The 142923-nt window shown below is 43.4% G+C and overlaps 1 protein-coding gene across 3 annotated transcripts; it reads left to right on the top strand.

Moving 5' to 3' along the window:
- Positions 1 to 28178: 28178 nt before the first annotated feature.
- Positions 28179 to 85689, top strand: MBOAT1 (membrane bound glycerophospholipid O-acyltransferase 1). Of its 3 annotated transcripts, none has more exons than XM_075142809.1 (13): positions 28179 to 28333; positions 51699 to 51844; positions 52384 to 52461; positions 56173 to 56268; positions 65707 to 65762; positions 67949 to 68003; positions 70777 to 70960; positions 72587 to 72779; positions 75929 to 76032; positions 78816 to 78880; positions 80253 to 80385; positions 81619 to 81770; positions 83843 to 85689. In XM_075142809.1, the coding sequence occupies exons 1-13, from the start codon at positions 28244 to 28246 to the stop codon at positions 83973 to 83975; spliced, it is 1485 nt and encodes a 494-aa protein (XP_074998910.1). In that variant the 5' UTR covers positions 28179 to 28243; the 3' UTR covers positions 83976 to 85689. The 3 variants fall into 3 exon arrangements, with proteins under 3 accessions (XP_074998910.1, XP_074998912.1, XP_074998911.1); XM_075142811.1 differs by having other exon boundaries at positions 28220 to 28333; positions 80253 to 80320; XM_075142810.1 differs by lacking the exon at positions 56173 to 56268 and having other exon boundaries at positions 28220 to 28333.
- Positions 85690 to 142923: the final 57234 nt, after the last annotated feature.

Raw genomic sequence — 142923 nt, 5'->3', positions numbered from 1 at the left:
CCGTCTTCAGCCAACTACCCATCACGCCAGGCGTCCTATGCCGGGAACTGCTGCCTCGTAGCAGGAGAAGGTTACTGGGGCACACCCGAGGGCCAAAGCAGGGCAGAAGCTGAGGAGTGAGGACAGCAGGTGAAGGGGGAGGGAAAAGTCCAGAGATAGAGAAATGTGCGGGCAGTAAGCTTGCTTATAGTTCAAAATGAAGTTTTTTTTTCCATGTATGACAATGGTAACACTACATTGCTTTTGCAATGGAAATAACAGGAAAGAACGGTAACCGTGGGCAGCTGTGAAAGGAGTAATGGGGACTCTTCAGGAAAGAGAGGAGAGGAAAAAAGGCATCTAGGAAACAATGTGGATAGAGACAACAGTGTAAGAAAAAGAAAAAACGGGGAAAAAAGGAAATAATCAAGGATCCTTCAAGATGAAGAGAAGAAACATGGGCCATGACGTTACATCATAAAGGAAGAAAAGCAATAAAAGAACGAAACAAGGTACAAACATAGCAAAGTGACAACAGCAAAAATAGAGTGTCCTTAGAGCAGACTTTTAAAGAGAAAGAACAGAGAAAGACTAAAGTATAAAAAGAGCCATGTAGATATCGTAGAAACAGCCAGATCCCAGGAGCAGAAACAAAACACAGTCAAACAGAAGGAGCAAAAGAGGCAGTGCACAGGCTAAGGCACGGTACACTTCAGAATTCACTTTCGTATATTGGTTCTTTCATTATTTAAGTTTCTAGTAGCTCATTACTCTGTAAAGGGCGTAAGTCAAGCGGTTGAAATAAAGTAAAGCTAAACTATTAACAGTTAAATCCGACATTGTTTCTTTGTGTGTTGTTTTTCCTTGTGAAGGAAAAGGGTCTGGCTTAATGCATAAGAAAGGTTAAAAGTTTTCAAGAAACAAGCAAAACCCTGTTACACTCAGAAGGACGCTTTAACTGAACCGCAATAAATCCAGAAACACAACATCTATTTTCACATAAGAAAAAGAATAGAAAATAAATCCTTACCCCAGCAGGAGAAGAAACTCTGCCAGGTAGCATTTCCCTGTAACCAGATGTGAAAAGCTAGTCCCAGAAATGCGCACCAGCCGAATGGGATGGCCAGGAGACGCAGCCCATATCATCTAGATGGGAAGGTCGCATGTTCCTGTCTTCTGGAAGTGGAGTTGTGCCGTGACTGTGGTGGGGCTGGTGGAGAAACTTCAGAGAAAAGCATGGGGTTCATCTGGAAAGCAATTTTGCTGTCCATAAACTGACTTGTGCAGAAAACATTGCGGGAGAAGAGGTTTTCTTTTCTTTAAACACAATTCTGTGGCAGATATTTCAGTTTGCAGCGGGACCTATTAAACATGTAATTCACTTGCTAGAGCTAATGGAAGGAACCTAAAGAAAGTGGAAAGTAAAACATACATAAGAATTGTACAGAAAGCTACATAAAGGAAGCTAATTACAGGCCCAAGAACCTCTGTTGGTCTATAAAAACCAAACTGCTGCCTACTGGGATGTCATCATCCAGGTATCTACTGCAGAGAAAATACACTGCAGAACTCAAAGGCTTAGGAGATACTATAATTAAGACTGATGTCCAGCTGTGATTTATCTTTCCTTGTGAGTATGGTACTATGGTACTATACTACTATCCTTGTGAGTATAGTCTTTATCTGTATGATGATAAGCAATTTTACCCACACAGTGTCGTTTAGAGAAAAGGCTGTGTTTGTCCTGAAAATGGATGGGCCTGTGTAATGAGGATTGCTTCCTTTGGGATTCTGACTGTTGATGCAGTGGAAGCAACAACGGAGATTAGCTTTGCCTCAATGTTAAAATGGTTAAAAGCTGCCCCGGAGACCTGGATTCTAATGTGACTTCTCCCATGAAGAAGATTCTGGACAATGTAAAAATGAAGACTGCAAAAAAGTTCCTGAGTTAAAAAAACTGTCTCTTAAGAAAGGTTTGAATAGCACTAGACAGAAAATAAATATATAGTCCTACATAAAGGATAATTATGAGGACAGAAAATACTGAACAGCTACTTACTACATGAGACTTGCCCATCCTTCATACTGAATGACGAATTGTGCAGGAATAATGTTTATATAAGAAAAGACTGCATCATTATGCATACATGCCAGGGGCAGAACTGAGATTGTACAAAAAACTGAGATTGTAACAAAAAGGTTAATTATTAACCTTTAAGAACTCAATTTTTTAAATTTTGGAGCTTGACTTCACAAGCATCCAAGGAAAAGTTGAGAAGGGAGGGATGGGATTACGTGCTCGTGATCACACATCTGGAACGCAACTTGCATGAGAGCAAATGGACATTTGGAGGGAGTACTGAGAATGGTGGGATACATGCTTCCTGCTGTCACTGAAAAAGTGACATCCCATCGTCCAGGTCATTAAAGACCATGTTAAACACTGTGGGCCTCAGTATTAACCCCTACCAGACACCACTAAAGACTGGCCTCCAGCTGAACTTTGTGCTGTTGATGAGAACCCTCTGGGCCTCACAGTTCAGCCAGTTTTCAATCCACTTCACTGTCCACTTAACATAGCCCACATTTCATCCATTTGTCTATGAGGATGTTACAGGAGACACTGTCAAAAGTCTTACTGAAGTCAAGATAAACATCATCTACTGCTCTCCCCTCATCCACTGAACCAGTCAATCTCACTGTGGAAGCCTATCAGGTTGGTCAAACATATCTTTGTCTTCATAAACCCAAGCTGACTACTCCCAGTGACCTTCCTGTCCTTCATGTGCTTGGAAATGGTTTCCGGGATAATTTGTTCCATCACCTTATTAGGGACTGAGGTGAGGCTGACAGATCTGTAGTTTCCCAATCCTCCTTCTTGCCCTTCTTGAAGACAGGATTGACATTTGCTGTCTTCTAGTCATCAGGAACCTCTCCCAGTCGCTATGACCTTTGACAGATCATCAAGAGTGGCCTCACAGTGACATTGGCCAGCTCCCTCAGCACTCGTGGGTACATCCTGTCAGGTCCCATGAACTTGCGTATATCCAGTTTGTTTAAATGTTCCCCAGCTTGATCTTCCTCTACCTAGGGTAAATCGTCCTTTCTCTAGACCTTCCCACCGGTCTCTTAGGAGATTCCTGAACGCAAATCTTACCAGTAAAGACTGAGGCAAGGAAGGCATTCAGTACCTCAGCCTTTTACATGTCCTTTATCACCAAGTCCCTTTCCCCATTCAGAAGTGGGCCCACATTTTCCCTCGTCTTACTTTGGCTGTTGATGTACCTACAGAAGCTCTTCTTGCCTTTCACATCCCTCTCCAGATTCAACTTCAGGTGGGCTTTGGCTTTCCTAAGCCCATTCATGCATGCTTGGACAGCATCTCCATATTATTGCCGGGTCACTTAGAATCATAGAATCATAGAATCATTAAGGTTGGAAAAGACCTCCAAGATCATCGAGTCCAACCGTCAACCCAACACCACCATACCCGCTACACCATGTCCCTAAGCGCCTCATCTACACATCTTTTAAATACTTCCAGGGATGGTGACTCAACCACTTCCCTGGGCAGCCTGTTCCAAGGCCTGACCACTCTTTCAGTACAGAAATTTCTCCTAATGTCCAATCTAAACCTCCCTTGGCAGAACTTAAGGCCATTTCCTCTCGTCCTATCGCTTGTTACTTGGGAGAAGAGACCAACACCCACCTCGCTACAACCTCCTGTCAGGTAGTTGTAGAGCGCGATGAGGTCTCCCCTCAGCCTCCTCTTCTCCAGGCTAAACAGTCCCAGTTCCCTCAGCCGCTCCTCACAAGACTTGTGCTCCAGGCCCTTCACCAGCTTCGTTGCTCTTCTCTGGACACGCACCAGCACCTCCATGTCCTTCTTGTAGTGAGGGGCCCAAAACTGAACACAGTATTCGAGGTGCGGCCTCACCAGTGCCGAGTACAGGGGCACGATCACCTCCCTAGTCCTGCTGGCCACACTATTTCTGATACAGGCCAGGATGCCGTTGGCCTTCTTGGCCACCTGGGCACACTGCCGGCTCGTGTTCAGCCGGCTGTCAATCAGCACCCCCAGGTCCTTTTCCTCCGGGCAGCTTTCCAGCCACTCTTCCCCAAGCCTGTAGCGTTGCCTGGGGTTGTTGTGGCTGAAGTGCAGGACCCGGCACTTGGCCTTGTTGAACCTCATACAGTTGGCCTCGGCCCATCGATCCCGCCTGTCCAGGTCCCTCTGCAGAGCCTTCCTACCCTCCAGCAGATCAACACTCCCGCCCAGCTTGGTGTCGTCTGCAAACTGACTGAGGGAGCACTCGATCCCCTCGTCCAGATCATTGATAAAGATATTGAACAAGACTGGCCCCAGTACTGAGCCCTGGGGAACACCGCTCGTGACCGGCCGCCAACTGGATTTCACTCCATTCATCACAACTCTCTGGGCTCAGCCGTCCAGCCAGTTTTTTACCCAGCGAAGAGTGCACCTGTCTAGGCCGTGAGCCGCCAGCTTCTCTAGGAGAATGCTGTGGGAGACAGTGTCAAAGGCTTTACTGAAGTCCAGGTAGTCCACATCCACAGCCTTTCCCTCATCCCCGAGGCGGGTCACCTGGTCATAGAAGGAGATCAGCTTGGTCAAACAGGACCTGCCTTCCATGAACCCGTGCTGGCTGGGCCTGATCCCCCGGTTGTCCCGGACATGGCTTGTGAGCACCTTCAAAACAAACCGCTCCATAATCTTCCCCGGCACCGAGGTCAGGCTGACCAGCCTGTAGTTCCCCGGATCCTCCTTCTGGCCCTTCTTGTAGATGGGAGTCACATTGGCAAGCCTCCAAATTGTCCCTGCTTCCACCTCCTACATGCTTCCTTCTTATGTTTGAGTTTTGTCAGGAGCTCCTTGTTCATCTATGCCAGCGTCTTGCTGCCTTTGCTTGATTTCCAGTTCATTGGGATGGACCAATCTTTAATGTGGAGGAGGTCATCCCTGAAAAGCAACTGATCTTCTGGTGTCCTCTTCTCTCCAGGACAATCTGCCACGGGATTCTTCCAGGCAGATACCTGAAAAAGCCAAAGTCTGCTCTTTCCCAGTCTGGATTGTGATCCTACTTTTTGCCTTGCTCCGTTCACTCATGATTGCCATCTTAGGATGACATCTTCTGAAGCAGCTACTAAGCATTAGTGAATCTCCACTAAACAATTGCAAGCTGTGATGTTTAGTATGTTTCACTTTTCAGAAAAAATTCATTTTCAGAAAAATTGTATTAGAGCTATCCTTGACCAAATTTCAAGACTTTGCTTCAAAGAAAAGCCTGCCAGATTTTTTTAAAGACAGCTTGTGTTCCTTTGCCTTGTTTCTTAAGTAGTTTAATAGTTCTGGCCAAAAATGTCAGGCTGAGGCCATCATCTCTGTGAAATTTCAGACCAAATGATTTAGCTTTTAGAAGGCGACCGATGATTGAAAAACTGCTTCTCAGAGTGAGAATGCTGGATAACCTTAAGTACAGGCATGCCTACCCTCCCAGAGAATAATAGATAGGCATCCCTTCGGGAGAGCAATTTGAGAATAAACATGATGGAACTGCAGTAAAGTAATAGCAGATTCTGCTTTTGTGCAGGAGGTTAGATATTTGGGACATTACTGGAAATAATCTAATATGATTCCACAACCTTTGAACACAGTTTATGTCATTAGACCCTTTTTCCTCTTAGTTGGAACTCTGAGTTAAAAACAAACATCCAGCTAACCAACTAAAAAAAATGAACCTTTGTGAAGTAAATGCCTAAAACCTGGGCAAATTCATTAACCACGTTTACACTTATAAAATTTACAGGGATTATAATGATATTTTCTAGGATAGAGACCAAATTTTAAAAACCAGAGAAATGAAACTAAACAAACTAAACTGACTTCCTTATTCTGTAATTTCTACTAAGAAGATGATCTGAGAATTTAGAAGTGAAATGACTCCTATGAGCAGCATGTGATCTAGTTACTGGGTGTATTTACTTAACGGTTTCTGGAAACATTTACAGGACTATCATCCCTTAATTTTTACAAGGCATCAACCTTGAAATGTCACTTTGCCGTAAAAAAATAATTAGACATGGGAGCAACCTTTTTTACCAATGAGCCATCCCTCCTATTTCAGTGGTTTCAGGGAAAGCAGGAGACCACCTAACTAGAGTGAGGGCATACAGTAACACAGCGTCATTTGGTAGCATCTCCTCATTATATCTGTGTAACATCCATTAATCCTAGTTATCAAAATAACTTTGTGGTGGAGAAATGATTGCTTGGTTCAGATGAGTTTATCTTTCAGGGTTAATGATTTTTTTTTTTTTTTTTAAACTGTTGGCAAGGTCATCACAGTCTGTTGATATTCCGTAAGAATCTCAGTTCTTTGCATGTGGTTATGTCCTTATGTTAAAAAGACTCCTGCATATATCTATAAACTTGTTAACATCTTCCATTTCTATACTTCACCACCTACATACATTGGTAAACATATAATTTTCATTTGCAGCAAATGATACTTATGAAAATACAACAAAAATCATGCATGCATTATAAATTCTGTATGTCAGCATAGTTCTGCTTTAGGGAGGATTTTAGTGAGGAACATCGAGTCTGACTGTCTGCTTGAGGAGATGGAAGGGCGCTACGCCCCTATCATGGAAAGACAGAAACATACACTTGACCTTACGCAGGCTAGTTATCACAAGGTGACTTTAAGTGTCTGTGTATTGCAGGATTAGGGGATCGACTACTTGCTAGACTGTTGGTCCTTCTGTTGCAACTTTCTGCCTTTCCTTTTGTGGGATTACAGCATACCTCACGGTTCTCACCCTCTGAGTGAGGGTCCAGTGCAAGGGGTTTCACTAGGAGGGAGAAGAGACATGGAGTCTGTTCCTCAATGGCCAGTTCTGATCCCTTCCGTCAATTCAGTCCAACTTTACATAAAGGGGTAATGTCCATAGTAGCCTCCTGCACCGTGTCCTCACACAGCAATCAATTGAAACCTTGTTCATCTTGATCAAGTGCTATTTAAAACACAAAGCAACCTAAAATAAAGCTGCTCTCAAGCCATCTAACCCTCTTAAGTCTACTTCAATCAGACTTTCAATCTTTAAGTTCTTTCAGCCTTTGTATAACTGAACCGATTGCCTTCCAAAAGACCAAACAAACCCCTTGTAATAACCAAGCCTAAACAACCGTTTGTGAAGAGACTCGGCACCCAGAGATGATTGCTTCGCCTCAGCTCCTGGCCTCTGGAGCATGCAGAAGTCTGTGGGATGGCTATCCATGCAGGCCCTGAACCTCACGTGCTCTTAACTTCAGGAGAAAAACTGGCTTCAAAAGGTTATTAAGATCAGGTATACAATATTGATAATGTATGTTTTGTTCATTTTTGTGTATTTTTATCTTCAAGGTTTTCTTTTTGAAGAGCAAGTTATTTAGGGACTTTTTGGGTGAGAGGCAGTTCCAGGGCACTCTGATAGGAATCTGCTTCAATTTAATCTTCTGCAGTTTTCTCCAGTTTTCTTCACTGGAGCAAGGGCTGCAATCCAGGTCTCGGGATCGATCACTTGAAACCATTTGCAGAGGAGCTGCTCTGACAGTGGTCTGGCTGGCAGTGGAACAGCTCCATTGCAGGGTGCCCACAGCCCACACACTCTCCTAGGACAGAGATATATGTTCAAACCCATTTTCCAAAGCAGGCAGAAGACAAATTTGAACCCAGGCCTCCAATATCCCTTGTCGTGGGCAGACAAGGAGAGAAAATCTCAACTTCTGCTCAGTAAGTAACGTGTTGTGAAGAGCTGGAGTAAGGACCCCTCTGAAGCTTCCTGCTCATTTTGGGGTTTTTTTTTTGAGGGTGGAAGGGCAGCTTTTAATCTTGGGTGCCTGTTTCTCTCCATGCACTGGATAGGAAGAGCTTGGGTGTTTGGTTCAGACCCGTAGGTTTCCCTAGGGGCACAGGAACGGCTGCTGAGCACACAGCTACATGGTGGGAGCCTGGGCTGGGGATGAGGTTCGGTGGGTGGCAGAGAGCGAGGAAGAGCATCGATGGCTGAGTGGCTGGGGGACTGTTTCCTTCCCTGGGTCAGGGCCTACAAGACAGTGCTCAGCCTATATCCCCTCCATCAATCCAGCCCGAAATTACCTCCTATTAGAGGAGACAGGAGCAGGACTACTTTATTAGGGCGCTGTCTCTTCTGTAACCAGAAGATTTTCATCTCTGTGTACACAAAGTCTCCTTTATCCTTCTTTGACTAGTGGGCTTGTTGTAGAAAAGTTATACTAGTGGAATGTCTTAATTCAATCCAGGTTTGTTAGGTTTCTTTTCCACATTCATCCAGATCAGATAAATCACATGCTGTATTTACTTTTTTGAATGCTTGCCTAAAGAGTCTATGCACTGAGGCTGTTTCTCATAATGCACTGACTTTTGGAATCGACTCTTTATTTACAGGCTTTGGCAAAATGGTTAGATTTATTATTTATTAACCAGAAAACCAACAGCCCTTTCTTTTAGAAAGGTACAGAGTTGCAGAAAGTATACTGTGCTACCAAAATTACAAGTTTTGTTCTGGATTTTTTCATAATTCCTATTATCTATGGTTTGATAGGTATAGTCATTACCATTTTTGGAGATGGAAATCCTTTTCTTCCTTCTCTTTCACTTTCAAACTTCCTTAACATTTAATGAACTTTTGTTGTATCACGAATTTTTGTAACGTTTGCTTTGAGATCATAGTTAGATTTTTCTGTGCCTTGTGATGAGGCACTTCTTTACTGTGCTTTTTAAATTTTTCTTATAGAAATCACCTTTCACCTCACAGTGGATTTCTATAAGTAGAGTTATATTCGTCCTTATCTTCCTCTTTAGTATGCCTGGATATAACATCAGTTGCCATTTTTCTTTGGTCTGAATTGTTTTGTCAATATAGCTTTTGCAGGAATATAGCCTTACTTCTCCAATACCTGGCAGCTTGTCCAAAATCTCATACTTCATCATCACGGGAGTGTAACTGCGAGACATGCATTTTGGAGGCATCAGAAGTATTTACAACAAATAATACTACTTTCAAATAATGCTTGAATGTTATTTCAGCATATAAAGGCTTCAGAAACCCATTCTATTTAGACTACAGTGGAAACCAAGTTAGCAAGAGCCCCAGTTTTCCACAAGTGGTCGGAACTATCCCTGTGGGACTATCTTCTGCCTTCCCTTTCAGAAGCTAGGTGCTAACAGAGAATGATGTTAATGAAGACATTGTGGAATTCCTGTTTCCTGACTTCTGGTCTTCTGTTCTGTCCAGAGCTGTTCAAATTAGGTACCTTTTGGAGACACATGAACATGGGGTACAGGAAGAGCAATCCAACATTGCTCCAACATCATCCGTAGCTGATTCAGGCTTCAGCATTGATTCTAAGAGCCTCTGCTCTCAGTTGCATGCACAACTTCAGCAGGCAGAAGCTGTCACTGTCACCAGAAGAAGCAGTCCTGCCTTTCACTTATCATTTGTTCCTGTCCCTGTGCTACTCCTCCCTTTGCTTGTGGCTGGGGAACTGATCTGAGTTAGAGCCAACTATTATTTGGGCTGGGTTAGTCTTAGCTTGTATTGGCTCCTGATCTGTTTTGCTGCAGGGCTGCACAGAATTTTTTTGTGCCAACATGAGGGAGGGGACAACATGAAGGCAGGGATGATCTAGGTGCCTGGAAAAAAGCGAGCTGAGATGCCACCAGCTCAAAGAGTTCATGAAACTCCAGCCTTTTTCTTGATTGTGCTTTGCAGGGGTTCAGTTAATGAAGTCGCTTGAATTTTTGCTGTTTTGCCATGTTTCAATTGTTCCTCATCCATCTCTGCATAACAGGTGATCTATGCTACTTCCCATTCCTCTGGGCTTTTCTGACCACTCCTGCTTTCCAAGGTGGGACGCTGGGAGCACCGAGTTCAGTGAAGACGTGGCTGTCACAGCTCCCTACATCCCAGGCAGGACAGTGGAGTCTGGTGGTCAAAGAGAAAATTGCAGCCAACGAGATCTCACCTTCCACCGTTGAGATCTTCAGCAAGCAGCTTTGGCCTTACAGCTTCTGCTCCATCTGCACAACAGCCCCACACAGGCTTCCCCTCGGCTGAACCACAGCTGGACAAACTGCTTAACACTGCATGTTCCTAACAGCAGCCTCTGTACTACGTTGGCTGTAGAAGGGATCTTAACAGGGCTGACGCTTTCTCTTGCTGCTGTGGCTCTGGGCTGTGTTGGTTTGTCGGAGCGCAGCTGCAGATCCAAGTTTCTTTCCTCAGACCTGGCGGTAAAATCTGATACAGTAGAGACTAGCTGGCATTGTCCCACTCTCCAGGACTCTTCCGCATAAAATGCGTGTATGGGTGATACCACCTGCCCCCAAACTCGAGGGAACAACCAGCTGCAGATACAGCTGGGACAAACAGCTACAGGAGCAGCTGTTGATCAGCCTCTTAATCTCAGTTTTAATGCACACCTGTCCTTGGCAAGGTCCCATTTGCCTACTTTTCTTATTGTTTACTTAGGTTGGCCGTTCTCAGGACCTCTTCCCACCAAACCATGCCATTTCCGGCCACCACTTCATTGCAGTTGACTTTGCTTTGATCTCACCAGTCTTTGTCTCTTTAAAACAAAAATAATCTCTTTATAACCAAGTGTCATTGCACTCCATGGGTACCATTGCAAGGATTATAAATATTAGAATAGTTGGCCCTGAGGTTGTGAGTGATAGTGATGAGATGGGAGGGACTCTGAGTAATATCACAAAGATGAACAAATCTTTCTCCCTTCCCCTGGAGAACTTTCATATGCAAAAGTGGGGGTGCTATGACGTGGCTGTCAAAGCCTTAGAAAATGATGAAGCTTGTGGAATGGACAGTTGTGAGATAAGACACTAATGTAAATTGCTGTGTACTTCTTGGGAAGAGTGTCTGTTGTGATGCAGTCCTTGCCCACAAGGAAAACCTCTTGTCCGGTTTTCTGGTCCTTATGTGTCCCCAGGTTTGAGCGCAATCTGGTCATGCATAAAGATTTTAGGATTCAGTTCTCAAAATGATTAGTCTTGCTATGCATCTTTTACAAAAACAAAGAGATTCAAGACCATGAAAATCCTCATTAGCCAGACACCAATATGCTGAGACTAAAGAGATTAGCTGTTGAAAGAACCATATACTTGCAAAGCATATTATTATTTATCAAGGTGAACAGAAGGGAAATGCTTCTCCGATTCTAGCTCTTTTTTTAAATTTTTGTGTAAAATATCTTTCTTATTATAATCACAACAAAGATAATTCATGTCTCAGATTTAAATTCTAAACTTAGAATAGAAAATAGAGGCTTGTGCTCTGTTTTTCATAAACAATTTAGCATTTCAATTTCAGAAAATGTATGATGCAAGTTGAGTTAGCTGTGCTGGGGTATAAATGCATTCTTGTTTTGGTCCTCAATTCACTTTTATGTCTGACTCATCTGGGAAGATCTTGTCTTTCTGGGAAAGAGATGGCAGCAAATCAGTTGGGAAACAGCAGGTTTCTTCAGATCTCACATTCATCTGATTTTGTAGTATGCCATTTCTAAGCTTGTGAGACAGATGGGAAACCTTAGGAGCTTGGAAACTTCGGCGACTGTTGCACTGAGATTAGTGAGATCTTCATGAGCTAGTCAACAACTTCATCAATGTTGTATCAAATGTTATGTCTCTCTGCATTCCAGGAAACACCATGGGTAAATATGCCACCTCTCAGAGAGACAAGAAATCTCATTTTTTAAGTAAAGGGCAGCAAAGACAACAGGATAATTGCATACTCCTGATTTACCCAATGGGGCAGCACTACTGAAATACACAAAAAGCCTGAGGAGCATTATAAAATGTGTTGCCTGAAGATTGCTTTCTTGATCTAAGGACTGCCAGAAGCCTCTGAAAGGGTGCCATACTGCCGAACAGAGAGCCAAGCATCGTGTGCATGCACTTGACAGGGTCCCATGCTGCTGATGGAGGATACTGGCATTAACTTAGCAGAGAGTTGTAGAAGCAGAGAAAGCTGCCAGGACATGTGGTTGTTATGCAGGTCAGTCTCCTGCCTGAAGCTTAACTATTGCCTGACTAGATCAAGTCAGATGTGACATGACAGACAGCAAGAACAATCCCCTGATTATCAGCTCCCCAATAACAAATTGTAGATTTTGTTTTTCTTACAGATGCACTGGTCATAACCTTACCCACACAGACTTCCTCAGTCCACTGACAACTCTCTGCTCTCTTCCAATTTATAAAACCCTACTCACCTACCAAAAAAACCCCATGCAAAATAACAACAAACAAACAAACAGATACGTATCCATGTTTTCTCAGCTGTTGCTCAGAATCCCTTTCCACCCACCGCCAGTTTACAATTGTTTTAAATGATTGTATACTTAGGGAAGCAAGAATCGCTACTGAAAAAATACTTGCAAACCTAATAACTAAAAGCGCAGTCCAGCTTTTCTAATAGCTAGGTTTCCTTGGTGGTCCCTATTTAGGCTAACTGTGATTTAAGGTTAAAAAAAAACCATCTGTGCTAGGTCAGTGAGCAATTTGGTGAATCCTGATTTCACAGGAATGCCAGCAGAGTATGTTAATAAAGTCAGTTCTGAGCAATACAGCTTACTTCTGCCTGCCATTGAGGCTCTTTGTCTAAAGCAGGGCTGTCTGTTTAAAGAGCATCTTCTTGTGCCCATTGAAATTATAACAACAACTTAAAACTGTTACTGCACCTGCTCACTCCCGGGTGTCTGAAGACAGTCTCCAACAATGTTAAAATGAAGTTACCCTTCATACAGTGTTAACTGGTTACATCAAACCGATGTACAAGCATTAACGGTTTAAATTGGGATGTAAATAAAAGGAATAGCAAAGTAACTTTGCTGTTAACAGGCAGGGAATGGGGTGCAGGCTAAGGAACAAAAATCATCCTCTGTTTCTGAGTTTCGGTATTTCCTCATCTTTTGTTTCAACAAGACCCATTTAGGTTCAGACGATGCATATCTTGAGATCTTTTGGCACCAGGTGTGCAATGTTAACCATATGAGCAGGGTAAATTTAGAAAGCAAGGGTTGGAAGGTGTTGGGAAGGGAGGTGCTTCTTCTCCTTCTTCTTCTTCTTCTTCTTCTTCTTCTTCTTCTTCTTCTTCTCCTCCTCCTCTTCTTCTTCTTCTTCTTTCTTCTTTCTTCTTCTTCTTCTTCCTCCTTCCCTTCCCTTCCCTTTTCCTCCCTCCCCTCCCCTCCCCTCCCCTCCCCTCCCCTCCCCTCCCCTTCCCTTCCCTTCCCTCCCCTTCCCTTCCCTTCCCTTCCCCTTCCCTTCCCTTCCCTTCCCTTCCCTTCCCTTCCCTTCCCTTCCCTTCCCTTCCCTTCCCTTCCCTTCCCTTCCCTTCCCTTCCCTTCCCTTCCCTTCCCTGTGGAGGTGTGGGTGGCTGGAGGTGGGCCCAAAGAAAGTAGGATGAGGTATGTGGGTGGGTTGATTCAGTTTTCTGTACTCATAAACTGTTCCATTGAGTAATTATTTCCCCTGATTTTTGTCTACTTATAGTTTTGCTGAGGAAGAGCTTAATTTTTGTGTGCTGCTGAATCATGTGGTGTTGCACCTTAATTCCTCTAGGCCTGAATTTAGAAAATGGCCTAATTTGTGCCTTTTTCTGTAAGAAAGAGAGAAATAAACAAAGAAACCTAGAAGCAAAAATCTCAAGTGAGGTTATCTGTCCAGAGACTTATGTTTTACTAAAAAATTAAAGAGCATCAGAGAACACTTCTGGACATGGATTTTTTTTTTTTTTTTTAACTTTTAAATTATTAGAACAGTTGCTGGACTGGTTTTGGTACAGATTAACTACTGTTCTCCCAAAACAGTTCTGGGCATAGTTCAGGATTCACTGTGGGCCCAGAACCATTCCTGGTAAACTACTTGAATGTGGCCACCCTGTTTTGGAGGATATTATGGACTCCTAAATTTCACTAATATATCCAACTAGTTCACCCAATGACTTGTGTTCTATTAGAATATTAAACTGGATTTTAATATCAAAAGAGACGGAACCTTCCCTGCTTTTTTTGAGAATTTATTCCTCTCAATCATTTGAGCTTACTGTCTGTTTCGAAGTACACAGCTCCAATTTCCAGTCACTGTTATTTTTTTTTTCTGTTAGCCCACGGTCATTCAGTACTTCCTTCTTCAGAAGATACTTATACACTATAATCAAACATGATTTTTATAACAGATAGATTGTGTCTCTGTTCATAAGGCATTTTCTACAGCTCTGTAATAATTACTGCTGCTCTCTTCTGTATCCACACCCATTTTAACATCCTTTTAATAAGGATAGCTAATGCAGTTATGCAGACTTTTAGTGTAGTCTTAGTTCTCAACTCCCTCCTTCCTACCGTTTCTCTCTGCATTATTTTCCAAGCCATGCCAATTCTCAGCATTGCACTTGGAGACTTTGTTCAGCTACTGTCTCCTGCCATCCCTCCCAGGGTCACTGCCGTCCAGCCTACAGCCTCCCATGCTGTAGGCAGAGCCTCTGTTTCTTGTGCAATTGTATGATGTTTGGCTACAATTTGTTTGAAAAGGTCCAGGTCATCCCAGAAATGACTCAGATCGCTCTGTACAAGTGCCCCATCCGCCGCTCAAGTAACTCTAATCAGGCAGATCTGTGTTGTCCACAAATGTTATGGGAAGTGATATTTACAGCCTTGAAACAACTTTACTATCTTCATTTAATAATAACCACAATTATAATAAAGATGTCAGATTAACAAAGCCCTGCAAAAGTATCTTTCTGTCAACAGCAATTCATTGACCTTTACTTCCTAACTTTTTCTGATTTATTTAATTTTTATTCTACATTGGGTTGCTATCTCTTCATCCATTTTCCATTTATTAAACATTTCTTTGAATATTGTCCATTTTATGGTTACTATGGGATTTTTTCTTAAAAAAAAATTATTCAGCATGTATTTAAGGAGCTGCTACAAATCAGACACTTAGTGGTGACATTCAGGCTTCAGCATCATATTCTTTGGGACAGACTTCTGTGAGTATGGAGTGGTTTCTCAAGACTAGAAAAGCCTTAATAAGGGAATGTCCTGAGCCAGTTTCACTGTAAACTACAAGGGGACAATGTCAAAATGGAGCTATCTGGCAATGAAAATAGTATTTGAAAATGCAGATAGTATTGCAGAGAAGCTTTTGCCTATCCAACTCTGTTTTCTCACCAAAGGCTTTTATAAAGTATCCATCTAATTCTAAAAATGTAGTAGAGAGAAAAAAAGCAACTTAACCTAAGTATCAATGGATGAATATGACTAGTTGTAAATCTGGAGTAAAGTAGAAGTTAAAACTTTTATCCTCATCTGTTCTGATATATCAAACACAGAGCAGAGCCCTCCATGAAGTTCAAGGTTCTCAAGTTTCCTTAGGCCAAAGACATACGCATAGTTTATAGAGTCAAAATAAACAATTAGCACAGCTTTTAAAAAACGGCTAATCCATTTCTATTTGTTATTAGCCCAGCTGGTCAATTATTTGCTTCTCAGCATGCCTGCTAACTATCTAGAAGTTTCTACTGTTATACTCCTGACCATGTATAACATACAACGTTCACTTCTAACTATTTACAATAGACTTTCCTCATTACACTTTAGCTGTTAAATAGGCTCTTGAAATATTTGCTTGGAGTAATAAGTATTTTCAAGTATGTATTTTCTTGCTTTTCCTGTTCACAGTCTTGAATTCAGAAATGAACTTCAAGCGCTAAAAGCCGTTCAGTTTTACTTTTCAGCAGTAAGTAACTTAGGCTATCATCTCCTAAGTTACAGAACTTTGCACTGTATAAAATGTAAGCCAAACACAATCTTCAAGTATAGTCATATACTTAGGAAATAATTGCTGGCGTTTCCTTATAACTATGAAGCAGTAGCTGGGTTTTTCTTGTGCTCAGCCCTCTTAGGCTGAGGAACCCCAAAGATGGTGCCAGAAACTTGAAAGCTATTCACTGGTGCACGGGACAGCCTCAGGTGCATCCTGCAGAGGTAAAGCATGGTTGGTTTATCTACAAGGAATATTCCTGCCAGCAAAACTATTGCAATTTGCAGATGGCAATGAGTATGTCATGCAACAGGGAGTTAGTACCTACTGAAAAGACCCCGCTTTTAGGAACAGTGTGATTTTTGGATCCACAACTTGTTCAGAATCTTAGTGAGCTGGAATAACTTTACGTCACAACACATCTTTTAACCATTTAGTGGTTTTCATGTTCTTGTTTTCTTTCCATTACATCCCTTGGGAATATTAGGATTATCTGTTTTGCACTCTGCCATATCCAAAAATGAAGACGGATGCTATATCTGCAGGGATCTTAACGCAAAAAAATTTGGACTTTGTGATAGAATTTTTTTATTTCATGATACCAACATGTGTGAGAAACCAAAGGAACAGTTTGAGCAAGCAGTCAGCTCTTAATTATCTGCACACCCCACCTCAGTTGAATTAAGCAGAGGCAAATTAGAATGGGAGTTGCAACATTAGGTCATGTTTTACCATCCTGTACAGCACAGTCTAGTTTCAGTCTTCCAAAAGTCTAATGTAAAACTCTGGGACGCTGTTACCATCCTGCCCTTCCACTCCCATGCCCAGAAAAACCTTGCAGGAGGAAGAATCGCTGTGCAAAGCTATGGTTTGCCAATGAGGAGAGGACAAATAGCTTTGCTTTTCCTTCCCTCCCCCAGTGTCAAATCTACAGTGTAGGACCATGTGGAAAAGTTGGCAAATCCAACGGAAAGGGGAAGCAGGGACTCTTGAGCAGGGACGCTCAGAGTTAATACATTTTCAGCAGTATTGATTCTATATTGCACCCTATTGTTTTCTTCTGCACATCACAGGAGTCAGAGTGCCTTGTGGGGACAGTGTGCTGGTTTTGGCCGGAATAGAGTTAATTTCTTCATAGTAGCTAGTATGGGGCTGTGTTTTGGATTTGTGCTGGAAATAGTGTTGATAATACAGGGGTGTTTTAGTTACTGCTGAGCAGTGCTTACAGAAAGTCAAGGCCTTTTCTGCTTCTCACAGCACTCCACCAGCGAGCAGGCTGGGGGTGCACAAGAAGCTGGGCGGGGACACAGCCGGGACAGCTGACCCCAGCTGACCAAAGGGATATTCCATACCATATGACCTCACGCTCAGCATATAAAGCTGGGGGAAAAAGAAGGAAGGGCGCACGTTCAGAGTGATGGCGTTTGTCTTCCCAAGTCAACTTCATGCGTGATAGAGCCCTGCTTTCCTGGAGATGGCTGAACACCTGCCTGCCGATGGGAAGTAGTGAACGAATTCCTTGTTTTGCTTTGCTTGTGCGCACGGCTTTTGCTTTACCTATTAAACTGTCTTTATCTCAGAGTTTTCTTACTTTTACCCTTCTGATTCTCTCCCCCATCCGACCAAGGGGGAGTGAGCGAGCGGCTGTGCAGTGCTTATTTGCCGGCTGGGGTTAAACCACAACAGAGAGTCAGGCCATGACAGCACAGTCACTGAATAAGCTCCTCTGCAATGGCTGAGGAGAGGGCTTTGCCTGTGTACATAGGGTTTTGGACTGGAGTCCTGAGTATTGCTGTTTTTCAGATACTGTCCCACAACCTCTTCAATTCACTGGTCCCACAGCCTGGGTGTGGAGAAGATGCTTCCTGTTGGTAGACACAGTGGAGCAGCAGAGCTGGAACCACTCTTTGTCTTTTTCAAGGCAAATGACACTTGGATGCATCCCTCTGTTTACATGGTAGATGTAAACTGCAATTCTCTACAGTTTGAATTTAAACCAAAATCATTACACTGCTTGGTTTCAAGACATCAGGCAGATCTCCCTAAAAATCTCAGGCCAGGCCCCTAAAATCAGTAGCGGCATTTGAAAAAACCCACATAGCTAGAACATATGTTGCCCATAGTGGCACTCAGCAGTGAGTTAAAGCAGTAAAGACGTATCTGCAGCCTAGCTAGAGAAGATGATAAATTCAGGTTAGATCAGAAGCCTAAATGCTTCTTTACAGGGATAACTCAGGCAAGCAGCAGACTTCAATGGAAACTACGGGAGTTCAATAGCTACGTAATGGCGATCACCCTTATTGTCAACCTTGGCTATGCATGGGATGGAAAAGGAGATCTTTCATTAACTGTATAGGAGGCTGCCACTACAGCAGATCCGTATCATACTCTGTCAAGTAGAATGCAATTTGTCAGTTCCTGTGTAGCAAACTATGATATCCCTTTAAAAACATGTTTGCAAGCAGTCAGCTGGCAAGTGCATTGTACACTGGCCCATCTGTTACCACAGTAATTGGGTCATCCAATTCAGAAGAAGCTGTTTTGCCCGTGTAGTGACAGAAGCAATGACCTCATCTGAAGAAAGCCTGTATCTGACCAGGAATTCTAACAGTGGGGTAGAGGAAAGAAAATATTCCTATGGAACTAACTGGAAACAGCAGACCCCCATTAGCCACGTGTTCAACTGAGGCTCTGGAGCAGGTCTAATTGCACCTCGGAAATGATGCTGAAGGAAAACAAGGAAAAAGGTTCTGAAAGTTACCATGACAGAGAGGACTGCAACCTACCTAAAGAGAAGGTTGCCAGGACTAGCTGTCTTCCTGTTCAGCGCTACAGATCACCAGCTTCAGCACCCTTCTGTTAACACCAGGTACTGCCCATGTGAAAAAATCATACTGAGAAGGTAACTGGCGTATTAAATTTTTAGGGTGGCAATTTTTTTTTTGGAGTTTCCTTTTTAAGAAGAGTTAATAACAGAGTTGATTTCTGATTTCAAGATAATCAGGTTTTTGGTTACAAAAATTACAAAGTTATAATGACCATTTTACCTGTTCATGGGAGGAGAATCAGGCCTTCTTGTATATTAAATGCATTTTCTCTTCTCTCTCTGTCTCTCAGGGCAATTATCCATTAAAATAACTTTGCTAGGATTATATCTCTTCTCTATCCCTAGCAACTTTAAAAGCTAGAGTACCTGCCTTTCTTAAAATTAGGCTCTAGTCTGAACAAGAAATAATTGTTACAAAAAGCTTGTTACCTAATCAGAGTAGACTTTTTTCCCAGTCTTTAACTGCTGAACCTTTTGATTTTCTCTTCTGAGACAAGCACCATGTCTACATGTACAGAATGAGTTTCTGAGAGTTCGGATGTCCATGATGGCTTGGCCACCTCTGCAGTACAAAGCCAGATAAGAGCTTTTTGTGGTGAAACTCAACAGCTTCTCATTGACATAGATATACGGATAATATGTAAAACAAACTGAGAAACTTTCCCTCAAATGTAAGGGAAGCACCTTATAGCTTAGTTTGAGGTTAAACACCAAAAATATATACTTATTCTGTGAATTAAGTCCGAAACTGATTTAGTGGAAAGAAAGCCAAAGTAGGAAGACAAAAGGAAAGTTGAATCCTTCTAAAATGAAGCTTCATCATACTTTCCCGTTAGTTCAGACTTTGTGTCCACCAGGGTCACTTCTGGCCTTACAGCCAGTGAATCTCCACTGCCAGTGATGTGTGAGTGGAATTTTCAGCTACATCAGCCATTTCCATCACTTCTTTCACACTGGACTTTAAAATTCCCCAAAGTAATTAACAGTCATCACTTGAACAAGACAACAGTTGCTGAAAATCATTAAAGTTTGACTTAATCTAGCAGACGACATCATTGCTGATCAATCCATTTCTTCGATGAGCCTGTAAAATATGCAGTGAACAATGTCCAGCACATTTCTGCCAGCTTGGGCAAAGGGAGGGGTCCTTTGTTGCTAGCGATGAGTGAGATGACTTTTGAAAGAGGAGTTGAATGGTAGGACCGAGGCAGACAGGGCAATATTCAAACATCGTGTTATCCATGTAACATGAAGCCCCTCAGTGCAACTAATCTTTGTGTACTCTTCCGTTGCACTGTTCCGATGGCACTTGGAGGCCCAGTTTTCTAGGCATCTGCACCATCTTAGCCTTGTGGGAAACGCAAGCTGTGTGCTATGAGATTGGTCTTGTTGGACCACTAATAAAACTAAATATTTATTTGGATGCCCAGCTTTATAGTAGGGCAGATGATTATTTTTTTAATTTTCCTGCGCTGCTAAGAAACCTGGAATTTGTTCACATACAGTCTCTTAATACTGTAGGCATGGCACTCTCTCTGAGCAGCTGCTAAAGCAGACAATGCACAACTTCATCTAAAATTTTTTCCTTAACCAGGTCTCTTTTTTCCTACAGAAGTAGCCTCGCACTTATGGGACTGCCAGAAGGTGTGCCCACATCCATGGTAAGTTTATAAAATATCTGCTGACAGATGTGATTGACAGGAGACTTTGAAGGTGAAGGTCTCAGTTTCTCTTCCTTGTAGTATCCACAACCTTTCTTTGATGATCCTGGCTGGAGGCAGCGACACGAGCAGATCCGCTCAGGAGGGTCTGTTAAGTGGCTGCCTTTAAAACAAACATCATCAATGTTTTACAGATCAGCCAGCAGGGGTCCTGCCTTTGCCACTGATGAAAATACACTTAAAGGTCTCATTGTTAATTGGGTCATGTTCTTTTTGGTGGAGCTTACTGGGCGTCGAATTCAGTCCTTTCCCCCTTGCATAGAAATATTATACTCATAATAATAATCACAGCAGTAATACGTTTGTTATGTTTATTATCACTGTGCCAAGCAGCTGTATTCATGGGGAAAGACCCTATTTTGCTGGATGTTACACAAGCACAGAATAAAGCAGGCGGCCCCGGCTGAAGGGGCTAATGATCTAAGTAGGAGGCAGGACTCAAAGCTGGATATAGACCAGCTGGCGTAGGAGGTCAAGGAAACAATAAGACAGCACTAATCAGTGAATATGCTGTGATCTCAGCGTAACAACTCTGTTGACAAGCTTTCAGTAGAAAAGCATTTTTTCCCCCTTGAAACAATACGAAAAAAAAGTTTTAAGTAGTAATTAAAAAGAGCATAGTATATTAATCTTGCATGTTTACTGGGGTCAACTCCTAATTGTAGAAGGGCAAGTTCAGAAGAAAACCCAGGAGTCCTTGTTTGAAAATCCAACATAAGGGCTAACGTTTGTCTTAGGGTGTACAGATAGACAATACTGAACCAAGAAAAAGTAAGAATGGAACAAAACAGAATATGCAAAAATAGGAGCGACGTGTTCAAAGAGGTGAGTTTGAGAAATACACTTTACAGTAGCATTCTGATTGGGCAAGGGTAAATTTACCAATGCTGCAGGAAAAAAATGTTTCAGTAATCGAAACAAGAGACAACGAGAGCCTGGATAAGATTTTAGCTGAGCGTGTGTTAATTACTTCTCTACAGGTATTAGTCAAGTAGAATAATGAAGTACCAATTCAAAATAGAAAAAGGCAATTTCTATCAAACAAATAGATTAGAAAATCTTTACAATCCAGAATTTCTTGTAGTTAGATGATTGATACATTGCTCATCTTAAATAACACTCATCAGCTTCAAATCATACTTATCCCTAATTTCTTTTTTCCTTTGGACATTATTTGAAAAAGTCATGACTATCCACAACTAGAATAGCAGTACACACAATTAGACCTCTTGAATAGTGTGCTGTAGGACAAAGTGTTCAGTTAACAGTAGTGTTACTAGATAGCTTATTCAGGCTATACATGTTGTGGAGCAGTGCATTTAGCTAACAGTGTTATTTGATAACATTAGTGGTCAAAAAACTTTGTAGGTCTTGGCTCTCTAAATCCATGCACCAGTACTGAATGATTCCTGCAATGTAATTTAATCTTTTCCATGAGATTTTTAACTACAATTGAAAGGGCATTTTTGCTTATACAAGTTTAATTTTTCTTTATATAAAATTGTAATGTTACACTTACAGCTTTAAAAACACCAGAATAGCTTTCTGCTAACTGTAAGTCTTGACTAGTTTCAACCTCTTTTTTTCCATACATTATATTTGGTGCAAAAAGGATTTCTGGAAAACAATATTTTTAAAAAAATCTTCTCTCTTGATTGACAGTATAAATTGACTAACCCTCATGGAAACACTATCAACAATTTCCTCTGTTTGTTTTTGGTGTGTTTTTTTTTCCTAAATAAAAATAATATAAGGAATTGGAACTATTTCTCTAACTTTCTGGCAAAGTCGAAATGACTTTTCTCTGTGTTGTACAGTTCCCCCTCTAGATGGTAGGAGAGAACAAACTCTAAGGTACTTGCATTGTGAAGACTGGAATGATACTAAAGAAAAACAATGTTGCCCGTGAAAGTACAATGCAAAGAAGCTATATGAAATTATCTTTGTGTTCTGTTTTCATTTGACATAGGGAAAAAGAGTTATGTTGGATACACTGATGGTTCCTAGTAAACTTAAACCTGGAATTTTGGAGGAATGTTACTATCAAAAACTTTCATGCAGTACGATTTGCTTTTACATGAATGTTCTGAAAATCCTTTCTTAAGAATACAAACATCATTATTTAAATAGTTATTTAATATAAAACATTGTTTCAATACTCCTGGATATCTTCTGTTTTCTTTATAAAATCCTTCTCTTGATTTCCTTAAATGTAGTTGAAATGAAATCTCCACGTGTCCAATAGTTACTGTCTGGATCCTGAACTGCTTCCATGAACCTTTATTTTTTTCATATTAGTTATGAGTAATTCTTATTAAACTTCAATTTTTGCAGTTCCTCATTTTGTAAAGCACAAAATGCCCTTCCAGGTTTTTAGTTTCAAGCTGTATTACATAGAGAGTCTTCTACATCACAAAATGTTCCTGAATGAAGAGTAGTAGAGCTCACTAAAAGATCCGATATAAATCGTCTTCTTGTCAATTCACTAGTAAATGGAAAAAAGAATCCTTCTACATTTACATGTGCCTGCCTTGTGACCACTGGTTTTATTAAAGGTCAAGAGATCCCTCTCAGCAGCAGGAAAAGAAACTAGGCTGCAAAAGTATCTCAAGTCTAGACACAGAAAGCCTCATGTTGGTAGAATGAATCACAAGCTATAAAGTATATGTAAACCTCTGTTCATTGTCTTCTATTGTCTTAAATTTTGCATCAATAGATCCTGATTCTAATTCACTATTTTTTTAAAATATAAAAAATCATTATCCCACGATCTCTGAAGAAGGACAAAAGAGCAGGTAACATTCTCTTTCAATAATGGTGAAGGCCATCAGTGCTATGACTTTATAGCCATGTGGATGTATGGATGTTACCTAGAAAAAGATACCCAACCACTTTCTCTCTCAGTTGCTCAGCTTTGTTTTTTGCAATATTGTACATCTTCTAGAGCTGCAGTTCATCCACAGGCCAGGATGGTCCCAATGCTTAAGTTTCCAATGTCAAAAGGAACCAGGATTTGAAAACAAACCCATTCCCCTTCATCCTGAAGGAAAAGGAGCACAGGAGTAATTTCTAGCTCATCTCTGGTGAGTTCCATTCACACACGTAAGATACCTTATGGGCACTTTCACATCATTATTTCCTTAACCGTGGAATCAAATTCTTGGTTTCTTCCCCTCTCATTTTTTCCAACCTTTTCTGGATTCTTCCAAAATTAGTGTTTGCAAGGCCAGCGTTTAAAACACCTGTGCAAAGACAAAAGGGATTTTTTAGTGGCAGACTAATGTTTCTGTTGATGAGATCATTCCAAGTGTCGTACATTGTCGCTACACTGTGCTTGGGTGCTGCACCAGCAACCTTCATTCCTCCCTTTCCTAACTATTAAATGACTGTCTTTGTGACTTCTCCACATTGTCCAGTAAATTGTCTTCTCCTGTTTAAATCATAAAACAAAAACCTTCCACCGAAGAGTGACAGTCACCGCATGGAACCATAATAATCAGGCAGGGTAAGAGAATCACAGAGCGGCACTCACTTCCATATACAAACTGGTAGAAACCATACAGCAAATGATGACATGAGTAGACACCCAGGTAACTATGATAAAACGGGGAAACTATAGTCATTGTACAGAAGTTACACATCACAAATCTATTAGTGTTCTCTGAACACTAAGGGTGGTCCTGTCAAGAAAGTGTATTTGTATTGCCAGATTGTTGGGGGTAAGGTTTCTCGCCCACAGAAATTAAATAATCACAGAATAGTAGGGACTACTCCCTCCTGGATTAATAGCTGTTTAAAAGGAAATAAATAAAGGATGAGAATAAATGTCGAGTTGGAAATTAATACAAAGGAATCTGTCCTGTTGAACACACTAAGTTTTTGGAAAAGGAGATGAGAAGACGAAGTTAGCAAGGATATGAAATAATTCAGGATAATCAAAGCTTCATTATAGAGTTGCAACAGATTTCACAATATTGTATTGTGGAGCAATTTAAAGACTGTTAAAATTTAACATTGATAAATGTAAACAGGAAAAAGCAACTCTCGATTATACATATACGTTAGGCTCTAAATTACTTATTACCTTTAAGAAAATAGATCTTGAGGTCACTGGGGATGATGTTAGGAATTCTTGGTAAAAGAATATAGAACAAAACCTTATGTTATCCCATAAATCTATAGTCTTTCAATTTCAAAAATAGGTGCAGAAAAGGGTGAAAAGGAAGAATAAAGATATCAATAACTTCCATATAATGAGAGATTTAATAGACTCCTCAGCGAGGACAAGAGACAACTCAGGATATATAAAGTTATGAATAGCATGGGGGAGGTGATTAAGCAATGATTACTCACTTATTTCTCACAACACAAGAACAAGAGAGCACCCAATGAAATTACAAGCCAGCTGCTTTAAAACAAACCAAAGGAAGTACTTTTTCATACAGCACGTAATTAAATAGCGGAACTCATGGGATACTGTGGAGGTCAAAAATATAAGTGAATTCAAAAAATATTAGACATGTAACATAGGCACATCAGTGGCTATTAAAGATGATATTCCAGATGAGATTTCCATCTTGGGAAGTCCTGATGACTAGAAGTTGGGAGAGTACAAAGTAAAAGGATTGCTCTGTATTTGCCAGGTTTCTTGTATACCTTGTCTAAGCATCCACAATTGTCACTGTCAGAGACAAGAGCCCTAAATAACCTTTTGGTCTGACCGCTTATGTCTACTTTTATACCTTGTAGGTGGTCCTGCCAGTGGAGAAGGGGGAGGCAGACAGTGACATACAATTTCCATGTGCAGATTAGTTTATAAATCAAATACAGCAGTGGTGCAAAGATACTCAAGCTCGGTCCGTTCAAGCTCATTTGGGTGTAGGAGAGCTTTCTAGTCTAAGCGCAGTGTATCATGAATGTACCTTTGCTGAGCCAGTCCGGGTCCAGGAGTGTGCTCTCAGTTGGATTTAGCCCTGTCAAATGTCCCTTGGCTCCATGCAGTGCCAGACCAAACGTCTCTTATAGCAGGGCTTCCCTTTCCAGGGGCGTAGACTCTGCACAGTGCACTGCACTGCTGGCTCCACACATCTGTACTACCCTATAACCAAGATAGTGAAGCTCCCCCAGAAGGAGGTGCACCAAAGACTGTGTTGAGGAGACATCAAACCAAGCTCTCCCAGTGACAGCTCAGGTTTGGAGGCAGAATCTACCTTCTGCTTCTTTTGGGGTTGTACCAGCCTTCCGTGACTGAGCTGTAGGGCCGACAGTATTGTGCCTATGTGTTTCGAAGCTACTAGCTAAATAAGAAAAGGAACACTGAAATTCAGGAATACTAGTTTTCAATAGTAATAAGTTTTCTAATAATTCCAGTTTTCTTTCCTCCCCTGTTGCCATTCTCATCTTGTCCTATCTCTCTCCCCAGTGCTTTCATCTTAATACCATCTTGCCTTTCTTCTCAAACTTCTGTCCCATTCCCTTCTTGCTGATACACCTCCCTCACCAGTTCTGTCCTCCTAACCATAGCTTCCCTTGCTTCTGCTCCTCTGTATCTGTAGCCAGCTTTGCTCTAGTTCCCTTTGCCGGGCTTCTTGTGCTAACCCACTTCAGAATCGCCATCTTCTTCCTTGTGCTCTTGCTCCTGGCTTTCTCCATCTGCCTTTTTCTCCTTCCAGCTGTTTTCTGGAGCAGCTGTTTCCACCACTGCACAGAGCTGAGTACTGACTATAGAGAGACAGGCACGCTCTTCTCAGTTCCCGTGCCTGGAGCCCTGTGATACCCCACTCTGCTCCTGTAGTGGCAGAAATAGATGGAGTCCAGTCATGCGGAGGAAATGTGAGGGGCTGAAGAATGCTTATGGTCTTCAGATACGTTATATACTGACCTCCTGAGTCTCCACATGGATTATGTGTGGGTTTTTTTCCCCAGAACTCTGGCAGTTGGTCACTCTTCAGTAGTTTCACAAGGACAATGACAAGCATTTCCTTCATTCCAGGTCAACTACCACGTCTAAACGTGAAGTCACCATCCCAGAGGTACAAGATTTCCACAGTGAAAAAGCTTTGAGAATATCTGTAGTGTGCAATAAATCAGTTCTGTTCTGTTCTGCAAAGCAGGTCAATGGTTTTAGCCGAAGCTCAACAAGCAGCTTGCTTGTGGCGGACACAGCCCATGGAAAGTTCCATCCAGATAGTTTCAGGCTGGCAATTTTTAAACAACTGGAAAGAGGGACTTCTAATGGAAAATGTTAGGAAGTCTTATGCATGGCTACGCAGTCCTTCTAAACAGCTTACTCTCCCTACTTAAAGTATGTGTGTGCATGTATATATATATTTATATATATTCAAACTGGCACCACTTGAACAATACTATTAAGAGAATGTCATTGCTGTAAAACTCCTTCCCTGTTGAACAATTTTTGGATGGGTTTTCCAGCACAGCACTCACTTGCACAGCGTAAGTAGGACACTTTGAACATGTCACGCTACTGTTTTAAGCCACTACTACAGTTTCAGCTACCACTGTTGGCAATTATTTGAAGAAGAGAAAATGACAGGCCTATTAAAGAGCCTGAAACCAAGCCTGCAAAGAACCTTTGGGGTGTTTCAGGTTCTAAGCACGTCAGCAGCGCGAGCTGAAGAGAAAGCTTTGCAACATTGCCCGAGTTCTCCTTGCAACACAATACTACATTGTCCGGGGCAAGTGTAAGAACACTCCTGCAGATGGATGATCTTGGCTGAAGTATCTTTTTAATGGCCATATTTCGCTTACAAGATAAACATATCAGTTAAAACTCCTATTCCTTTTTCATTTTTTTTCCCCTATCAAGGAAAAGTCACTGTTCCCCCAAATCGCACACATCTTAGTTTCCAGCAATGTGAAAGACAGGCTGAATGCTTGGTAACTCCCCATTAAAAACATTAGTACTTCTAAGAGCAATGACTGAAAAAAACATATCTGTGTTAAAAAAAAACCAACAAAACCCTTCTTACAACTGTTTCAGTTGTGAAACTCCATCTCTCCTCTGCTTGGGGCAGTTGGAACTGGCACCTTGGCCCTGCAGGTGTCAGAGAAGTTAATGCTCCTGACAAGAAGCTGAGTGGTCAGGGAAACTGGTTTTAGCCGCGACTTTTGGTGCCTACTTGGTTGAACCGAGCTCACCTGGCGCACGGTAAGCCCGGTGCCCCTGCAAGCGGGTGCCGTGCACCCCCACCAGGGCCCACTCGCTGTCACCACACGCACAACGCACCCCTGCCCTCGCCAAGCGCAAGCCCCGCGCCCGCTCCTCTCACCCCAGTGCCGAGCACCGCCACCGCGGCTTTCACCGCTCCACCCCTCCGGCCCCTGGGCCGGGGCTGCCGGAGCGGGGCCGGGCGGAGGGACCCCCGGGAGGGGACGCGCAGGATGCTCTTCACTTCCCGAAACGCGATGGCGCAGGGAGGGGGGCGGCGGCTCCCTCAGGACGGAGCAGTTGCCTTTCAAATTCGAATCCGGCCGAGGCAGCCGGCCGTTACAACAGACCACCCCCGCTCGCGGGCTTGGCCGCCTACCCCCACATCCCCCCTTCTCCCGGCGGCGACGGGAGGCGACAGGTGAGAGGCCCCGGGGACGTCGACGGCTCCCGGCTCCCCGCCCCGCCCGCGGGGCCCGGCCGGCGCCCGCCCCGCCCCCGGCCGTTGGCGGCGGCCCCGCCCCGCCGAGCGCCCCCTGCGGCTCGGCGGCCGGCGCGGCGGGGCGGCGGCCGGCGGGGCGCGGAGCGGAGCGGAGCGGGGCCAGGCGGGCGGCGCGCGCAGGTGCGCGCGGGCCGGGGGCGCGCGGCGGCGGCGGCGGCGGCGGCGGCGGGGGGATGCAGCATGGCCGAGCCGCCCGGCGTCCCGCACCGCACCACCGGCTCCACCTTGCTGCACCCGCTGAGCGGGCTGCTGGGCATCCCGCTGGATCAGGTGAGGCTGCGTGCCGTGCCGTGCCGTGCCGTGCCGGGGGGGCTCTTGCCTGTGTCCTGCAGCGGGGGTCTCTCTGCGCGGGGAGAGACGTCTCCGGCAGAGACGAGAAGCCCCTCGCTGTCACGCCTTGCATCTGCCCAAGGGCCTCGGGGGCAGCGCGGAGACACCGTCCCCCGCGGAAGTGTTTGGGGTAGAAACGGGTTTCGGGGAGAGGAAGGCGCACGGCGGAGCAAGGTGGGGTCGGGGTCGGGGTCGGGTCGAGGCGTGCGGCTTTGCCGGGCTGGCTGGGTGTCGTTGCGGTGAAAGCCCTTTATTTTTCCCGGCAATGCCTGACGCTTTTCGTGCTCTTGCAAGAAGTCGCTGCCGCTGCTGGATGCTCTAAGTCGCGGTGTTGAGCCAACTGCGGCAAAGTTTGAAACGCTTAAACAGTTCAGGTGCTTGCCCGCCTCCGGTGAGCTGTCTGGGAACGGGCGCTGTGCGGGACGGCGGGTGCAACGGGCCTCGTAAGAAATCATTGCGTTAAGGCACTGCTTTTGTGGCTACGGAGCTGTAGGAAGGAGGGACAGAAGTCTCTTTCAGCCCAGTACAAGCGCCTGGTGGAATCGCAAAGCGCGTGTATGGAGATCTGTGAAACGCACAGGCACGCGTACAAGAAAGTGGTCTTGCGGGCGCGCAAGTTTGTACGAAATGCTTACCAGTGTAATATATTTTTGGCAGTGGTGTTGTCCGGTTGTTTATAGGCTCCTAGTTAAACTGACCCCTGACAGGCAGAAAACATTGCTCCCCCGCCGCCACCTTTTATTGTCTCTCAAGCCTGCGTGCACCTGCTGCCTTCCTGCATTCTTTCAGCAACGAGGAAGTTAGGTCTGGAAGTTTGTGCTGACCAGAAAAAGTCTCCACCAAACTATTAGGAGGCTGAGCTGCGCTCGAAGAAACCAAGGCAGCAGACGTGCTGGTAAAAATCAACAGAAGATTGAGATTTATTTGCTTTCTTCTGTTTGCAGAGTGGCTGGTGCTATGTGTCATTTTTTACTACTGTTTGTTTTTGAAGTTGAGTAAGAAATATATCATTTGATAGATTAAACCACTACATCTGAAAATGCCAGTTTTTCCTTTTTTAACAGAAAACAGGTTTTGATGCAAAAAAGAGATCTGTTGCTTAACCCTAAGACAGTCAAACAATAAAGGCCTATAATTAATTATAAGCTATTAATTTAGGAGAAGGCACATGAATAGCGATAGCTTCCTTTTTGAGGTATTCCATGCCATGATTGATGAATACGGGAACACCAAAGGAACTAGGAATAGCAAACATTTACTGTTCCAGCTTGTTTGTGACAGCATGGCGTACGTACAGTGTTAGTCTGACTGGGTCACTGAACAATGAAGACTTGACAGACTGCAGTTTTTCTTTCTAAGCTTTCCAAAACTTGCCTTTCCATTCAGCCAAGGTGATACAATGACGATGTTGTCCGTGGAGAAAATTCTCCCCATGCTCTTCCGGGCCTGAGGATGCTTCGCTGCATCCGGTTACATGCTGTGTTTGTCCCAGGGCCCCGGTCTCATGGGTGCCGATGGTGAGCACCTGTGCGTCTGGTGGTTTGCATCTTCAGCCCACGCCAGTAGCAGGGGGCACATGCTCCGGGGTTAGCAGTGTGGCTGGGCTGTGCGACCGCGCGTGCAGGCGTAGGTGCTGTCCCTGCGAATGACCCCGCCTGGCTCCAGCGGCACGGAGCAGTGATGGGCCAGGAGGAAACCCCCATGCTGGGGTTCATCACAGAACTGCAGGACAGCTGCAGCGCAGCTTTCCTCACCTGAAAATCACCTTCCCCCCAGCCCCTCAACCCTGCTTAATTGTCCCTGTGAGATTATGCTATCAATCACTTTAAACAGTCTTCCCCACCCCTCTTGCCTTGCTGCAATGTGCTGGACCATGCCAAGCACCAGGGATTTCTGCTGCCCTGAAGTAGGAAATACCCAGATCGCTGCATGGAAGCGTTGTGCCACCACTGTCCCCTCAGCTGACGTGAGTTTCAACTCTGACCTGCAGTACTAATGCCCTCAGAAACGAAATAAAAACACTTTCAACACTTTCACAGAGCTCTTTTGCCGGATGGGTCGGTTACCTTCCTCATTGGAATGAGAGAGGGCTTTTGCTGAGGGGGAAAAGTTCACTTACTCCTCTGCCCAGAATGGAGCTTTACGTATGAAAGACTTTTGCTAGATATGAGTGCCATGTGTAGCGGGAACTGATTTTATACGAGTCGCTTATTGCAATGCTAAGAGGCTCTCTATCCCTTCCACTCGGTGGCTAGGCTGCAACAGGGGAGGTCGTCTCTGGTTTGTCACTGTATGTCAGCGTCACGGTGCTTGGCCTGCTGGATGGTGACAGCCTAAATCTCCCTCCGGTCCGTGCGGCTGGTGGTTCCCCATGGCTGGCCCTGAGCCTTCAAAAATGCCGAGAAGTGCCCAGAGAGCAAGAGACAAAGGCGCACAGGTGGAGTTTAGACCCTCCAAGTCACTGCGGTATGTGAAAGCTGTGTGTGTCTGCCTCTGCGTTAAGTGCACAGAGGACTTGTCCCTTCTTTTATAGAGGTGGTTTTCCATGAGGTCTGTGCTGTGAGAGAGATTTCAGTCTACGAGAAAGACCAGAAAAAAAGTTGAGCTGAAGGTCTGAAAAATGAAAGTCATAATTGTTACCCTTTCATAGCAGGGGCAGAAAAGCTGTAGTAATGGTAGGTGGAAAATGTTTTGTCATCTAATAAGCAGCTATTTTATCACTCACTATGGGAAGCATGGATGAATATGAAAATGTCATTTTTCACATTGGTTAATTTAAAATTTAAAAAATTACAACATAGGTTTAAAAATAGCGCAGAATTACAGAGAGTGCAATTCCTAGCTGTGCTGTGTACCTGGCAGACTGTTCACATTTTATTTAGCAGACACTGTACTGCATGAGAGCATAGCATCTAAAGCAGAAACATCCCTAAAATAATCCTGACGTCTCAGCGTGTATTTGCATGTCTCTTTAATAGATGATTTATCTTTGAATTTAGCATTGAAATATTATTTTTTAAGAAGTGCTATATTCAGTAACAAGATTAATGAGCTTGAAGGAGGATGAAAAGACTCTGTATTGAATTCATCCTTGTATCCCAGGAAAGCAGACTTTGAAGTTTAGCTGACTTGTGTTCTAAAAATATCTGGCTAGGTCAACGACATACCTCCAGCAGCATTTGGAAAAGAGTTTGGATTTTTTTTTTTTCCTTATCACATGTGCCCCAAATCACTGATTCTGGAACATCATCCCTCCAGTATGTTTATACAGTAACTTTCGGCAAAGTATATACTTTTTTTGTCATATATGCCCTAAATCATCAATTTTAGGACATCGTCCTCTACCATAAATCAGTGAGATATGGGAAGTTAAACATTAAACTTTTAATAGTGTAATATCTGTAAACAAAGTGCATGTGTATATAAATACAGTGAAGGAATTAATATACTATTTAAAGGTATATTAAAAGTAAGTTTAATGGCATTGTTTATCCATATGTAGTTTTACCATGCCTTCCTAAGCTCTAGGCATCTCTAGAAGTAATTCAGATTCAAAGGGTTAAGACACAAGATTAAAAAGTTTCACTTCTCAAGGTTATTTTGCAGTACCCTTGATATCCCAGGTTACCTATTGCCTTAAAAGTAGCAGCCCAAATGCAAATCTTCAATTGCCGTACAACAAACCTTACATTTTAACAGACCTTACCCTGACCTATGTCAGATAGGACCAAGTTTTTTGACTTTCAGGGAACTGTGTTTCTGTGTTCAAGGAGACTCTCAAAAAAATGCGTGAGCATCTTCTCATGTTTATATCAGAGGGCTTTTAACTTCAGTGTTTTCATTGATGAGGCCATCCGTGTTTCCCCAAAGGGGGAAAAAATGTGCATTTAAACTTAATTTTGGATGCTTTGGCTGCTGGTTGTACACCGTATTTTTCATTTTAGTCCTTTCATTGGAGCTGGTCTGCATATTTACATTTTGGCAGCAGTTTAAATAAAACACTAACTCTGTTGGGGAACTGTGGGACATGCCACTCTGTGGGACGATACTTCAACTATCTTGGGATAGTTGAAGTATTAGAGATGTCTTCCCACCATTCCTTGAGTTTGAATAGTTCTCTGCCCAAAGCATGCTGATGAATTGGTTTAAAAAGGAAAAAGAAGAAAAAAGTATATGTATATTTTTTCCTTCTATAAAAATCAACATGAATTCTGATCCCGAAATCAGAATTTTTTTTAAATTTCACATTTTCTAGCTCTTTTGCTGTCTGACTTCAGTTTTACTTCTACGCTTTCTGGTTTAGCTAATCAGCAGATGTGTTAGTCCCAAACCTCTCTGCATGACTTTTCTAATCCACTTTTTGGGCGGTGAAAAGTCAAATAAAAAATTACGTTTCTAGGAACTCAACAGCCTTAGGCTGGGAACTTTGAGGTTCCTTTAATGGTTGTCAATAGAGGCATTAGAAGATGTAATGCCGAGGAAAAAAGATAATTTGTTACAGATGGAAGTGAGATAACTGAAGATGGAAGTTCATTGAAGACATAAGTGCGGTTAGTATCTGATTTTTACCTGAAAAAAACTACTCTAAGGCAACAGCAACAACTGTCCATGTTTGGTATGAACTATGCTACATTTTAATTTCCTAATGCCAGTCATTTTGCAATTGAAAATTCTATGTTTTCATTTTGAATTGCAGCAGTACTTGACAGATTTAATGCCTCCCTGCCTGACACCCTCAACTGCAAAAAATAAAGCTGTGTGACTTTTAGTTATTTGGGAAAAACAGTAAGCAAAAATGAAATTTGAAATCAACATCTTAAAACACATTTATAGAGAGATATTACTTAGGTTGCCAAAACCAACTTTAATTTTGATATTTTCTGACTTTTGCGTACCCAGATTTTGTAAAACTCTTGTCCTTAGAAGAAATCATTAGCTTTTTACTATAATGCTATGAAGGACATAGTGCTTGATGTAAAGAACAGAGGCGTAGTCTTGCTGACCCTGTTTTGGGTCCCCAGCTAAACGGGTGTCTGCAAGCAGGGTAGTTCATATGCTCGTGGGCTGCACGGCTTTTCTGTGCATTTAGAGCAAATCCACTCTCTGACTTGTTGCACCTGCTTGTGCAGGGCCCAAGATTCTTTATGTTCCTGAGACAGAGGTATAGTACTTTCCAAAGGTTAAGGCCGTCTCCAAAGCATTTCTTTCTGTTCAGGTCAGCTATTGCTAACGATAGCAATAATACACATTTTCTTCTGCCTTGGAAACATGTGCTGCCTTTTTCAACGTGTTCTCACTCAGTTTGGCACTGCACTCTTGAGCCTCATGGCTGATGTCTTGATACTATGGGTGTAAATATTTCCACATCCCTCATGCCTTGAAAACAAAGTCTGTCCTATTAAGTTTTTCATTTGGCAAGGGACAAAAGTGCAACTGGAATCAGCCGCTTGCAATTTTCCCCCTTTTAAGCACTTTCCTTCTCATTTGTGTTAAACGAGATCTGGAAAAATAAATGTTGAAGTGCTGCATAAAGTTTCCTGAAACGTTCTCTGCACATTAATCACACCAGCACTGATTTAGTGGTGCTCTGCAGCTATTTTGAGACAATATAAAGTAGTGACGAAGACTCTTGGGTTCCAGCCTAGGGGTCTAGGCACCGAGCACAGAGCTGGCTCTGTGCTTTCAGGGGAACCCCTGATGCTTAGGATTTACTGCGCGTTGGCCAGCCTGGCACGGTATTTAATGTCCTGGCTGCTGCTTAGCTCCTGTTGCAGTTCATGAGAATGGGCAGCGCTCGAGGTAGACTTGCCAAACTGCAAGTGGTGCTGGTAATCCCTGGGCCGGGGAGGCCGCAGTGCTGGGCTTGGCATCAGTGCAGAGGTGAATCCAACCTTTTGTACTTGTCCAAAACTAAGTAAAAAGTCTGATGTCGATGGGCCGTGTTTCTCTTTGGAGTGAAAAAAATCCCACTGTATGTGACCTAGTGGTTACAGGTAACCTTGAGGGTACCAAACCTCATCTCCTGGATGCTCAGGTAGTCTAGTGAGGGCTAAGGAGAGCTTTCAGAAACTCAGGCTTGCTCTTAAAAGTACAGCCTGATGCATAGATTTCTACTGTGCTTTACTAATAGTGGGAGTGTTTATGTTAACTTGTAGTTTGGATCAGGAATGCGCTTTGGGAATTAATCTCTTGGCTCTCCCTACTTAGCACACTTTGTATGTGAAGTGGCCCCGGAGCATCTACACAGAGTTGCTTTCTGAGGCTGTGAAGCCGAAAGATGCGCCCCAGGAGCCTGCAGTGCTTCAGCTGCTAAAGGGCATGCAGCCCGCAGCACCAGAGTTCAGCTCCTCTGAAGTGAGACCCTCCAGACAATGAGTCACGTGAATGCGGGGTCCTCATCCTCAGCTGTTTTGCTCTTCAGACCCACTTCTGCTGCACCACAGCGCTTGCTGAGATAGGCATAGTGGAAATCTCTGACCTTCATTTGGTGGTTTCTTCAGAGCATAGCACTGGTCAGGCTTGTTTGGTCACTTCTGACAATGTGGAATCCAGTCCGTCCTGCACGGGGCTCAGCTGGGTCAGCCTGTCCTGCCTCTGCCAACGGGGAGAGCAGCATGTGGAGAAAAACCGCCAAGGGGAAACCCTTTGGGTGGGCCTTCCCCAGAGCAGGGTGGGATTTGATCGTTCTCCCTTCATATGGTCTTGATTGTTCATTTTCACCAGTCCTTTTTTCCCTGGCTTAAGGCATTTTAAACAGCTTTTGTTAAATCATAGGTGAGCACCGAAGCAAAAACAAAAGCACAAGCAATGGTTTCTGACGTAAATGTTTTTTTTAGAACTTTTTTTTGGGGGGCTACTTACAGTATGTTGCATCTTAATGAAGTTGGGTGGGAAATAATTTTTCTACTGTGCTTTGGGCTTCCCTCATGATAAGAAAATCTCAGAAAGAAAATACTCCTTTGGATCAGTCTTTTGCATTGCATGCAGAATACTGAAAAACTAAACAATTTCAGGCCAAGAAAGAAACTTCAGCTGTCATGCACAGGGTGAGTGTTTGCTTCTCTACAGGCCCTGGTCTTGTGACAAAAGCTCTAATTTGGACTTGAGCAGTTTCTTCGTTTGTGATTTCTTGTTCAAGTGCAATTTGGTACTGGTATGCAGATAGAGCAGGAATGGGGAAGGCAAAATGACAAGGCAAAACCCAAGACGTTTGAGGACCCTCTGCTTCCAACATTTCTCGAATAACTTCCATGCTTGTTTTCATGCTCATGTATTGGTTTTATTTTAAACTTTTTTTTTTTTAAAGGATCACTGAGTAGAAAAGATTTAATAATTAACTCTTACACCTAGCTTAAATGACATTATAAACTGGTGAAAGTAGGTTTTCTTCTGTTATCAGTGCAAGGGAGTGTTAAAGGGTAGTACGGAATTGATTTTGTTTATCTCATGGGTGCACACAGAGGGCAGGTTCAAATCACTGACTCCTGCGGTTTGCAGTAAGTATTTATACCAGCAAATTCCAGCTGATAGATCAATGGTTTATCTATTTGAGAGAGAGTTTTAGAATTACTTTGTGCACTCACAAGCGGAGTTTAAGTTGTCTTACATTCATACTTCTTATGCGGTAGGGTTTCTCAGGATGTTTTGCCAACTATGCTGTATTGGAGGTGAAAAGCAAGTGTAGACAAATGGTTTGGAGACAGTGACTGGGAGGTTAAAGGCCTTACTTTTTTAATTGAATCCCGTTTTTGATGGCAGTGTTACATATCCACAGTGAGTTGTAGGCACTGTTAGCACCCACAGCTGTTTATGCCTTTGTGTGTATGTTTGTGTTCATGCTAATTCTCTTGAGGCAAAAAATTGTGGTCTGTAGTTGCTACGGCAACAATAACACTGCACTCAGTGTATGGGTGGGTTTTGCCTATTTTATACAAGTATGTTGAAAGTGTAGGCATATTGCTGTGGTACATTGTGAAATACGATAGACTCTTGAGAGAGGAAACATTTGTTTGTTTTTTATTCAGAGAATGTCACTTTAATTTTGTGTTACCTTTATTGCTACTTCTCTGCCAGGGCGCTTAGTTCCCAACTGCAACCGTAACATTGCAGAGAGGAAAATGGGCTCAGCAGTTTGGAAAAAGAAAGTTTGAGAGATGTTCTGCTGATGCTAACTAGTAAATAAAATGAGGATTAGAACAAAGAATGGTCCAGGGCAGAGGGAAATGGGTGACATAATGATGTTTCTGTCCCATTGTAGTTGGTCTTGTCAATCAGAAGATGACTGTAGCTATTCTTTGCCATGAAACCAGAATGAAAATATGAACGAGGTAAAAGAGAAGAAATTACAGGGTAGACTTCTTTTCTTAAACATGCAAAAGCAAAGTGAAGGAACTGGGTTGTTTGCTTTAGAAATGTGACTGTTCAGAGGGATCATGCTGAAGGTATACGTGAGCAGCATAAATGAAATAGATCTAGGACTTCTTCCCTTCTGTCTCCCAGTGTTTCTCCACATGAAGAGAAAAATGAGATAACATTGGAAGGCTGCAGATTCAACAGTGATTAAAATGAAGGTCTTTTTCATGCAGTCCAGAACTGGCCTGTGAACCCCATTTCAATAGGAGGATGTTAAGGCCAAGAACTTGGCTAGAGCCAGTGTGGACTTGGGTGTTTATATGAAAAACATGAGCATCTAGAGTAAGATACTTAATAGCTTAAAAGGGAAAGCTTTTGGAAGTACGTATTCTTTTGCCGGCTTCTTTCTGGGCCTGTCCCTTCTGCAGGCACTGGTTTCTGGCAGCTCTGCCTCTGGTGTTGCTGATGCTTTTGGGATCCCGAATCGCTGCTGGCAGTCCCATGCGGCTGCTCCCGTTACGGGTAAGTGGGTCTGCTAGAGTCATCATCGCTTCCCAGGGCTTGACTGGACACTGGATTTATTACTTGAGTTTCTTCACATGGTGATACAGCAGGAAGCAGCAGATCTCTGTAGGGAAGATCAGCCAACGCCCAAGAGAGGTCACTTCTCCAACATCCCACTTTCAAGGAGCCCAAGCTACAGCTGTCCTTCTATTAGTTCGTATAGAAAGTAACTGGACCCTTATATACTTTGCAATGTATTTCCCTCTTGGTTATCCTCTTTCTTGTCTGTTCTGATTTTTAACTGTTGGGGGTTTTTTTTGTCCATACGCAGAGCATTTCCTCTCTGTTCAGTGCATGCTGCATATCTTTAACGCTGTATTTAGGGGTTTCGTGATCTGCATATTCTCTTTGAAGAGACTACACCAGCAGGTGTCTGGTGTAGTCTGCCCTTCATCCTTTGGTAGGGTTCTGACATCCTGATCAGTAGTCTGTTATCGAACTGTTTATCAATCATACATTTTACGTGCACCGCTATCTCAGTCAGGCTTCCTGTTTTTTTGGCCCGGATAGAGTCGAGTCAGGGTTTAAATGATTATTAGGAGAAAATTGATTCCGTATCTGCCTCCTCTTTTTCCTTTTTCTCCGACACTTCAGTTTTTGAGCGTAGTCACTAATAAGGGCAAGGTGCCAGACCAGTTGAGAAGACCCTAAATGGCAGGTATGCCTCGGTTCGCTGTGTCTAGGATCAGGTCTTTGCAATTGCTTGGACTATTTCTGCCTATGAGACGGTGGCCTCCTTTATTTGCTGGCAGGTGGAACTATTGGATTGTGCCCTGGAGAGGCTTTGAGCAGTCAACGGGGACCCAGGTCCTTGGTCATCGCCTTCCCAGTCTCCTCTCCCTCATCCTGCATAAAGTACGTGGTGCTCATTGCTCGGGTGCCTTCCAGCATCAGGGAAGCTGAAATGCTACCACACTCTGCACTTTAGTGCTATAGTAGCAGTGGGAAAAACTCCATGTGCATTTTGAGATATCTTAAGTTTGCTAAAAATCAAACCTGAAATGCTTTCTCAAAGTGCTTCTGAGATAGCCAGATGTTAGTAGTATAAAACCTTGTGATAAAGAGATGGAAATAAATTTTGCAGCCAGCTGTGCAGATCATGCAATGTCCTAGTTCTTTTAAAGCATGTTTTTTTCGGCTTTATGTGTAAAGGGCTTGTTTGAAAGGGAAGTTGCAATTATTTATGCAACTTAAAGGATTGTTGAATTTCTTTTCCCTGGCTATGTTCAAGTTCATAGAGTATTTCAAGAAGCACTTACTTGGAGTTTCTGGAATTTTGTTGCTGTACGTTGTTTCTTGGACAATAAGTTGCTTGTCACTGCATAGTAGGAGCATCACTGTAATCATTCTAAAATGTAAGAGCATTCTTTTCTTTTTTTCCAAACTGTTAAAGGGGAAAAAATGAGACATATTCCTGTTGCCTAATGATTGCTGTCCTTTGTAAAGGAAAGCAAGTTAAGTTTCTGCTATTGCTGACTCATAAACATGGCAAGAATACGCCTGGGGGGAAATATAATACTGTGGTTAAGTAATACAAACGTGGGTGGGTTTTTTTCCTCCTGATATGGCAGCTCTCTTTGGAAAATATCAGTGTTATAACCCAAAATTCTGCTATACTGTATGCAAATAGAAATATGGAACTCTGGTGGGGATATATAAAGAAGGCAGCATACTTTTAATGAGGCAAGGAAATTAAATCTTTTTTCCTCAAATATAGTATAGTGCAAATGAATTAATTTATCAAATTTTAGCAAAATCCAAGTATCTTTTTTTTTTTCTTATTGTTTACTTTACATTTCTTTATGCTTATTCACCAACTGACACTTGCTCACGCTGTGTGTTTTCCTGTTAGTTTTTGTTTTGATTTGGTTGCTAAGTTTGAAAACTAGGAAATGTTTTCTCTTTTTTTTTTTTTTTTATTTGAAGGGGTAACCCCTGGAATTCATTCAGAGCATGACTTTTTAGAAAGGTACTAATGATTTCCAGATATTTCCGTTTAGTGACGGTTGAGATGTTTGACTTGTGCCGAGTCCTGAGCGCTTGTCATCTCCAAGTTACTTGTTTTCAATAGTGTCTGAAGTTGAGCGCTTAAAATTAGACATGCGCCAAAGTTCAGCTTCCAGAGATATTTGCTGTAGATATAAGGCACTTGTAACACAGGCATAAATAAACAGCTGGGACTACGTTCTTGTCTTTTTGCATGGTTCAAGATCCAAAATAAAAGAGCATGAAGTGAGCGTGCTGCAAATTTTGAGCAGAAATAAGGAAGGAAAAACCAGCCACAACAGGATATTGTCGCTGTACGTGTTTTATTTGTGGCTTCTCTTCCTGCCACGGTTCTGAAGAGATTAAATTTAAGCCTGCAGCCCACATGAATGAAGGTTAGATAAACATATCTTATATTAAACAGCATAGAACTATAATTTTACTTTTAAACTGTAAAACAATAGGGAAGAGCAGTATTTTATGACTGTGAAATCTCATGATTGTGAAAGTGAGTATCTGAAGTTGGCAGTTATGGAGGCTTGCTAATTCTACACAGTCACTGTTACAGCAAAGGAATGAAACAAAGATAATTGTGCTTGAATTGAAGAAAAAACCCATACACAGCTCTTTGGAAATAGGCTAAAAAATGAAGAAAAAAGCTATCTAGAAAATTTGCTTGCCAGCAGAATCAAGGGCCACAGTGGAAATGGGGGACTCTGCAAGCAACTGCAGAATATAAAGTTTTCATTGTTTATGGAAACAAAGAGAGTGAGTTACTATGTTATATTTGCAAAGATAATTGCCAAAATATAAACTGAAAATGTGATTTTCCCAGTCAAATAAGTGGCTCTGACTAAAGTTTACTACAAAAAAAGGTGGTTCTGCGTATATTTCCTCCCCTTGTGCCATGCTTCTTTTTCTTCTCTTGTGAAAAAACTCAATTGTGCATCTGGACAAGTTGAGCTGACTGAAAATTAATTCTACCAAAAAAAGAAAAAAAGTCTGAGCAGACTCACTGCAGATTTTCCCTGGCCCTTACTGGTGGCGTCCCAAAATCTTTGTCTATCCTCTTCTGCCTGTGAGAGGGTTCCGTGTTGAAAGGTGGCTGGGAATATTTTCTGTACCTCTTTTAGCAAATTCAGTGGCTCTGCAGTGTTGGAAAGGGTATGGTGGCACCCTGAGATCTGTGCCCCACATTTTGCTAGGTTGGAGCATGGGCAGAAAAACATAGATCTTCACCTGTCTGTGTTGATGTACCCTGAAGTGATGTTTTTAAGCTCAACTGAAAGCGTTTTCTTTGTTGTTCACAAAGTTTTCCTTCCCTTCTTCTGCAAGTGTTGTTGCTGGGTGTTTCAGAGATGCAAAACTGCTTAGACAAGGAAGAAGACAGGAAGAACTGAGGTTTGCAGCACCTGCTTGCGGAAGCAGGAAACTGGGTGTGTTTGACTATAGCCATCGTGTAGGAGCATTGTTACCCTGAAACTCTTCCACACATATCTGGCAGTAGATATACTAGCAATTTTTTTTTTTTCCAGAAGTGCCTCCTGATTGGCACTACTTTCTTCCCCCCTGCCTCCCAGCTCTATTTCAGGTGCTTGAAGTGGGCTGTTTATTGCAGAATACTGGCTTCTGGAATATGGTGCCATTTTACGGTGTCTTTAAGTGGTAAACCAAATAGTGGAACACCAGGAACTGTGGGTCATTTATGAAAATTTCATCTCTTACAACTAAACGGAAGTCCAGTTTCACAGTCCAGAGATTTCTTTTTGCTTCTGTTAAAATTAATGCGTGTAGTATGGCTTAGTATAGCTACTGTTCATCTTTGTAAGTCTGCAGTGTACATTTCTACATCTAAACTTACTCCTCCAGATTTTACAGTAGAAGTACCTGTTTTAAACTTGTGTTTTAGGATTAGATGAATTGCAGCCTAGAATTGCCTTTTTTCCCCATTGACAATAAAAGAAATTTAGATGGACTAGCTCAGGTATCGACATCGGTGTTAGGACAGATAAATTCTATCCCTTCCTCTAGCAAAGTCCTTGCATAAATTTTTAAAGCATGTCCTAATACATTAATTTTTACAGTGCCATTGTTTTAAGTTACTACGAGCATGATGGAGTGTTTAAATACAGGATGTTCCAGATTTTTGATGTGTAAGGGCCTAATAAATTCTTATATAATACCATTGCGATGTCTGAAGGATTTAGTCTTTGATCAAGCCACTTAATTCCAAGGATAATGTGCCTAAATTTAACACAGTGCTGACAGTTTCTACAGTGGGGGAAAAAAGCGCAACTTTCTTTTGGTTTGGAATAACTTGTCAAGTTGGCACTTTTTCCCTTACTGATGTTTCTTTCTTTCTGTTGCATACGCTTACTGGGACATCACTGGGATAATGTGAACAAAACTGCTCTGTTTGTATTGGTGTGTATTTTTAAAGACCACTGACACATTTTTCTATAGAAAAGGAACTGAAAATAGAATTGCACAGACATTGCAACAGCAATAACGGGGCAAGTTATTTTAGATGTGCCAGTTCCCATTCTAGTGAAGGATTGCACTTTAAGCCTACTGTTTTATTTTTAAATTGGTGAATGTGTGCAGGCGCAAGGCTTTCATCTGGCCTGAAAGTTAAGAGTGTTTCTGAATTGGGACTTCAGAAACATTGCTATAAGGATCCTGACATTCCTATGTTCATGCAACTCCCATTGGTATTTGGGGAATATAATTTGCATTGAAGCCACAGAAAGACGTGCCAGCAGGGTGGCTGGGTATACACACATATGTATGTATTGTCTTCCTTCTTTGCATTTTGAATAAATCAATTGTGTACTTATGTACAAAGTGAAAAGGTGCTTGACTTGCTGTGCTGTGTCCTAAGTTTTTAAAAACTAAACCTTTAAATCTGGAGGAAAAACACAGATCTATGTTGATACTACTCCTAGCACTGCTACTTTGAAGTTATTTACTGAAGAATACAAAAGTAGAAACGGGACTGAAATCTCCGGAGCAGTTAATACTTGAGGCTAGTGAACTCGAGCTGGATCATGCCTGATGAAACCTGTCTTGGTCCTGCTTCTTTTTTGTTGCTCACCTGCTGTCTGCGGTGGATGAGGTGTTGGTGTTGGTAAGCAGGGGCTAGGCAATGCTTTTGAGAGATTGTGTGAAAATAATTGTTTGGGCTTTGGGAGCACTCATCAGGTCTGAAAAGACCAGTTGGGAACAATATCTGTGATCCAAGAATTCATTTCTGAGAAAAAGATGAGTAACTGGTGTGTTTAATGATTATGAAAACTAAGGATCCAAGCTCCACTTAGCTGCCTGAGCCGTACAGGTGGCGAAGAAAGGGGGGAAACAGTGCTGTGGTGTCCCTGCCACGGGAGGTTCCTAGAGCTCTAGGGATTTTCAGAGGAGGCTTTGCAGGCACTCAAGTCTCTGCTTTGTTGTATTTTACTCTCCTGGAGTTGTTGTTTTCCTTGTTTCTGTTCATTTTCACTTCAGCATCTGTCTCCTAACTTTACATATGCTTAAATCGGGTCTTCTGAGTGAACCCTGTGAGAAAAGTGATGGAGCAATGTGATGATAAGGTCATTCTGTTCCCTCTGCATCAGGATGAATCTATGCATAAGCAAGGAGGGTAGGCGGTACAAGGTGCCATCTTTCCTAAGAGAAGTACAAGATCCCAGTGACTTCCTGCTTCCTGCGGAAGCCTTTGGAAAAGGAAGGCTGGTAGTCCTGGTGTTTTGTTGGTTTTGGTTTGGTTTTTGTTTGTTGTTTTTTTTTTCTGTCGAAATTCCCATTTGGATAATGACATTTCACTCCACTTTTTCCTTTTCTCATTAAAATATCTTCTATACTCTGACCTGCTGGCTGTAGTTCTGCTTTTAGACATGTTTGCCATGTTAGACCATGCGATACTATACCTGCACAGAGGTATGTCAAATTATTCTTTTTAAAGTACTCTTTTTGGGTTAAAGATACTGTAATTAGTGTGCTACCTCACTGCTGAGTAGTCTGAAGAAAAGAGGCAGCTCTCCTAACAACCTAAAGGCATTCTGGCTTAAAAAGAACACCTGAATGACTAAAGGCTCCAGCTTGTTTGATTTTACTGCTCCTTCTATTACAGGTAGGAATTAGTGCTGGTTATCTCAGGTACAAGGGAATTTCATCGTGCTATGTTTTGGCATTACTCACTGAGAGAACAGTAATTACTGAGTTACAGGTAGTGGCAGAACATTGCTGCACATAAATGATCACTACTTAAACATCTGTTCAACATACAGAGTCATTACAGTTCACTGTAAGAGCTGTTGACAGCAAGCTAAAGCTGTATTTGGATCAGGTCCACACGTTAAATTTGTCAGCCATCAGAGGTAAATGTATGGGGGTGTGACTTAGCATTATGATGTAGATTTGAGTTCTCAAGCTTACTTTTGACTTAAATGTTTTTCTTTTAAAATTTCTGATGACTCAGGGTTTAATCTGTTCTGTAGCTATATTTGTGTGTCCTGCTAGTGATTATTCTGCTAGTGGCTTCATAGAGGTAATCCAGAAAGAACATCTGTTTCAAGTTTATAGTCTAAATCATGGAAGGATATTTGATGCTGTAAGTAGGGAAACAGCAGAATTTACCCAGGAAAACAGCACAACAGGCCAAAATACTGTCAATTTGGCATATTCTACTTTACCAACTCCATATTCCGCATGCAATAGCAACAAAAAAGCCAGGGAATGAGAACTTAATGCTGCTTCTGAAGAGGACAATAATCTTAAATTAGGCATGCATACACACTTCTGTCTCCCTCTCTCCCATGAGAGAAATTCTATTTTCAAACCTTTGCTCCTGCCCTCTCAAAATCTTCCACAGGACTCCTACAATGAGAAAGAAATGAGTTGTTTCAGTATAATATTGGAGACGTGACTTTTCAGTAGTGGTATCAGTATTTCCCCAATGTAAATGAATTTGTCTCCTCTCTGATCCATGCTGTTTGCAATTCCCAGTGCCTGGCTGTAGACAGAAAATACAGCATCTTGCAAGTGACAGTCAATTCTGATTTCTTCACCAATGCGTGTTTGTGCTGGCTCTTGGTGCACTGAGTTCTGTGCAAAGCGATACCACTGTGGGCAATAAGGAGAGCTGCACAGATGATGTTACACGAATCCTTTTCCTTCGTGGAAGCCTAAGTCAAAATTCTACAGTGGGAAAATTGACATGGTTTCTGTGATATCGCCCTCCTTTTTGGGGGTGTTTGTCCCCTCCCTGCTTAGAGTTAAGTCATCTCTGCAGAGAATATTTGTCCTTATGGTTCATAAAAATAGTCTGGAAGATCAAAATATTTTGAAAAATTTCGGTAAGTATCAGATATCTTTGAGATGATCTGATTAAAGAATATTCCATCTCATTCTTAACACACCCATTTTAAATATCACAATTTGGATGTTACGAAATGCTATCATAACAGCAGTCTATTTTTCAACATCAAAGTAGAAATGTCTCCAGCAAAGTGAACTTAAACATGTTGTTTGCCAGGTGTCTCTGATTATATGTGCAAAATTATCTTTTAAACAGAGAAAACAAGTTATAGCACTTCTGTAGTTCCTGCTTTATTCTTTGCAAGAAAGACACCATCCTGGAAGATGGGGCTGAACTCTGGCGAAGTGGAATGCTTTATTATGGCATCCCCTTTCCAGAATACTGCCCAAGCACTGTTGGACTCCACAGACAGTGGCTTGACTTGAGGAGGAGTTGCTGTTGCTATCAGTAGTTTCTATTAACATGGTTCCTTATGCTTTTCCAAATACTGAAAAGAGCTGTTTGGTGGTCTGTGGTAAGTTAGTGAATAGAGGAGGAATTCTAATTTACCAGATAAAAACCTTGTAGCAGCCTCCTAAAGTAACGCTCAATAGCTCATTAGTAGATAGCAGCAAATACAGAGTATCTTGACCATGGGCTACAACTTCAACTTTATACTGAGCCACCATGGGAGGCCTCTGTTTGTACACTCTCTTTTGTTCAGCAGATGAAATGCAGATTTAAAGCCTTATTCTCCATTTGGCTGGTAAGCACAAGGCCTGGATTAAAAGTGGAGGTATCTTCTGCAATATCTATAATCTGAGGACAGTCTGCATCATCTGCTGCACGTTGAAGTGGGCATGGAACTGGATGCTAGCTGGGAGTATCCTGACAAGTGTGCCGTAACACATTTGAACCTCTGTCTGTGAACGTGTATGAATGTGCAACATGCCTGTTTTTTGTCCAAAGGTTGTGTGCTGTGGAGGACACATCAGCACCTTGTCATCCAACAAGTGACAAGTTAGCAGTATGATTTCTCATAGTGATTTTCACAGTGAATGAATTATAGCATTAATAGGAATTTTGCTTACAGAGGACTGTCTGGTTTGGGTAATGGACTTAATTGCCATTTGGAGTTTGGAGAGAACTGTGTGGTCAATATGCTACATCCTCCTAGATTTTTGGAAAGCGAGATCAATTTTTCTGGGAGGAAAAAACTAGTAAAGGAAGAGCAAAGTATTTTTGTGGTGAAAACGGAATGCAGGATTTTTCTTCCTGGTAGTTAACTATAAGGAAAATGTTAAAAGCACTAAAATAACAGACTACATGCTTAATCTTATTTATTATCTCTTCCTAGACTGTGATCTAGTAACCCTCAAATGTCTATTGCCACTTCTTTCAATAGGGAGATTTGCAGATGCAAGGCTTGTGGGGTGAGGGGAATTGAAACTTCCTGAAGTGGGTGATTAGTAGCCTACCCTGAACTACGGTGAGCGGTGACCAAGACTATTTGTGATGATTTGGTGGAAATGTATAAAGCCAGGTTTTGCCTCCTCTCGTATCTTCTGTTTCCCATCTCAAGAACTTCTAGCTAGGAAAAGCAAAAGTACTTTCCTTTTTCTCCTTGTAAGATTTTTGTGGATTTTTCAGTCATTTTCCAGTGCACCAAACAACGCATTTACCTGTCTCCTTTTGGAAATGCACTATGGCTCCATGACTTTCCTGTTAGAGGAATTTGACAAATTGCTACTTCTTTTTTTTAACCTCCATCATGGAGCTAGTTTGCCACCAGAACAAAAGGTGATAATTGTTCCCACTCAGTGTTATCAGCAATGGGCTCATGTCCTCCAAACGCTGAGATTTTGAGACACACGTATTTAATGCCAGGTATTTGGAACTTTTTTTGTGTGACTTGCCAATTGGCTGTTGCCCTTAAAAGTGCCCACCTGCAGGTGGTTAATGGGACCCAATAAAAGATAGGGCAAAAAAGTTTTATAGTTTTCCTCTGAGAATGGTTAGCAAGTTGAAGAGTTGCCTTTCCCATGCAATATGCCCTGTCTGTTGGAGGTGACTGAAAAGGTGACTCCAGGTCCCGCGGAGTTTGTGTTTTCCCTTCCTACAGTACCAGTCCAACATTTGCCAAGTCCGTTTCACCCTATTAAAAATGGGAGAAGGTGCAAAGGCTTGAGGCAGATGGAACTAACCTTTTGTGTACTTTGAGGGCTTTGATTTTAGCATGATAGTAAAGGGGATCTTGAAACCATTATGTTTGGTTATTCTTGTGCAAACATCATAGGTGCTTGGTCGGTTGGTTTGACCTGATTGCTAACTTTGTATAAAACTCAGTTTTGCAGTCTAAACATCACTTTGAGTTATTGCTACTAGAGAATGTGAATGGATAAAGAGAGGAACTGCATGTTGTGGTTTGGTTCCCCCCCTCCGCCTCGTTGTTCATACCTGGTGTTTACATGCTCTGGATCCATCTGGAGCTGTTCCAGATTTTCTCTCTCCAAAAGTGCAGATATCTTGTTTCTGCATTGCAAGGCTGTCTTCAGCTGGCTGTGACTCAGATACAAGTCTTCCAGATGTTGGTGCAGGATACTGTGATGAGGCTGCCTTTCTGTCTTCCAATGTTTAATCATGGAAAATGAAAGGAAGATAGTGTCTTGTTTTGGCAACATATCATGTACTCTGATTCCTGATTTTATTACATCTTACTCACTAGAGCATGGAAGAAAATTACTGTAAAAAGCAAAGGTGTTTCTTTTCTGCTAGCAAAGTTGAAACCAGATGTGAAAAAAATTTGATGGCAACACTGAACAGATGTGACTAGCTAAAAACATGGGTCAAATGACTTATAATAGTGGGTCAGAATGGGAAGGGTTAATTCTTGTATAATTTCTTTTCTATTTCCATGTTATTTTTGTGTGGACACCATTCATCAATGTTCAGAGGCCCTCAATTTACTGTTTACAAAATGTTTTTAGCAACAGTGGAAATAAACAAAAGGGAATAATATGAACCCTTTCCTCTTTGGGAAGGGAAAGGGAGGAAAGTGTGATTGTTACTTCACTTGTTTCTTAAAAACTTAGGGATCTGTTTACTTAGGTACCTTAAATATGTAGAGTGAAGAATAAAATTCATGTTAAATGGAGTGCAGTAAAGTCACTGTCAGATGAACTTTGTGTGTATGCATGTGAATGCTGCATGTGCTTAAAATGTTACATATAAATAACTAAATAGAGGTGGTAGTCATATGACAAGCTACCATATCCCCCTACTACTCTGTGGAGAACAGACCGGATCTGGTCTGGTACCAAGTTAGTGCTCAGTTTTAAATACAGAGTTCAGCCTGCCAGGCAGAACAAATTTTTCAGCACTTGGAAAGGAGCTCCCCAGTTTTACTGGTGTCTTGACATTACGTTCCCCAAACGCAAGAAACAACCAACTTCCCTCCCTCTCTTTGTGACAGGTTATAGTTAAGAAAAGATTTGTCCTGGTTTATCCACACTTTCAGTTTGGCTCAGGTAAACTCAGAAGGGATTGATCTGCAGAAGTATTCTGCAATTCCTTAGCACCTCTGAAAGTCAGTCTTGCAGTTAGCTATGATGCTAGACCTTGCAGTGAGCTCTGCATAGCTAAGTTGGATCTTCAGACTGAACCCCACAGGAATCAGAGGTCATCTTGGTGCATTCAGATTTCAAGTGCAGGCTTATAGGTGGACAGATACAAGAAGTCATCAATGCGCTCGCCCATTTCTTCCATTCTCAGCATTATCTTTTCAGTCAGAGCTTGACTGATTCTCCAGTACTGTTCCACAACGTTTTAGTTGGACGTTTTAGTCCAACAGGTACCAAATACCTCATGGATGACAGAAAGGTTTTATCAGTAATTGTTGTATTTACCTGGCTTTCTTGTTCATTGGTATCGCTCTCCCAACCCCTCTGCTGATGAATCCTTTAAAACCAATCATGTTGTTTGTAATGTGTACGTGTTACTGTAAATACACACAAAAACCCTTGAAAGCCTTAATGGTAGACAAAGAAAAACAAATGCAGCCTGTTGTGTTTAGGGGCAGTGCTGTCTGTTAGAAAAACATGGCCATGGGGGAAAGGAACCTGGAAAGCTGCCGAAGAGCTGTGGTGGTTGCAGTTCAGAAGGGAGGGCAAAGGCAAAGGCATGAATGTTCCCAGCCAGTGAGTGAAAATCTTCTCTTTCTGCATTTCAGACTGCATTTTTTTTGTATCTGGGAGTCGATCTCCCAAGCAATGCATTGGGTGCAGCCTTCTCACTTCCCTTATGCTATTGTGGTAGGTCACATAATGTTCAAATGACACTCAGGAATCCTGATGTGTGTTTGTGCCTCTTCAACACCCTCACTGTCATTTACGGATCCTGAAAAGTAAGGTTAATCTTTAGGTTTTTGAATCATATCTGTAACTTTTAATGGTGTGTTGTAGCCATTCCGCTGCAAGGTACTTTCTAGCTTAATTCAGTACAAAAAGTGTAAATGAAAACTACTGTTCTGCAATTATTGCTTGCTGAGTACATTGGGTCTGTGGTGTTTGGCTGCTCTACAGAAACCACCCTTATAAATTGAAAGCCGATTGAAACATAAGGCTAGTGTGTACTTTTGCTTTTATCCTGGTACAAGGATTTACCCCAACTCCTGCAAAAGCAGCACAGAGAAGAAATTGTCTTGGTTAATTTGCACAACAAAATGAAGATGTGATAGTGGAACGGTTGGTGTACTCATGCTAACTTTAATCCAAGTAGCACAGGTAACACATGCTCAGAGGAACTGATAGTATAGGCGAGCAACAGCATATGTACGCAAGGGTGCTGTGCTGCTGTGTACTGTATGTTAGCTTGTGATGAAGCCTCTGCTGCTTGCTTTCTGCTGCTGCTGTGGTTACCTGCCTTAGGTGTGTCTGCCATGGGATCTTGCACTTGCATTTTGCTGTACGTGTGAACCTCTGAAGTTGCAGCATCTTTAACATCTCAGACTGAACATACAAGAACTGGATGAAAGTAAAAAGCAAACGCTTGCTTATCTTGATGGTTTTTACTGGTGTAAAGCTTCCATGATTGACGCTGCACAGAAGGGGGTATTGTCTTTTAAACAATCAGCCACATCAGGTTTCTTGGAGTCTCTGCACTTTCCTTCTTTATACTGAATCAGAGGGGCTCTGCATGCCACAAAGTTGAGCTCCACTGGATGTACTAGTATGACCCTAAGTGGGAGCAGGCCGAGGTGGGATTAAGGTTCACTGAATTGTCGTTGATGAATTGGCATCCATCAGTCTTGGAAACTTGCTTAGAAAGGATGTGATCAGAGCAACCCTGTAGGATATGTCCTCTCTTCAGCCATTTCTGCGGTACCTCTGGCTGTGGAAGGAGGGGAGGGGAGGAGTTAGTGTTTTGAGTGTCACTGTATTGTAATAAACCAGATGGGAGTTTGGGATTTGTACTACAGTATCTGGATTTTGTGAGACCAATGCAATTTTTTTTCTCCCACTTTTAAAATCTTGCACAGAAAATAAGAATTGTCTTATTTAAATAAAGCGTTAAGTATTGTCCTAATAAGACACTGCTAATTACTTGCTTTTGGGTGTTTGATACTGTCTGTTGTAAATGCTGGTTGCTTACATGAACAAGAAATAAATAGATGTAGTCTCTGCTCCAAAGAACTAAAATTCAGCATATCTAAATATTTAAATTATTGCATTATTCTATTGCTTGGCTGCCTGCATCGCTGAAATAAAGGAACACGAGCAATGTAGCCAACCAACCTTTAATAAAAGCATTTGATTGAACAGCACCATGTTGGACCTAGTCCACCAGAATAAAAGCAGTTTGGGGCTGTAGTGTCTTGTTAAACACATTGTAAATGGTTTTGACAAGAAGCCTGGTTGAATCCAACCACCTCTGGACAGCCGACGTGTCAGAGCATTTCCAAGTGAGATGTATCATCCTGTCCTGGACTGACAGCTTTGGATAATCCTCTAATCCAAGTGATTGCTTAAATGTTGCAGCCTATTTAGTTTTGCTCAGTCTAGGATGACTTGCTGCCAGAGAGCTCACGGTGAATTTTTTTTAATAAAAAAAGAACTGCAGCTGAATAAATGAATTTAATTCCAGCTGTCTAGGGTCCAGGCTGGACTTAGGGATGTCGTATCCTAATGCTGTTAGAGACAGCTCCTGAACTCTGTTGTTCCTCTGACTTCTGGGATTTTTGCTGAGGCTGTCAAAGAGAAGGTGACTTGAAGAAGGCAGTGTCGGTTTTGCTCTGAGGCCATTGAAGCTTTTGCTTGTCCTTGTGTCTGACAGGAGTAGCCTCTAGTCATGGAGTACTTGCCCTCCGCATATACCTGTCTTGTGCTCCCACTGCTATTGCTGCTGCCTTACAATGGGGCCAGACCGCATCCCGTGCTCTATAGAGACATGCAGTAGCCAAAGAACAGTAGAGAAGAGTTTTCCTTTAGCTGTCTGCGTGATGGTAGAGCAAAGTTGTTTGCAGTCTTGAACTGCAAAAAATTGGTAAGTGGAAAGGCCTGCTTGGAGGATGCTGTGGAGTAGAGGATTTCAGCTAACTAAGGCGGCTGTCCAGTTATTGCCTGTGAAACAGTGTCACATCAGGATTGTTGATTTTGCCGTTCTTTTGGGGTTTGTGGAGAAAGTCAGGCACCGGGGCTATGCTTCAGAGTCCCAGTCTGCGTTTCGGCCTCTACCTCCCACCAGCAGGACGGAGTTGGGGGTGACGTCCCCTGCGCCTGGGCTGGGCTGGTGTGCCAGCGCTGCTGGCAGCCGAGCAGAGCCCTGCCCTGGGGAGAGCCAGAGCCTGCCTGTACCTCGAGTAGCTGGAGCCTGCTCTTCCTTCTGTCTGAGTTTTTGGGTGGCTACATGCTTTTTTTAATCCCTTCTGTCGTTGGCCAAGGAAAGTTACTGCTTGGGCTCACAAGTGAGAATGCTAAGAAACAAAAGATTCATTGCTCTCACTTCCCCCCCCGCTTTTCCTGACTCCACTCTTTATTGTTCTGAGAATGGAAAGATTCCTTCCTCCCTCCTCCAAGAATCACAACCATTTTTTGTTTTGTTTGTCTTTTACAGATCAATTTTGTAGCCTGTCAACTGTTTGCACTTTTGGCTGCGTTTTGGTTTCGTATTTACTTGGGTCCCAGTCATGTCAGCTCTGCTGTTCGCCATGCGTTTGCCACCCTCTTTGGAATATACTTTGCTGTCTTCTGCTTTGGGTGGTGAGTATTTAGTCACCATGTAGACAAGGCTTGGGTAAAAATATTTTTAAACTTCATATCAGCTTTTCTGGATTACATCTTTTTAGTCTGAAGGCACTTCCTATGTTATCTTAAAAAAAAAAAAAAAAAAAAGAATTCCTAACTAGCATAACCATCCCAAACCCTCAAAGTAAAATGAACCATGAAAGTATTTGTAAGTGAAGTATTTAATCTGTGATGTTTGTTCTGGAAGTTAAAGCCACACCAGTGTGCTGTGAAGATACCTCTTTTGGAAAAGATGCATCTAGTTTGAATGTGCACTTTGAGCTAGGCTGCTCTTTCTCTGAATGAAACACATTGACAATACCTTGTCAGTAAGTATTAAACTATGTAGCATATTCAGGCTATAAAGATGTTATTGTGCTAATCCATGTTTACTGATACCCTGATATGACATCACATTTATGTCATTTGCATGGAAAAATATTCCCTCACTCTGAACTGCCAGCCCTTGCAGGTCACGTAGAAATTATCTAAATACTCACTTTGTTGTCTTCAAGGTATTCCATTCATCTTTTTGTCCTGGTGATGATGAACTATGGTATTATGAATATGGCAAGTATTCCCAACGTCCACAGGTGAGCTGATGTGGCTGCAAGTCTGGAGCTGCCCCTCTGACAACTTCTCTCCTTTCATAAAGAAGCATGACCTTTTTTTGGGACCACCTTCTCTTCTTTCCTGCTTTTCTATCCCAGTTACGTGCAGGAGCTTTGTTTGTTCAGTTACAGAAGCAGCTGTAATCTCCATTTGTGGTTTTTGCATTGATATATTGCATTTCCCTACGAAATTGCTGGCCTCAAAAGTTGGCTTTTGTAGGCTTAATAATTTATGCCCAAACTCTGGTTTCTTGAACATAATGAAGTCATATTCTCCTTGGTCTTGTGTCCTTGAGGATCACTTTTGATAATCCTTTTTAATGTGTTTTCCCCCTTGCTGTTTGGCCTTTAGGTATTTTCCACATATTCTTGAGTTAGGTAGTTCAAATAAGGTCACTGTGGCAGCTTAACTTAGCGATCCACAAAATGAAGTCTTGCATTTGGTACTGGGCTTTGAGCCTGAAAAAGTAGAAAGTACCAGAAATGTCATTGCTTTGAAGCAGAAGCTTACGGCATCATCATGAGGAGTTCTTGACCATGGGATCTTTCTTTTCCCTATACAAAAGTCTCAGAGGAAGGAAGATACCTAAGAGTCCTAAAGTGCTTTATCAAACAAGTGCCTTCCTGGCCAAAAGACAAAAAGCACTTTCATATGAAAATGAAAACTACATGGTAATTGTATCTGCTTCTTTCACTGAATAAGAGGAAGTTCATGTGGAAGAACTGCTCTGCTCAGTCACTGAGCCTTCTCGTGTGGGTGCCATACTCTCTGTTAGAGTTCGGCTCATGGGAGTTTTTAAAATTGTGCAGGTGGAGTCGTTTGCTTCCCGTCAATCTGCTCAAATAGGAATTTTTAGTTGTAAAACCGCTACTTTATAGCAGGCTAGAAGGATGAGCTGGTAGTTCTTCCCACTACTTTACTTTTGTGTTGGCCTCCCTAAGAGCATGTGGTTAATACTGTGGTTTGGTTTGGGTGTGTTGCAGGTGATTTCTGTCTCTGCGCTGCGTGGCTGTGTCTGTAGCTGCTGCTGAATGCTCACATGCACATCAGTCTGGGCCGGGGAGCGGAAACCCTTTCTTGGCTTGTCTTCAGGGCCAGGGCTGCCTGAGGATCTGATGCTCAGATAATCATCTCCCCGTCTTCTTTAGCTCTTCCTGAGGCAACCCCTTTCTAATGTCCAAATGGGAACCAGCATTTATGATTTCTCTAGGATTGTTTAGAAATGTGAACCATAAACAACAGGCCTGTCTGTAGCAGTCACTAGCATTTTGCACCAGCAATATAGGTATTAATCAAGGAAGTTTTTTCCACCCCCTCACAGAGTGCAAAACCCAGAAATCCAGAGGTAATTAATAATTTAAAAAAAAAAGTAATTGGACAATGTTTATGAAAGAAATGCCATCCAGAGACCAGAAGGAAAAGGTGCTAAAAATGTGTATTACTTGTCTCCAGGTCATTGTCCCTGCCTGTCACTTGGGGGAAATGCAGGAGTTACTGATCGTAGATCAGAGGAACCAAGTCCACAAAGGGAATCATCCAATACTTTCTTATGTCTTCCTGGACAAGTTGAGGTGGTGGTAGGGAAATGGGAACAGTTTCAACAAGAAACCCCCTCACTCTTACTGATTAGCCAATTACTCACAATGGGAAAAATAGCTGTATACCGGAACACAAATTAAGCCAGTTCATACAATGTCGCCCACTGCTGCAAGATAGTTATGTGTTGATTTGAGTCAATGTGAAATAGCAATCCAACATGCTGATAGACCTTAGGAGGGCTGGGAGGATTGGGTTAGGACTTTTCTAGTGTATTTCACTAGCCATAGCAGTGTGATTCATATCCACATTATTAATCTGGGCAGAATAACAAACTGCTTGAGAGTAAGCTTGAAAAATGCCAGTTCAAGGGCTGGACCTGTTCATACAGAGGGCCTGTGAGAGCACTGGATCCTTCATAGTGGGGCTCCAAGACTTGGCTTTTTTCCCCCCAAAACGCAAGTGGAAGTGAACAAATGAAATAAAGAAATTACATAGTTTAACCTGCATGCTCCTTTCCACGGTTATTTTCTGCTAGTTTGCTCTCTGGTGAGGCTAGCAGCCTTCAAGGCCTATAAACGGACAAACTAATCCAGCATCAGAAATGCTCCCAGCTGCAGCAGCAATTCAGTATCTCTCTCCCTGCTCACCCCCCTTTCAATCTAGGTGCTTTACGCTTAAGCATTGAGGCTTATTTTAGATGCTTCCTCCCATCTGTCACAGTTACATGTCTGAGCCGGGTGACTTGCCTTTGGAGAGATGCTTGCCGTTCTCCCTGGATGAGAGGGAGCCCAAAGACCTCACTGAGGCTGGACTGGATACCTGACTGAGATAAAATAAGATTAATTCTGCCCTGAATCTCCTGAAGAATCTGTCATGTTCCCTCAGCCTGCCTTTCATCCAGCTGTTTGCTGTGGGCCATGTGATCTGCAGGTTGCCTTACAATCCATCACTGTCATTCACACTGCAGTTTATTAGTCCCCAGGGAGGAAAAACTCATTTCTTTTAAAGCCAGCCATGATTTGACAAAGGCCTGGCTCATTTTCAGTCATCTGGTGACTGTTCCTCTTGTTTGATTTCACCTTTAGGTCCCCGCTGTAATCAATCCTCCCACGGGTCTGGGGGGACCCCACTTGGCAGTGTGTGCTACCAGCCTGCCTGACCTCCCATGGCTTAGCTCTGCTGGGTGTGCAGTCTCGTTCCTCTGTAGGTCTTTGCATCTTCTCCTCCACGTGGCTATCTTCTCCTGATGCAGGGGACACCAGTAGACCTGGTCCTGGCCTGTCCATGTGATGCAAGCCTTGCATTCTGGTATCCCAGCTCTCTGTTGCACTGTCTAGTTTGCTTCATTTGTCAGCCTTGTTTCCAAATATCCATCTGCTTCTTACCTCCCCAGTATCCTCTTTCTTGTTCGGGTAAATACAGGAAGAAGTCAGTTGTAGGAAAGGCTGCATCTGCCCCACCTAGATGCTGCAATGCCTCCAGTCCTCAGACCGTTCAACTCTTAAGATAGGAGGAGTCATGCTACTGTCCTGCGTAACATAATTTTGCGGTCATCTTGAAAAACAGAGAGTGAATTTGTCAAGCTTCACTTAAGGAATGCTTCTTCTGGAAGGGGGCATCTTTCAGCATTTAGAGCTGAAAAGATTAGGCTATGTGTCATTATCTGCCTTTATACAAAATCAGAAGAGAAAATATCTTGAAGTTGAAATATGTTAGTTTCTGGTAGATCTGAGGAGTTGTACATATAAGTAAAGAACATTTACAGATAAAAGAGGCAATGGATAACTTCAGCGATGCACATACAGTATCATCTGGTTTCAAATACTTGAGTCAGACAGAAATTTCAAAATAATGTGTGAAGGTGGGAACTCTGAAATTAAATTCCCAACTTGAAGTCATCCTGTTTTTTCTTTTCTTTTTTCCCACCCCCAGTGTGAGGAGACACCTCCGTAATGTTTTAGCTGGGTACACAAAACCATCAGTCCTCTTTGAAAATTTCTGCCAGATCTTGTAACATAGCTTCAGACTTGTTAACAACCTAATTTGCAAAAATCAAACTCTACTGCTAAACAAGCCCAAACCCAATTTTAGTGATTCTAGTTCTTGTTGGTATTTGTGTTGGTAACTATGTGTTCTGTATGTTATGTTTTTAGGTACTCCTTTGTCGTAGCTATGGGATACCTCACGTTGTGCCACATAAGCCGAATATACATATTTCATTATGGTATTCTCACTACAGATTTTTCCGGGTGAGTGAGTCTGCAAGCTGGATCCTGTGTCAATTAGTATTAGTTAAATTTAATACATTTTAAGAATAATTTTTATGTTATCTGGGGAGTGCCTGCGATTTTGTTTCCCTTAAGCTTTTTCTAAGACTTTTTTTTTTTTAAAGGAAGGAATAAACACGGTGTGATTTTTGCATTGACTCATTGTTTCTGCTGTTTTCTTGCTAGGCACTATCTAGTTAGGAAGGTAGAGCTTGGTTAGCTAGACTTCCACCTAGAGCAGCCTGGGAGGGTAAGTCTGCACAGTCCTCGCTGGAGCTGGAGGAGCGCTTATAGCCCTGGTGAGCAGCGCGGCTGGTGCCCTGGTCCCTGGTGGTCTGCCCTGAGAGGTGGCGTGGGCTGCTCTCCTCCCACTTTCCTAGGCACAGCTGTCGGCTCTGGGTCTTCCCTGTTCTGATTTATTGTGTTTCCCACCCCAGGCACTCCAGCAGGCGGGAGGGGAGGGCTTGGGCAGAGGGCGAGTGGCAGGGGGAGCTGGGAGGTGGGTGGGCAGGTGCGTAACCCGGGCAGAGAGACACGAGATCAGCTTCTGCTCTCGGCGCCGGTCTTACGGGTTCTCTCATGGGGGCAGGTTGTGGCTGCTGTTTAAATAGCACAACTTTTTATATGCCATGCATTTCTGTGGAACAGTGTTCATATACACTGTAGTCTCTATGTGATTTCACTGAAGCAGTAGAGGATGCTTTGCAAAAATATAGACAGCTAACACTGTACATTTTGTTTATGAGAGGAAAGTATACTTTTGCGTGATTTAAAAAGTGTGCTAATCCGTATTCCACTTGTTTAATTGAATGTCTTGAATACAGAGTAATTAGTAACATACTATGAAAAACCTCTCTAAACTGGCATAGTAAATTACAGATGCCTCTTCCAAGCCTCTGTCTTCTTGCAGGCAACTGGAGTTTTTTGCTCTCTGTGTGCATGTGTGTCTGTGAGGTGGTAGTGGGTTGAAGCATTTAATTAAATTGTGGGGGGGGAGTTCTGAGATTTATTACAGGAGGAGGCAGAAATGGTAACTCATACATTTAGAGAAATTTAGTTCTGTAATTTTTTCTGCGGTTCTTTTAATACACAAAAGCATGTCCTGAAAGAGCATGACATACCAAGAAGCCTATAAATGGGATTGGAATGCTATAGCTCTGTGTGTGTATGAGACAGAGAGAGAAATACAAGAGAGCATGTTTTTCTGAATAGTGCGTTCAGAAATGCACTGTGAAGCATATTAGCTGTCCCTCTCTGAAGAAATTTAATAAAGATACAGCTGAGAGTGGGGGTGGAAGAGGAGGAATGGTGGTTGTTTATACTATAGACTAGGTAATGTTTTCTTCTCTCTTGATGAAAAGGGAGCTACTCTTATGGAATGATGAGCTTGAGGATAATAATGGTACTGAAAGAATAATACCTGAACTTACTCTGTTATTTGTTTTTGTCCTGATGCTTCAAGATATAAACCAAATCCTAAACTTCAGTCAAACATAAAATGGCAAAGTGGTAAACAACTGGAAAATGTAGTATGGATATGAACTACATCTTCATGGTATATTGTACTAAGAATAAATAAAAATATTGTAGTGGTATTAATAAAAATTTGCAATCCAAAGTGCTCAAACCCAGGTCAGCCTCATAAATCTGTCTTAAAACCTGTTTTCCTCAGCTGTAAATTAATATGTGCCCACTGAGGCTTTATGCACGTACCTAAACAGATGTGATGACCCAGAGAGACAAAATATACTCCCTGACCACAGTTTTACCATGTATGAGCAGCAACTGAACCTCCTCTTGCTTGTTCTCCCATGTTTGATGGTTCCACATCTGTTGCATTTGGTAGTAGGGAAGCATTCAAACAGGCTCCTGGCTGGAAGGATGGCCTTAAAGTTCTCCCTCAGGACTTCAGAAACAACAGAGAGAGAATCCGTGGAGCGACGCCCATCTCCCTCCAGCCTCCCACCCTTTTGGGCGAATGTGGCTGGTGACATACACTGAGAAGGCAAAACACAGGATTTAAGGGAATCTTTAAGAGGGAACAAAAACCCTGTCATCTGCTGACTTGTATTTGAGGTCTCAGTATCTCGTAAGTCTCTGGTGATATCTGATTGCAAGGAGGAAGTTTTAATCCACCTCAAATAGGCACGTAGCCAGTTCTAGTGCCATCAGCTTTCCAATGTCGGTTCCCTAAAGTGACAAGCCAGATATTAAACGAGTGTTTCCGAGTGTCGGTGGCATACCTTGTTTGCTCTCTTGACCTGCTTTGTGCACTCAACAGTTTGCATGCATAACCCTTTGGATGTGTGCTTGCAAATGTATTTTTTTGGTTCTTTAGTAATAGTTGGTTGTGAGTCCCCCCCCCCTTTTGAGAACACAGCTTGTAAAATGCAGGTAGAGATGAACGGAGAACAAGGTAACTTTTGAGTCATGTCTTAAGTAAACTGGAAAATCAAACTATGACTCACCACTTCAAGGTTAAGAAGTAAGGAAACTTCTTCTCTACTGATGACTAGTTAATTTGTCTAACTCATGCAAAGGGTAGGTTTGGTCACTGACTCCCACAATCAAAAGAGTACTCAAGCTGCTTGCAGCAATTTCTTGATTTAAGTGTGTTTCATGTATTGCATAGTACTTAGGTGAAAAGTGCATTTTTTTTAAACTATGTGCCAGGTTTTAATGAAAACCAGTTCCAGTTTGCTACACCCTAATTTTAATTACTTTTTTTAAAATGTATATATATTTTTTCCAAGTTCTTTCACTTATATTATTTCACAAAGATGTGGTGACGTAATTTAGGAATTTTCTGCTGACTGCTTTCTCAAAGAAAACTATTCATTTTTGAACACTAATTGTAAAATGACTGAATGCTGTGCTCCCCTCTTAATTCAAATCAGTCTTTGAGAGAAACATGCATATTTTATTTTGCTTGGTTTGCCATGGCGTTTATACATTGTACCTAGAAATACTAAATCCTAACTCTTTCTCTCTCTTTTTCTCTCTCTTATTTCTTCTTCTTTATGCTAAGAGGATTATGCTGGTAAGTTGCCTGGTTTCTATACAACTTTATAAAAATGGTAATACTAACATACAGTTTGGGTTTTTTTCTTTGTATCACAGGCTCAGACCGAATATAGTAATATTATAGCTTTAGAGAGAAATTAGTTTAAAATAAATCAAGGGATCTCGATTGGGATTTTTGGAAACTAGTAATAGATATGGTTTCAATCTAGCAAGCTACATGAACAAATGCCATATGCATATGATCATTTGGACAGAATTCAGAGGAGCTTCTCATCCATACGAAGTTGTTTCTGCTTTAATCCTTTGCTTGACCCTAGCGCTTTTTGGTTTCCTCTTTGAATTCTTGCAATGTCTGAGCAAAATTTCCTGATATTGCATCTCATTTGGTGAGTGTCAGGGAACGATGTGCACATGTGAGTTTCCTGGTGCCATTCCTTACAGAAAAGAAAGTCAGTTTGTGACAGTTACCCCACACACTGGCATTGCTTTCAATCTTCTGTTGGTATTAGAGAGACCAGAGCTGAATTAACAGGGAGACTCGAGTAGTTTCCTCCTTACAGATGTCAAATCTGTATCTCTTACGTGAGTGTTTTGGTGGACGTCACTCTCCAGAAGGAAGGGACATCTTTATGTGTTCGCTCTATCCCAAATGCAGAACAGCATCAGCATTCTCAGCAAACCGCTTAGAAAGGGATGGTCATTGAAAGAGCCCTCTCGAAAAGCCATGTAAGCAGATACTTCAGTAACAAGTGTCACTTCAGGCACTGAATTTTTGTCGGGTGGTTAGTGCTTTGTTGCTGTTTTTTCCTCTCTCAGTGGCTTAGTGTCAACCACAAAAGAAAGGAACAAAGGTACAACAGCCACTTTTTACAAAGGAAATACATTTGCTGATGGAAACAAACATAGATGTACTCCGTTACCATGTTGAAACACCATGCAGAAATACTAACTGGTCCTGCGAGTTCAGTTGGTTATTTTTATTTTCTTGTTTTTTAAATGTATGAAGTGCAATGCGTTGCCTGCCTGTTCCAGCCGCTCTGGGTAACTTGGGTCGGCAGCAAGTCCCCCGAGGCAGTGCAGCAGCACACGTGCAGGGGGAGCAAGGGGAGGTCAGTCGGTTTTCCGTGGCCGCTCGCTGCTTGGCTGCTCTGCCGGCGTTTGTCTGCTTGAAACGGCACTGAGATCACTTACCGTTGGTTACACAGAAGCCCTGCAAGAGCTGCAATACGGGAATTAGCCAAAATTCAAGCAGGCAGTCGGTACTAGGGAGCTCCACATATCTAGTGCATCCTGGGACACTTCTCCAGAAGTAAATACTCTTTTAAGTGAAATGCTTCTATCATGAAGGCGTAAGAAATATTCTTTGGGACCTTGCAGCAGAAAAGCATGAAGCAAATTGGAAGTTGCTTTGGCGGCGCGAGCGTGTTTAGTGAAATATTTTTCCTCTGTGTGCTTCAGCACTTCTTCATTTTGCTGCCGAAAGCAGAAGTAAGAGCCCGTTGCCAGTGAAGCCGTTGTGGCGTCTCTGGCTCGGCGATCCCCTCGGCAGCACGGTTAATGTCGTAGCAGAGTGTGACTGTGTGAACTTCTCGTCATGGCTTCAGGGCTAAAGAGATAAACCTGAAATAAATGTTTGCTGTTTTGGAGCCTTGTCTGCAATGAGCCTTTTGACTCCACCTCCTCTGTTAGTGAAATCAGGTCAGTGGAAACTATTTCTAGTGAGCGTGTGCCAGATTCCTGCATGGGATTACCTAAGGTCAGGCAGACTCCGCTTGGTAAACGTCTTTTCTCTCATCAGCATTGAAGCTTGCTCAGTGCAGAAGCCAGCCTGTGATACGGGGAGGATCCCCACAGCAGGCTACGACCGATGCTGACATCTTTAGTTCCACTGGCCTGTGCTTCTGGGCAAAGTTGTTATGTTGGGGCAAGCCGTGTTTAAAAATGACATTAACTGGTATGTTTTCATTTAGAAAGTTTAATTAGGGGGGTAAAACCCTCTGTTGAGCGTTCTCTGTAAACTGTTACATCTTTAAAGGTCTTGTGTTATTTTTTCAAGGCATCTAATGTTAAGGTAAAGACAGTTTTGCTGGTTTTTTTTTTAGTTGTTGAAATTCCCTATTTCATACTGACTCCCTGGGGCAATTTCTTGATGATTTTTTTTTTTTAAAAATTAAAAGTTGGCCACTATGGTTTGTGTGTAGGAGGTACAATGCAGCTACAACCTGAGATTAAACTCTTAGCTAATATATAAAACATAGGGGGGGTCGGGAAATCACACCACAGATAAATCTAGTTCTGTGCTTCTGTGCTAGTTTGTAACTGTAGTGGTTGTAGAGGATATAGAATCATAGCACTTAGCGTGTAGCTGCAAAGCGATTGGAAGGTGTTCAAATATGGTTGAGTTCAAGCCATTTAGGCTTCTTAAATATATGTTTTATTTCCAATGTCCTGTTTCTAGGGGTAGATCTTCGTGCTTCATCTGTAAATGCAAGTATAGTAGGTCGATTTTCTTTTTAAATTCAACCTAATAATTTGCCCCACTCGCAATAACCTGTGCATCTCTGAAAATTTGGGAGAAAGAAAGATTATTGGAAGTTTTACAGCTTTGTTAACTCCCCTTCTTGTTTGTAGCACTTCAAGCTTTTTCCAGAATAGTCTAAAGTTTAAAATATTATCAGAATATAGTCAGAAAACAGTTGACTATATGTGATATGATGCTGTATTTTACATATTAACTTGCTCAGTGTTTTATTGCTGTTTAAAATTAGAGGTTATGTGAAAGGCTGAACAGAAATGACAATTCAATACTCTGGTATTGCCCAGTTTTAATAACCAAAACTCACATGTGTATTTAGGAAATGATGATATTTTTTCCCCTAAATTAAATGTATTTTTCTTACCTGGTGTTTAATATTGATTCAGGACTTGTGTCCTCATGCATTGCTCTGCAAATATGGGGGAAAGGACTGTTTTTCATTCTGAAGAAACAAAACCAGTCTTAGATTTGCTCTATGTGTGTGTTTGTGATGAGGAGAGATTGGTGCCCCAGGGAGGAGTGGGACAGGTGTGAGTGTGCAGAAGGTGGGGGGCCCCCACACCCCAAAGGGGTGCCAGAAGATGACAGAGCTCCAGCACTGCTATTGCTTTTGTGCTCCGCCCTTTCCTGCAGCGAAGGCGTGGTCCCCCGGTGAGATCGAGTCAGTGGGGGAATGGTAGATGGGTGAGGGAGGAGGAAGATGCTCCCTGTTCACCTGAAACCTTGCTTACCCTTTGTGTGAAGCATTTAATGATATCTGATACTGATCTTGTGAAAGATTTAGAGGGTGTCATCCCATTGCCACTGTACAGCCGGTTTCCACCTTCCCAAGTAGGGTATAGAACAGGTATGTAGACGTGCAATGCGATGATGGCAGGAGAGAGAAGTGAAGGTATTTCAGATGCACTTTGTGGGTCTCCCTCCCACCCAAGGTGTCAGCAGCGTCACTTTTGTGCTCGCTTGTCTCCTCTGGAGCTGGGATTTGAGGGAGGTAGACCGTCTGTCTTTTCTGATTAAAGTGCAGGCTGACTTGTTCTGCGGGGTTACAATGAGGCACTGAATTCCTAATATAGATGAAGAGAACCTCTCTCTTCTCTGTGTTTATACGTTGTATGATTTGAGCGCAGGCTGCACTTCTGCGTCTCTCGGTTATCAGCACATCAGGATTGTTTGCATTTTGGTTCTCTGTGGCTTACGGTGGGGGGCCCAATTTTCTAAGACAAGTGTCTAAATTTAGGCACTTAAAGGCATACGGTTTTGGCTCTGAGCCTGAGGTTTAAAGTTACCCACTTTAATACTGGCATAAAGGGCTTGCCATAAGAAACATATGCAACGAATTGAACCAATTTGAAACAAGTGTTAGTGTTCACCCATAAAGCTAAAAGGTCAAGCACTGACAAAATAAAAATCTGTGTTTATTGCAGTAGAACTGCTGGTTCACTGACAGCCTCTGTCTCTCTTAAGGATTAAAAAAATCTTTTTCTATACTTAAAGGATTGGGATTTATGTACCTTTGAAAGCAAAGCTAGATTTTGTGAATGGAAAAATCTACTTTGAGAAATAGGATGTTGAAGATAATGGTGAAAACAGCTTATAAAAAATTTTTCTTGAAAGATGAATTGGAATAAAAATTAGAATGACCATTTCACAGTATTGGAATTGTCTGGAAGGTGAAAAGTCATTGTTGAATTCGTCCATTCCTTAGCTGAAATCAGTGGTCTAGGTGACCCAAGGAGAGCTGCTGTACAAACCCGTGTGTTACGGTTGTATTCCAGATCTGTGTATATTTAAACTTGTTCTGGATTTTATATGCAAGCTTTTTTACTGACATTTCAAGTAGAGACTGCTGAAATGATGAAAATATTTTCTGATTAAGAAATTGGCTGATATTGCATGTTCTCTCTTTTTGGGTAGAAAATGCAAATTACTCTACCAATGCAGAATTACATGTGGACTCTTGAAAAAGATCAGCCATATTTAGTATTAAAAAAAAAAGACCACTTACAATGAAAGAATGTCTTTTTCCAGTATTCTTGTGTTTACCATGCTCAGCATATTAATTATATTGAAAATCAGTTTGATTTATCATAGTGCGATAATCAGATTGCAAACAGTTTATCTTAGCCATTGGGTTTACTTTTGATTGTAACCACCTCAAAACCTCTTGAAAATCTCTGCAGAATGTGAATATTTGACTGTTATTTTAGACAAAGATATCATTGAATATAATTTTCACTTTTTTTTTTCCTTACCTTGAGAAATCGGTTGGGAAAATACAATGCTCGAACTAAAAAAAAGCCCTCAGCTTTTTTGCTTTCATTGAATTCCAGAAAATATATTACAATATTTAAAATGAATAGCCATAATATTTGGAGTAATCATCTATGTCTCTTTAAAAAGTTCCATATACCAGTCAAACTCTGTAAATAGCATGTACACAAACTCAGGTTTTAATTTCCATGTTGAAGACAACATTTGTGTTCAAGCAGAAACCTCTGTACAGTGTACATTGATAATTTATCACCAAATCGAGAAACAATCCATTGTATTAATCCTCAGCGAAGACAAATCTCTTCTGTGGAACTGGTTTTACATATAATCATCACAATTAATGCTTTTAAAATAATGATGTGTCCTCATCACCCATTACAACCTCCTGGCTATTGCGGTTGTGAAGGTCTCGTGGGTGGTGTGAGATCTGGGCACCCTGTGCTGGTGTCCGCAGTGGCAGAGAGATGGGAAGAGGCAGTGTTAGCAGGTCCTCGTCCCGTGCTTTGCTTGCCATGGGTCCTTCCAGATTACAGGTGTTCAGTGCTGGGTTTTGTGTTTAGGGCTCCACAGCCCTTAGAAGCTGTATATGGACCACAGTTAGCCCTAGAGCCTCTGCCTATGAGGGACTGGTTAGGTGTCCCCATGGTTTTCCTCCCATCTTTCTTCTTACATACCTCTGAATGCTCCTGGCTTTGTCCTTTACCTTCATGGGGACCAGCTCCTGATGCCACCAAGCCGAGTTTTGCCTTTTTTCTATTCCTTAGCTTCAGCAGCTCACATGTGTCTACAGTGCTAAGAAGCTCTGTAAACCTGGGTATGGGAAGTATAAGCAGCCCCATGGAATGTAGTGGCTATTCCTACTTGTTTGGTTGGCCCCAAAGCTGCTGGGTTGCTGTAGCCTGTAAGCGTGGCTCAGGTACAGCTAGCTCATGTTTTTGAGAGGCTCCAGATCCCACATGCCCAAACTCTCCCAGTTGGATAGTACATCTTGGACAGGCTGTCCACAAGGCAGTTGCATGGCCAAGAAGCAAATGGGAAACTGCTGTGCTGACAGCTATTCTGGTATTAGCACGTAGTCCTAATTGGTAGAGCTATTCATGTGGGGAAATAAGCATGTGTATCTGCAGAGTCAACATTTTTTTTTGGGCACCGAAGAGACAGACAATAGGAGAATAGCAGTAAGAAGAGCCAGAGTTATGTTACAGCAGCATTCTTGTATTCTAGTTTGCATCGTATGGAGCTTGAATTTGGTCTTTGCCTGAAAGGAAGCCCAGTGATCTGCAGAAGCTGGTATTTCCTAGTGGTGCGATTTCTTCTGAATTACAATTTGTACTGCTGCAGGATGGGGAGACGTAAAATAAGGCTTTGCACGCACTTAGCAATTAAAAATTCCAGTGCAAGTTACTGTGGGGTTATTTTGAACCCCGGCAATTTTCTTATGCCTGAGTTCCTCCTTCAGTTTTAATTGGATGTTTTCTACTTGTTGCTAATACAGTTATGCCTTTTAAAGGGATAAAGGCATTCAGTAAGAAAGTTGAAAATAATTTGTATTACAAGACATGTAACTGTTGTTTCTGTCTTTGTTATAGTCCACTGATGATAATTACACAGAAGATCACAACACTTGCATGCCAGTTACATGATGGTAAGAAAAGGAATCTTTTCCCATGGCCTGAAGACAGCCTTTTTATTCCAGTGCAATTTGTGATTGAGTTATGGAGCGGATGAATGTAGTTCAGCAAGTTGCTCCAAATGAAGAAGAAGAAAAATGCTTTGTGGAGGGAAACGAGAAACTTCAAGTTTTGATCAGTTCTCTAGGATCAAACTGTCTTTGCAGTAACGAAGACAACTGTCTTCCCCCTTGGGGGCTCTGCTTCCTTGGGGCCCAATTTGGATTTTACTTGGTACCAGTGTCTGCTGTTTAGATGCTACAGTACATCTCCATTAAGCTCTCTGAAGCTGTTCTTGATTCTCAAAAATCAAGAGTTGTGTTTGATATGTAGGTTTGATACATGTTAATGTAGCAAAAACATGCTATCACTGACACATTCAGTGATAATATACTCCATGAGTTGCGAGAGATGGAATTCAATAGCTTTTTCCCAGTGCAGGGAGAAGCGCAGTTGCAAGCAAAATAACATTGTCTTCAGTCTTGTGCTGTGCTGTGACAAAGAGCACTATTATTTCCCAGTAAAATGCCTGTCTAGTACAGTGCAAAGGCTAGAAATGTCAATTGTCATCAGTACTGTTATTGCTCACGTCTACTGATGTTGCAGTGTGAATTTCTGATGGTCCAAGGCCCATTGCATTCTAAGCTGTGGGTGACTAAATAAGTAGCCTGCTATAAAGTTGTTATGATCTAGGATTTAGGTGATGGCCACACCACAGACTGCAGGGTCTGGCATTGTTCGCAAGCCAAGTTTACACATATGGGTCTAATGCTTTTAGCTGGCTATAATGGGTGCAGCTTGACGCTCGGCTAATTGACCTCGTCATTGACATTCACGTTGCTGGGGCTTCTCTGCTTCTGTTACTTAAGCTAGCCAGCTCAGGTATCGCTGCGTGCCGCGGTGCGCATCTAGAATATTGAAGGTAAACGAACAGACAGAAAGGAAAAGATAACAGCAGAGGCAGGAACATTTTAAGCAAACCAGAAATCCTACAGATTAATGGTGGTGGAAAAGGCTCATTACATTGTGAACGTCCGTATATGGAGCAGTTGATCAAATGGAGGCAGCTTGCAGTTCAAGCGTTAGTGACAAATGTCTATTTGTAAAAATTTAACGCAGCTGCCCATAAATGGAAACAGACAAACAAAATACCCAGCCCTTAAGTAATTAAGTGCTTAATTGTTTCCCTGAAACTCATGCCCTCCCAGTATTTACAAACTGAAATAGCGGAGAGAGAACGGAAATGAGCAGCTTATCAACAGTCTTTTTAGGAAATGGGTCTTGTTTGTGTGTGTATCACTAATTATGGCCAGTAGGTTTAGAACAGTAGTGTTAATTGATGCCAAGCCCCTGATCTTGTGAAGATGTATATATGCGTGCTCAGCATCAAGCGCTGTGACTCATCCCGCTGGTGAGTTGTTCTGCTGAAGCCAGTGGGATTCCTCGGAGTATGCGCAGCTAAATTGCAACGAGCAACATCTGTTTACGCACTGGCTATCATACAAGATTTTTCCATAGTTTTCCTGGGACAGCGAGTCGGTGCTCTACCTCTGGTCCCAAAGGTCTCGTGCACTCAACAGGAGATCACCCTTCCAGTCTGGACCTTGTACAATTCCAGATTATTACTGGAGTGTGTGCTTAGGCTTGCTCCAGCAAGGCAGCCAAGCTGCTCATTCACACCAGTGGAGCTTCTGTTTCCTGAGAGCCCGTTTCTCTTCCACTGCCCACTCCTCCTGCTGTGAAATGCTCCATTTCTCACCAAGGAGCCAGCGGGAGGCTTGTGCTTGAATGAGCCAGCAGCTTCTGGGAACAGAGGTTTTTCCAGCCCAGGACTGTTAGTAGGGGCTGCAGGGGGTCACTGCCAGTCGGTGGCATTGCGAGTTGCATTGTGTGTGTGAATACTATGGCTGCTCTTCTGAAAGTGTAGCAAGGGTGAGAAAGGGGGAGTGAGGTAAGAAACTGGGTAAAGAGGTAGGGTAGAACATGAATGTACTTGACCTAAAATTTAGGAATTGAGCCGTATTACAGCTGCCTGTGACAAAGAAATCTTGAAGCTTATGGCTTTAGAAAGTTATCTGTGGGATGCAAACATAAGGCTTTGGGGATAGCTTTCACTGTTTGGCTTTCAGAAAGATCTAATGTGACTTTTCTTTCTCTCTAGGAATAGGGCGACAAGCTGAGGAACTCACTGCTGAGCAAAATCGGCTTGCTGTAAAGTAAGAATTTAATTCCCCTAGTGATTTGTGTTTAATTTCATCAAAAGAAGTTTAGGGTTTGGGGTTTTTTTTGTTTTGGTTTTTTTTTCCTTTGCAATGTCAGGACCAACTTAGTGGCCTGGCCATGAAAATGTTCCCTGTTTCTTTCCAGTCCATGATAAGCCAAAAGTCCTACCTGTTTTTCAATTTGCTTGAGCAGTTTTGTTTTTGTAGTGCTGATGTCAGTGCCCTCCTTACACAAACATAGATTCTTTGCTATATTCCGTATTTCTTCAATCCAGGACTTCTGCCTTTATCACCCTGTGCCAGTCAGTAAAGCACTAAAGCACTTGGCAACATCTCATTGACTTAAATGTATACTCCACATGCAACAAAATTAGTCTTCGCTGAATCAACTCTTTTATATTCAGGCTAAGACTGTACTATATGGACTTTTTGGCTGTGTCTTCGTCCTGTCTATGATGTTATTTTTCCAAGTAGGATACTCCTCCTCTGTCAGCAAACCACTGCATAGTAAAAATCCATTTTGGTTTGACTCTGATACTTCAAGCACTACTTTTCTTTACTATAATTTTTGGACACTGAAATTTTATTTTTCCTATCTCCCTCCGTAATGTTAATACTCCTAGTCCTTCATGTTATGTGACTAATCTTCTCATTTTTCAGAGGGAGACAGCATGTCGATCATATGTTTGAGTGCCTTTTTTTTCTATTTTGTCTCTCAATACAAGTGCAGGATGCAGGTGATTTCTTTTTTTTTTTTTTTCCCCCTTAAGAAGAATTAGTGTTACAGAATTAGTCTTACAACCATAACTACTTTTCACCATGAAGCATTTGCTTAAGGCCAGGGAAATTATTTCCTTCATTTCCAAGGCAGAAGATTCAACCATCAGAAAATCTGCCCGTGAGCTTCTAAAAGTAAGAAGGGAGTAATTTCTTGAAAAGCAAAAATCCTGTAGGGAGACTCATATAACTTCTGCTGTGACCCATAGCTTTGTGTCTATTTTTAAAGCTCACAACATAATGTTTAAGAGCACTGGGCCCTTGTGACCATATGATTAATTTTAGTCAAATTCTCACCAAACAGGCTTTTTTTTCTTGTACAGTAGATGAGCTCATAATAGAAAAGTACATGCCAATAGCTCAAGTGTCGGTGGCAGACAAGTCATAACTGAAGAGTTTTAAATCCCCTTTGGTAATACAGCCTTTTGTCTTCCCTCCTGTTCTTGGTCTGTTTTTGTTTCTCACTCATCCTCTGTACATTCCTTCGTGCATTACTCATGTCTCCCCACCCACCCATATGCAGAATCTAAGTTGAAATTAATGACTTTATTTTTAATCTTACTGTGGAGCTCAGAAGCCCAAATCACGGACTCGATTTTGCAGAACAGAAAGATGAACCTTACCCCAAATTGTTTGCTGCATCTTTCTGTGAAATGCTTTCACCAGAGAACATATCATTCAGGCGTTAACATCTACAATAACCAGTAGGGGGAATGCAGAAAATCCTGGCTAAGCTAACTGTTTATTCAAACTAATTCCGCTTCAGAATAAAAGTAGGCAACAGCAAATGTTTAACTGTTGCTTAGTTTTTCTGCTAGAAATTTATGTTTTGGTCTGAAGGAATTTTACGTGGTTTTTGGTTTACGCATGTCCATCTATGTCTTGGACAGGAAAGCCTTCACACACGGTGCCCTAGTTTTTCTTCTCATCGGGGGACACCCTATTTACTTGGATGGTGACTGTTAGGACATTTGTGGAGAGCACTGTGTATCTCAGTGCAGAATATAGATGTTGGTGTTTTCAGCCACATAAATAAAGCAAGCCCAACGATTTACAAATTACACTAGCGGTGAGAGGCCTGTGCCTCTTTCTTTTCCATCCTACTGATCTGTAGCAAGCACAGTGGATCGTCTTTGTTTTACATCTCTAATGTAAAACCCCCTAAGGAACTTGCGGGATATGCACTTGCAAAATGGAAATAAAAAACACGATGGACTCTCTTTGACTTTCATCTTCAACTGTCTTTTGATTTATGTGTTTTTTTCCCCTTAGTTCCTTTTCCTGTTCATGATGCAATACAGGCAATTACTTCCTTTATTTGCACAGTAGGACAGAGTGCCTCTTCATTCTCTTCCTCTCACATCACACTTCCCATTTTTCAGAAGGCTGAACTGAAGGGTGGGTGAGAGCTCCTCTCAGGCCTGAGAGTCCTGGTCTTAAACGCTCCCTGCCCAGGGGTTTGCACAACAAGGCAAGGAACGGCATTGCACTGCTCCGTGAGACTTGCGTTACTCAGCTTGTGGTCTGCCAGCTCTTACCGGTCCCTGACATGCTGGACAGATGTCCAAAAACAATTAGCAGCTTCTCACTCCTGGTACTGCTGGCCTGTTTAAAATGCGCAAGTCAATTTGTTTGAGAGCGGGTATTTAAATTTATGACTGTTTTTAACTAAAATGTGTCTAGTAATAAGATTACAACTTTTCAAATCAGTAGCATTTGTTCACCTGTAGCTTAAGCACTTCCCCGTTACCCTTGTTCTGACTGCCATCTGCCAGACATCACCGGGATCTAAGAGAGGCTGTGCTTCATCTTCTCCAAAACAGATATAGTGAGCTTTCAGCTGGGGGAACGGTGGTAGCAGAGAGTTGGGGACTGAGGCAGACAGTAGAACAAAAAGCATTCGTGAAAGCCTTTGCTGTGTTTTACCTTGTTTTGTTGGGTTTTTTTGTTTGTTTGTTTTTGTTTTGTTGTGTGTGGATGATTTTCACAGGACAAGACCTTCTTTACTGGAGTATTTAAGCTATCTCCTCAATTTTATGAGCATCATAGCTGGGCCTTGCAGCAATTATAAGGATTATATAGCCTTCATTGAAGGGAGGCATGTGCACATGAAACTATTAGAAGTGAACTGGAAGCAGAAGGGTTATGACAGACTTCCTGATCCTTCGCCAACTGTAAGTTTTAAAATGACAAAGATTTATTGCAAAGGGCAGGAGAGTATAGCTTTGTACATGATTCTCATAATTAAAAACTAAGAGGAAAAACCATTTTTGGATTATCTTCCCAGTAAACATTACAGTGGCTTTTTTCTGTGAAGTGGCTGCTGTTTTTATCACAGGGTCAGGGGTGAAGGGGCTAGTGTCTTCCTCTTGAATTCCCCAAATGCATTTGGCTTGCAAAATGGGTCATTGGTTAATGGATGTCCTTTGTGCAGTGACGGGAATGCAGGTTCTGACAATGACGAGTTGCAGCTCAGCTCCAGACAGAAGAGGAAATGTCAGGGGAAAAAAAAAGTCAAATCTCACCGGTAGTGCAGGAGATGTTAGAAGTACATGCATCATGGCTAATCAGAAACTGTAGCCTGTCCAGGTGCTTTGCAAGAGAATCTCACACTTTAAGATGACTTGGAGGTCATTTTTCACATACAATTAACACGAAATTTTTTTTTTTAATATTACTTAAGACCTTATAAAATGACTTTCTTGTAAGGCAGGATAACATAGCATGAGAACCAGATTCCTCTCTCCTACCTTAAGGTGACACTGAATGTGTAGCTTTGTGAGTGTGTGCAGAATGTCTGCTCTGCAATTGGGTATGTGCCTATACATTCCTGATTCCTGTTGCATATGGTTGTATTTCTGCTGACTTCAGTGGTGTTATTTCTGATTTACATTGATCTGACTGAGGTCAGAATAAGGCCCGTATTGTGTTAGATGCAAGTCAGCAGAGAATATTAAAATTTGCATTGTAACTATTTAAAGATAATTGCACATTAATTTATTCCTGAATATGAAGAATACATAAAAAGAGTACTTGGGATCAAAAATGCATTGTTGTTTCAATAATATATTGCACTTTTATTAGTATTTTGAGAACGTGAGTCAATTTTTACATGGTACCCAAGTGCCAGATTTGCCTTTTTAATTATGACTGTATCGAGGAGAGCTTACTCCTGATGTGTGTTTGAAATCAGGCGTCTAACTACTGACATGATTGACAATAGTATTAGTATATAGAAAGCTAGGGAGCGGTAATAGAAAACAGTATGGCATACCCTATATCATGGGAAGGTATGCATGCTGTATAAGACGAACGGGTTTTGGACAAGTGATTTTTAGCAAGACCTCTGGATGGTAGCTGGGCAATAAGACCTACTATTGTACTGAATACCGATGGTTTTGGCTTCCAGGAGGAATCCAGTGTTTAGTTCCAGGAGATGACAGGCCATATAGGGAAGATTTCTCCTTTACATTGTAGGGTTTGGTTTTTTGTTTGTTTTCTTTCTCATTTTAGGACCTTCACTAACTGATGTAGGAGTCTTTTCTGAAGTTCATCACCAATTTTGACTTCTAATTGTCCTTTGTACCTATCTATAGGTAGTTCAGTAAAACAAATTAAACCAAAGCTTTGACTGTGGCCTTTTCTTTGTTGCCTCTTCTAAATTAATTATTATCAACTTTGTCACTGCTAACTTTATTGGTTCTTGAAGCGCATTGGTTTTGTATGTCATGAGTAGTGCCTTTTTTTTCCCTTAAGCAAATGTTTCTAATGAATGTTGCATTGTTGTTTGTGCTTTTTAGGGAGCAGTGATGTACAAGCTGTGTATCACACTAGTATCTCTCATTTTATTCTTGACACTTACCAAGAACTTTCCTATGGCATATATTATTGATAATGAATTTCTTGATAAAACACCCTTCTTGTCAAGACTTGGTTACCTGTATGTTGTAACACAGGCGGCAAAACCAAAGTATTACTTTGCATGGACGTTGGGTAAGTCTGGCTACGTCACTTATTTTTCTAGGTAGCGAATAAGTTCATAAATGGGGGAGGGGGTCTGAAACATTGGGGGGAAAAAAAAGAATTACTCCCTAGACCTGTAGTTCCCATGGGAGATGTACACGTGTTCCTGTAGGCACTGAACCCCACTGAAGTGGGGAGATGTCAAAAGTTTTCAAAAATGTGCATAAAATCTCTTCTAGCTTGTCTGACATCCCCTGCCCCTGGAACCAAATCTGCTTTTTAGCTTCTTGCCAGTAAAGTCAATGTAACAATTTCCTCTTACTTAAAACTTTATAATTGTACCAAAACAATTTTTACAGGAATTCTTAGTGAAAAAAAAGTTTGCCTCCTCTAAACCTTGATTTTTATGCTTTATTCATAATTTACCACTTATATCAGTGGGGTTTGGAGGTTAAAATTGGTCATACTGGCTCAGGCTTTACAAATACGTTATAATGCAAACAGACCTCTCTCCTCCTATGGGACATCTTTAGCACATAGCTCTGTATTAGAAAGCTGTAGGGCTTGTTGGAGGGCTGAAATTAGGGTTTGCCTCTAAGGCACTGTGTGGTCCTGTACACACGTTAGCTTTGAGCCGTCAAGAGAAAGGATTGGAGAACCATGGGGAAGGTGGGGAACGAAGGAGGTGATGGGAAGGACCCAAGAATCTCTGCAAGGAAAAGGAGAAGAGAAGGAAGAGGGCTCATTATAGAGAGAAGCAAATTTCTTTTATTGGGAGCCAGCTAGACTGGTGGTCAAAATAATCTTTTTGTATTTTACCTTCTTCCTTTTAGAAGTCACCTTTCCCATCTATGTGTGAGGAGTCAAATTCTCCTAGGCCAGGCAGAAAATTGAGAGACTCAATTTTTTTGCTGGTATTACAAGACTTTGTGTGTAGGGGAGATCCTGAAAGCCCAGCCAGCAATGCATACACCTGAAACTGAGACGAGTGTCATTGAGATGGGATGGAAAGACCCAGGGAAATTGTGAGGCTGTGATTAAACTGCTGGGAATAAAACTGACAGATCAAGGAAAGACAGCCAGGACTGGCATGTGTGGGATGGGAAAGGCTTTGGGATAAAGAATTGCTTGCTCAGAAACTTTTTTTTGTGGGAGCCAATGTTAAATTGTTGCCTCCATTTTTTTCCGGCATTATAGTTAACTAAAAGTCTGTTATCAGAGAGATAAACTGAACTTGGATTTATGACATGACTAAGCCGTAGAGGTCGTAGAAGTATCTTACAAATGAGGGGTTTTGGGAAAGGCATGCGTTGCATACTGGAGGGTGAGGCCTCTATTATTCACATTACAAATCCAGGCAGCAGAACAGCAGACACTTTATCCTTTCGCAGTTTAGCTCCCGGCGGCGTGGCCCAGGGCGTTGTAAAAGTGCCTGCAGAAATGGCCGATAAGCGCTTCCTGTTCTCAGAAAAGGACAGTCGCGCTATTGTGTGAGAGCCGCGCTGCTGAATTCCTCCAGATCCGTGGAAAGACAGAAAATTCGGCTTCTCGCTGCATTAGGGATAGTCATGGGAATGTAGCTGCAAACTTAACTCGGGGCTGTCGATGAAACCAATTCGGGACTGAGTGCCTGCATCCAAGGAGCTGTGGAAGCGATATGCCAGAGCTGTTCAAGTCAGCAGGGAAACCTCTGCTGGGCTTTGCGGAGGGTGGGGTTTGGTGAGGGTGGGCAATTGCGATTCTTCCGCGCTTCACACCTTGCTCTGCAGACAGCAGCTTGGGAAGCAAAAGGCTGATGGATCTGCTGTATTACTATGTCCCTGGATTTCTGGTTTCTTGCTTTCGGCAAAGAAACACTAACAGGTCCTTAGAGCAAGGGGGAGCAAATCCAGGAGTCCCCCTGCTCTGGGGTGACTCGCAGCTTCAGTCTCTGCGATTGGGCAGGGTCCTATGGGCCAATTGCAGGCAGGGTGGTTGTTTGGTTGTTTTTGGGGGTTTTTTTGTTTTTTCTTTTTTAAACGGGGAGAGAATTAAAAACTTGGAGACCTTTCCTTCCACCAGTAAAATCTAGCTCCTTTAGTAAAGTGGAAAATAAAATGGAAAGTTTCAGGTTAGAGAAGGTTGGCCATTTATTTATTTATTTATTGTCAGTCTTGTTGCTTTTAATTAGGTTCTCTCCCTGGTTTTGTGCTTTGGGATTCCTCCATAAGCTTGTGCGTGTACTTGTAGCACTTACAAAGCAAAATCAGTTTTCATTCTTGGAAAAGAAGTGCTGATCTTTTTAAAGCATAACTTGACCAGGCTTGTATTTTCTAAATGATCTAGAAGGAAAAGCATTACCTGTATTTTCACTTTCCTTTATCTTCCAATAATGCTCAGTGTTGGCTGCATCTAGTGATCCAGAGGTAACGAATCCCTTCTGTTTTCTTAGTACTCCGAGAGGGGATTTCTGGCAGGGGTGCATTAAAAGCAGGATCTGGAGACCCAGTGATGAGATGGCTCCCAGGCAAGGCTGAGAGGGGAGGTAGTTGACCGGCGCCCTGGGAAAGAGCAAGAGTGCAGCAGTGAAATGCCTACCATTACCCAAGCTTTTATTTGCACTTAAAGTAGTTACATCTGTAACTGAAGTTACTCAGTATTTGATTTGTAGAGATGGTGAGGTACTTAGGGAGGCACTGAGCAACAGGATTAGCAAAAGGCTTTGTCTGCAGAAGTCTGAATGAAAGTCTTAATTAAAACAACCATGTTGGAACTCAATAGAAATGGTAAGCATGTCTTTGAGATACTACGGTTTTTCTGAATTCTGGAAAATGCTGTGACATCCAGGTACCCTTGTGAGGAAAATGCTAATTCATTTTATGGCAACTCTTGTATATCTATCTCAGATTGATAATAAAGGCAAAATAATGGGAAAAGTGATTTCTATCCATTGTTATTTTATTTTTATTTTATTATTTTATTTCTTTTAGCCAAGGAGTAGCTAGTCTTTCCTCTTGCGGAAATGACTCTTGTGTCGTCTTATAGCAATGACCCTTTGCCCAGAGGAAGCTTCTCTTTGAAAGAGAGGATGCTAATTGCTATGAAGCTTGCCCAAATGTGTGTTTAGTGTCATACTGACTTGTAAGAAAACACGGCTCCTCCAGCAGTCTGATTTGACCCATTTTGCTTTGACATTGCAGCAGATGCAGTCAACAACGCAGCTGGTTATGGATTCAGTGGAGTTGATGAGAGGGGCACTTTCCGCTGGGACCTGTTGTCCAATTTAAATATCTGGAACATTGAGGTGAGTTGAACGAGTGGCTGCATTGGCATAATTATAGAGAAATGGGCGTGATAATGGGGAGAAGCTTTGCTGGAAGGCAAATAAGTCCATGCCACCATGCTGCCTCTCTTTAACATGGAGAGGTTTTGTATTTTATCTGTTGGGGAGATAAAAAGCATCTGTCACACAGCCTTCGTTCATGCTCTGTATTCAGGTTGCGTTTCTAAATAGTTTATAGAGGGCTAATAAATGATTAATCAGATGTTTAATAAATGAGCAGTCAATTACTGTAGATTGTGGCTGAGTTCAGTGGGTCAATAAATTGCTCGCAGCTATGATTCTCCACCATCTGTGGTGTATTCTGTTTATTTACTTCTAACAGTCTTCCACTTTTGTAACCCAGTTGAGATGGGTGGTGGCAGTGAAAGAGGCCGCCACAAGTAGGCATTGCGCAGAGGCTTGCAAGGGCTGGGTCCCTGCACATGCCTGGAGTCCTCTTGTAAATGGAGGCAAGCAAGGGTCGGAGAGATAACAGGTACAAACTGAGCAACCAGAATGGGAACTGGCAGGGCCACATAGAGCTTAGATGGCTGCTGATCTAGAGTTCTATCCAGCAAACTGCACTGTTTCTCAAAACACGTCATGTGTTTCTTGTGACTGCAGTATACTTTTAACATCCATTAGTCTTTTGTAAGCTATTTATGTTTGTTTGTCTAATGCAAAAGATGGCCAATGTAATTTGTTTGCCCTGAAGAATATTTTGTGAATGCCAGTGGGATGTGAAAATGTTTGTGTCTGGCACTGCTTTCTAAAGGCTTCTTTTCTTTAGAAATAGGAGGAGCTTCCCCCTGTAATTCTATAGTTATGATTTTAAAAGGAAAAGCAGATGAAAATAAGTTGACTGCTTTATTGCTGAATGATCTGGGACTAAGTGAATGTGCTTTAATAGCTCTTCTCCAAAATTAGAGAGTCCCTGTAATTCTTCACTGAAAAATGCCAAAAATGGAAGTATAATTATACATTCTCTGTTTCTCAACATCCTTTGTCTTTTTTTTTTTTTACCTTAATTAATCCTCAGTGTACATCTTTCCTTGAGCGGTACAGAATACACAGCCCAGGAATGCTTTGTATTCCTTAATGATGGCAGCACCCTAGATACCGCTCTGAGATCTTGAATCAATATCTGATTCAGTTTTGGGGCAGGAGATGATTCCTACCTTGATGGGCTGAGGCAGTTTCTGCTTGAATGAGGAAAGTGAAGTGCAGGCAATGCTCCTTAGTCAAGCAAAATTAAAGAAACAGGAGCCTTTGCTCCTCTCTACCCACTGAACGGTAGACCCCTCGAAACTTTTTTCCTTTACTGGTCACACGGGCAATAGAGATCAGGGTGGAGAAATTATTTCCAGGAGCATAAAACACAGTGCTCTCCATTGATTTGATCATGTGCAATGAGAAAAAGGGAGGCTACGGAGACCATTACTTTGGGTAAGCCTTGAACTGTCACTTTATGCACCAACAACTGTTCTGGGAGTTGAAGTTCAAGTGTGATTGTACAGTGCATTTTCAGCAGGTATAGCCACCTGCATATGTAAAATTGCTTTAGAGTTGGGAACCTGAGTGCTAAATGTGGCTAGGAAACGACCTGATCTGTAGTAAAGAGAAGCACGTGGCAGGAGTTGTGAGGGCATTAAAATGTGACGGGGGCTAAATGCATATGGGGGACTTGATAGCATGCATATTTTGTCAGCCAATGACTACTTTCTGTCTTGGTAATGTAACAGGGGAACTTAAAGGATGTGAAAAGAGAGTGACGATACTAGTTGGAAGAGAAATGGTATTTTTCTTGGCTTCTCTTGGTGCAGTAACGCAATTAAAATGTGGCAGTACTGCACTGGGAATTGCTAATCATTTTAACTCTTTAAACACAGAGGATGAAGTGCTAGCCTTCAGGATTCTGTGCGGAAGTGCAAAAATATCTGCATATTCCTCTTGGAAACCTTTGCCTTTAATCCGTCTTTTCAGTGTGTCCTTCTGTTCAGCTGATATGGGAAAATAATGTGGTGTCACTGAATCATGTCCCTGCTTAGTGAGGAAGTCCTCGGAGGTTTCTGTCAGCAGGCGAGGAACAAGGGGGAGCAGGGATGGGGAACCACCAGAGGTGAAGCTGACCAGGATTAGGGGAACTGATGCTGAACTGAGTCCAGCAGTCCCCTAAAGCTGGGAGAACTGGTGCTGTGAGGAGGTACAGGTGGTTCTTCCAGGACCCCGGAGTCCACTCTGGTTTCTCAAGCTGGGCAGCGGGCTGAGAATTGTCTTCTAAATTTAGCCCTAAATTTTTTTGTTCATGTTTTTCAGTCTTCCCCCTTCCTTCTCCAAATAATAATGCATTTCTTCTAGTTTTTATAACACTTTGTTTTAATAACACTCTAGGGAAGTCCAGACTGCGTAATGGGTGGCAAGATATCTCTTCCAAAAATGAAGCTGTTTATGAACTGAAGGGAAGGCCAAGCATTTAAAACAAGAAAGCTTTTCAGATTTCCCATAATTTGAAAATAACCAAGCATTGTATTTAATTTTACAAAATAAAGTGAGATTTTACAGCAAGTGCCAAGTGTTAACGGTGAGCAATCAGCCTAGTTCATGTCCCTCCCAAAACATATTAGTATAATGATGGACTGTGGCACAGTCTTCACAACAGTTAGCTACTAGAATTAATATTTTCCATGTATCACCTCTCTCATTTAAAATGCAAGTATTATTTTACAGGTTTCAGTGCTAACATTTCATGTGAACTTCTTTCTTAGACTGCAACGAGTTTTAAAATGTATATTGAAAACTGGAATATTCAGACAGCTGCCTGGCTAAAACGGTAAGAGTAATGAAACAGTAATGTGCTTGTGAGACCCCAAAATTCTAGATGGCCTGGAAAAACACTGACTGGTGAATCTCATAAATGTACAGCCTCTTGTCTGTCTTTATTTCCTGTGTCTGTAACAGTTGGTGGAATACAAGGGTATTTGGTGCTGTAAATTTTTATTGCTGCAAATGTAAAACGCTCACATTTTGTATAGGATCAGCAAAGCCATCAACGAACTGTTCAGATCTTTCGTAATAAAAAGTAATAGCATTTTGATGGCATCTTTCAGGCTGTTGTTTGTCTCCATTATTCTTGCTGTACTTTTCACTTTGCTATGTTATGTTTCCATGCGTACTACTACTGGAAGCGAGCCTTGTGTCACTGGGATCCAGTTCAGCTAGAACTGGAGAGAAGTCAAAATCTTCAGAGCCCCAGTGTAGTCCAGTTTGGAGTTACCAGAAGATGCTTGCTAGGGAGTCCCTATTTAGGATATGGAGAAGAGACTTAAAGCACTGACAGGATCTGATTTTAATCCGTGACTGTTAAGGCACATATAAATACTAGCATAAGTCCAAATTTTGTAGATTGAACTGTCTCCTGTTACTCGTTACACTTTTTGGCTCAGCGTACAGTCAATGCGGTGTCTGAAATGTAGGCACAGATTTATTGCAGTTATCATGATATTTTTATTGTTAAATATGTTAATCTTAAAAGTCAACGTCTACTATTTTTCATGATTCAAATGATGTTCCTGGTGAGAAGTGCATTATCTTGACTCGTTTCTTTGGAACACAGCATTTCAGTTAAACCTCAGATAGCCAAATAGACCGGTTAGTGTGTTCTTGAACTGATATAATTCGCTTGCGTCTTTGGAGTAAGATTTTGGGCTGCTAACGTTAGCAGAAATCCCCTGCTTTGCAATAGCTTACAACACTCCCTGTTGTTCCCAGCATCTGCCAGATAACAGTGGCTAAAAATACCTCTGTTCACCAGTGAAGGGTGGGGTCATGTCTCTTTGTCCTTCGACTCGGCTCTTGATCTGCCATCAGAGTTTTAAAGGGTAGTGTGTGATTTCAGATAGAGGTATAAAGGTGAAAGAGAAGTTTTGCCTGTCATTTGCCCTGTTACTTATTTAAATGCTGTGAGCACCAGGAATATTTGTGCGGGCACTCTTCAGATACTCAGTGCATAAAAGCATGCTTCCTCTTTCCATCTAACCCTCCATCTAAATGAAGGGAGACTGCCTCATGCCCTCATCTGTAACAGAGGCAAGATAAGACCATTAAGAAAACAGAATAAGACCTTAAAAACGGAGAAGGGTTTGAAGTGGTGTCCATTGTTCAGTTGTATTCAGCGTCGTCTTGTTTTGTTTTTGTCTTTGCAGCGTTTGCTATGACAGAGCTCCCTGGTACCCTACGGCTTTAACGTTTTTCCTGTCGGCCCTGTGGCATGGTATCTATCCTGGATATTATTTTACGTTTCTCACTGGAATCCTTATCACACTCGCAGCCAGAGCAGTATGTACCTTTCATTGTTCTCTTCTAAGGCCCCTGCTAGATACTATCCAGCTGCCAGCTGCAGGGACCACCCTGACACAGTCAAGCAGCTTGTCCCTGCTGTGAGCCCTCTTTCATGCCTTTGCGGGCTTGATGTTCACTGAAACTTTGTTCTGTATTGATGCTAATTACAAAGTACCCCCAGCAATTATAACCAGCACCAATTCTGCATGTGCTGCAGCGCTGTCCCAGGCTGTTGGAGAAAATGTTGCTTGTGGGTGTACAGTTGGTAGTGCCACTGGCTATGTCCATGCAGTCAAATTAGCTTGCGATGCAAGGCTAAGCTTGGGTCCAGACCTCTGCTAGGTCATGTTGGAGTCCAGACTTCTGCTAGGTCGTGTTGCTAACATGCTGGCGTGTAATTGGCTCTGGGTCCAGTTTTTCACAAGAAGCTGTTCTGGGTTGAGAATTAGTCCAAACTTGAACTCTTTCATGTGGATGTAAGTGAGGCAATAAACTAGTCTCTGTGTTTATGGGCCTCATCTTGGGTAGAGTCACCAAAGACACAACAGATTTCATGTCTCACTGTTGTTAAATTTATCACCGCTGATCTTTTGGGCTGAACCAGCCAGTTGTGCAGGGCTGGGAAGCACCACGGTTGTCTTTCAGAGTTTGACCTTGGATAAGCAACCATGTCAGTTTGAAAGGTGAATTAAACTAGTGATCAGTATTAACTGCTATGGCTAGAGCAGGTGGCTGAACATGCGGTCTTAACATGTGCTTTGCCTCTCATTTATGAGGATTTCATCGATGTGACGCTAAACCAAAATCTATAGAGAACAGAACACGCTTGCAGGTATAAACACGTATTTGTTCATTTAAAGTAACTTTGTCTCACCATTGAGAATCAGTAATAAATCAAAACCAGGAGGGAGAAAGATCAAATCATAACAACTCCCCTCCCCAAAGATATTGTGCCGATATCCAGCAGGAGAGTCTGCTCCCAGGATTATGACAGAGGAAATTGGGGGATGCTTCTCTGTTTGCCACTGGTTAACTGTGGGATCTTGCATATGCCGGTCAGTACATTTCTGTCTTCCTTCCTACTCTCAGTGCTTTCCAACTGGTGTACAAACTTTTCTGTAATACTAATGCTGATGATAAGTGGAGAGTCATTCACTGCAATGCGTCTGCGTGACTTTGCCTAAGAAATGAATTTATATAATTTTCTGTTTACTTTTCCCTGACCTGCAGATAAGAAACAATTGCAGACATTACTTCCTCTCATCAGTGCCTCTCAAGATAGCGTACGACGTCGTTACCTGGATTGTCACTCAACTGGCTGTGTGCTATACTGTTGCGCCGTTTGTTATGCTGGCTGTTGAGCCCACGATTAAGTTTTACAAGTAAGTTCTCTCCTCTTGACTATTATTCTCCAGACCGGCACAGGCTTTTGTTAAATAACCCAAACCACTCTGAAAGGCAGTTGGCATTTCATCAAATTTGAAAGGACTTCAAACAGGATGCTTAGTAAAGTGTACGGGGTGATTTTTGCACTCCCATAACTTAATGAGATAATAATGCTAAGGCAGAGCATTTCTCTTCCACTTCTCAGTCTTTCTGTGTCCTTATGTGACTTTTAACGTATTCAGATTCCTTTTTCAAAACAGTCAAGTCTCCACCATTAACAGTGGCCAAGGCTGGAGAGGTTAAGAATGACATGAGTTGGCAGTAGGAAGGACTCGATGAGAAAAGACCAGGTTTCCAGCTGCCAAAGGAGTAGAACAGGAGAGGTGATTGGTCAGTAGGAGATAAGGAGGGTGCCTGGCAGAGCATTACTTCTTGAAATGAGTATGCTTTTCTTTTTGAATACTTCCATAGGAAGTGAATACTTCCCTAGGTTCCTTAAAAATAAGAAAACACTGGTGTTGCAGAGTATATTGAATATACTTTAATAAAAATAATTTGAAATTGAGAAATTGAGAAAATAATTTGAAAAGGGAGACTGGACTACGTTGCTTTACTGTTCTTTCATTCCACAGTGAACTGTCAACATAGAATAACAGGTTTTGGTTAAAAAGAAAGACAATTCCCTCCTCTAATATAAAAGACATAAAACTGGTAGTCAAGATAGCTGCTGTCAGTAAGTCTGTCTGAAGGGGGTTGAATTCCTGTTTCTTGAAACATTTGATTTCAACACAGAAACTTACCATATAAAATTGACTCCAAATCTTTCTTATTTTTGATAAGATGCTCTCCCAAGTACCTTGTTAATATCTAATTTTTCTATCTTTCAAGACAAAAGTAGCAAACAGCAATCAGACTAAAAAGGAGAGAAATGACTCAAATATTAAACTGGTTTATAAATTTACCCCATGAGTGAAGTTGGTTCCCTTTGTGCTACAAAAGGCCATTCCATGTAGTAAATATTAATGCCATTCTGTGAGATTACATTGCTAACATCAAAACTACAGAAATAAATATGTATAAAGAACTTGTTAGCACTATGGCAGCATCCATGAAGGCAGAAATGTTACTTTTACCAAAGTTCTGAACAAAGAAAATTATTTTCCACCCTTGCCCCAAGTTGGGTCATCACCTTAATATTTTTTGCCCTAGTGACTGTGAACGTAGTTAACACTTAAACTTAGAGACCGGTAAGCAAGGAAATTGTAGGCCTTTGGACAAGGGCGTGAATTTTTGGAGCACTGCACACCTAGCAGTTGTCTTAAGCACCTTACAAGGATATTAAGAACTCTGGTAAGAAGCCTAAATGAGACCATAAAAAGGCGCTTCTCTGTGGTTAAGAGCTGGACCGTACTGCTCCCAAATGTCGTCCTCCCCAAGCAGCCAGAGCCTCAAATTGGTTTAAGTATTTTTCATTTCTGTTCAATCTTGTGTATACCAAATTACTTGAAATAAAAATATTTGATATTTAATAAGATATCAAATAAAGGTATCTCTGAGTACTTACCTTTAAAAACACAACCCTTCGGTAAACATCATTACCTGACCTTCCCCAGTTAAAGGTTGAGTGTTCTGATTTATTTCAGATCTCAGCACTTGGAATGAGTTTTTCTCTTTCTGTCACTTAAAATTTTTTAAAAACTTTTACAGGTTTTCAGTCCTAAGCATGAAGAATGTAGCCTTATGTACTCTAACATTAAAAGAGAGATGGGCTGAATAAGTCTAGGGTTGAATTACAGGGGTTTATCTGAGCTGTCAGACTTTGAATTCTGGAGTTTGCTGATTGATTCCTTGCTTCATTAACATCCATGGCAACATTTTCATCGATGCCAGTTGATACCACATGTGTAGGCTGTGTGAAATTCGAGGGTGTATTTTGTGCTTTCTAGGTCAGGTTCATACTTTCTGCATTCATCCCTTAGCCCTAAATTCTGCATGGACTTATTGAGATTGCACAATTCATGTTGTTATCAACAAAAATATAGTATTTTCTTTCTGCTTTTGTTCCCAGGTCTATGTATTTCCACATGCACATTCTAAGCATCCTGGTGTTGCTCATGTTACCGATCAGACCTCAAGCCCACTCCGTAAGAAAGCCTCGGAATCAGGCCGTGCAGAACTCTGTTAAAAGCAAAGACAAATGATACCTCCAAAGAAAATTGCCGACGTTGAGAAATCGAACTATCGTATTGGAAACAAACAAGAAGAAAAGTGGGTGGGATGAGGGTCAAAGTGCAACAGAAATGGCATTTCTATTGGTTACCTTAAAACCTTACTGGACAGGGCAGAAAAGAGCCTGAATTTGACTGTATTTCAAATTATTCCAGTTAACAGAGATTTTACAGGCAACGTTTACAGGCTCGTGGGGCATTTTGATTTTTTTAATAAATATTTTTATGAAGTGTTTTTATATATTTAAACTTTTTCACACAGAGAGGCATTTTTGCTCTTTTACAGAAATATACAATTATTAATCAATACTCTTGTGATTAGAGGGACAAGAAGCAGTTAGTAAAGAGTTAGACCAGCTGCCTGATAGCCTGGTGCTGCGGGCAGCTGGCAGGAGAAGCTTTTCATCTCTTGGCTGTGGAGAGAGATGGTGCAAGTAGAAAACTATGGGCATGGGGTTGCTCAAGGTGCTGGCGCTGACTTCTGCCCCGGCAGGGAGAAGGGGAACGGGGCTTTCCCCGGCAATCCCCAGAGCAGGGACTGCAGCCCGAGGTCGGCAGCAAGGGTGTTTCACATCCTTCCACGGGACACCTGCTGGTAATGAGGGCAAGACAAGTCTCTTGGGAATAGGTGTCTGGGAGCACTGGCAACTGGCTAGGCCAAAATCTAAAGCCAAGTCAAAGCAAAACAAGAAAAAAACCCCTTTAGAGTAAAAGAAGGGACATACAGCCTGTGATCTGTAGAGTTGTGCTGCTCTAATGACACAGCTGGTGCTCATTGCTACATCAGCCTTACTCTGCAGTTTTAGCATGATGCAGCACTTCCATTTTTGTATTAAAATAACTGAGGAGCCATGCAGGTTTAGTGTTTTAAAGCTCACAGTTACGGGTTAAATCTGGAAAAGGTTTGTAATGGGTCAGAGTGTTCTACTCAGAAACATCCCGTCTTATGGAGGGGTTACTTTCCATCAGGATAACACTAATATGAAACCTGAACAGGAATTATCATAGTCATAATAAATCATTCTCTACAAAATATTGTGATGTGATATGATCATCACAAGAATCAAGACCGAGTCCCTGTATGATCTTGACATGTGACTTAGCCTGTTGATGCAAGTTTTCCTGCTTGTAAAGCACTTGGCTTACAGGGATGTTTTAAGGCTTAATTTCTAAGAGCTTGTTGTGCATTGAGATAACCTGCTGCAAAATGCTTTGTCAGGTTTTTTATTTCTTTTTTTTTTTTTAAATCCACTTACCCCAATAAAACAGGCTGCTACGACATATCAAAACCAACTAAAACATTTTTTTAAATGACTGTTTTCCAGGAATGTTTTTATCAGGATTTTGTAGAAGCAATTCCCGTGTTAGAGTATTGGTATTGCTTTATGATCATATAACTGACAAGTGATTGAGCAAAGAATCTGCTGTTTACTGCATTCTGATTTTTGTATCAGATTAAAATTTTGCAGAATCCTGATGTTTTGGGAAGAAACAAATTGGTGAAAACAAAAAAAGTTCCAAAAAAAATTTGATTTTTTTTTTTCTTCTTTTCTCTGGTGCGAAGTTTTTGTCCTGTGACCACCTCATGATTTAGAGTATAGTTCATGGAAGAGTTTATTTGGTAATTTATTCTGAAGGCAAGATGGGATTAAAAGGTTGATCTGAATAAACAAATTGCTTTGTGTCACTGCCTGGCATCATTAATCACAAATGTCTAATCTGAAAAGGGGTGAGTGGGTGTGAGATCCCACTTGTGAGGGGAGATGTTCAGGTCTGCTGAACAGATCTGTCAGGATTTTACAGACTAGCTGGGCTTTACATCCTGCTCCTGCTGAAATGGAGACAAGATGACCCCTGTTCGTTTTTGTGGCAGCTTTATCCCTAATGTGGCCGGTCCCTATTTGTCCTCGTGTGTGTGTTCTCCTTGTGGCATCAGCCTCAGTTGCATCTTGGGCATCTAACGTTTCCCCTGAGGAAACGACAGCCCTGTCGCTCCCCGGGGAGGACGGGGGCTTGGGCACTGCTGGCCGTGGGGTTCCGGGGGCTGAAGCCAGCCTGCATTTATCTCCCAGAAACTGGAATGAATTGCTATGAGTGCTGGCAGTGCCAGTGTGTAACATGCATCAACTCCGGGCTTTGGCAAGCCTGCAGAAGGCAAGTGATTCCCTCAGGTTGGCTTTAGCACCTGCTCTGGAAAATAAATGCACTCGAAGGGGGTTGCGGGTTTACCTGCTGCTCTCATGCCCTGAGATCTGCCTGTACAGCCCGTGCCCTGGTCTGCAGCCCTTCCCGAACTTGTACGTTCAAGAGCAGACAGATATTATCAGTGGGGTTTCTTTTCTAGTGTTTCACATAAGTGGAAGTTGCTTAACTCTAATGGCATCAACTTCTGTTGTACTTTCAGCTTCTATAATGTCATGAATTAGTCAGGGCTAGTGAGCAAACTCTTACTCTCCTGTCACGTTGTCTTCTCGGCCTGAACCTCTCCCTGAAAACAGGACCCCTGGGCTTCAATGAGCCCTGTTCGTGTGGATTTAATATGATACGTTACATGAATTAAAATTGAAATGGTCTTTTTGAAACGTTGCATTTGCAGGGAAACTTGCTGGTTGAATTAGTCTTAAAACTGGGGGGAAAAAAGGGAAATTATCTAAAATCTTTGCTCTACTGTGTTACTATGGACTAGGCAGCTTACCTAGACAAACATGGCAGTCCTGCAAAACTAACACAGAGTGGATTTAAATGTAAAATATTCCTTTGAAAAAAGGCTGTTAGCTTTCATACTACCTTTCTCAATCCACTGTATGGAGTCTTCCTCTCCTTTTCTTCTCAGCAGGAGAAAATTTGGTTTTATAGAAACAGTGCAAACAGCCACAGCTATTTAGAGGAGACTCGTGCTAGTAACATGCATCTGTACAGGAGTATGTAACTCTAAGAACCAAAGTAGAAATTCAGGTTATAAAAGTGTGATGTCGGGAACTCGAGTACTGGCCTTGCATTACTTGGTCTCTACTTGGAATATTGTAATTTGAGGGTGTGCTTCAGTGATTAAAATACATGATTGTGATTACCAACATGTTTTTAGTTTCTAATCCCTCTCTGGGTTCCTTGTGCTGCAAAAAGCTGAGGAGCTGAAGCTTCTAGAGAGATTCTGAAGACAGAAACAATCTTGATGGTTTGTAAGAGAGAAATACGGGACTATCAGACAGAAATGAAAAAGGTAGATTGTACTGGATTGACAAAGGTTGTATTTTAAATATAGGAATACCAACAAGACACTACCACCATCACCCCCTTGGATTGAAGGCAAATTTTGGCTGCTATTTTTCAGCACATTTGGCTGCATTAAAACTAAGCTAGAAGTTGAGGCGCATTTAGGAGAGAGGACTGAATAAAGAGTAAAACTTCATTTCAGCTTAACTACGGGTCTGGTATTTAAAGAAGCAACAGCTCAGCAATTTCCTCAGTGGACTGGAAGCACAAAGTACTTTCTTTTACTGTCCTGTAAGCTGTCCCCCTCCTTGAGCACATTCCTGCATGTCCCCTTGGAGCATGCCAAGCAATGGAGGCGGCACAGAAGTGGGATACAAGGTAGGCAGATATTTTTCCTCCCTTTTTGGCTGCTCTGTTCTGCATGCATACATTGCACATAGCTGGGATTTTTACATCACTTAAAATGAGGTAGGCGGGTGAGAAGGCCATAGGTTTTTCCCCTATTAATAGGCGTTTGCTTAAACCTGCACTTATCTCTCTGTACGTATAAAAGCAGGCTCAGCAGACTAGATCTGGATCCTTTGGTAGAAATTACAGGTTGAAATCGCGACACCCAAGGAAGTCTAGCAATAAAATTCCTATCAGTGAGGTCAGTGTCTCTGATATTTAAAGCCTTTATCTCCCTATTCTGGAACTGGGGACTTTAGAAAAATATTCCACTGGCTGGAGTAGTAAAGGGAGTAACTGGAAACTTGGCTTAAACATTTAAGAGTGTGTATCAAGGATTGTCTATAGTTCCCAGGTTGTGGGCAGAGGAAGAGCATGTCTGTCCTCATCCTTGCCCAAGACAAAGTGACATGCATGGTTGCATACTGAACTATCAAATATCCTTTGAGGTACGATTCTTGTTCCTTATGTCACTGAACTGATGTACTTCAGCTCTCGGGGGCTAGAGGCGTTCCACTGCAATACAAAGTGCGAAGCCTGACATCTCAGTGTAAGTACGAATGCACGGTATTCTTTTGTGTGGCATCAGCCTGCTGCTCCCTTTCTTCTTAGAGATGGCAGGAATAATATGCATGAAGCATTTGGATTTGCTCTGGGTGGAAACTGCAGCCTTCCGAGGGCTGATGTGACATAAAGTGACAACGCATTTGCTCAGTTACATTTACAAGTAGTGCCCTCTGTGGGCGGCTGGACCTCGGCGCACACTCGAGTGAAGATGCAAGTGTGCTGAGTGGGGGACGCTGCAAAGGTGAGGGGTTCTGCAGCAGTGCAACCGTGCTAGCTGCAGGGCAGCTGGTGGGTTTCGCATGTGCGGTAACAAATGTGTTTTACTTCAGGGCAGGAGAGCGAGAGAAATCGAAGACCTAGGTAGATTGGGAAAAAGTACTATTACAGGAGGAAATGCTGCCTTGCTGGTAGAAAAGATGGTGTTTATATGCCTTAAGAACTTGGGGTACGCTCTTGCTCACCTGACTCAAATATGGTCAGTGAAAGGGAACCACAGGATGGGGGAAAATCATTTCTGAGAGGTGCCCCGAGACTGCCCTCAGGACCTGATTTATTGTCTGTCCATAGAGCATCTCTGAAAGTGTGACCCCAGGCTTGCCTGGAGACTTCTCTATTGCAGGGTGGTTCCCTGCACACCTGGGTGAGGGGCATGCAGCTTGCCTGTGAGGCCCTGGCGTGAACGGCAGGCAGCAGATCCGGGAGCGTGCCACGCTTACGGTCATTTTTACCGATCTCTCTGTCAGATGCTGTGCAGGTAAATACTGTGCCCAGCAGCACTGGGAAAAGAGTTTGGAGCATACCAAGGCCAAACCAGTCACAGTGGGAGAGGGTGAAGGGAAACACTGCCAGGGCCCCCGCATGCTAAGCAACCCTTGCCCTGTCCAGTGATGGAAACCAGTACCCCTCTTCATCAGAAACATCTTCAGATGGTGACATTGTCACTGCGCTGAGATGCATGGATTTCTCTTTTTTCATAGAGATGCCTATTTATTCTGGCCTTGGTGGCTTCTGTATTAGGACACATTAGCGTTTCTGCTTTAATTGTTTTATTTGTGTTTGAGAAAGATGGTGTTATGTGGCTATTTTATATCTGATCAGGGAGATACACAACTAAAGGCAACCTCAAAAGATATGGTGAATAATGTGAGCATAAGGAATAGATAACGTGAACACATTCTAAGTCTATGAATTGATTTACCTCTCTGAGATTCTGATGTGGGGTTTTTTGCCCCAGCACTCTTAAATGACATCTTCCCCTGTGCAGCAGATGGTGCAGGTTTCCCCTGGAGATGTCTTGGGAAGCAGCTCAGAGAAAAAAGCCCATTTCTGACACCTGCGAGCCCCCGGGGCTGGCCCAGCCCACGGCTCCCCCAGAGCAGCCGGGTGCGGGGCTGCCCAGGACGCTTCGGGGTAGCTCGGGGTGCCATGGGCTTCCTCCTTCTCCCGCCCCGTGAACACGCGTGCGATCTGTGGCGTGCATGTGTGAGAGAGACTGCTTGCAACTTCAGCCCTCAATCTGCAAACCTGGGTGCAGGGCCCCTCGGGTATGTGAAATAAGAGACGATCCTTGCACAAATCGTGAGCGGAAAGACAGATCGTTTTGGGCAGCAGACGGCAGAGATAATTGCGTAGGTGAGGACCGGAGGTACAGAGAGATTGTGGCAAGGGACCGCAAGCAGGAAGCTTGTGCCCCAAGCAGGAGCAAAAGGCGGGTTTCCAAAGCGCCAGCCTATGGCTTCACACGTCTGCTGTCGGAGACGGCGGCAAGGTTTGCCTCCTGCTTTTGGAGGAGTGCGCGCTGGACCCGGCACCCGCGGGGCCGAACGCAGCGGCTGTGGGAACGACCGCCTGCCACGGCGTAACCGCGGGACCTGGGCGGCACTGCCGGAGGGGACGGCAGCCTCGTTAGCGGCCCCGCTCGCTGGGTACGTGCATGTGCCTGATTGCCAGTCCCGGGCGTTTCCAATCTCGGGCTGGACCCTCCCGCGTTTCCCCCCACCCCAAGGAAATCAAGAGATGCTCTTAAAATACAAAATGTCGTCAAGAATCTTTAGTGTCTTTATATTCGCCTTCTGATCTCGGCGCCTTTGAAGCCTGCACGTTCAAGCTGTTCCCAGCTGCGAAGGCCAGAAAGGCTTTTGGAAACCGCGGGTGTCAGCAGGACCGTTTCCACGCTGCGCCCAGTCCCCCGACGTGTTTTGCAAAGGGTGTAAAGCCGCGGTGGGCACGGGAGCTCTCCTTTCTCCTGGCTCCTTCCTGCCCAGAGTTTCGGCTGGCAGGAGGGACGGTGGCAGAAACCGCCCGGAGGTTGGGAAGCAGCGTTATCGGCGGCTTTCAGAGAGCTGCTTGCTGCGGGGCGGTTTCGTTCGCAGCCAGCCGCGCGGTCCCAGCGGCCTGCTATTGGCCTGCCTCAATTAGACTTCTTGACTGATGGCCAGTTTAATGAGCCTATGTACAGAGGGTCATTCAACATGGCAATTATACCTATAAATCTATTTGCAGCAGGGCTCAAATAACCTTTTGCGCGCAGTTCTTCATAAAATGACTGTCTGATTAATTAACATTAATTTATCCACTGTATGGAACCAGATGCAGTCTGAATGAAAGCCTCCGCTCTGATGTGCAGACACTGTGTGAACTGGGAGGATTTGGGGATGGAAAGGGCTCTGATGTTGTTTAAAGCCTCTCTTTTAAATTTTTTTTCCCCCTCTTTCTTCCTCTCTCTCTCTCTCTCTGGTCCCAGTTGATTAACATTCCAGGGCAGCACCATATAACAGGGGGCAAAATTCAATTAATTGAATATGAAATATTTATAACCCTACTCTATGTGTCTATCAGAGAAGGGTCCTTAATAGATCTTCTCATTAGCATGGACTGGTGACTCACTTCTCTGCTTTCACAGTCATTTGGAATTAAAATCCAATTAATCTAATGTCCCTGTGAATATTATTAAACTATTTGAAAAACTGCATAGAAGAGATATGAGGCAGGGGGTGAGGGGCTAAGAGAGGAAGAGGGAATATGTCTTGAGCTCATGAAGATTCATTTCTTCTCTGTTAAACATGTAGTCTGGAAAGACTAATTCCCTGTTTTCTGGAAAGTGGATAGCTAATTCTTAGTATCAAAAGCTTGAGAATGGAAAAATAGCTTGCTTCCTACAAGCAGAACTGTGTCATCTTTGAATAGGCAAAGAAATGCCCTTACCTCTTCCCACCTTTCAGGTTGCTCCTACTTCTTGGGTGCTAATGTTAGCCTGAAGTAGAGGACAGATTTACACGAGGTATTTAGGCACCATGAGGTACTTCTCGGGCTCGTTCCCAGCTCTTCAGCAGCGTTCAGCTGCCCTGGGCTGCTGGGCTGGCTCTGTGGCCGGAGACCCCAGCTGCCCGTCCTGGGGACCGGGAGGGTACCGTGTGTCCCTCCTGACTGACCCTTGCAGGGAATTTCCCTTCCCATGGGAAGGGGAGCGTGGGGAGAGGCGGGATGAGACCATACCTTCCCGGAGCGAAAACAATCAGGGCGTGTAGATCCCCAGGCTGGGGAGCACTCCTGGACTGCCTCGTACAGACGTAGCCTAGAGGACTATTTAATTGTTAAATATCTCTGTCTCTGCAGTGGATAGGGCACTGACCTGAAAGTCAGCGAGGAGGGATCTTAACCATGAATTTCACATGCGAACTTTGAGCAGGAGGCAAGTTTCTAAATTGAATATTCCCCTAATGGGAATGACTTGAGGACAAAATCCTTTAATGACTCAAAGGAATTCAGAGGCTGCTGTGTAAGTCAGGAGATAAATCTTTCTGAGCTGGAAGAATATTCTGGATATTCAGATACAAGATGTTCCTCTTCTATTTTAAAAACAATAAATTAAAAGATCTATCCATAAAGTTTTTTCTGGTGTTGTTTATTTGCTTTTTGTTTTAGGTGGGAGTAGCCTATTCCTTTGAACACTGCCCCCCTTTTTTTTTCTCTACTAGAAGCTTAGTCCAAACATTATCACAGAACATAAATACACATTAAGATACAACTATGCCAATTTATATGAAGCTATATAAAGCCAGACTTTAGAGGGACAGAACATACTTCCCCTGTCACAGAGGTACAACCCATGGGAGACACTTAGCTGCATAGTAATGCTGCTGTACAGGCTGCAAACCAGAACCAAGGAATACTTGTGCGTGTTGGGAAGAGGTCAGGCTCCGTCACTCCTTTCCTTAAGCACATCTGGAATTTTTGTCACCCCTGTATTGACCGGTTCCAATTTATTTATTGTATCTGCAGGCTGCGACCATGTGGTACAGTGAAGTACAACATGCAAACCTCAGCTGCTCTGGACTTGATGCAGCAAATAAATCATAGGTGAAAGTATGTATTTTTAATTCACCGAGGGAAAATATGCCTTATGTGCCCTTTTTCCCATTATTGTAACCCCAAAAGTCACCTAGACCTCTTTAACGTTGCTTAATTTACTAGCAATGAAAATCTCATCAGCAGTTTGGTTTGGTGCTCATCTGCACTGAGGATCTGAAGTCAGACCCAGCAGAAACATATTCCCATTCACAATAAATCTGAGTGAGAAGCCTCTTAATTCAAACCACAGCTTTTCAGGGAGCAGAAAGCAAGAATTGAAATCTTAACCCTCTTCACTCTGGAGAAACCACAGCACCTGAAACGTGGTGACACCTCACAGGACAAACCCAGAACGCCCTGAGGGTGCACTCTTGGTCTGCTGAAAGCTGCTATTTGGGCCTTGGTAGCATTTCATACCTGTTTTGTCTGTCTGTCTATCAATCTATTGCTGGTGACCTGCTACGAAAGATATAAGGAGGTGGCTGAATCTGAACTACAGGCTTAAAATTTTATTATCATCTAAGGCTCTAATTGACTTTACTTTTGACATTAGAAGAGATTGATTGTGGCAAAACTCTCGAGTCCAATCAAATTAAGAGAAGAAACAAGTTTTTCTTTTCTGTAACTCTGTGCTTTTTCTGCAGCTGGTCACTGGATGTTGCCCCCAGTTTATTCTTATTCCCTCTTCCATCCTAGCCAGAGTACTTCCATCCTAGCCTGCAGCCCTTCTCAGCAGCTTCCCTCTCCCTTTGTCTGTTGTTTATGGTCTATGTCCTAACTTAGGCTCCAAGCCCCAGTGGTCAGGGACAAATAGTCTTGATTGCCCCTTTCCCTGGGATCTTTGCAGCAGGAAAATAGAAAGAAAGGCAACATAAAGTGCACTTGTTCTGGGCCGTGAAGATTGCACTCCCACTTTGCGCTGGTATAAAGTGACTGCTGCTGATGAAGGGCAGTGGAAAATCAAATCCAGGGCCTTTTTTCAATCTTCTGTAGTCCCCTGCACACTTCAGGCACTGTATTAATCATTATAATTTCTTCCACATTGCCACTTTGTCTGTGAGCTTCCTTTGAGCAGTGTTTTCTGTTTTGTGCTCTCTTCCAGCAGGCTCCAGCTTTTCTGGAAGCGGCTGCCTGAGCTCTTTCCCAGGGCGAGGGTATGCCAGCCAGTGCATCAATCCACTTTTGTTTTCATTATGCCAGCTTCCTGCAAAGTTTTCAAATTAATTTTAATGCCTCCCTCAATTTTAAGGCCTATAAAAAGACCTTGGTTCTGCCTACCTTGGTGAACTGGGACCTGTTCAGGAATCCGGAGGATGCTTTTGCCTTGGTGCCGGGGGTAACCGTTTGCTCCGCCTGCATTCAGCGGGTTCCTGGCACTGTCGGTCTGAAAATATCCGGACCCTTCCCCAGCGCCCTGGGGGGCAGAGGATGGGGCTACACTTCAGATGTCACACCCCTGCCCCACGCTGTGCTGGGTCGGGCAATCCCAGTAGGACAGACCTGAGCCTCACGCCCGTGTCCCCGTGCTCGGCCAGCTTGTCAGAGCCGGGGTTGTTCCACGAAAGCCCAGGCGAAGCCGAGGGGGAGCGCTGAGGCTGAAGTGACAAGTACACAGCGTTTGTGTTTTTCCTACGCAAGGTCAAAAAAAAAAAATTGAATGAAGGGTTTGGTGTGTGTCTGGCTTGCAAGTCAAAATGATGACAGCAGCTCACGCAGACTTATTTACGTTAGCTTTAAACTAGCTGGCTCTGCGGCAAGATGGACCTTGGCGCGGGCTCAGAGCTGGCAGAGGCGAGGGGGGATGAGGACATCCTTGTGCCTGTGAAAGCTCTCCGGGTTGCATGCAAAGTTGGGGGTCTATCACCTGTGAATGCTCGTGGGTCTGTGGACGACTGCTAAGAGCTCTGTGAGGAAAAGTCAAACCTGATGTCAGGAGACTTACATTTGTGATTTAGGCATCTTCACTGCCAATGGAAAAATGTTTAGTGGCCTACAGATCGGAAAAAAAAAGCTCACCATGGGGTAAGATGCCAGATTGCACTGGGTAACCCCTTTTCTGCTTTTGGCTTAGCTCTCTGCTAAGTACCTTTAACCTTTCTGATGAAAGAAAGGATGTATGTGGTAGAACAGTCTGGAGAGCATTTGTCTGGGTAGCCATGGGTTGCTAAGTCTGTGTTCCAAGGGACACCCTCTCACTTTCCAAGAGCTGTCCCACAGTGACAGGATTTGAGGGGACAAACCAGGCTGCAGAGAAATAACCGTCCTGTCCCTCTGGAGTCACAGGTCTATGTCAGTGGAGACTGGCCGTGAGCTGCCATAAGCCACAAAGGAGCCAAATAGCACTCAGCCACTTTGCAGTCACAGAAGCCACATAACTGAGGTTGGGGGGATCTCTGGAGGTCGGATGGTCCGGCCCCCTCTGCCACTATGTGGGGCTGATATGGGGAGGTGGGGGGATCTCTGGAGGTCGGATGGTCCGGCCCCCTCTGCCACTGTGTGGGGCTGACATGGGGAGGTGGGGGGAAAGAGCAAAATATCGATGAAGGGGTCCCACAGCCATCTTTCTGCACCTAGTTCTTCCTCGTTCACACTAGTGGGGGACCCCGCCGCTCAGGTCGGCAAAGTGGTGCTGCTGGAGCATGGGTGTTGGAGGGGAAGAGGCCAGAGGAGAGACTCCTGCCTTTCCGCTACTCCCAGGCACCTTTCACAGTTCAGGTGTTTTAAATGACACAAAGGGAAGAAATTTCTAAAAACTTTCTATTCACAACAAAGAAAGAGAAAAAGCTGCCAGATTTCCTACCGGCTAAAGCCTCATGGTCTCGACTCGGCCATTACCTGGTGCATGAGGAGGCTTTCCCCAGTCAGATGGTGAAAGGAGCTCCTCTGCCAGTGCCCACCTGCCCGCCTCGTACTCCACAGCCTCAGATAAGGCTGAGACCGGGGTGGCTGAGAGATAGCCTACTTATTATTTTTTTTTTTCCTTCCCAGCATCAGGATGCAAATGAAAATACCTTTTCAGCCCTCGTATTATTACCCATATGGATGGCACCTTTAGCGTGCACTATTCATTGCTATAATAGCTGCACCTGTGTATAGCACGCGCGCTGGAGCTGTGGCAGCTGTGGATGGTAATTGCAAAACATTATTTTCTGTTTCTCCCCGAAAGCTTTTTTCTCCTTGTTGTTGTTGTCGTGAAGGTCCATTTATAATGACTGCAGACTTCTTTCTTTCTGCAGGGCTCCCTCTTCCTATTACACCTATTTCTATATGCTGGAGTTCTTCAAAGGCACCCGTGCGAGTGCACGTGCTGTCTCACGTGGATGTGCGCCTGGCAGCCTCCACGCACACGTCCTGCGACACCCGGGGCAGCCGGGGCGCTTGCTGCGGGACCCAGCGCCTATGGTCAGCCGAGGGGCCAGGCTGTGCCCGTCATCGCCACTGCTCTCAGCCATGGGCTTTTATGCGGGTTGGCATGGAGGCTCCGAGATGTTTAATTCATTTGTTCCTTGGATATTCTGCCCCTGGGTGCCTGCATTACTGTGAATCAATTTAGTACTTTCAGGCCTGGATTAGTGCAAGTGCCGATGGAGCATGCACAGGGGGAAGGCGGGGGATGGAGTGGGGGGAGCAGGGGGATACCCAGAGCTAGCAACTCTTAAAAATGAAAAATACAGAGACAGAGCGCTTTAAAAAAAAAACAACCACTGTTCATTTGTTTTTCAGTCCTCTCAGCTGTCATGCTAAATTCAGTTCACTGAAAGGCAACCAGCTAGTCAGTGTTTCAGGTTGTGCCTTATAAATCAAGGCTGTAGCAAGGAATTTGAAATGTATATTGACACTGGCTGTTCTCTTACCTCCTGCTGTAATGAATTCATGTCTGCAGACAACAGACACAATTATTATGGAAATTACACACACACACACACAAACACTCAGAGGAAAACATGTTTTTTTTTTTTTTCAGATCTCTTGCTTTACTGATCTTAGTTCAGGCCTCCAGCACCTGACTGGGCTGTCAAGGCGTGTGGCAGGATTTTGCCCACCTTCTCGGGCAGCCGTGGGAGGACATCACCCATGGACTTCCCCGAGCAGCTGGGTGTATAGCTGGGGGTACCACCTCCTCCCAGCCTGCTGCCCTAAGGCAGAAGCACCAAAGTTGGGTGTCCAGCTCGGGGCTGAACAGGGGGGCAGCACTGCAGCGAGTGGTGTGGGAAATAGCTGGGCATCCACCGGTCATGCCAGGGAGGGTTGCTGTAATTAAATTAAATAAATAAAACCAAATCCCATGAAGTGCTCAAGCACAAAATGTGATATCGTGGTGAAAGGAATCAAACAGTGAGTGAACAGGACTGATGTGCCAAAATGTTGAACAATCCACGTCGTCCCCCCACCCGGACCCCTCCGCTGCATTTTCTCCGGAGCTGCAACCCCTCGGCAAAACCCCTCCTTTTTCAGCCTTACGTCAAAAGGGAGCCTTCAGCCGGAGGCGTAATAACCCCCCGGCGGTGAGGGGTGGAAGCACGGATTCCCCCCCCGCCCCAATTAATACTTCGATGCTGTGGGTGCAGGGAGGATGGCCCGGGGGGTGGGGGGGCGGCTGCCTCCGCGCTGCCCCGCGCAGCCCCGGGCGGCCCCGGCCCCGCGGTAGCCCGCACAGCCCCGCGGTAGCCCGCGGTGGCCCGCGTGGCCCGGCGGCGGGGCCGGGCGGCCCGGTAGGTGGCAGTGCTCCCTCAAGAATTTGGGAACGGAGGTTAAAAAACCAAACCCAGAAACCAAAGATTTCGTTGCAGATGCGGCTGCAAAACCCAATGAAAATGAGGGCAGAGCGCTGCGACCCCTTTTCTTTTCTTTCCTGCTTTTTCACAGGTAAACGTAGAAGTATTCATCTTTCCTTTTTCTGTGTGATTAAAATAAACCCTGAAGATTTCCTTTCTGTGCCTAAAAGTAAAAATGAACAGACCTTCAGCTCACTAGCAGGTTAGATATGGGAAGGTACGTATGTATTTTCAGTATTGCCAACCACTAACGATATACAGTCGCCACTGTATTTTGTATCAGTGAAAGGGTACTGATGGCTAAAATACCGCAGCTTGCACATAGATGGATTTAGTTCTCCTTAATCTGAGGCAAATGCATTTGTTTCTCCCCAGCCCCCAAAGGCAAGTTATGCAGCTTTTTGTAAATCCTCAGGTTGTGTTTTGTTTTTTTTTCTTCCTTTTGCATAAGTGTTTTTTTCATATTTTATTTCCCCAACATTACGGGCTCTTCATTGCTTGCTCTTTGTTAGTGCCCCAAAGGTTAAAGCAAGGGCAGGAATACAGTGAAGGCGTTTCAATGAGGCAGGAAAAAAGCCTCACAAGAAAGAATGTCCAGATAACGATACATCTGTGTGCTGCATACAAACCCTCCTTGAATGCCACAGCTTCATGAGAGTCGCTGTACCCGGAGCTAGAAAATGTTAGTGTATCGAAGGGTTTTTTTTAGGGTACTTTATACAGAAGTTTCCTGAATTCAAACTTTTTTGGTCTGCATGCGTATGTGAAGGCTGTTCTGCAAGTGCAAGTGAGGTACTGAAGGGGTTGGATGGTGGCATGGTGCGAAGGGCGCTTTGCAACGTTATGTGCGTTTCATGGCTGTCTGTATTTCTGACACAAAAATGCTAGTGAGGAGCATCTGCAAGCATTGCCTTTTCTCTCAGGTCCTTTGAAAGTGGCACCCAATGTCCACTCGAGAAATTTTCCTGAAGAGGCCAAACTTTTGTGAGGGACAAGGCTGAGAGTTCATGGCCAGCTAACCTCCACCTAGCACAGTGTCTTTTTCCTCCCCTGTGAATTTGGCATGTATGGCAGAGGCCGGACGGGGAGCCCCAGCGAGGAAAGCCCTCTGCGCGCAAAGCCAGCGCAGCAGCAAGGGGGGCTTCCCTCGCACCGCTCCCCTCCGGAGGCACCCCAGACCTGCATGCGAGATTTTCACACAGTCCGTGCCTCGGGACGCTTGGACACCGTTTGGAGCCTGCCAGCCTGGGTGTTAGTTAACGTTGCCTGTCTCAGACACTAGGCTAAGGCCATGAATTGCTTCCAAAGAGGCTGTTGAATGGCCATCACAGAGCAGCGATGCTTGGTCGGTAGCTTGCCAGGCTGAAACTGTAACGTGGTGCGCAGAGGACAGGGGTTCCCACCTAGTCTTGTTCATCACCACGCCCCTCGGCCTTCCTGGCTTGTTTGCTTTGAAAGAAGTCATTTTATAAACCAACAGGACAATGCTGAGAAATCTTCCTTGTGGTGGGAAACAGCTTCATCTGGATTTCAGAAATTATACCGAGTCTTTGAACTTTCTCCTATTGCTGCTCTCCTTTTCTTGTGTGCTGGATAATTCCGTTAGGGGGGAGTCATAAACAGAGAATTCAATTTCCCTTGAAAACATTTTTTAAAAATATATTTCCTACGAAGTTAATTGCAAGACAGAGCGAAGCATTGGGTGTAAGCTGGCTTTACCGGTGGGTTTGTGTGACGGCGGCCTTTTTGCGCCTTTATTTCAGAGAGGAGATCTTAAAGGATGGATGAAGCGTGCAGAGTTTGATCATGATACAGCAGTTCTTACCTCCACGTTGCTGGCTAAAACCAGCTGAGGGCTGCATGGATAGCTGTTACCATCTGTCGGTTGTGAAATGATTTGATAGTTTTGAGTTGTGTTTCTATGGGACGAGCTTCTATTTAACAAGAAAACACCAGTGAAACAGGCGCTTTTGCTAATCGTTAGAGAGGCCAGAGATTCAACAGATGATGGAAACTGAATTTCTTTCTCATCTAGCTCTTGTCAACACTGCATGAAAAATAGAGCAGGCCTCGAGTCGGGAAAACAGCTTCATCAAATTTTGAACTTTCAAAGTGATTTTCATTGTGCAGGGACCAGAATGGACTTTTTTATTTCTTGTGAAATAGGCCACAGCATCCTTTAATGAAATTTGTTAGCAGAATAACTCTTGAGATATTTAATTTACTGAAAGTAATTTTTTTTCAGAGAGCAAAACCACTCAGTAGTAACTTTGGTGCTAATTTTGTTAAAAATGATGACAAATTTTTGCAAAAAGGAGGGAATATCCTGAAAAGTGTCATTTTTTCAAACTAAAATATATTTAACGCAAAAATTCTCTATTGTGCCCAGGTGAAAAATGTGTCCCAGCCATCATTGAATGATCATTCAAAGCCAGGTTTGGGTTTTCCAAGATTTTTTTTTTTGCAGCACTGGAAATCAGATCTTTAGCTGACGTTCATTTGAGCTCTCTGCAGTCGCCTGTCTTTGAACATTTTTCCAGATTTTGAAGTGCTCACACCTTTTTTTTTTTTTTTTTTTTTGCATTACAGCAACGCCAGCAGACTTGAGCGCGAATTAAGATCCTGTAGTGAGCAGTGTTGCACAAGTGTGTAGCAAGAGGCAGTTGCCGCCCCAAAGAGTTTTATAATCAACTTAATGAAGGCAGACAACATTCGGGAGTGGAAGCAGGCAAATGGAGACAGAGGAACTTGTCCAAGGTCAAAGCTGGGATGAAATCCAGGTTTCCAGAGTCCTTGTCCAGGGCCTGACTCACGACTGGCTCAGACTTTCCCACCCTGACCCCTTCTTCAGCGTTTTGCAGTTGGGTGGACTTTTCCTCTGGCCTTCCCTCTTGTTTCGCACCACTTTTCGGGGAGCCACCTCCTTCGCGGTCAGACCTGAGAGGAGATGGCTGAGAGGAGAGGTCAGACGCCAAAGGAGATGGCTCAGCGGCTGGCTCGCCGAGCTTCGAGCCCTATCGCCAGCAGTTGCCGGAGCCAGATGTTTCGGGGGGACAGAGAAGAAACCCACAGCAGGCGGTTATGAAATGGCTTACCCCTGGGAAAGTTTCCTTTGAACTGCTGTCAATTAAAGGATGTGGCCTCCAGCGCTACTTTTTTTTTTTTTAATTTACTATTTAAATTCTAGATGTTCTTGTTACCCAGACTTGTTTATGTTTGGTCTGCCTAATGTAAGCTAGAACAGCTCCTCAGGGCAGAGATCTGGTCGTCTTAATTTTTGTGAATTACCACGCTCCCCCTTAAAATTGTGTAGATTGTAATAAATAAAATACCAGTGCTGGGTCCTTCTGGTTTTAACCAGCCATTCCCAATCTTTCCTTCTCTGTTTGGTGTTGGTTAGGCACACTGCTTGGGTTGAAACCACCTTTGTCCCAGATTTTAAAACAAAAGAAAGTTGTATTCAAAGAGGTGAGGACCATCTTTGGGATGTTCATATCTTTGTTTCTGCAGCATTTTTGGTTTGGGTACCTGAAGCACCAAAAATTTCTCAGCAGTGAAATCCAGTATCGGGAGTGAGACCTTCAGCCAGAATAAGTCAAGCTGCTTCCCTGACGGCGCGGGGGGACTTTGGGGCACGGCACCTTGGGGCTGCTCCAGAGGCACCTGCCAGACGAGACTCATCTTGGGGATGGCTTGCGAAGTGGGGTGAGCCTCCCAGGGCAGAGCTCCTGGCACAGTGGTCAGCCAGGCCGAAACCAGCGTGTGATGGGAGAGATGGATAACTCTGCTCCTCCCCAGACTGGGCGAAGGAGATGGGCGAAGGAGATGTACCTCAGACAGGATCTTTCCCAAGCTGATATTTTGGATCACTTTGAGTTTTCAGGCTGGAGCTGTGGAGAACATCTGATACCAGCTATCCTGGAGCTTGCAGGGCTTTTCCCTGAAGTCTGTTAACTGCCTCAGAAAGTGCTGGTAAACCTGATTTGTGCAAGCACTTACAGCAAATTGCTTGCGAAACGTACTCCATAGGGCTAGGGAGGTGCGCGTGCTGAGAGCGAAAGCAGCCGCCGCTGCTTTTGAAAAGGAGGAGGTACCACCGCACCTGCGAGACTTGTGGTCCTGACGCAAGGCGTACTTACCATCAAGAGGGGTTTGGCACCTTTATCATAACCCCTTTGGATCACACACTTCCATCACAATATTGTGGATGGCTTTTTCTCAGACCAGGACAAAGAAAAAGGTTTTTCAGGGCAGGATTAGTTTATTTGATGTGGTAGCTTGAGATAAATTTCACTGTGCTTGTCTAAATCTCACTAACCTAGCTGTCAAGCAATCGAGGAAACCCATTACAGCTACACAAATGTTGTGAATTTAAAAAAAAAACGCGCCACCCAAATCCAACTCTCTCTGGTCCGGCCTTACTGAGAAAAATGAAGATAAACAAAACCTCGTGTGAACTCTGGCCTAACCCTTGTCCCCAGGTCTGGCTGAGATTGAAGATGAGTCATTTACTGTGGCATGATGGTAAAAATGGGCATCTGGATTGGGTTTCTAGCATGCAAAAAGCCACACTGTGCACACTGCGGTCCTGCGCGCTGAAGTAGGATGAAACACTGATTTTTTTTTAGCAAGTAGATTGCTAGGGCTCTTATCCGTCTTCCTTCACCCCTTTCCCTCTCCTATAGCCACACAGACCAAACTGACCTCCTACCCCAGCGTGTGCTAGCCTGCATCCTCAGAGAGAAGCGAGCATGTTGCCTGCCTGCTTGGGAGTAGTGCTCAGATGCAAGCCTTCACCACAGATGGCTGAAACTGAATTTTCAGTTCACTGGGTGTGTTATTTCTACCCTGTTTGAACCAGAAATATGTTTGTTTAAATATTTTCTCTGAAATTTCACTTCTGGAAATTTGCCTTGTAGCATTTCAGAACTAGTTCATTTGGTGATTTGTTTAATTTGGGAGCTAATTATTACAATTTTATCGTATTCCTTGATGTCAGTTATCAGAACTATCCTGATGTAATTGGTAAGTAATACAAATAGTACAAAAACTGAAATGAACCACCTAAAAACATTTTGACATTAGATTCTCAAATTTCATTTCAAAACTTCAAAATCTGACCTCAAAATGCCAACATGTTCTAGGATGCCTAACTCATTTTTATTTCTTTTCAGCATCTTTTTAATAGGACTTTTATTGAGATGATTACTAAAAAGATTAAATTGGGTAAAGCCTTCATTTTTTCATTAGAAATTCGCTCTAAAATTCTGTCGCCACTACCCTGACCTGCAGCAGAGCCGTTTTTGTGAAGTACATGTCTCCATCGAGTCTGGATGAGAGGCTTTTGCCTGGATCTTAGAGAAATATTAAAGGCAAAATCCTGTTTAGAGTTTGATTTAAGGCCACAGTAAATTTATAGTATTGTGTCTTTGTTTTCTCGGACCTGTCTGGGCTCCAGGTCTTCTCATTAGGGGTAAATGCTCAGAAACTGTGTAAGTCACTGCCTGCTTACATGTTATACCTGCCTGAGCCAAGCCATGATGTCGATATTAAATATGATATGAGGTATTAACATGTGGATATGGTGATGGAGAGGATGAAGAGAGGGCTCCTGCCATATTACCACATCCCTTTCATCACTCCTCTGAGAGGAGCATGGAAAGAGCTGAAGGAGGGGTCAGAAGAAGACAAGGTTCGGAGATAGGGCAGCAAGCATCTAGGTTTAATGTTGAAGATGGCGAAACTTGAGGTCATTTTAATTTCTGGTGGTGGCGAGTTCCACGCCACATAAATCACAGGTCTGTGGGAGAGTGGCCGGGTGCTGCTGTCAGGAGGAGATGGATGGCTGGTGGGGAGAGGTGGCCTCCCAGGTGAGCCCAGCTGGGCCAGGCATGGGCGCAATGGGCAGCTTAAGCCCCTCTCTGGCTGCACTGAGGAGTCTGCGTCCCGCTAGTGGGATGAGGGGACAGGTTTGTTCCCAGGGACCCGCTTTGCTGAGCAGATGTGCTGCTCTGCTTCGCACCGATGTATAGCTTCCTTTTTTTGTATAACATCAGGAAGCATCAAAACTGTGCCCACCTACTCACCCTGGGGGTAAGCAATACGCCGTCCCGGGCAGGTGAGAAGTGCTTTGCTTTGTACCTGCTGTTTCTTACCTCCCAGTGCTCAATCCAGTCTCCAGGGTGGCAAGGGCTGACCCCAACAGCCTGAGCGGGCACTGCCGGGGAGAGGGAGACGGCTGAGACCGAACAAGCCTCCCCGGAGGGTGGCTGATGCTGCCGGTGGCCTGGCAGGATGCACGGGAAAACGATGCAAGGCTGCTCGCACCCCGTCCCGCTGGAGAGCCACCACTCCTCCTGCCAGCCTGGCATCCAGAAACCCTTCTCCTGACTGGACCGAGAGCTGGGGCAAACTCCGGAATGGCTGAGGCTTGCAGATGGCCCGCACGGCTGGCACAGAGCGCTGTTGCTGGCCCTTCGCATGAGTCTCCTTGTCACGGGACAACAGCAGGGTGGCAGGGCTGCACTTCACACCGTCACACCCCTGGTCGTCCCCTCCTGTCTCCGCACTCCTTGCCCTGTGCTGAGCAGAATAGCAGAGTGAAGATAATGATCCTCATTTATATTAGTTAAGGTCTCAGCCCACTCTGGAATTTACTTCATTAGGACTGTAGGCTGAATTTATTTTCATTTCTCCTACACTAGTGCCTTTCTGCAGTGTAACTGAAGCATCTCTTTTTACTGTACTAAAGTACCAGAGTTGTCTCTTCTCATTTCTTTTAACCTTCTTCAGCTTTCTCTTCCTCCCCTTCCCACTTCTCCTCCTTGCTCCCCTTTCTTGAGGGTTGTTTACCCACTGTCATCCAGCCGCTGACACCAGGCATCGTCTGGATTCATCAGCCGCTAGCAATGCAAAGGCAGCAGGCAGGGATGCCTGCTGCTCCCAGTACATCACTTGGCCTGGGGGTCAAACCCTAATCTCGCTGTGGGGGCAGGCGCCTCTCCCTCTTCCCCCAGCGGCAGCGGGTCAGGAGATGCACTTAAGCCTGCATGGGGTAAGGGGTGCTTTTGGCTGCGGGAGGGCAGAAAGCTCCCGCTGCCTCTAGGGCCAGTAATAAAAAAGCAGGAGGGGTGAGAGCTCAAATTTAAAAAGGAGGGAAGCAGGTGGGGACACTGGGAGCGGAGATCACGGCCCGTTGCCTGTAGCTGAGAGAAGTGTACCTGTGCGTGGTGCCATGCGGCTGTGCGTCTCCTACCCTGGTATGGTCAAAAGCAGACCTTCATGTCCAGCCCCGTTCCCCCTCCAACATGGGGCTGGGACGGGACTGCCCTTTGAGAAGGTGTCCTGTCCTCAAGGAGGCTGGGTCCTCCCCTTCCCCTTCCTCCCATTTGTGCCTTTGAAGGAGGAAAAGGAGGCAAAAGGAAACCTGTTACGAGGCCTTTTAAGGGCCGCTATCTCTCAGAGCTTTGGCCTGTCCGCGCAAGGGGAGCGGAGGTTGTGGGGACGTGGCTTTTGTGGTGGTAAGGTCCCACGTGATGTGAGCAAGAGGAGCAGCAGCCCCAGAGGAGCCCACCCCACGCAGGCAGCCCGTCCCCCGCGGCGTGCCTGCCGTGGCCACAATGCCAGCACGTGGGCAGTGTCCGCAGTGCCGGCCGTCTCCCTTCTCCCGTCTCCCTTCTCCTCTTCCCACACCTGTGAGGCTGCGGTTCCCACCCCAGGGGTGGTGGGTCAGCTCAGCGTCCCGCCGGTTGCGCTGCAGAGTCCCCCCGTGCCGCTGACAGCACCGGGGTGGGTGCCACGGCCATGGGACCTGTTTCCAGGGAAGGGGACTCTGCGGTGAGGTTATGGCCAGCTTATCGGGTTTTGCCTGATTTCTGCCATGAGACTGGTACCTCCTCCCCTCCTTTTCATCCAAGCCCCGGTGCTCCCTCTGCTGGGAGAAGTAAAGAGGTGAAAACCAACATAAAATAGGCAGAAATGGACTGAAAAGCGTTAACACAATATTGCACTTTCTGCTCCGTGACACACCTGTGTAGCCATAGCTGCAGCAAGATCATGGCCACTGACTGCCTGTGGACATATACAGGCAGGGGGTTTTTTAATCGGCTTTCCTGTGAGTCTATGCTTTAAAAGAGATGTAGGGCCTTCTTTCATGACAGCCTGGCTTTAATATAACTTGCCTGGTTCCTATGTTTGCCCCTAACGCGGGAATTTTTCCAAAGCCTGACCCTAAACTCTGAGTGCTGGGGACTGGTGGTTCAGCACCCCCATCACTTCTTACCCTTACACCTGGTGTAAGACCCTTAGAAGAGCCCTAGAGGCAAAGGTTTCCTTCGGTGGGGGTAACCCCATGGTACAGATTGCCCTTTCATGTAGCACCGGTGCTGCACCGTAACACTGGAAATACCTTTTTTGAATAAGGGAAATGACAAGGTTTAGATGTGTGTGCTTGTGTGGTGCACAAGCGTGCGTCTGCATGTGTGCTATCAATGGACGGGGAGACAGTGTCCGCCAAGCTCTTCATCCGTTTTGGAGGTGGTGGCAGCACATTTGCTTCTATAGAGAGCTTTATAGACTTGTTTCCCATCAATGGGCAGCCCTGACTGCATTAATTCCTTCCATTGAAACAAATGAGTCTGTGGCTGGATCTGACTGCATGGCTTTCAAGGGAATTCATTCTGTATCTTTCATGTTAGCGGTATCTGTGAAAAACAGGAAACTGTTTTCCCATCTCATTCACATAATAGATAAGATGAGAAATTAGCTGCTGGATGAGCATCCTGGGGGCTGTTCATTTTGTCACAATAAATAAGGCTCTGCTGCTGCTGCCTCCTGTGCACCACACATGCACACGTGCACGCACACACGCGCGTGCATGCACACTCACACTGTCTTTCTCTCAGGATCATCTTCTCACCTGAAAGCAGCTCTGCCTCATTGCTACAGACTCCCTGATTTGGAAAGGCTTTCCTTCCTCCTCTTTTCTCTCTTATTCCGCCCACAGCCACTGCTTGTGGAGTGCCCAGGCTCCCCATGGCTGCCGGCATGCACCCCCAAATGAGGAAGGTTTGGGTGGGGAGTGGGTTTTCGCCAGCACAACACGGTAGATAACCCCTCCTACTCGCTAATCTTCCCCATTCCATGTCCAGGGACAGAGACCAGACGGGAGCCCCAACACACCGCTGTGGTGAGCTGAGGGTGTGCCCCAGCTGGCCACCCCTCGGATGGCCTCCACGGCTTGACAGCAATGATTTTTCTCCAGCCTGATGAGGACTGCACCATCCTTCTGCACTGCTCCCTCCACAGGCAGTGACCAGTGCCATGGCTGGGTACCGTCTAACCCACGGGTGACAGGCAGCGCCGACTTTCTTTTAAAGTTTGCTTTTTCCACCACCTCACGTTTTGCCCACTTTTGGACAATAAAATGAAGCCAACATCAGGCAGAATTAATCATGTTCAAGAGCTGCTGTAAGTGTTTAGGACAAAACCAAAGTATTTCCAGGAGGATGCTGGAGAAGGAGAGGGTGCTTTTGCCCTCTGAGTTATCTTCCCGCAGACCCGGCCTGGGGGAAAGCTTCTAGCCTTGGAGCAAATTTGAAAAAAGGAAAGTGTAGTCAAAGCAGAGGTGGGTTTTTCTTTTTCTTTTTTTTTGTTTAATGTTTAGAAAACTAAAGAAAAGGAAATCAATTATGAGGCCTACCTGAATTTTATTTCCTCACCAAAAACCAAATTACTCAGCAAACTTATCGCTTGCTATTGCAGGCCTTGGTATTAAAGAAAACAATCAGGCCAGCAGGATTAATCTCTGACAGCTGCCTTATCTTTAACTTGCACCTTTGTTATTTTCTGATGAGCTTCTCTTTTTTTGCTGCCACGTTGTACCATACCTCACTGGTTCCTTTCATTTTATCATCAGGCAGGAGCGGAGGACCTTTCAGTTTATTAAAAAACCTTTATTTGTGAAGAACAAAGAGGGGGGAAAAAGGCAAACAATGAGGTCAGACAATCTCCTTCTTGCCAGGAGTCACTCACCTGTTATTTAGAGTGTTATCAGTTAGAGGAGACTTGCATCATTGAAAATCAGTCCCTGACAGCATACTCTGTTAATGCGCACACCCGCTTGCACACACGCACACACACACACACGTACGTGCACGTACACAAAAGCCCTTTACGATTGACTCACACCAACCTCCAGACAAGGTCCTCTCCTGCCAAGGCTGTAATATTTTCACCCGGGGAAGTCCATTTTTGTTCTGGCTCGGGTGCGGCGGTCAGGGTCTGTGGCGCAGGAATACAGCTTTGACAAATCCGGTTGCACGAGGCTACCTGCACCACAGTGTCCTCTGCCCCCCAGGAAAGCCTCCTGCCCGAACCTGCCTTGCGCTCTCCTGGCAGCTACTGAGACGCAACGTGACTTTGAGATTCGCTCTCAAACAATAGCCTTTCTCTTCTGCTGGGGTTGTTCGTGTGCCTCTCCAATTAGGCTTTGCTAATGAGGTTGATTCAGGTAGCACCCAAAATGACCTTGTCAGCTAGGAACATGTCATTTCCCAGCTGCAGTCCTCAGTGTCGTGCAGATGCTGATCCCCTCGGTGCAGGAAATGCCTCCTGCCTTTGTCCTGCCGGTGGGTTTTGCCGTGGAAGTCCTCACAGAAGCTTGCAGGGGCAAGATGAGCTCTGATTGCAAAATGTAGAGCTGGTTTCCTGCTCTTGATGTAAAAGTCCAGCTTGCAGTGGTTTTTCTTCCTTTCCTCCCATCGACTTCTGGGCTTGTGGGACGTCAGCTCTTTAATGCTAGCTCACGAATGAGTGAATTCGAGTTAGTGGAATCGCATTGGTCCTGCAGGGCTGAGAGTTGCACCTATAAAAACAGAGTTATAAAACCAGACTTCTCTTTCTGGAGTTTGAAGAGCAAATCAACTTTGAAGCTTTCTTTAAGGAAGAACTTGTTGAAGACATTGAGATTACTGTGACTACTTTATGACAGTGGCAATGGATTATACTCATAGCTCATCTTGATGTGTGCATTACATGCATGTCAGTCCCATTTATATGTGTAGGTGAGCTGGGGGTTACTTGCAATGTATGTGTTTCCCATAGGCTTATGGTCATAGTGGGGAAAGTCTCTCATGAAGGCAGGAACAGATCTAGTCTGGCATGGGGACTCAGTTACAAATGTGTCATGAGACAGAGTTTTAAACAAGACTGAGAGCCAGACAGGTGATTTTTAAAGTCCTTTTAAGCCGTCTCTGTACAGTTGAAGGCTAGCCAAAGACTATGTGCATGTTGCAAGAGTTGTGGAGTTAATGACGCTGAGAAATTTTTCAGTGTTTAAAAAGAGCTAACAAGAGAATCAAGAAAAAAAAACGAACCATCCCATAAATAATCATAGTAAAATGGTGTTACTCAACCCCCACAAAAATTAAAAATACTTGGAACACCAACATGTGAACCTACGGATGCGTACCTTTACCTTACTGCGTCCCTGTGATCACAGACATAGTCATGTACATGATGATAGAAGACATGATGATCTAGCAGTATAAATGCTTTACTGGCAGGAGTTTAAATTGGTCTGCTGTAAATCATGCTGCCAAGAGTGGTGCATGGCATTCTTGTCCTTTGCCTCTCCTCTGAACCAGAGGGGGAAGCAGATGGTATAAAACTGTTTCTTCCAGCACTATGCCAATCCTCATCCTAGGAAAAAAAACCTGTGCTGCCTGTTTGAGGCAGCTTTCAGTCCCCTTTACACCACTGGAGAGCAAAAATCCCTCAACAAAGCCTTTCTACAGGTAAAAAAAGCACAGTTTCAGAGGGCTGACATCTCATGCCCTTTCCTGGTTAGATGCTGCTTAGATGCTCCCTGGTTAGGGAGCTGCATTCCTCTCCTTTCCTGAGTCTTGGGGTGAGTTCTGCCATGTGTTTTGCCCACAGTTTTGTCCTACGAGCTCTAGGCAAGAAGTCTTCTCTGCCACACACGGCTACGGGAACAGAAGGTCTACAATTGTCATTGCATACCCAAAAGCGACCATGAATTATGGCTAGTTTATTAAATAGAAATATACACAGATCTCTATCTAGGAGGGGTATAATTGTCCATAAAAGGAGTAGATGTGTTTCCAAGCTGTGGATATACACAAAGAATGCTTTTTGCAATCATGATCTATTCACTTACGTGTATATATATGTACATACATGTGCCTTTAGACAGAATCAGCTATATCATCTGAGACCCTTGGTTATTTTCAGCAATCTGCCTCTCTTCTTTCTAGGTGTTTTCATTTCTTCTCCAGAAGCATTATTCAGTTTGACGGCTCAGTTCAAATCTGCAATGTACGAACTCAGCTGAAAAGAACCTGAGGAAATGAGCAGAGACAGCCACACAAAGAGAGCGTGGGGGGGACTAAAATCAGAAGAAAAAGAAAAGTAGGAAAATTCTTTGACAAGGGGGTCTCTGGGATCTAACGCTGTTGTGGTTTGTTATTGTACTCCATGCTTTGTTGTTGTTGCTTGGGTTTTTTTCCTTTTTTTGACAGTGTGTCTTGGTCGGTATCTCTGTCCTTTCCTCTCTACACCAACAGCAGTCACGTATTGCAGTCAACTGTCAATATGAGCTTGAAGGACACGTCAGGCCCCAAGAATCCCCTTGCAAGGAAACAAGTCAGTGGCATCCCGTAGCTTGAGCACCCGGAGATAACCTGGCTTACTCCCTTTTGTTTGGCCATACCTACTTAATTCTTTTCAGTGCAGCAGTACTCTACTCTTGTCTTTCCTTCCCTAGCTCTCCAGTAAACAGCACTGGCCTGAAGCAATTGTAATTATTTATTTGATTTCATTTACGCTGTGCACAATCTTAGATTGCATTAGCTACAGTTAAAATAAAAACAAATCAAAACTCATATCCCCTACTGAATTATACTGCCATGACAACAATGAAAGTAAAAGTATCCTCATCAAAACCTCCCTTCTTAGCCCACCCCAATATATTAAACTAAAGCTTAACAAAAGAGACAAGTTTCGCAACGTGCCCTGAAGGTTCACCACACAAGTAAGCAAATCCAAGAGCTGTGGGCCGCCTTCTGCTGAGAAAAAAAGCCATTTCCAAATGCGCTGCTCCAGGGACTGTCAGTTCAAATGCCTCGGCTCATCTCGACGGTGGACCTAGATTCATAGGCAGAGGTAGTCTCTGGGGGACGGGCAGGTTCAAATCACAAGGAGATTTAGAAACTAAGGCCTGAATTGCACCTGGAAATGAACTGAAAATTGGCGCAGCCTGTGTACCATCTGCGCTCTATGGTTTGTGTCTGAAATGTGGATATGTAAGCAGGCAGCTGCATGCTGCAATTAGCTGAAGTTTCTGAGTGGTCCTCAGACGTAGTGCTGAGCAGACCACATGGCAGCGATCCAGTCTGGAGATGAGAACAGCACAGACAATGGCGACACAGTCCAACAGGACAAGAGGTTGAAATCTCCTCACCAAGCACATAGGAGAAGGGGAAATAAACACTCATAGCTCCTGCTGCCGCTGGAACATTCAAAAGCATCTGGAAATCCAGGAGGCCTTCTCCAGCCGGGCAACAAAAGGCAAGGCTTCCCTCCATCCAGACGGTGAGCATCACTTTTGCCATCTCCCCCAATTATTTCCTGCCACCATTGTCGTTTTGATTTCATGTGCAGTCAGCTCTTGTCTTCCAAGCCCTGGGTTTGGATTGAGCCTGAGAAAGCCAAATGTCTGCAAAACCTGAAGTCCCATGAAATAGGAGTCACAGAGCTGAACATCATGAGCATTTTGATGGCGTTGTTTTCCAGCACTGTGATGGTTCCTTTGTGAATATCACAAGCCATCTGTGGAAAAAGCAATGAAATAACCCTCTAATAACCCAAAATACATGCAATTTTTTACTCACGTGTCAGAACCTCTTAATCATAAACTAGGTGGGTGCAGAATATAAGTACTCTGAGGCATAAGCCCTGTTTTGGAAGACTCTCTCTAAAGTTTGCCTCAAAGGCGGTCGTCTCCTTGCTGCAGTGAACAAAACCTATTTGAGGCCTGCTAGGATCCAGGATTCAGAAGTGTGGTGAATTTTAGCCTAGTTATAGAAATGGGGAAGACTGCAGAGACTTTTCTGAGGGAATTTTTGAGAGGAAAATAGGGACTCGAAGTGGGAAGCTGAGGTTGGAGCTTTACTGTTGGCCGAGTCACACAGGTCTAAGGACCCAAGTATACAGTACCGTGAGTGCGTGATGTATGGAAGGGAGGCCAAGCAGACTGGCTAAATTACAAGATGACAACTGCATTATCATGAACCCAAGGGTCTGACCTGCCACTGCATCACTCAAACTTTAGGCTGGTGTAACTCTTCCGAAATGACATCTCTCTGCTGAGGCATCCCAGAGCAAGGCACTGCCCTGGAACTGTGTGACGGTGCAGCCGCTGTCATTTCTTGAGGGACAGAGAGCAATCATGCTTCTGGGGGTGAATAAGTAAAATCACTACATCTCAGAGTTTAGACAACAATGTAACCTAATGGCAGCCATTCATTAGCTAAAAGGGGTTTTTATCAATAAAACAATGTGGAAACTCAGAGACAGATTCACATGGGGACCAGATCCCACTTTTTCAAGAATGATTGTATGTCAGGAGTGGTAATGTAGAGATCCACTTTACTATATCACCCAGGTGTGAAAGGTTTGGTTTAAAGTTATATTTGCTCACTGTGCTAACTGAAATGGAGGGTACACTTCTTTTCATCCAGCAAGCGCTGAATAGCCAGCCCAGCGTGGGATGCCTTGCTTGATTTTGTTCTAACACACCCAACATCCTGAGGACTGGCAGCTAATTTCAAATTGGATGGCTTTGCTTGTTAGTGGTGTGTAAGACAGAATGGCAGCACAGGATGAGGCTGTTGCTGACAGTTAAAATAATGGTCTTTTTACTAGTGAACTGTGCACATTTGATCTTGAGTCACTGACAGAAAACAGCATGGAGAGAGCTCCAGGAGGCAGCTTGCACAGTGCCCTCTCCAGTAGAATGGCAGGGGAGGCTCACACTTCAGATTTCTGCTCACTTGATACCAGTTTCAGTTTTGTTCCTAGCTCAAAGTGCACCTTGGTTCAGATCTGCTAGTTCATATTCATGCCTAGGAGAAGACCAATGTAATAGTGTCAGTGCAATTGTCTGCACAACAGGTTTGGTAGTCTTGATTTAAAAATTCTGTTCTGGAGCTGTGTGACCTTCTGAAACTTTGGGATCGTGCTGTCTACCAGTTCACCTACTTACCCAGATGTCCCAACACATCAAATCACTTGACTATCACGATCCAAGTTTTCTATGGCTTGTTGCATTGACCATGCCAGTCTGTCTTGACGGATTCCCTCTCCTTGCTTGTCTTCCCATGCTGCATCGAACATCAGTCACATATCTTCATTTCCAAGGCCTGTCACAACTGAATCCCCAGCTAGCACTCCACTGGGTCACCATCATCTCTTGCGTACTCAGGAAATGTCTACTTCTACCTCCAGTCAGACACTTTTCTGGTCTCTATTGCTCGTTTGTTAAATTTTCAAACAAGTGCCTCTGTGTTTTCTTCCCTGTTGCCTTGTTAAAGTTTCAAACAAGTGTCTCTCTGTTTTCTTTCCTGCTGCCTTTTGTGCTCAAGATGCATCCCCTGCAGCCATAGCCAAACTTTCCTTATTATCACTGTCCAACCCGCCTTGAAACTATCCTTTATAATGGTATCTATAAAAGCCTGGACAACTGCTTGTGGGTGTGCTGGCGTGACTGCCTGTCCAGCTGACTACCATTTTTCCGTTATTTCCTTGTATTTCCTTCCTCTCCACATTTGCCTGGGGACTTTTTTCTCCTGCTAAGCCTCATTTCTTTGTAGTTCGGACCATTTTCTTGTGCTGTGCTTATACAGCGCCTGCCACAATGCGAGCCTTGCCCATGACTAGGGCTCTTGGACACAACGGTGATTTATATCAGGTGGAGATGTACTGCTGGGAGAGAGGAGGATCCCCATGTTGCCTGTTGCTAGCCCTGGTTAGCATGGGACATGCATTCTTCAATCCCCAGCATGGCTGTGCCGCTTCCTGGCACTCTCCCTAGAGTCCACCCTGAGCATTTGAGATGTAATCTGCAAAATTTGGAGGGGTTTTACAATGAGGAAACTCCACACTGTAGCACAAAAAGGTGGAAAGTCAAGTTTTTCCCTGATGCAAAAGGACAAAACGCCAGCAAATGGAGGCACAGCTATGGTATGTCAGCAGAAAATGAGTCCTTCTGCAAATGGGGTAAGTGCTGTGGAGTGTTTCTGCCTCTGGTTTGAACCAGCCACCATGGGCTCATGGCTGTGGCAGAGAATTTGAGCACCTCATACCAAGTCAGCAATGGAAAGAGGAAGAGGAAGAGGAAGAGGAAGGGGAAGGGGAAGGGGAAGGGGAAGAAGAGAAGAGAAGAGAAGAGAAGAGAAGAGAAGAGAAGAGAAGAGAAGAGAAGAGAAGAGAAGAGAAGAGAAGAGAAGAGAAGAGAAGAGAAGAGAAAAGAGAAGAGAAGAGAAGAGAAGAGAAGAGAAGAGAAGAGAAGAGAAGAGAAGAGAAGAGAAAAGAGAAGAGAAGAGAAGAGAAGAGAAGAGAAAAGAGAAGAGAAGAGAAGAGAAGAGAAGAGAAAAGAGAAGAGAAGAGAAGAGAAGAGAAGAGAAGAGAAGAGAAGAGAAGAGAAGAGAAGAGAAGAGAAGAGAAGAGAAAAGAGAAGAGAAGAGAAGAGAAGAGAAAAGAGAAGAGAAGAGAAGAGAAGAGAAGAGAAGAGAAAAGAGAAGAGAAGAGAAGAGAAGAGAAGAGAAGAGAAGAGAAGAGAAGAGAAGAGAAGAGAAGAGAAGAGAAGAGAAGAGAAGAGAAGAGAAGGCATTATTTGGAGCTATTGGCCAAATATGTTTTAAAAATATAACTGTGTTTTTTCCACCTCAATGGAATACAGAAAGTCTGTAAAAGTATTTTAAAGATAAGTACCAGTTAAGTACCCCCCAAATAATCATATTTTTCTGTGAGCTTTCTATTTCTCTTAAGTTAAATCCATTAGTAGATTAGGTTTTGCCAGCTCTATTCATGGATATTTGATCCTTGAATCCTTTCAAGAAAATCAATGCGTGGCTTTCCAGCTAATTAGCATAACGTTAACAAAATGCATAACGCGGCCAGGATTGCCGAAACCCCACACTTCCTCTTACAAAGTCTGCGGGGAGGGTCAACAAGTACTTTCGGGGCACCGGCAGGGTGGCGGGCCAGGGGCGGGGGCTGCGGCATCCCGGGCGGCGCCGGGGGGCTCGGGGGGGCGGCGGGGACCGGGCGGGCAGGGACGGCCTCCCCTTCCTTATTCCCCCCCCGCTTTCTTCTGCAAATCAAAGCCGCCATCTGCTGTGACAAGTGTTCCCATTCACCTTTTCCGTCTTATCTGCTCCCTCGCAGGGCAGTGCTCTGGAGGCTGACAGCCTCAGCTCCGTGCTGATGCTGCATTTCTGCAGCCACCGGCCCCCCCACCCCCGGCCACCGCCTGCCCTCCGTTAGCGGCGGGGGGACCCGGCAGCACGGCGGGGGGGAGAAGGGATCGCCCCGGGGTCCTGGGCGGGGAGCGGGGGACTGCTGGCGTGCGGGGCGAGGAGGGGAGGTGGAGGTGCTTCATATCCCCGGGGTTCCCCGCCCTTCCCCAGCATCTCTCAGCATCCATCCCTGGGTGTTTGCTCCCTGCTGTATTACTCCCATTTTTGAGGCAGATGCTGAGGGGGGGGACCTTGCTTCTTTTCCCCTTTGCCCTCTTTCCCGCGAACTTGTGCAGCTCACTGGTATGTCTCATTTCTTCACTGGAAATCATTTGGGTGACTGAGAAGCTTAAGCTAAAATATGTAACGGGCCCCAATAAATCATTGCAGTAATGGCAGTGCAGCAGCTCACAGAAATGCTGGGGGTAAATATTTTTTCTTTTCCACTCAGTCAGTTCATGCTGACACGTCTGTAGTTGCATAGGTGTCAACAGAGAGAGAATTATTTCCGTGCATGAAAGAAACCTGAGAAGGAAAAAAAAATGATGGAGGAAGGGATAAGAAGCTCCTGTGAGAACTTTTGGCCTGCTGTAAGGGAAAAAAAAATTCCCTTTGTTTTGTTCTCTTGTCTGGATGTGACATTTTACACCGTTTCCTTTCTATTCTTTCTTATCCGTTTTTAAAGGCTATGGCTATCTCACACAAGCATTTCTGTGGCAGGCTGTTAGCGGCACCGAAGACTGCCAGCGTAGGCAGGCAGCAGCAGCTCTGTCCTCAGGGCTTCACCCTTGCAGTCCCACAGCACTCGCAGGAGGGTATTGAGTGATTTCTCGGGAGTTAATGCTGATGGCTGGAGAGTTAATGCTGCTTTCTTGTAGAGAAAATCCCACGCTCTCAGTGTTTTGCACCCTTTGGCCCAAACCCCGCCGTCCCGTTGACGCCCTGCACAGCGGCACGATAAGGCCTTTCGTTCATTTGAACCATTGGAGAATGGCAGAACTTTGCAAGTTCAGTAAAAGTGAACAGCAAAATAACTTTCATTAGAGGTAAAATTATTAGTTACCAGTAACTGATAGAATAATATCATTACGTGGGTTTACAGGAGCTGTAGATACTGGAAGAAAATTGGAAGTGGGTGGTAAGCCTGCTTTTGCCACTGTTAAACTTGGCTTGAGACTGACTAAAGGTTTCATTGCCTTTTGATTCTTGTAGGTGCTTCATCCATGGGAATGTGTTGCTTAATGCTCTTTTCTTGAGAGCTGATACTTAACGTTTTCATTAATCACTTAACAATATTTGAGCTGATGCAAAATTATTTAGGTTATTCAAAGCTCCTGAAGACTGTGAGGAACTTCAGAGTAACTTGATGAATTCAGGTGGATAGATTGCTCAAAACCAAATACAAATAGTGAAAAAAGGTGAAGGACATCCATGGAAATAGTTTGAATAAAACACGTGCTAGTGGAGTCTCCAGAAAAAAATAATGCAAGTAATGTGTTAGAGTCCGTGGGATTAAAAAAACCAACCCCCCTTGTGTAATTATGGTGTCTTCAGCCAGAGAAGGAAAGTTAGTCTACCTTGCAAAACTTTTCAGCTCAGCTAATAAAAAAAAAAAGAAAAAAAAAAGCTCAAGATGAAAGATGAAAGGATCTGCAATATGAAAGGATTGAAGTCGGCTATGGAAGTTGTTAGAGATATGGAAAGATAACCTTGGAGAGAGAGGGGAAAATGTGCGAAATCTAGAGTAGACCAGAGACTTGTAAGGTGCTCACAGAGGTGTGTGACACAGAAGATGCCTAAAGGGGAAGGAGAGCTACACTCTGCATGGTATTAGAGATGATTTAATCTGTCAGTGGTATAAACCCTAATGCTCCACGGCATAACTCAGAGACCCGCTGTCTAGCTTCAGAAGACATTTTTCAAGCGGGTAAGTTATTTCATAACTACCTACTATAAATTGCTTTGCCTTGTTATTGGGACTGCTCAATGGTCACTTGTGGAGGCCCGATACTTGTCTCCACAGCTAATCTGTTATGGGCTATAATTACATATCTCTGTGCCAGACCTCTAAGGGTTCTCAGTGAATACATTCCTTAAAAAGGGTTCCTAATATCCTGTCATGTAAATGTCCTTGAAAGTTGTCGCAAGCACCATATACTTGGTGCTTTCTCCCAGTGCACCGTATTCATGTAGGCACAGCATTGCATCTCCATTTGGATGAGCCGGGAAGTCTGTATGGACACGGATCTGGATCCAACATGTGCTTATAAATAAAAGAACCTTTCCTCAATAAAAGAAAATGTGTGTGGCTAGTACAGTGTCAAAGCGCTGAGCAGTACATTTTCTGAGCATGAAACATATTGACAAAAATTTCCTGTCTCGCTAGATGGAATTATGATAAAGTGCTACGGCTTCATCACTATTACTGCTGCGCCGGGTTTTTGTTTGTCGGGTTGTTTAGGTTAACATTTGTAATGTTGCTAAAAAGCAATTCTCCGCGTGTTCCTGATTCAGCTGTTCTTCTTGTGTAGCCTATGCAAAAGTAAAGGGACGCAGGGTGGGAATATGGTGAGCTCTGGCTGATGTGGCTCCAGTGGAGGGCAAAGCACGGGACTGAAATGTCTGCCCCGTTGTGTTGTGAAGCGCACATGTGTCTTGCGGTGCTTTGGGGGCACCACCAGTGATACAGAGCTTTGGCTTTTGATTCTTTCTATGTGACAGGTACAGACTGCTTTTCAGCTGGACTTGCTCTTGCACCCACAGCAGCGATGCCTCGGTCGTGGCTCGGGTGGTCTAGCACATCGGCAATGACGAGGTGGTGCGGGAAGGTCTGACCCAGCCCTGTGGCTAGATCAGAGGGAGCTGCTAGATGTCTACAAGCATGAAAGGCATTTTTGTCATGTTTCAGGAAGCTTCCCTACCTTGAGCTGACTGGCAAAGGTTAGACTAAACTTTATATGCTGATTAATAAAGCCTTTGTGGATGGGGTCCAAGCCAAACCTGTGAACAGCCTCTATCTCTGAATTTCAGTTTGTTATAGCATTTACATTAACTTGTAGATAATGTGCTCATAAAGCATTAATCTAATACTCTGAATTATGAAGCAGTTGCAGTTGAATTAATGTCTTTTTACAATCAAGTCTTATTTTGATACCCCTGATGTTCAATTTCCCCAAAAAATCTCCTTTCTACCTAAAATTTGCATGTCTGTTTTTTAACAAATCTGGTAGAACTGTTTGACAGAAAATATGAGGTAGATTAGTGAAGGTATTTCACAGGCTTAGGCATGTAAAATGAGCTGCAGTACGTATTTTACAATAGCTTCCTCCATTTTTAACCCATGTCTCAAAGTTGTCGTGTTTTGGCAGCGTGAGCCGTAAGTAAGATGCTTATTGCAGAAGATACATCCTGTTGACTTTGAATTTAAATCAGTTAGACACGCAGTAGCTCACCTCGTGAGTTTAGGAAGAAGTCAGTTCAAGGCTAGAAGATAAATTTGGCACACATTTGCAAAGGTGAAACTGTAGGACCCGTCAAGCAAGCATCTTAGAAAGACAAGTTAAACGTTGCTGCTGGGACATCCTAAACTAAGGTGGCACTGGAGTCAGAAGCCTGTATAATCCTAATACTGAATGTATTGAGGTTCACTTCTGCTTTCTGGTGGCAGCAAGGCAGACCAGGACCTTCACACTTCTCTGCTGAACCTTATTCCAATCACTTTTCCTATGTGCAGGAAATACCTGGTGTTTATTCACTAGAATGAACTACATCTCAGAAAATTCAGGTTAAAATCTTTGCTGACAGGGAGTAGCCTGCCTGTCCACACTTTTAGGTAACCCAGATAAAACAGGACATCAGGATCATTTTAGCAGCTACTTATTCGATTCAGATATAAGTCAGTAAGGCAGAATTATGAGACAGCAAGTGGGGTATGATTGTGATTTTTCAGTCATTTTCAATGAGTCCTTTTAAATCTTCAGGTTGACTACCTCAAAATACTCCAGGAAATTTCAGCAAAGTTGTTGGTTATGTTTACTAACTGCAGGAGAAAAAAAACACAGCTTGGCAAGTTAGCTTTGTGATGATATATATTCTTAACATCCAGATAAACTCCTAATCCTACTGATTTTTTTTTGCTTCAGTCATATCTGTTGACAGTTAGCTCCAGAAGTTACTTGCGTGTTGTATACAAATAAATAAATCCTGTTATCAGTTTTCAATTGAAGGATTTTCAATTTTTTTTTAGTTATCTCTTGTTCTTTCATTATGAGAAACAGTAGATAACACAAAAGTAGATTTTTTTGTGTCGCGTAGGCTAGCAAGTCCCTGTTTTCGTTACTTCTTTAAACTACAAGTCCTGTTCTTTTCAATCTCTCTTCCTATGGAAACTTTCCTCATACCTCTAATAATATAGCACTGAATTACAGAACGATGAACCGAAACAGGATGTTTCCTGTTATGCAATTAGCTTTGATGAGTGGGTCTGCCAATACTATTGACTATCAATTGTCAGTTTATATCAAGTACTTGGGGTTCAGGGTTCATGGATGGAGTAGACTTACATTCTTCCTGATGGGAAAAGGCCAGGAGGGATTTGCTTATCTAATTTTGGAGCGGATGGTAAGCGGCACTGTTGCAGGGGCGAGGTGCCAACTTCCTTCAAAGAAGTAATTGTTGGACACTTTCTCAATAAATCATCTCTTGTTTCTGATAAACTCACCAGTGTTTGTTCTGCCTCTTCTTTTCCCGGCAGGAGGATCAGGCTAAGCAACACCAGCCTTTTGCCTTTCTTAACCCTAGTGAGGTTGGTGCCTGCTGCGGGAACCCCGTGGTAGCGGTGCTGTCCAGGCTGTTTGGTAACACTGCGAAGGGTCGTGTTGGTTGTGCTGACTCCCCAGGGTCTGGGGCAGCCAGGCACACCAGGTTTGTCCGGTGTGGAAGAGCACACGCTTCCCGAGAGAACACAAACTTGGTGACCATGTTGTTAGTATGAGCTCCACAGTATGAGCTATAGTTGTCCCAAGACTTTCCCCAGGACCACCTACAGCTTTGGTGGGCCTCACTCCTGTTCTCACTCCCGCCATCTTCAGAAACACAGCATTTCTGGACCACCCCAGTCTCAAGCCAGCTCCTGGTTGAGGATCTCCCAGGTGTTTCCTTCTGCACCCACCTCCGCCTTTCCCCCTCAGCCTGTGCTCGTGGCCCAGCGCCCCTCCAACCCCCGTCCCTTGTCCAGGCCCTATCCTCACGGCAATTTCTTTTCCCCATTGCTCATGACTCTCTATGGTATCTTGCTTCTCCACTGAGTCCCACAACAACTCTTTATTTACCTTGTAACAGGAGCATTCAGATATGCAGAACTCGTGCAGAGCAAATGTTTTGGGAGGTACTTCTCAAGAGTGTTTAGAAGTTGTCTGGGCATTTTGTAAGACCAATAAACCTGGTTGTTGCTCTGCCTGCCAAAAACCTACCTTTATGCAATTTTGTGTCCAAATTATGAATACCCACTTCCCCCAAAACGCTTCCTTCTCATAAAGCAGGTGAGGAGATGGCTCCTGTTCCCTGTTTACTACTTACTTACAGAAATGTCAAAAGTAGTCTTGACTAAAATGTAATTAGCAGAGACAGTTCTATGGTGGACTTGAATTAATGAAACAAGATTTCATTTGGTTTAACTTCCAAACACCTCGTTTTTCACGCAGAACCTCAGATCTGGGTATGTTTGTACGTACCAGGATGCCTGGGAGATGGGGAGTTTGCTTTGTGGTAAACAGATTTTAGGCTTAATGTGGTTGTTGATTTGTATCATAACAACAATAAACTTCCATTATCCAGATACTGTTTCTCAAACTTTTGATCTGACATGAGTAAAATAATGATACTGAATTCATTTAAAGTCATGGCTTCTGGCTTCTATATTGTATGTGTGAAGAAATGTCCGTAGGGTATTTTTTTCCTATGGACATAGACAAATGTGTGGTTTCTAGATTTCACACTGAGTATATTGCCTGAAATACAGTACACAGAAAAGCATGAAGGCCAGAAAAGAAACACAAAAATGCCGCTATCAACCCCTGTAAGACCCTGCTAGAAGTAGCTGCAGGAGTGGCCCTTCAGTGCGTCATCTCAGGCTTCGTAGCTCTGACAGTATATTCTTCTAATGATCACTGGAGAAATTGTTGTATAGAAAGTGAGTGAGTGTGTGTGTGTGTGTGAGTGAGAGAGGCAGGCAGGACAAGTTTTTTAAAATTAGTATTTTAAGTCTTCTGTAATTTGCAGCAAATCAAAACACATTATCGTATGAATAATATAAAAAGAGATACTAATATAAATGCACGTTACGTTTCTGTATCTGCACACCCAAAGAAAGAAAATTTGATTCACTCCTATAGTTTTTCTCATCCAATTGCTGTAAAAATCTTTCTTCTCTCACATCTGTCATTATAGTATCGGAAATATGAATATGCATCCAGACAGCAGTAGGTAGACTGCAGAGAGGTTTCTGCTCTTCCCTGGCCTGTGGCAAAAATAGGCCTTTGACAAAGTGGGAAAAAAAATCACCTTTCGCGTTCAAATTTTTCCATTTTTATTTTACTGAGACCTGCTTTGTTAGTTTTGTTTTCAGTTGTTGTGGCTTCTTCTTTCACCTCAACTTCTTTTTCCAGTAAAGAATAAAGCAGAGTTGTGGGGAAAAGGAAAAGAAAGCACAGAAAGAAGCAAGGCTTTACTCACCCCTAATTTTGACATAAATCTTCAGAGAAAACAGTGAATGAATGAAAAAGCCTGTCCCAGAGCTGTCAAAGGAAAACATTACTGGAAGTTGTTACAATTTTTGAGGAATTTGAATCATCACGGCTTGCAAGGGAGCAATCAGCTGCGTTCACTTAGCAATACAGTGAACTGAGCTCTCTTTTTCCTGGCTGTCGATGTTGAAATACTGGCACTGTTCAACTACTTTCTGAAATACTCCATTCCTAAGGCACAGCATTTTGTGGGATCCTAAACGTAGTGATGATTTCTGTAGATTAGATTTATTTCCAATGCCCTGGTGAAACTCATTGCCTTGGTACAGAGGTCTCATCTGATCCCTGCTTTTAACATGCACATTCCTCAGTTGAGAAACCCATTGTTCTGCCTTAAACCAGTGAGGACGCAGATTAAACTATCCAAAAACAAAGCACTTAATGGGGAGTAGCCTTCAAAACATGTATACATGTGTTTGCGCTTGGGAAGGTGTCTGTATTTTGTGCAACCCAAATCATTGTTATTTTTAAGGGGGTGAGAATCATTACTTCTGAAATCAGAGCGTGAGGGGGATGACAACACTGCATTGTTCCTGTTGCACCACAGGCTGCAGTGCTGCTTACTAAGCTTTTTGCAAAGGTACATGACCCAGGGATTTCAGTATCCTTAGTGTTGCCAATACACGGGTGCTGCAGACAAATGTGTATGTATGCACGTGGATTTGTAATGTTTGGTTATATACGTTTAAGTGCATGTGATTTTATAGATAGCACACATTTGTGCTTGGCAAATAAAAATTGCTAGAATGCAACGTGTCCTTTACCAGACACAATGGGGAATATTAACCACAAGACTAAAAACTATTATTATCAAGTACTATTACTGCTTAATGCACAATGCCAGAAGATAAACTTTTCTTATGCTTCCCCTTGTCCTGTGATGTTTAAGATATCCTGATCAAGCCGTCCTCACCTTGCCTAATTCTAGCGTTATATTTGACATCAAACAATTCCATCCCAAGGTGGGTCCTTGACAGTCTTTAATATGACAAAATGATTTGGGCTTCCTGTCATCCACTTTAAATCACTTTTCTACCCATGCATAAAAGAAGCTCCATCGCAATCCTTGATGGCCACAAGCAAAACACGGCTGGTCCCAGCCTAACCCTCAGCTGCACGGCACTGCATTGTCATTGTAATTGGACGTGATAGATTTTCACTCTGCTTTACTAAAATTTTGTTTGTGATTGAGTAAATGTTCCACTAGCAGTTGAAAATAAATGCTATTAAAAGATTAGCCCGGAGCAACAGCAGCATGAGAGCTTTTTATATACAGGCATACATATATATACCTATATATACGCATACATATAAACAAAATAGAAAGGCTGTATGAACAGGTCAAGTGCCTAGCTAAGATTAGAAAAAAATCCCCTTCATTGCTAAATGTCGTCCTGAACTCCATTTTCTCGACGTGCGTTGTACATTTCCCTCCTCAGAGAGGGTGAAAACATAAAAGCAATACTGCAGACTGCGGCATGGGGGAGGGTTTTCTTCCTCACACTTTCTACTTCTGTCAAGCCACTTGAGAAGTTGATATGAGAAGGGCATTTTAGAATAAAGACATTGCTCTGACAGCAAATACAAATGAAATAAAATTGGCCTAAGGCTTTGATGCCAGAACCTGAATGGAGAGCTGAGACTTGGCAATGAATGCACTAGTTTAATACACCAGAGAAATAGAACTAGAATAATTTGCAATGCAGTATGATGAAAGAAGAAAATATAACAAACCCAGAGATTAGAATAGACTTTCCAGCCTGCGTATTTTCGTGTTTTGCACTCAAGTTGACCCATAAACATAGCAAGAAAAGTAAATGTGTGCTTTTCCGTTCTCTTGGAACAAATCCATCGGATGTGGGGGGATGCTACGTCAGGAGCTTGGCCCTCAGAGCCCTCCCTTGCAGAGGGAAGGAACTGAGGCTCTCGCAATTTGTGGATGAAGTCTTCTTCGTGGGGATCTCCTAACTCTGGAAATAGCCACCACCAAATACGTTAAGCCATCGCCCTGGTCGCTGAACAGACAAACAGGAGGAGAAGGAATACTTGAGAGAAAGAAAGCACTCGTAGGTCACCTTGTGCATGCCACTGATGTTTTTTTCCTGTACATGTGCACACACATCCCTAGCTTCCTCCAGATCAAATTACTTTCCTTAGTGTAAAACCTCTTGCGTTAAGGATTATCTGGAGTTTCATGCTTGTACAGCATTTATAACCAGAAGTGATCCTATGTGTAGCCACAATGCAAAGAGAAAAAATAGCCAATGGGTTAAAGACTGAGTTAGTTCGCATTAACATGCGGGTCTGTTTATTTTCATATCCTCCAGAAGACATCATTTATTGGTCTCTAATGTTTTTCAGGTTTGCATGACCCAAATATGAATTGTTTGACTTTTTTTGCAATAGGCATTTTGGCAAGTACTGAATTCATTTTATGGTATTAAGTCAGCGGTAGAGAAAAATAAATAAATTGTTGAAGTATCAGAGCCAATTATGGGCACTGGCTCATGTGTTGGATTCTGCATTTCTCCTTTAGATATTTAAATGATTCCAGTGCACAGGCCCAGTCATTCCAAGTCTTCGGATGTATTTAAAGCAATTGAAAATCCCTTTTCAACACAAAAGTCAAATACTATTACAGTCCCTTTAACAAATACTAATGGTTACCTTAAGATTGTGGTAAGATGTAAGTTTTAGTATAAAATACCACTTGCTGGTAAAGGAGTGTTTAAGCTACACAGGAAAAGTGCCATGAAGTACAAGTAATAACAATAATAACAACAACAACAGCAACAACAACAACAACTACTACTCTTTTTTTTTTTTAAACCTGGGTTCAAAGACCACACCATCCTCACCTCCTCATATAAGTCACTTCAGTTTCTTCAGATGTAGAGCCTGATTGAACAGAGAGCTATTTGCAGCAAATAAATGTAAGACACGCAGAATTATACAGCGTTCTCCTAAAGGGAGACTTTGCTGTCAGCTCTGTCATACAACCTGTCCTCAGGAAGGAAACCAGCAATTCAAATAAACCAGTCATTAGTTTGCATCTAACTCGTAAGTCGGAATCCTCTAAGTCATTAATTTTGGGTGGGAAGGGCAAGAGCACAGCTATTGTCTGATTCTGTCAGTAGAGTAAGAAAAAGAAGATAGTGGTGCTATCTAATTCATTGGGAATTTATGTACATTAGAAAAGCAATAACTTTGTCACAAGTATGCAAACTATCACAAGTAAACAGCTTCTTCATGCCTGATGGAAAAAGCTCCAGCATGTCTCAGTAGCAGCGCATTTGTTTATTATTGTATATAGTTTAACCTATTTTTATGTTGACTGTCTGATTCTCTGCTTTTTACCCAGATACAAAAACCCTAGGTTAGGGTGTAAAGGAAGACGAAGCTTGTAAGCAAGAGCTGGCCAGCTGGTGATGGAGGTTATTAACTGAGGACAAAGCAGACATTTACAACAGTGGGGCAGAAAAGGGAGAATGAAACAGAGATCTTTAGTTATATTTTTCTCCTTCAGAAATATCACTTTGCCTATGGCAGTTCAAACACTTGGGAAAAAAAAAGTAATAATATGAACGTTTAGGCTTCCCCTAGGCATTTTCCATGCTCTAGATATCCCCAGAATGCAACAGAGCGTCCTAGCTCACCACTGAATAACATCTCAAATATGCCCTTCCCTTCACTGGCTGGAGGGACTAATTTATGAAGAGAGATTAAAAGAATTAAATATAGATAGCTTCACTAAGTGAAGACTACAGTGGGACAAAAGAATAGCCTACAAATACATGAAGGGGGTAAATTCCTGAGGGAGGTGAATTATTTAGGACAATAGGAGTAGGTTTAACTAAGAGTAATGGGATGAAATTAAGAATAGGAAAAATTAGGCTGAATATATAAAAGAAATCTTCTTGACAGCAAGATCTATTTAGCCATGGACGACTGTCCCTTGAGAAGTGATGAAAGACCTATCGTTTGGTACGTTTAGAGGCAGGCTTTGACAAAACATAAGTTAATGCACTGTGGGAAACAACTTGCAGGGAAATATGTGAAAGGAGTTGATAGTTATTGTTGGTCTCCTTAATCTTTCTGTAATACATCTCAGCAAGCCAACCCCCCAGCTCAGTGCATCGACTTTGCCGTCGCCACACTTGGACCACGTGGATCCAAGTGACTGCTGCCTGAGAGCCACACCATCACCATCCCCTTGCCCAGGCAGAGGCTGGCAAATCTGGCAAGGTCTTCTCTTGGCATGGGTTCATTTGGCAGGTCAAAGTGCAAATGATGGCTACCTCTGTCATAGAGCTCCTTCTGTACTCTCAGATGCTGAGCTATCCTTTCCTTCCCACTTAACTTACACCACCCCATGGAGGCACTGCAGCAATTTCTTCATCTTTAAAGTCCTCCAGCACAGATGGCTTCACGTTGGGAGCTCCCTGAACCCGCAAATGCTTGAAATGCCTCCCTCTCTTTCAAATGTATGTTAGGAAGATAGTTCTTATTGCCTCCGCCAGTGACAGTAGTAAGCACTGCAGCTTAAGGATTACATTGCAGTTGAGCTTTGCTGTCTAAGAGGGTGGTGATGGCTTCATCTTATTTTTAGGAGCAGAAGAGACGTGGTTTCTGTAGCTAGCTGCACGATCCTCTACCCTGTCATGTGCCTGGGCATAAGAAGGAGCTGCAGTACAATATAGTATGTACATACATTTATTATGATTAAAACTGCATTAAATAAAGAGACATGAAGTCCATCGCTTTTAAAGAAGTGGCACACAGAACTACAGTCAACATGACTTTACCGGTCATTCAGACCCTCAAAACAGGAATACTGTGTTGTGATGGAAAGGTGTGACTTTCTAGATGCCTCTGATTTCCATTATATTGAAGAGGTCCATTTTGACACTTCAAAATCAGTAAGGCTTCCTAGTTGAGACGTGGAATTTTTCTATATTACCCCTGCAAATCTCTCACCCGAAGTCTCGATGTGAGCCCATCGATTCCCAAGGACTGCACCACCACCCTGAGGGACAAACGCCCTGCGGAAAGGGGGCTTTGAGAAGGACCAGCCTCGCACAAAATGAATTCAGCAGCTCCAGTTTGTCATTTTGCCCTTCTTTTGCAGGGAAAAAAACCCCACACCAACAAAAAAAACCACACTAGTGATTTCTTTTGACTTAAACTGAGCATTCAAAAAGCTGTTTTTATTAATGAATCATATTAAGCCATCAGTGAAAGGCTCCCTGACTCTGTTTAAATAACAGGCTATGATTCCTCCCTCCCGCACCCCCCTTCCCTTTGGCTCCACTGCTATTAATTGAGGAGTTTCTTTGTTTCTTTTCTAATGAAGCTAACAGAACACATCTGTCAGGTGCTTGTATTCTTCACCCGTCTATAGTATGTAATAGCCCAGCTGGAGGCTATAATGCTACACAATACCCCTGGCCGTTACAGCAACTATTTATTCCTGGGCTTTTCCTCAGATAGGGATTTGAAAAAAGTCTGAAATTTGGGCCTAATTGCTATTTACACAGCGATAGACACCTGTTCTAGCTGAGACACTGGCTCATGAATCCCACACCTGAGACCTTAGGGAAAGCAAAGGGGAAAATTTCAAGCAGCTGCCAGTCCGGTTCAGAAACAGAGCGCTTTTCTATGCAATATGTACGTACAGTACATAAATTCGTGCCTGCGTATTGCCATAGCTACTGTTTCACGGCCAAATGTTCATTTAAAGGCTTAACATATGCTGGTTGTGTGGACACACGTACACAACCGGGAGGAGAGAGTTTTCTGCCTTCACTTCTACATTTTTATTGGACTCTCCCAAATTCCTTGTGCCAGGATTTCTTTCTCCAAAGATTGGTCGCCGCGGGTTGCTGCCAGCGCCGAACTTCCACTCTCGCCTCACGTCGTGCAGCACAATCGCTCCATTTTCCCCTTGTTTATGCAAAGGATCCTGCTCTCCCTCTTTGTTTTTGTTCAGGGGAGTTTTTTCTGCCCGCGTGCTCCCCAGGAGCAATAGTCCACGGTGATGGTGGTGGCTGGGGCTTTGTTATCGTAAAGCTGCTAATGGTGGGGACACAGTGTAAAACCATACATGAATCTAATATAAGTTAGCAGCCTCTCCAATGCAGTTAAGGGCTCAAATTGATTAAAATGCAATTAGCTCATAAAACTCCCTGTTTATTACCTCAGATGTTTGTCAAAGACACAGAGCTGAAGAGAAGGTTTCTTTCCGTTTCTCCTCTCTCGGTCATCATCATTCTTCCTCCTTATTTGTTTCTGTTGGGTGCCAAACAGCCCCATTAGTTAGGTGCGGGACAGAAATAAAACGTTATTGCCCTGCCACGTTATCAGACGACAACATCCTCTGCCGCTGCCAGGGGAGGGAGCTGGGGCATCTGCTTCTTACAAAACTTTTCCCTGCAGTCGGGGGGGGCCTCTGAGCTTTTTGGTCGAGACCTCTCTTTTGTGGGAAGAGCTTTAATTCAGTCTGTTTCTTTAATGAGGCGATGCTCTGTCATCCCAAGCCCACCTTTATAACACTCTTGTTTGGGGGGAGGGGAGAGGCAGGAGAAGAGGTTGAATAATTAACTGGAGAAATTGGTTCTTATGTCATGCAAAAGACATCTGAGAGCTGCTGAACATCAAATGCGAGAAGGGAAGGCGAGGAATAAGAAGGTTAATAGATGGATTTTCAAAAAAAAAGGTGAGAAAAGCTCACACAAGGGATGAAATAAGACTACCGAGCCAAGCCGAATATTCTAGAGGCTTTTAAAAACGTATATATTGGAAACAGAAAGATGAGTCAAGGAGCCAGCAGAGCTTTTAAGATGGGGTGGGGCACCCAGATTGGTGAGAGACGAAGGGGATACTGCTGATGTTATTAATTATTTGCCGCAGGGCTCACAAAAGCAGTTCAGTAGCTGAGGACAGAAACAGAAATTCATTTCCCAGAGGAGGAAGAAAGAAGTAGTGAGTGATCTCAGGGTCACTCCAGGACAGGTGATAATGAAATTAGAGTTAATGAAGATTAGGAAGACACCAGGCCCAGATGAGCCTCCATCCCATGATTATGAAGATGATGCTGGTAATAAATGCTCCCTGCACATGAAGAGGAACCTTAAAGGTAGAGGGAAACCATGGCTGCATCTGATCTAACAGGAGCTCTGGGATAATAATAGACCTTAACCTTTTTCTTCTAAAGGCTTCTAAAGGCCTTTTTCTTCTCACCCTGGTAATGCACCTTCTCTGTCTCTGGAATAGCCTCCAGATTAAAGGGAACAGGTAATACAGGATGGATTAGATATCATTTCCGTGCTATTTGGCCATGTATGGCAGTGGGACACCTTTCCTTCTGATGAAACCAAATCCTCGATCTCTAATAAAAACCAAACTTTATATGTATTTATATTCTTCACTGCAGAAGATGTACATGCTTGTGAATATAAAACACAGGAAACAAGGTGAAATAAAAAAACTTGGAAATGTAGCCCCCCCTTGCAGAGACAATAAGGTGATGAGGTGACAGCTCTGACCCACCGTTGGCCCGTACCAGGGTGATTTAGGAGGACACTGCCTCCAGCTGTAGCCTAGCCAGTGGGTAGGGACCCAGTGACTGAGTCTCCACTGTAGTGGCACTGATTGTGATCACCTGATATAATTTTATATTCAACAAGGGTGCTGCGTGGGGCAGCTTTGGGGACGTGCTGTCTGTTCTGCCACCTGTGTAGTCCTTTGGGGACAGGTGTGCGGTTACTTAACGTCCACAAAGAGAAGATTTTGGGTCTGTGGTCCTTGCTGAGCAAAACTTCTGCTGATTCCCGTGTCTAGTGGGATACCCAGTTTTTCATTGTTTTTAAGTGCCATGACAGGATGTTAGTGTCCTACCCGCCTCACCCGTGTTTCACCAGCATGATGCTTTTACGGGTCTGTTCTGGACTCGTGGTTCTGTCCTCAGTATCAGACTCATCCACTGCTCCACTCTATTAATGCCTATATATTCCTTATTTGACCTGGTTTTGTATATGAACTGTTTCTTAAATTTTGGTTCTTAACACCCCTTGCATGTGTTGCAGATCCGATCACCTTCCTCCCCATTTTTGTTATCACAGATGCCTTCACCTGAGCTACAGTAGGCTGGTCCTCAGGGCAATCCCTTGAAATGCCTTTCTACTGTGACAGTTTTGCAGGACAGGGCCTTGATTTTTTTTTTATAATCAAGTAAACTACTTTCCAATTGAGAATGAAAACATTATGCTTTTGACTAGATTGTAGTAATCCTCTCATATAAACCAGCTTTTTGTATGATGCTGCCTCAGAAGCTTTCTTGTTGTCTAGGTAAATAATGCTCAGTTTCCTCCCATTGATTCTGGGTGTTACTTCTGTGATGGTTTCTCTCAGCTTTGTTCGCCATAATGTTTCTTAATAAAGGTATGCCTAGATCTTTGACTGGACTAAGCCCCATTGAATATTGCATTACTCCAGCTCTGTGGGGCCAGTATCTTCCCTGTTATGGAAATCAAATTTACAGCTGTGAAAAGACAGCCTGTTTTTTAAGTAATTAGTTCTGCATCCAAGTTTAGCAGTTTCTGATGTTCACCTCACTTTCCTTTGTTCTCTTTCTAACCAAAATGACTGTATCAGGAAAAGGCAGTTGTCAGGATGCCATTCCCCACTCTGTTGGCTTTGTCATAGGTTAAGCCCTTCTGTGTTACATATGCAAAGTGCAGGGTGAGTAGCACTGGCCTCAGCAAATGTAAAGAATTTTTCAGGCAAGCAATGCAAGTTCAGGGTGACCAGACAGTCTGTGTGATAGCACCATCATTTTGGCTTGGCTTATTATTAACAGGTGAAGTTCTAGATATAGGGAAAGAAGCAGCTAATAGATTTTAAGTAAGCTTCATATAAAGGCTCTTAGTTTCTGTTTGTCGGTGGTCAGAATAATTGGCAACAGTGGTTTATTTCCACCTCTGGCTGGTTCTCAGATTTCTGTCTAAACTTGGCTAAATCTGAATCCCAGGTTACTTCCAACGTTTCCACCGTATTCTTTTTAATGACAAAGTGTAAAAAAGATAATTTGGTCATTCAGAAGTTTTTAAGTTAAGTGAAACAGTTTGCAAGGGTTAATCATGGTTTAAAAACCAGCCAATTCTGATCATTATTGCAATATTTTCTTGATACCTTTGTTCATGTTGACAAACACCTAGCCTTTGAGAAGTCCTGCTTATTTTCAGCACCACTACACCTTAGACAAAGCACAGTTAGTTTTGGGGAGAGAGAATTTAATACTGTATGCTCTAATCTTCCTCTAGAAATATTCTCTAGACCAACATATTCGTGCCTGTGTACAATCTGAAATACAAAATATACATACATACCCAAACGTATGTATATGTGTGCCTAAAAAAAAAACAAATCTAAAAAATGGGTCTCCTGAAATTGGTGAGACTGTTCACAGATAAAGGCGTTGCACAATGTATGCAAAGGTAGCAGATTTCAGAACTTTTAAACCCAGCTCTGGAAATCAAATGAATGAATTAAAATGGGAAGAGGGTGATGAGGGCTTCTTAGGCTGTGAACTCTTTGGAGCCAGGGCCTCACACCACTGCGTGTTTGTACGCTGCCTTGCGCCATAGGGTTCCGTTTTTTTGGCTGACTTTTAGGCACAGCGGTAATGAAAATGATTAACAGTGACAACACGTTTTAGTGAGACTCGTGGGGTTGGTCCTTCCCATGTGTGAACGTCTGGCCGCACAGACCATCTCCTTCTTACCAGGAACTGCAAAACATCCTTGCGGCCAACACAGTAATTGCTTACAGAGGAAATTAATGTTGGGAGAGTATTTAATGTGTTTTAAGCTGCCTTTTAATGCTATTTAGCAGGTGGAAACAAGGAAGAGATTTAGAAGCATGTGAACAGCCAGTTCTCAGTGGACCACCAAAAGGCTGGAGCAGCTGAGTTGGGCTATCAGAGGCACTTCCAGATGTTGTCCAACAGCATCCATTTGACTGATTATGTGGAATAATAGAGGAATCCAGATGTGATCGAGCTACATCTGAGTTCTCAGGGAAAGAAACATGCCTGTACATGATATAGATATTATACGGTTGCTTGGCATACTCCAGGAGTTTATTTTACATCCAGCATTTAACCTCTTTTCCCCCCGAGGTACAAATGTCAATATTGGATTTTCTCTGGTTGAATGAATGTGTCACAGCGCAGATTAACCACCGGCAGTGATAAAGGACTTCCACTTGCCAAAACTAAATTTCTCACAAATGGATCAAAACAGTCTGAGGTACAGCAAAGAAGCAAGACAGGAAATCTTGCCAAATTTAGTCATGATGGTTCATTAAACTGTTCTTAAGACCTCGGCGTATGTACTTTATCTAGGAGCTCCTGCTTTCAGCTGGCGGGAAGCATAGGCTTGAGTGTGCCGGCGTGTCGGTGTGTGCAAGCACACGTACACTTGGGGACGAGGGGGCAGGGCAATAGCTAACGAGACAGGTGAAGCTAACACTTATCACAGCAGAGTTCCTCAAAAGCCCACTACTCTCTTTGGTTATTCCCATTTTCACAGCATAGGCTGAATTTTCCCTCGCACTCTTGGGGTAACGTTGCTGTTCCACCATTTATTGTTGTGCTTTGTTAATGGCAGAGCGGTGCGCGAGGCACGTAGGCTGCCGGAGGAACCGGTCCCCGTGAACCGGGCTGGGTGGGACCTTTGCTGCTGGGGGAGCCCTGGCTGCCCCACCGCGCTGGCTGCAGCTGGTCACACTCCTGGATGTCCGAGTGCCTTAAAAACACGGCTCCTTCCCCCACCCCATAAACCTGAACAGCATCTATTATTCCCACGTAAGAATCCCTCCCTTTGTTTACATCGTCACGTAGGTTGTTTAAGTTAGCTCAGCTCACCTCTGATTTAGCTCTAGCTGAAAAACTGACCTGCCCCTGTTATTTATTATTCTTTCAATTTTTGTGCTCTCTGCAAAGCTCAACGGCAATAACTTTATATGTTCTGCTGGTTCACTGATTCTTTTTTTTTCCCTTGGTATCGTTTCAGAGGCCTTTATCAGTTTTCCACTTCTGTGATTTTTAAGTTTTACATGTTTATTGCCTTGTTAATTATCATGAAAAGGGGAGGGGAGGAGAGAAAGGGAAGAAAAAATAGGATACACACGCATCTGTTATTAATATATAATGGATACAGTAATGTTGTCCCAATTGTTCACCACCAAATGTTAGCATTCACAACAGTGACTTGCAAGGCAATGTGTTATTGAAGTGTGGTGAGTGCAAGATTCAAAGCCCAGATCTGCTTTCTGTTTCCTTTGACTTTACATGAATCTTTTCGCTGGGAGATAATTGCAAACACAGGCATCTAGTAGGCAATGGAAAAGGATATACCAAAGAGCTGTGGGTCTGATTTTTCTGGTCTGTCAGGGTACACATATAAGGTCAGAAGTGGTGTTGTTGGATGTTAAAAAGCATAAAAAATTATTAAATATTTTAAAATTAACAGTTATATATAACTTGAACGAAGGTCAATATTAAAAGACTCCTCACTCCATCCAGGTGATTGAAATTACCTTTAGCTTGAAGAAGATTCTGGGCCAATAATGTCAGGTTGTTACTGGCATCAATACAGGGTAAAATGAGTATCAATGCAAGCTATGTAATGGCTAATTTTTGTTTTTAAAACAAACTTGATACCTTTCAGTGGTGAGATTTCAAGAGTGATGACTTACAGTACCTGTACGGTCATGGTAGGCATCTATAAAGTGCCTGATTTGATGCTTGATCCATTTTGATCAGCTCAGAGGACTGTCACGCCACAAAGGCCCGTGGCGGTCCAGTTGGACGGGCGGTGGAGCTGGAGCCATGGAAGTTGCACCAATTCTTCTTGCAACCAGAGCACGTCTTGGAAGAAATTGTCCTGTCTTAATTGAAAAACAGGCACTGATCTAAAATCAGTACGGCGCAAGTAAAATGGATTAAAATTTTCTATTCTAAATAACCTAAAATCAACTGCATTATTACTCTAAGTTAGGTAATGGTTGGTATGAATTATTGATATAAATAATACATTGCAATGATATTTTTATTACAGTAATAGCAACAGAAGAGAGTCAAACAGCCTGACAGAGCCAATAATTTAATGGGGAATCAGTATGTAGTTGATCCTAAAAGGATCTAGTGAGGACATCCCTGCCGCCAAAGGGACAGAAGGTAGTTAACAACAGCAGTCTCTGATCCTGGTTGTCTGGAGCTGGGTCAAAAGCTGTGAGCAGCCCAGCGCCCTTCCTCTGTGTACCGGGGTGCGCAGGGGGAAATGTTGGAGCAACACCCTTTCCATTTAGGTTGTTTTTTTTCTATTGTGTTTACATATCATGTTCTCTGTCTATGTCAGGCTGACAGCAAGCAGACAACTGTGGTACTAACAGATTGTTTGGGTAGTATCTGTTCCTCAGGAGCAGTGATTTACAAAGTTTGACCAAAGTCCTGAAAATAGCATAAGCAGGAAATACCACCCTGAAAGGTAGAAGTAGTATATTTATTAGGGAATGCAAATGAAAACGTAAATATAAAGGAGAGGGGGAGATGGTCGATAATTAGGAGGTGCTCCAGGAGAGAGGGTGGGTGAGGAGAGGGCAGCCATCTCATGCAAAGCAAGAGGAAACTTAAAGCAAGAAACTCTGGCATAAACCAAGAAGCCCAGCCCTGGAAGAGCAGCCAAGCTGACTGCCTCCGTCAGACCTGTCTAGTCCAAATGGCTGGTGCACGCTGCAGGATGTGGCAGATCCCAGGTCCTCACGCCTTGGGCAAGGACTTGAGCAAAGGGTGCTGTAGCCCTGTGCAGACCCGTGCACCCGGTTTCCTCCCCACAGGGGTGTGGGTGGTGTTGGGGAGAGGATTGATCTCAGGGGGTCTTGCTCCTGTGTGAAATGAGATCCAGCTCTTTCTGATGTTGCCTAAATTAACTGAAGTTTGATCTTGAGACGACATTATGACATTTTGTTCTTGTGAAGCTGCTTGCAGGTTTGCAATTGAATGTTTGACCCTGACTGAATGGTGCATGAGGGAGCTTTTCTCCCTCCAACTTTTATCCATCACGTTGCTTTGCAATAAACGTGTCTGGAGTGGTACCTTGCTGAAAACTGAGGTATCCTTTGCAGGGAGGAACTGGTATAAAAGACAGCTGTAGCACCTGTTACCCAGCACAAGCTGTACGGGTCTCAAAAGCGGGGATGTGCTCTCTGCCAGCCTGCCCCACATGCCAAAATAACACCAAGGAGCTGCTCGTTGCAGATGTGAGGTAACACCTCTTCAGCAACGCCTTGGTTTTACGGTTGGATTATGACTTTGAGAATATCTTGGGTTTGTTGGTGCAGGCCAGGCTTACGGGAGCAGCGGGGAGGGTTTGGCTCTGGCAAGCAGTGGCTGCCGGCAAGGCAGGTGGGGTGGTCAGAAAGCAACAGGGCAAGAAGTTCTGGTCTGGCCGTGCGGTGAATGAGCCCAGGCTCAGCATGAGCAGGGGGAAGCTGTGACTGCTCCTGGTGGCACCAGCAGGTCCAGCCTAGGAGCACGTCCCTCTGCCGTATGGACGGTGCAGAGAGCACCAGGCAGACTTTCCTCGCAGGCAGCTCACTGCGCTGCCGTAACCGTGTGGCAATCGAGCAGCAGCTCGCCCGGCTGCCTCTCCTCGCAGGCAGTGCTGAGGCCCTGTGTTTTTACTCAAAATGACCCAGAGGTGTGCAGTGCAGGTGTCCCTGCAAGGGATGATGAAGTGCAGACAGTGCGCCATTTAGGAGGTTGGTTACAACCTGAATCTGAGCCTCTCGCCTCTCGTTTCCACAGGGTCCTCTGCCTCTTGCAAGCTGTATCTGACCTGTGCGGCTCCTTCATGATGTGCATGAAGGGTTCGGTCCAGGTCCTACAAGCAAACAAGCCCCGAGCACTGTTCCTCCAAGGAGCTGCAGCGGTCTGGGTGGGTTTGATGTGCCTGGTCTGCAAGGAGAGTCCTTCCCTCTCAATGGCATCAGCTCTTCTTTTCCATCAGCACTCAACTCGCATGCCAAAAATTTGTATTGATAACTTAAAAAGACAACATCAATGATTGGAGTCAGAGCAATAAAAGTGAAGTGCATGGCTGCTGCCAGGCTTCTTTCTCGCTCCTTGGTGTTCTGGCTCCAGCATTCAAGCAATAGATTTAAATATAAAACAGATCATTAACGGCTGGCTCAACATCTGCTAATATTATTTTCCTTGCATTGTCTGTGCGTCTTTGTTTATCTCAGTGTGCTACTTTGTTTTTCCCCTTTTATAATAAGGATCATTCCTTTATTTTAAAGCGCTGCATCAATTTTCAATTGCTTGGGCTCTTGGAGCCTCCCACGCTTCGCCCACATGCTTGCACCGCACGAAGAGGTGGAGAAACAAAGCGAATGCGAAGCGTGGGATGATTGTTGCTTCAAAAAACAGTAATTAAGAATCTGTTAGAAAAATAACAACTGAGTTTAATAAGAGCTTAACTTAGCTGCGTGAGCTGGACAGAGAGAGACTCCTGGGCTGTTTTATAGAAACCAAGCAGCTCGACTCTTCAGGAGACTTTCAAGTGACATTGAAGTGGATTCATGAAACTCCAGTAAAAGGCATTGTTCTTGTTTCTGTTGGAGAGATGACTTGCCTTTTTTTTTCTTTAAAAAAAAAAAGAAATTATAATAATCAGCACTGTAATGAAAATTCAAATGCGAAAAGTGAAAACTTTGGTATAAAATCTACCCTTATACTAAGATAGCTGAACAAAAACCTGGGCAATTCTCAGTTAAGCCCCAAAGCCTGTTGTTGTTATACATATCCCTTTACCTCCATACCACAGCGCAGATGATACAATATGCAAAATCACCAGCTGTTCAGATATTCATAGAGTACTTAAGCTAAGTGATTTGAGGATGGAGTGTACTTTTTTTACCTTGAAATTCATCTATATTTCTTTTGTTCCCACTCTCCCAACTTCATACCTCTTAAAGTTCACCACATTTATCCTGATGAAAAAGAACTAAAGACAGAAATTAGATCTGTAAATACCTACTGAACATAACTTTCTGTGAAGCAGATGGGCTTATAATATGGTATCATATGACTAGAGCTATCTTCTGCTCAGGACTGTTCAAGAAGATCTCACTCCTTACTTGCCAAAGACAAGTAAAGAGTGCCTTTCAAGTAGTCTTTCATTTTCTCTTCTCATAAGCAGAAGCAAAAAGCCTCTTTCCTCTTCCTAGACTTCCAGACGTCTACCATGACCTCAAGAGGTCTTTCACCACACAAGAGGATTTCTGGTTGTCCAGAGGAGTCCTCATCCCTAAAAGAACAGGGCATCCCCACCACTTTTAAAACACTTTTATTTCAGGAAATCCAGGTTCACCACTTTATTGCTGGTACTGGGCTGTGAAGAACGATGGGTCCCTTCGTGCCCCTCGCCTGGACCTGGGGCAGCAGTCTTGCAGTGCTAGCATGCTTGCTCCCCCCATCTGGGAGATAAATGCCAGAAGATGACTGTAAAGCATGGCCAAATTCCCTTGCTATACCTCTGCTTCTTCAAAGGTCTCCCTCTCCCTTGCCTGTTTTCACCTTTAGTGCTTGGTGGGATTTCACTGGGACTGGTAGCAATTACTGTACATCTACCCTAGAAGGTGGCTCCCACCAGTGTAACATAGACAGGGACTGTTTAGTGTCACCCAGAGAGATCTCAACAGTCCTTCTCTATGATAATGTGTTGCTAGTTGCCATTGTTTTTAGGGGCTTTAAATTTGCAATATAGGTGAGATGTGACATGTGATGTTAATGGTGACTCCGCAAGTAAAAAACAAAACTACTCTGCCTCAGCTGAGTCTACCTCTGTCGTGCTGAGGTTTTACTTGGAAATGGCATATTTCCAAAAGGTTTGATCAATAAAATGTTGCCTCAAGTTTTATTACAGCTGGTAGCTCGTGTGTGCCAAAGAGAGGTGCAAGTTATATTATCCAGTGTGGCAGGATGGTTGGGCTCGAGGAGGAACGGACCACTTGCAAAATCCATCCTGGAGTGACAAAATTTGGAACCCTCTCTGGTGCTCACCCGCCCTTTGGCTTAAGGAGGTATTGCAAGACCCTCCTTGGTGGTAGCTTAAATATTACTTCATTACAGTGAAATGTTAAGACAGATAGTAGTTGCAGTAGCTCAGTAATGATAACTCAGTAGTTTGAAAATTTCCTTTGGGTATCTCACATGAAACACTTTAAAAGCTGAGGCACGTCATTCGCAGTATGAAGCAATAATTTGAAATACTGCAGATCCAGATGCTGACTTCCCACTGAATTCGTTGTAAATCATATGCATTTGTACTGTCTAAGTCTGGGCAAACAGCTCTCACCCGAGGAAACGAGTTATGCTCAAGCCTGCATAAACAAACCCACACACCAAGCTTATTTCACCAGGCAAAAGTCCACTCCTAAACTCAGGTGGGGAGATCACACTGTTGACTACCCTACACGGACATCGGAAAAAACTACGTTTCATCACTGTGGAAAGCCAGGATGTCTTCACCCATCACTCATCTGGGTGGTGTTTCATGATCTTCATTCACACAGAAAGTGTTTTTGGGTCAGGGTCACTGGTTTTCCATAAGCAACTTCCAAAGTGCCTAGCATGCATTTGGACAATGCACGGAAATGGAGGGTAAGGTTCATCCCTCCACGAAGGGAGCATTCGAGAAGGATCATCAAAGATCAGGTGGATCCCAAGCTGTTGGAGCCCATTACCGACATGAACAGACCTCATGAAATAGCATCAGAAGCTGAGGTTTCCCATCTGCTCCAGGGCTAGCAGCTGCTTCAACACACGACAAAACCAAGGACATGACACCATTTTGCTTCTGTCCTCCTTCAGTGCTTCTCTCATGTTTTAAATAAACTTTTGACTTCTATCCAAATGCTGTTTACTGGGAGGAAAAGGAAAACTCGAACTGCCTTGCAAACACATGGAAATAGGTGATAAATAAATGCAGTCTGCCTGATATTATATGGTAACTGAGCTTGTATAAATCATAACTTTTCAATCTTTTATTAAATGAATGAGATTGAGTTTTGGAATACACTTTTTTTAAAGAAGGCTAATAGTAATTTAACTGCGGTGAAGATCAGATCATCCACACCAAATTTCTTCTGGCTCATCACAGGCCAACTTCTCATGTGTCAGCCGTTGATAATCTTTCACCAACCAACCTGGAATACTACCTGAACTTCTGAAAAAATAATCTGCTTCAAAAACATGTGAAAGGCTTCAGCATGCAAATAATTGAGAGCTCCTGCACGAAGAGTTTCAAAGGCATTGATTCTTTCCACTGCTTTGAACTGAGGTTGTATGTCCCAGACTGCTATAATCCATGGGTCTTCCTGAATGAGCTCTCATGAAACAGGTGTCTGTCTGTCAAGCTGTCCTGGCTGTTCATAAAAGCATCTTTTGTCATTGTAGCAAAGGATTTTAGAGAAAGTTATTGATGTATGAAAAGGAGATGGAGAAGTTTAAGTCTAAAACCCCACGAAGGTTTGCTGAAAATTTGAGCCTGGTATATCTACAGCCATTTTTGCAGGGAGGCACACTTGCTCTGAGCTCTGACTGTTCATATATAGACTTTTTCTCATCTGGGCTGATTCTCTGGGGTTTGGCACCACACTGGTGTGGCCCCATGGTTCCTGACTGGCTTGGAGTGCGGTCAGATCAAGCCCGAGTCTGCCTGCAAAATGCTGTGTAGACATAGTCTTTGATGTGTTCCTGAGCCAGATGTAACCCTTTCCAGCATAAGGAATGTGGAATAACAAGTTTTATGACATCTGGCGGTGCAAATGTTACCCCAGATTGAACATTGGTTCCTATCCAAAATGCTAATCTCTCCTTGCACTTACTTAGGGTCTGTATCTCCAATGCTCAAGTGTTTTCCTCACAGCTTGCATTTGCCTGTGCAAAATAGATGGTGCCTTGCATGTATATGCATGCAAACATTTGATTTGCAGGTGGAAATCAACTGTTCCTAATAGCTGGAAATAATGAGAAAAATGAAGAATCACAGAAAAGCTGATATTCTTGTGTTAAAGGTCTTATAAATAAAACAAAGGAAAGAAGTGGCAGCATATGTAATAGGGCTGTTTATTGTCCCCAAGTTAAGGAATGTTTTCTTGACTGAGCAATGTCTCTGCCAAATGACTCATGAAGAACTTTGTTGTGGCATAAGTTGAAGTCAAGGAAAATCAGTATTGTTATAGGCATTTTGATCCGTCATGGACTGTTTCTGCAGAGTGACTGGACTTTATGCTCTGCAGTGAAGTACATATGTCAACGCTCGCAAGTTAATGCAGGCTAGGGAAGAAGCAAGATAATAACAGAGCTGTGAAAACTTTGGGGAAAGAAGCTGAGCAGGGAGAATCTGTACGTGATGTCTATGGGACTTGTGGGCGCTCAGCAGCTCCAAAAAAACAGACCACTGATGGTGGTGCTTAATATATTGACTTAGCTGCTGAGCTGCAGGCACAAAAACATAGAAGTTTTGGGGCGATCTGGCAGTCCGTGCTTGTTTGTCCTCTTTGAATATGTGGCAGGAGGCATCTAAGCACATGCTCATCACACTGTAAGACTGGTTGGAGGGCGAAGCTGAAGCATGCAAAGGTTGCTAATATCTCCAGTGTAACTTTTCTGTTCTCAGACAGTGTGCATCAGCCCACTTATTGCCAGCAGGACGTGGTATAGGATGGTGTGGAGCTGACACGACAAACACATGAAGCCAGCCAGGAAATGTTACTCTTGCCATCTTGGATATCCCTGGAAAGCCATGATCATCCTGACATAGAAATGCTACTGCAGACACTGTTGGGATTAGTAACCAGGAAAATCCTGGGAATAGATGAGATGTAGTATCTTGTCCTCAAAGTGCTGTGTCATGTGAGAGCCAATACCTCTCATCTTGCTGATTAAGTGTGCAAGCACAAAGGGTACCGTGCTGCCCCTCCCAAACTCAACAGCTGCTACTTGGAAGAGCCTTTTTCCCCCCCATAATTGGTATTAGATGATGATGATGCCACAGGCTTTGAAATATTGGAAGCCAACACTGATCACGCTTACAGATAGCTAAACAATGCAGTGCAATGTAAACTAGGCAAACAAATTCATCTGGGTTGCCAGAGAAGGCAGAGAAAAGCTCTAATCTTCTAGAAGCAGCTGTTGGCCAAGCTGACATTGAAAGGCATTACTTTTAAAATGAAAGCTTCTGTGTGGGTGATGAAAGCTGCTGGATTTCTTGCTTTGGACTGGAAGCACTTGTCAGTAGCCCAGACAGAGATCAAAATTGTTGAATGTTGCAGAGCAAGAGTGATAAGCAGGACCCTCTTCAGTGGGTAATGGATTCCTGTCCATGCTGGGACATGGTGGGTTTGCCAGGAATAGCTGCTTACTGGGGCAGGGTGGGAGCAGCGCTGAGCCAGGGCAGGACAGCTGATGGTGCACCTGAGCCGGCCGAGAGCCGGGCTGTGGTACGCACCCTGCCTCAGATGCTCACCAAACTGTATAAGGCAGGTATCCCGATCCGATTCCTCCTGGAGTAGTCCCAAAGCATGGGGAAGCTTATTGCCAGACATTGGCCCATGCCGAGTCCTAGGGTGGACCTTGTCAGGACGGTTAGGTGAGCAAAACCTTCCTCAAGTAGCTACAGCCTGTGGCAGCAAACAAGTAACGTCAGGAGTCTGGATGCGCTGCTCGTGTAAACCAAGCTACATCAGTCAAAGAGGCTTTATTCCAGGTCAAGTGAGTCAAACCTAGGGCTTTTGCCAATATAATACTATAAAGTTAGCGGAAAAAGACCCCAAACCCTAAAATTACATTATGATTCTGGCAAGTGTCTTTAGAGGCCTAATCTTAGTGCCTGAAAAGTTCAGTTTAAAAAAAAAAAAGAGAGAGAATAATTTCATTTATGAGGATAGTATTGTTAGCATCAATAAGCGTGTGGGTTTTCACTGAGATGATACAGTTCAAATGTGGAAGAGCAAAGGAGAAGAGGTCTCCCACGTGTACGGTGCGCTCAGGAGCTTGGTGGTAGGTTACCAATGGCAGCAGCAGCAGGTAAAATAATTTCTATTGGTTTTAAGAGTCTGTGATGCCTGAGGGATGCTACAAAGATCCGTATTTTTCTTTTGTCCACTGTGACTGCCAGAAAAATAAAAGCCACCCCTACCAGGATAAGCAGCATTATTACCCATGCTGCAGACAGGAACACTGGACCGCAGAGGGGTTTGCTCAGAGATGTGGAGTCACGACAGGGCTGTCAGACGCTAGTAGAGGCAGGGACAGGACCCAGGCCTCCTTCGCAGAGAAGAGACGTGGCACTGGAGGACGCTGCATTGGGGTCTGCTGTGAGCAGTTAGCAGTTCCCCTGGTACATGGCAACAGATGAAGTAGTAAACTTGGCTTAAGGCTTCTAGGCTTGGAGGCTGGAAGGAGAAGAATAATATCCAGGGTTAGTGCTAAGCCCCCTCTCTGAAAGTAAGTTGTCCTTCGGGCATTGGTGCGGGTGGTTTGCCTGGCAGAGCAAACACGAGAGCAAGCAAAATGTTTCATTATCCTCATTGCCAGAGAGTTGAAAGAATCTGACAGGGAGACTTGTTTAACTGCAAAGCCATATAGACCATATTGTCTAAATACATTTTGTTTTCCTGTTAAACTCCATTTATAAAAGTGACAAGAAAACTAATAAAATCTACTAAGAACAACGATGGCAATTTAGCACTCAGAGAGAGAGAGAGAGGAGCTGTATCTGAGGGTTGCATATGCTGCTCTAACGTCTTCAAGCCATGCCTGAAGTACAGATATTTTTTTCTGATGAGCTATAAGCCTGCACTGAAGGGCTTTTTCTGTCACTTTTTTCTTCTGGACAACATCTACTGCCTGTCTTCTAAGGCTTTTCATATGAAGTTGTTGCCAGCCAGCTTTATGGAGAGAAGTTAAAAGGCTCACTAGGTAACGCCATGTTCTGTGAGATGGAAAACTAACCACCCCAGACTCAGTCATAGGTTACTTTGTATGAGAGGACTCTCCTCGATTTGTGGTGGTTTGTGGTGACTTCCATCACAACCTTGTCAATCAAATATGAGATGTCACGTTTTTAAAACTGCGTCTGTCAACAGACATGTGTGGGTT

The sequence above is a fragment of the Calonectris borealis genome, chromosome 2 (assembly GCF_964195595.1).
Source record: "Calonectris borealis chromosome 2, bCalBor7.hap1.2, whole genome shotgun sequence".
Taxonomy (NCBI): Eukaryota; Metazoa; Chordata; class Aves; order Procellariiformes; family Procellariidae; genus Calonectris; species Calonectris borealis.
The sequence above is the reverse complement of the archived record's forward strand: the minus strand, read 5'-3'. Positions and strand labels throughout refer to the sequence as shown.

Bases quoted from the DNA above. Each gene is read 5' to 3' on its own strand.
- MBOAT1 (XM_075142809.1), top strand. From the start codon at position 28,244: ATGGCCGAGCCGCCCGGCGTCCCGCACCGCACCACCGGCTCCACCTTG. The intron at 72,780-75,928 runs GTAAGTCTGGCT...TTGACATTGCAG, and splicing joins TTACTTTGCATGGACGTTGG to CAGATGCAGTCAACAACGCA. The intron at 80,386-81,618 runs GTATGTACCTTT...CCTGACCTGCAG, and splicing joins TCACACTCGCAGCCAGAGCA to ATAAGAAACAATTGCAGACA.